The sequence below is a fragment of the Toxotes jaculatrix genome, chromosome 12 (genome assembly GCF_017976425.1).
Source record: "Toxotes jaculatrix isolate fToxJac2 chromosome 12, fToxJac2.pri, whole genome shotgun sequence".
Classification (NCBI taxonomy): domain Eukaryota; kingdom Metazoa; phylum Chordata; class Actinopteri; family Toxotidae; genus Toxotes; species Toxotes jaculatrix.
Genome location: NC_054405.1, coordinates 23444619 through 23548327, shown reverse-complemented (window position 1 = coordinate 23548327; position 103709 = coordinate 23444619). Strand labels below are relative to the sequence as shown.

Sequence of the window (103709 nt, the reverse complement as noted above, 5' to 3'; positions counted from 1 at the left end):
TATCTACAAAATGGAAAATGCACAAAATGATGAACGAGTTGCTCTGGTAGCTCGTTGAATGCTGCAGCTGAACTCTCAACCCTCACAAGACAAATGCAACAAACAAAGTAAGACTATTAAAATGAAATGTAAGCTGAGGTTAATAAGTCAGTTTTCTTGACACTTCCCTTAAAAGTTTGTTCATGTAATATTCCTGCTTTGATGACTATGATTAGTTAACATCAGCAGGAGTTTCTGTGTGTAGTGAGTAGTAGTGAGTTGTGTAGGAGTCGTAGCCCTCACTCTCTCTCCAGCTCTGCCTCAGGGCCTTTGTGCAGGTCGTTGTCCGATATCATCCGACAGTGTAACAGAATATAATATCACTTTGAGGTTCATCATGGACCACTTTGCTGTAGAAAGATGTTTTTTAGCATTCAGCTTCATTTCAGACTGTTCCCCCCTTTATTTATATCACAGTGCATCGCTGCTTTGATGACACATTGTTAACAGCTGTACTATTCTTGTGTTGTTTCAGGTCTGGTAACACAACTACTGACTCTTTGTTTGTTATCTTGTTGTCATCTGATTTGCAACAGCAGAGCTTAACAGGGTAAAAAATTTTGAATTTAATGCTTTGGCTGCTTATTTTTAAATGAAACTTGCCTAAAATGCAGCAGAACAGATGGCCCTATATGATTTTAGTGGGAGGGTTGATGATGCTAATGATCAAATCTCATAAACCCAAACCTCATGAACAGGTGGCATTCATCAGGTGGAAACAAGCGGTTAGCAACAAGACAGATTTAGGATAAGAACATGAAAATGTTTTTGCGAGAAGCCCAAAACTGTGTAAGTCATGGCTGCTGCTGGGAACACAGTGTAACTGAACCCAACTACTGGTGGCAGAATAAAGTGTATGAGGTGTAAAGGCCCAGTATTCTCCAAGCAGAGCCAATTTAAAAATTTTATTCTAAACTTTAATGTATTGCAGTTGCAAGTAGCATGAGGCATTCGGGTGCCTCTGGTTCCAGATGTTAAAAAAATGTTTTTCCCATAGACATTAAGTGACTCACTTGAATGACTCATGAACTCTCCTGGTTCATGAGTCATCAGTACAAAAAATTAAGAACTTTATTTGAAAATCTCTGGTTCTTTCTTAAAAAGGTACAAGCTTTAGCTAAAAACTTTGAGTTTGGGTGTTAACCTCAAAGTAGACACTGAATTAGTTTAAAATGTAGTCTATTTACTCGTTTGTTGTCTTTATGAAAAGTGAGCTACGTTACTTTGACGTCTTTGAAACAGTGATTCTTGATTAATAGTTGCACTCGTATCCTTATATAACCTGTCGTTTAGGTAACAGGCTTTGGTATTTTGTGTTCTTTGAGAGTGTACAAAGTCCATTCAACCATGACGAATGAAGTTTGCACAGATCACAGTTGTGTGTAGTGGTGGAGGGAGGTACTTCTAAGACTTGGGCTGCATCCTGCCAACACCCTCGTTGTTCTCAGGATTTCATCTGGGTCACGAGGAAGAGATTACAGCTTACCCCTGTCCTCCATTTTACATGCCTCTGTCTGGCTCTGTTGCCTCCTAAATGACACCAAACAGCAGCCCAGAAACTCGTAAGCACGGGTGCAGAACGCAATCAAAATTCACTCTGCACTTTCACAGCGCTAAAACTTGTCCATTTTTTTTCCTTAATTTAGAAATGAAAATATCTCACACTCACAAATTTATTTCATTAAATCCAAGATTGAAGCACATGGCTCTTATAATCCTTGAGCAAAGGCCAAATCTCTGACTCTCAGCACCTGATTATATTATTTCTGGAAAACGTCTGATGACTCAGGCACCCAGACAGACTCCGATATTCAATGTGGATAAATGGTACAAAGCACAAAACAAATACTCTGCTCATTAACAGCTGTCCAAAATCTGCCTTTGCTCAGTGCAACAAAACATCTCAACGTTTAACCATGTTTGCAGTTTATCTTCTCAGAAAGCACTTTCTGATCAAATCTCCATAAGTAAGATTAGTGAGGAGCGTTTCTGCAGGTGGAGTTACACCTTCACTACGGTCAGTTTCTTGCAAAGTTAGATTTGGTGGAACGGATCAACACATTCAACCCGAACCCCAAAGTACGTCTCTCACATAAAACTGCGCTGTTGCAAAACCTTCTTTATGGTGCGACAACAGAACTGTATTTAAAACCATGTGCAACTGCTGTAGCAGGTTGTGTTGTAAAAAGATTATGTAACTGATTTTGCTAGATGACAAACATTCAGTTAATATGGGTTTGAGCTTGTGTTGGCTGTGTTGCTGTACCTTTAAACCATTTCTGTGTGTTGGCATCAGTATATAATTATTGGTTTTTTGCTTCTTCTAAAAAGAGTATCCGCTATGATTGCTGACAATTTCGCTATAACAAAAAAAAAAGCTTAAAAGAAAAGAAAGAAAATGAGCTGGATCTCCACATTGCTTGTTCCCGTCGTGATCAAACTTGCTCAGCAGGTAGACCAGGCCTCATTATACCTTTGTGCAATGTACTTTCCTTGATGGGTTTTTGCTTGCAGCCCCCCTGCCCCCGAACCTCTTTTCTTCATTATACTTTGGTGTTTGCAGGGTAACTGGCAGCAGAACACGCAGTAGGTGATAAATCCAAACTGTATAATCTGAACTTCACCCATCTCGTCACTGTCCTTTGGTATAAAGTCTCACAGAACAACCAAGTTTTTATGTGTGTGTTTTCTATGTGCAGTTTCCTGTGCCAGTACACAGAGTTATTGTGTACTGTAGTCATCAGAAATCCTCTTATTTCTTTCATACACCTTTAAGGACAACTGCATTTTGAAAAGTGCTGAGTTGTGCTCAGAAACTACAGTGACTGAGGGTGTGGGGGCTGTAGAGGCGCCAGTTAGAGCCTGAGGTTGTCCGGAGGAACTGACCATCACTTTATGACCATAAATGGCAGATTCCAGAAGGTATTTCCCCCCTGAACGTTATATGTTCTGGTTTTGGACGATGCCTCGTACACTTTTAGAAGGACTGTTTCAACCTGCGAGAAACAATGCACTGAATGCATCTTCTTACACAGCCTCCATCTGTGATTTTTGTAATATTTAACAATTGTAGCTTGAGCATGAAGTTCCGTCTTGACTTGGCCTTTTTCTGAGATTTCAACTGCATCTCACCTGAGCCACATATAGATTTTAGGTATAGATTTTCCTGCTGTCGACTTCTCACGCTGTCTGCTGTCATTGGCAGCTTCTGCAATTTTCTTTTAAGATGGCTCCATCCTTTCAGTAAAGCAATCGTTGTGATGCTGCCAGAATTCAAAACGGTCTGCTGTTCTGCCACCCTTGGCTGTCATTTCAGCACGGTTTTATGCACCCCACCTCCACTCCACCTCCTCCTGTGTTAATTCTACTCCCCAGAGGGAGATCCAACCCTGGGAATGAGCTCCCACCAGCAGGATTCCCATTTTGGGATTTGGCTTTCTGGTTTTCATGTTCTGATTGATGACTGTCCAAACATGAACAACGTGACACACACTGAGATATTTTCAGTGCAGTTACAACAACAACAAAAAAAAAACTTTGCAAACTTCTCTTTTTAAAAACAATGCTCAGAGGAGTGAAGGAGCAACGACTGTAGGAGGTGTGGGTTTGTGGCTTCATAGTGCGTGACATGCAAGGATCAGTGGACATGGAGGAGACTGACTGACCACCGCTCGGTTTAGCATGGACAGAGTCAGAGCTAATCAGCCATGAGAAGTGACTGTCAGACTTGTGTTTTCTCTGGAAGACTGTGGGGAGTGTCAGTATCGCGTTAGGGGCTTCTATCAGTGAGCCAGTGAGTTGGGTTTACTGTCACTATTTCAGTTGCATTTTAAAATAGGTTAGTAATGAAAGAATACTTTCATAGCTTTATCTGGCATCTGCTGTTTTCCTCCCACTTACTTTTTCCCCCCCAGTTTTTTCATTTGATCAATTCACTTTCATTTTGAATCATGTCTCTGCCACTTCACTGAATGAGTGTTTGTTTAACTGAAGATTTAAGGTCATTGTTGTTCGGCAGTACCTATTTCCAACTTGTGCTTATTTCCAGGGGTGTAATTCCCCAGGTGGTGTAGTTGGTTCGTTTGAAGCAGGTCTAAACTCTTTTTTTTTTTCCTTTTTAGCTTTGATTGTACAGTCAAAGGAATCAGTGTTTATACCTGTGGTCATACAACATAGATTGAAGTGTACAGAAACCTTTAAGGCTCCTGTGGAGCAGAGAGAAAGCCATAAGTAACTCAGTGCATAAAAGTGTCGACTTAATGACCATCAGGTGGCTGAACACTGAAGCTCACAGGGACCACTCGCTAAAAGTGAAGCTATTAATGCTTTGATAGTGCACTGGTATCGGGTTAAAGTCTATTCACTTACAGCCACAATGCCATAAAAGACCCACTTGTAACCCGCTTCCATGTAATCAATACATAATGTACAGTACATCGTACAGGAAAAATAAATGGAGATGCATTAAGCAGACCTCAGTTCCACGTACAAAGGTAGGAATTGATTGTTGCATAATGGGCTGTTCTGTATGTCCCGTGTCTGTAGGAAACAAATGTATATATATCTGAAGAGTGTTGTCTTTGGCGGCTTCATCGCAAATTTTAATAATCTGTATACTTTTTTTAATATATATATTTCCAGTCTTTGACACAAGAAAATGCCTTGTTTGCACTTGCAGAAATACCTTAAAGATGGTGATTAACTCATAAATAACAGGTGATAAATATTCATAAAGTGTCAGTCAAGGAACACAAATAAATTTCAGTTTTCTTTAACAGTACTTTACTATCCAGGTGGAATACAACAAAATGGAAATTACCAGTAATGTGATACATATAAACATAAACCACAGTGAAAAATTATTACTTTAAATGCTTCTGTGGCATTAAATTGTAAGCACTTAATATCCCGATGTTATTGTTTGTGTATTTATTTGTCCAGGGACCTGTTTGCTTTCACATTTTCATCAGAAGATTAGCAGTACAGCAGTTGCCTGTCACAAGGGAAATACTTTTAATACAATTATCTCTCTGTTGTGGTAGCAGAGCTTCTGTCTTTGTTTGCTTAATTAATACTTTGTTTTGTGTGCTGTTACAACTAAATGTTCTTGCAATTAGAGTGTTGGCTGGAAATGCTACAGCGACAGTGGCCCTCAGCTAGGCACAATTAACACCACAGTGCTTCCATGATTTACTAGACAGGAATATACTTGTCAGGGAAGTGGGTTAAGACTTTCAAATGAAATGCAGGAGTGTGGCCTTTGAGGCAAAGGGATGGTTGAGATGGTAGAAGGTAGCGGGTGCCTGCTTATGTGATAAATACCAGCCAGAAATCACATTTTTAGTAGCTGTCAGTGAGAGGAATGCTGAGGTGTTTCCAAAAAGACCGAATTTTTGGTGATATTCAGGCTGTGGCATGTCAAACTTCAAATTAGGATTAAAAAGCACTTCAAGATTGCTCGCTTGGGGCTTGAGATTTAGAGTCGGGGATTTAAGGTTGGTGCACAGCTTCTTCCTCTGGGCCAAAATACTCAACACACGATGGACAGGAAGCAACTTCTTTAAACTCTGAAATGCTTATAACCTGAATTCTACAGCTACTGCCAAACATCTTAGGCAGGTGTATGTCATTTCATCATTACTTCATGCACAAAAGAGCCTAGCAAAAGGAGTTAGATGTGATTTTAGGTGTGAACATGGCCCAATGAATCTATTAGTGGGCACAAATATGCTGTTAGCCCCTTACTGACCCCTCAATCTCCTGTGAGTGTCTGTTTCCATCAATGTGCATCAGTTCCTTTGATTAAACTGTAACTTTATATTTAGACAAATGGCCCCTCTGAAAGATAGAATAACTCAGGAACCACATTATTTTAAATATCGAGTTTTAGAGATGGAGATTTCCACTCAAATTTACAGTTAATCAAATTACCAAAGACCAGTTGGCACACAGTGGACAGGAGGTTTCAGGGATCTAGAGGAGCTGCATTTTGGTAAACCAAAGACCAGGCAATCAGGACGTGGATGAGAAGAGAACAGGAATAATGGTGGTGAAACCCTCCTCTGCAGCTGTCCCCATGCCTCTAATGAACATGGTCATGGATGAAGGTGGAGATGTGTCAAAGGTTGTTTGTATAGTCCAATTTAATCGCACCCTGCAAAGCTATGAATACATGTGTTTCCACTGTGGCCTCACAGCAAGGGATGACTATTCACACATACACTGGAAACACAACAGGATGCCAATTATTGTGAATTTAACTGCTACGCAAAAGGTCAAAGGTTCAACTTGATGCAAATGTCCTGTAATACAAAGGACCTGGCAACAAACACATAAATGACTTTTGTACTGATTCTGTCATGAAACACAGGCACATAGTTGTTTACTACTCAACTCGCCTAATAGGTACTAAGACTAGAACACCGCCTCCTTGTTTCTGTATATGTGAACATAACATCGGGGTTCTCCACAGGATGCAAACCCCTGGTCTGTGTCTCCAGAATAAAGAAGGTTCTGTTACAGTGCACAAAAAGGTGAAGTAAAACCGTCTGCAGCAGTTGTGGAACAAAGAGTCATGGACAGATGAGTCATAAATCAGCCCTCACCAGGAAAGTGTGGGGGGAAGAAAGGCACAGCTCATGAGCCAAAGTGTACTACCACCGCCCCCCCACCCCCCACCACCACCACTACCACCTCATCTGTGAAACATGGTGGAGGTGGAATTATGGTTTGTCATGTTTGTTTGCTCCCCATTAGCTACTGTGACAACTACTCCTACTCAGGTCCAGATACATGCACTCATTACTGTATTTACGACTGTTATTGAACTGTAACCAGATGTTTAATATGTTGACTTTATTTAAATATTGCACCTATCGTCTAGTATTCAGGTGAAGTGTTGCACTTGCAACATTGCACATGCAGCTTGTCCTCAATTATTCTATCATTATTATTACTGTTATTATTAACTAAATAATTATCAGCAGCACTGTAGTAGTAGAAAGAGTAGTGGCCATATTTAAGTCAAGAGCACAGCAGTCTTTTCTATTTAAAATCCAATGTGCAGCACACTGCACTGTATATGTGTACAGACAAATACGCTAGAAAACCACATTTCCCATGATGCCCCGCTCGACTGCAGACCCGCCCCCTCCGTTTGAATGGCAAGTTGTTTGTTTCAGTCCGACCAGCTGCTAACTATTCCAGTCGGAGAGCAAACATGGGGACCAGCGCTCCACTGCTTTCCCATTTAACAGGTCTGAAAAGCTGCGGGGAGATGATCAGGAAGTTACTTCCCCTTTCACATTTTTTCTTCAAAATAAAGGCACAGGAATTGAATCAGTGCAAAGCACAACAGTATTTCCGTTGAAATGAATGAGGGGGCTGTGTTTCTCTCACAGTGCTCTCATCTGTAGCTAAGACCTAGTCAACATCTGAAAGTTGTTTCACAGTTAATCATTTTACGTGTTTATGGTGGTGTGTGGTTGAGTGACAGCTCCATAGACAGTCACTAGCAGTTAGCTCTTTGCTAAGGCATCGGCAGGGCTAGGCGGCTACATCCAGAGGGCTCCGGCTACCTCCAGCGGTTGACACGGGCTGCAGTGTACGTGTTTGTTTGCCAATTTTCGGATAGGTTTTTGTGACAATATGGCTTGTTGAAGTGTAGACTAACCGACCGTCGAAGGAGTCTGTGTTGCAGTTTTTTCGGTAAGTAAATTTCTCACTATTTTACCTGGATGTTTGCACTCATTAGCATGTATTAGCATATTTTACCGCTGGCTTATAGAGGACCGGAGCAGCTAATGTTAGGAACGCTGTTGCGGTGTGTTCCGTGCTCTCACAGTCTGTTTATTGTGGGAATACTAGGCTACATGGACAGAGCAGCTCCGTCAGTAAGCGACTGCTGTTGTTTCTGTGCTGCTGTAACTGTAAGTGGATAGTGGATGGCGGCAGCGGTGAAAGCCGGGAAAATATTAATAAATATTGCTCCGAGCTAAGTGGGCAGATTCTCGGCCGGCTGACCCGTAGAGTAACCGCCTCTCTGCCAAACATGGAAAGTACACTCCCACTAAAATCCAAGATGGCGCAGCTCAAATGCCCATGGTTTGGTCACAAAACCGTCTCCCCAAAACCAATGGGTGACGTCACAGGTGCTACGTCCATGTCTTATACAGTCTATGAGTGGACCCCACTGTTGTTATTTATTAAGTCCATTGCTTTCTTCAATGAAACCTCCGACCTTGTTTGTGCTGGAGACTTTTATTTTGAAAACCCAGGCCAGAAGTGTGAGCGGTTCCGTTGCAGTTTTGACAGCAGGTCCGTTTTCCTTTTTTTTTTTTTTTTTTTTTTAACCTCTGCTTTCTTTATTCCACCCTGCCTCCCTCTTTCTTTCTCTATTTAATACGCCTTAGCCTGCCGCGTGTGTGTATTTATTTATTTATGCATCTTATTTGAAAGTCTCTAGGTTTTAACATTTTAGTCGCTCCTCAAATGAGAAGACGTAAAAGATGGAGCTTCACATTTTAGAGCACAGCTTGAAAGTGGCGAGTATAGAGAAAGAGGGGATCCAGATTTGCACTCACGGATTAATAAAACTCGCCTTCTTGGCCTCCAAAACAAGGTACGTAACTTCCCAGACGTGATACCAGTGTGAAAACGTGTGTTATGTGTTTGTGTGCGGGTTTTTTTTGTTTTGTTTTTTTCTCACGCTGCTCGGCGCTGAGCATGTTTACTGTGAAGGGACTGCTGTTGTTAACGTTACAGCAAACTAATGCCGGGGGCTGCATGCACTTGTGTGCTTGTGTTGGACGGTAAGCGGCGTTGATTCGGGTCCTGTAGTTGTTGTCGCGGCTCGAAAAAGGCAGATTCGGGTGTTGTTCCGAGAGCAGCCGAGTGCGTTCGGTCTCTGCCACCAGTTTCCAGGCCTGTCCCTGTTCTGTAGTGTCATTTTGTAGCTTTGTGCCATCTGTGGCTGGGTCGACGCCAGCGGGTGTGTGTGTGTCTGTGTGTGTGTTTATATGTATGCGTGTGTGCAGTCTGAAAACCATATAAGAAAAAAATAAAAAAAAAACTTGTAGCCTGTCCATTAAAGTAGACATTCACTGTCATTCACCCTCAGGAAACTTTCATTTAAATCGCCTGTGCAGGGACATAAACAACAGGCCTTTACACTGTCACAGTTTTTATTACCACCAGAGTCTATTAATATTAAGCCTAAGCAAATGAGTTCACTTCGCTGACACGCTGGCTGTGTCCTCCATGGCTGTTTTACAGCAGGCAGTCAGACATTAGCCCCAGTGATCAACTCTGCCTCTGTGCTGAAGTTACTGATAAAACAGAAAAGTTTTTTCAGATCACTGGTCACATGATGCAATAAAAATAAAAAATACCCTCAGGATTTAACCAGTGAGCACTGTCACCATCGATACATCAGCTGATAATTCTTCTGATTAATTCTTTGGTTTGTAAAATATCAGGAACACAGTCAAGACTGCACATCAAGGAACAAAACACCTTTTAGATGTCTTTTAGTTTGCAATGATATAAACCGGAGAAAAGCAGCAAATCCTAATTTATTTTTCTGTCAATCAGCTGATCAGTTAATTGTTTCAGCTGTTTAACTCAATAACATAAGCTCATCACTGTCAGCTCCTCTTGGATGGATGTGTGTGTCCCCCCATGTTTGATTACCTATACACACTCTGAGTTCTTGTTTATCAACCTGAGCTCTCCATTATGTGCACAGTGCAGGTTTTAAGTCATCTTTTTTTATTTTCCTATTTTTCTTTTCTAACTACGTCATCCAGTTGCTTCTTAAAGCAGCTTGTGGTGTCGTGATGTTCGCCTCAAACCACACTTTTAGCATCTGAAATGGGATAGGCCGAACTTGCTGTGTTGATGTAAGTGAGGAAGTGAACACATGATAAATGTGGTTTTGCTTTTAAACCAACTCGTTTGTCGCACGCGTGAACTGCAGCTTTGATGCTGTCAGTGACAAGCAGCTGATAAATAAGTCAGAAACCTCTTGGTCCTGTCCGATATCAGATATCACAGGCTCATTATCACCAAACTCAGATGTTAAAGAAAATGTGAATAAACTAAAATAATAATGTTTCATATAAAGAGTTCATCAGGAAGTGACACATCCATTTCACCTGTTTGTAAGGTCATAATAGTCGACATATTACTGATTGTGTTCGGTCTGTGGGTGTGATTAGGTTTTTTTTTGTTTGCTTGTTTTTTTTTTCCTTTTATGCACCGCAGTGGAAACAGTTGTGATTTTTCATTTCTGGATTTGGGTTTTAACAAGTAAACAATTATACTTTAGTTACTGAAACTGAAATACTGAAAAGTATTTTTACTTTGTTGTAATTCCCCCTCCGTGTTGTTCAGGCTGGTTAAGCAGTATGTGTATGAGCATCAGCTCAGACTTTTCAGTTTGTTCTCACATTTTTTTGTTAAAGCGAGTTGGAAATGTCAGGAAATTCCACGACAGAGAAGTAAGAAAAACAAATGAAAGACTCCTTTTCTCTGATCGAATGAGTTCTGTCAGACCCTGAAAGGCTCTGTCAAATCCTCCCAGACTTAGCTGAATGCAGGATTTAGTGTTTGGGGCAGATTCTTAAGTGGTGCACCTTGTTTGAGGCTGGATGTTTGGGTGGTCATGGCAGCCATTCATTAATGATTACATAAGTTCATATCATTTGACTGCAGAACATGAGTGTCCCTCAGATGACACCGGTTTTGCAACTAGTTTCTTTTTCTTTTTCCCGTCCTTGGTTTTATGTTGTTGAAGTAACAGCTTTGACGAACCTTAGTGCCTCCTCTTTGATGAGCGCCTTCAGCAGTTTACCATCTCTTATCATGGTGTTGGATTGTCCCGCCTCTCTGAACATATCATGAGCAGTTTGCATGCTTAAGTGTTGATTTGCTAAATCTAATTTTTTTTCTACAGTTTTACGATTAAATCATTCACCTTGCCTTGTCAGTTTTTCCATGAACAGCTAACTAACGTTTATTTAAGAAAACACAGAAAATGAAGGAAAAAATTTATGATTTACACAAAGATGAGAAACTGGTAATAGTGGGAAACTCCTGTCATGTTCGAAGAGATAGAATTCTAACCTAGGATGATATGATTTCATTATAAACCTCACTGTGAACCCAGCCGAGGTAAATGTATGCTCCATATTTGCAATTTATTCCTAAAATTCAATTTCACACTTGTTTACTGGAAAAATGTCTTCAAATATAAATAGTTCTGGACTGTCATTGGAAAAATATTGATAGAGGTGCCAATATAGTACCGGAGTTTCTGTACCAATACAAAGATACAACACTTTTATATCAACGTGCATTAGCCTTTTTTTTTTTGCATATAACATACGTCACACTGCTCAGTGCACCAGTGTTAAAATACACTGTACCTGCTCAGCACCGAATGACCGACAAAGTCTGGTGGAGTATCTAGAGATAAAGAGTCATATATTTAGTAAGATTCATCAGATGGTCAGAGCTCGAGTCCAGATGAATACTACTGTTTCTCTGTGTCGGCTGGATGTGCAAATAATTTACTGTTTGCTAACAACTTTTATATCAGTGTTGTCTTTTCAGCTTGTTCCTCTGTGGCATCTGTTCTTAACAAAACATAATCATCTAAAGTTTAAAAAGAAAAAAGTTTCCTAACATAAATCAGAAGTGCAAATAAGCTTCAGAATCTTATTTTGCATTTTTCTCATGACGACTCATATGAGATAAATTCAACTTGTTAACAACTAAAACTAAATGAGTTTGTGTAGGACGTTTTTTAGTGATTTTCCTAATAATAAATCAACATAATTATTTTCTTTAATTTGTTCCTGAGGTTAGTTTTTACAAACACATTTGCATGTGTTGGAGCACAGCACTTTGTAATATGAACTCATCTAAATACTCCCTTGTATAAACATGCAGGCTAAATGTTCAGTGCCCCCCCCCCCCCACTGAAGGGGGAAAATCTCAGCAGTGATTTGCTGTTTCATTGTAAGTAAAGTAAGTCATTAATTAGTGCTCGTAATGACACAATCATGATTAGAGGAGTATTATCAGCCCAGGCGCAAGAAACAAACAAAAAAAAAAATCCAGCGTTCATCATCCTAATGTTGCAGCTCTCCAACACAGCACACTGCAAGTCAAAGTGACACTTGACAGCTCATTTAATTCCAAGAGAAAATGCTGCTGTTTCCATAGAGAGCATTGCCGAGAGTCTCTCTGTTATTCCCCTGTCGTTCTTCACACCTTACAGCCAAATATGAAGTGCGAGCATTCACTAGCTGGCCTGTAAAGAATGTGATTATCACAGGAGTGTTGTGCATAGTGTTTTTCCAGTGCAATGCTTCCCTTTGTGCTTAAGAAAGTCTGCTGGACATGATTTCAAGCTGATTTTTCTTTTTAAACAATATCCTTTACCATCCTGGAACATTTGTGTTATGGTAAATTAAATCCTGACACTTGGATTTCAGACCGAGTCAGCCGAACAACCTCAGACGCACCAAGGGATAATTGTGGTGAGGAGTATTTTAGAAAAGAGCGGTCTTGACAAAATGGATTCTGTTATTTGATCGGGGTCACAGAAACATTCGTGGATGTAATTCAGATTTTTTTTGATACTACTGGAAATGTAAAAAAGTCGGTAAACACAAGCAGCTGCACAAGAACTGAAATGAAATAAAATCCAATGAGAGATTAACACAGTTATGATCTGAATCAGTATCATGTGATCACAGATTAGATTAAACGAGATCAAATATCTGACCAGACCAGTTTCTGTACTCGACAGTTTAAACTACTGCACTAACACTCTAATGTCATTATAATGTCATTACATTCATCGAGGTAATTTGTCTTAATGCCAATTATGATATCAGGTCATATCCTCTATGTTTGTGTATTTAAAAGCATCTCTTGATCATCGAGATTCCTCTCACAGCATGGCTTGCCCCCCTTTGTGTTGTGGAGGTTTATACAGGAAGCAGAGCAGCGATGTGCTGTATTCATGATGTGGTTATGAGCCTGATATTCGATATAAAACAATAAAGAAGACATTTACAGGCACAGATGCAGTCTCGTGTTGGCTCCCTGCACATCTCATTGTTGGATGCTCTCATGTGAATCTGTCTCCTTAATTCTGCTAATATACAACTGGATGTGTCCTATGTCATGAAAGCTTCAGGCAGCAGCAGAGCTAAAGGAGACAGGAACTGTTCGACTGACTGGAGACATGACGTATGTCGTCTTTGTCCAGCTTAGAGCTTTTCTCAGGACAGACCCCCACTCTTTTTTATCTCTTTTTTTTTTTATCATGAATTAATTTACTTCATTTACCTACTCTCCTTTTCTTTTCTCTCCCCCTTGTTCAGATGCAAGTTTTTCAGTTTGACAGAGACTCCGGAGGACTACACCATTATCGTGGACGAGGAGGGCTTTAAAGGTGGGCCTCGCTTCGTGGATCTTTAAAGTCACTGTGGCAACCATAGATCGGGCAGCAGGAAAAGATCACATTGTGTAATCTCTGATTCTCTCCGGTACCACGAGGCTTTAGCTGCCAGTGTTTGAGCACACTTTGTCATTATGGATGTGAGGCCAGGCTGCTGCTTGCTGTGTTTTGTGGTTGGCTGAGTGAGTGAATCCATGTCATTACACACCCTTTTCCAGGGTGACCCTCCTTGGTTACCCTGGAGACTACAGGCTATTTGTTGCACAACTGGCTCAGGTATTTTCTACTGGTGACTGGCTCTGAGTGTGCTAGTGCCTGTTTTCTGTTGAAAGTATGAAACAATGCCGGGCACCGTTTTTAAAACTTCCGAAAGAGACTAAAAATATATATTTTTGACCCTAATATGGACAATATGTAATATATCCACATGAATATTTCTAAGGCATAATTAAGACTAACACTGAAGTAAACAGCAGGATGTCAATCATTATACAATCCAATCCATTCACAGTGCATGGACTACACTGAAGTCGATGTTGGCTATTAAATCTACAAAGATGTTTCTGATATTAAAAGCCTGTGGTACACTTACTTAATATAATACTATTAAATGTAAAAAAAAATTAATTAGCTTTTTAATCAGTGTTAGGACTGCAACTAACAATTATGTTCTCGATGTGATAATTATTTTCTTGATTCATCAAAAGTGGTAAAAAAAACGTCCATAACAACCTCACTGAGCCCACAGTGATATCCTCCTGCCCAGCGCTTCAGAACCAAAACATTTACTATCATTAACTATTATATCAGATTAAAAACAAGCAGGAAATCCTCGTGTTTGAGAAGCTGAAACCAAAAGCAAAGCAAATATTTGACATTTTCACTTGAAAAACGACTGAATGAAATGAATTGATCATCAAAATAGTTGCCTGTTTATTTTCTTTCAATAGTCTGATTAATTATTCACCTAATTGTTGCAGCTCTGACCAGTATTACAGTCCTAGTTTCAAAGCATAACTTCTGAGATTCATTATTTCACCTCTGAGGCGTCTGAATTCCCCAGAGATCGTTTATCAGTTAACAGGTGAAGGTGTGAAGGTGTAATGACAAATATTAAAATGTAGTGTTACAGTAAATCATGAAGGGCAGAAGAGTCAGCAGCTCAGTGAACTGACTCACTAACGTGTTGTACTGCAACATCTAAGATTAGCTAATAGTCACCATAAGCTACTGGTCACACCTCCTGACCAAGTGAGGCTGGAGCAGGAAAAACCCCTGAATCTGTTGAACGGAGCATTTTATTGCTTATTAATTAATCTTTTTATTTGTAAGGTGAATGATTTTCTATTGCTTCTTACAAAAGTTACATAATTTTAAAATTAATTTTCTGTGTTTTAGTCTTAAAGTTGATGATTTTGAATTACTGGTCAAATCTTTTGACTGTATCTTTTATTTCTCTTCAGAAAGTCTAGTCAAACAGGAGTAAATACCACCGTCTAGACTGGAATTTAGTAGGACAGGAGGAAAAGCTTGTCCAGTTCTTAATCTGGGGCTGCTGCTATGTCACTGACTCTAACATTGGGTGGAGAAATAATGTTTTATTTTTTATAATATCAGGTAAAGAAATAGCATCAGAAGCAGCACTCAGAATTTCTTAAAACAAAAGCATCAGCAGAAAATATGAAAAACAGGAACTAGCACAGATAAAAAATAAGGAACAGTCATTACTCAAGCTCATGTCTCACTTTAACTACCCCATCTCTTTTCTATTTATTCCAAACTTAAATCATCACCTGTGCATTTTCCTGGAAATGAGTCAGCAGACATCAGATGTTCTAACAACTACAAATAAATAGTTTCATGAACTGGCTACAGGTGAAGTCACTGTTGTGCATTTTAAATTCAGCTGTGTTACTGCCACTGTGACAAAAGCAAAAGTCCCTTGACATTGTTTACTTTGTGTTGTGCATTTCTGCCGAAATCTGCAGAAATCACCTTTTCTCAAGGCTTATTGCTCAGCTTTTTGCTCAGAACTGCTGCAGACGTGTACGTCTGCCTCTTTCTGACATGACTGTCTGTCCGTTCCCAGAGCTGCCCCAGTCCGAGCACATCAGTGTTGCTGATGCCACGTGGTTGGCCCTTAACGTGGTGTCGGGGGGTGGCAACGCCTCCAATTCGCAACCCATCGGAGTCACCAAAATCGCTAAGTCAGTCATCGCGCCGCTGGCCGACCACAATATCTCCGTTTTCATGCTGTCGACGTATCAGACAGACTTCATTCTGGTGAGTGTGGATTATAATGTCCTAACACTACTTCTGTATCATGTAGAGAGACTGAGAGAAATGGTTCATGACAGCAGTCACTGCCGCACTCAGTAATTCAGCAAAGGAGACTGAAAACTGGCAACAGCATCAAACAACCAGAACCAGAACCAGGTCCTAGAATTAATCCTTCCAAAATATATATTTGGAGACTTGGTGTATCCTGTAGGATTAAAAGACAAGGCAAGGTTGTTTGTATTGTGCCTTTTAGCAACATGCCAACTCAAATTTGCATTACATAAGACATAAAAGGCATTAAGACGAGCTATTAGAGAAACACAAGGCAATAAAAGACACATTTAAATTGGATTATAGGGTAAAACAGGGTAGAAGATAAAAATACGCATAAATAGAATAAAACAGATAAAACCAGAGAATAAAAATTACAGTGCAGTTGGAACAGAAAGTTCAAAGGCTCTAATGGTGACAAGATTTTACAGCGGTTATGCAGTAAAATATGTCCAGTTGATAGAAACTACTACACCACAGTTCTCCTTCCACCATCTGTCTGTATGTTCAGCGATGACTGTGCTGTACAATGGACGAAATTTTCTTGTGGCTACTTCACAATAAAAGCCACCCTGGGTTTCACCGGTTGAACGCTTTTAATGTGAAGTTCCAGGACAGCTGCAGGAGAGTGAACAGTGAACTGTGGGGCTTTTATCTTTATAGATAAAATTACAAACAGTAGCGGTGGCTTATATACATGCATTGTGTCCTGTGAAGGTAATTTGAATCTGACTAACAATAAAATAAAATTTATTACATTTTTCATCCAAGAATAAATTTAATAATAAAATAAATCAAATCAATCAAACAATAGAATATCTAATACAACACAAACTTGGAGAAATTTGATTAGAAATGACCAAGTTTCTTGTTTTTGTGTGGAAATCTAATCATCTGTTTAAGAGCTTGCGTTTGATCAGGGTCACAGGATGCTTTCAAAGTCGCATTATTTGTCTATTATACAACCACTGGCAACACAATTGTTTACATCCACATGCCTGACTTGAAAAAGCAATAACCTTGGATATAATGTTCCTTCCACAGCCCCACTTCCTTTGATTTAGGAAGAAATCCTCTCTCATACCGAAGCCTTTTTGGCCACAGGGAGTCTTTTTTTATTGCCTTGCTTCAGTGGAAAAACAAGGTCTGCTGAACAGCTCTGGCATGTTTATGAAAATGAAAGAAAAAAACCCTGTGTCAATGCTGATAATCTGTTATGTAAAGGGGATCAGCAGCTCAGCCTCTTTCTGGAATTCCAGGTATCATAGTCGGGCCGGTTTCCTATCTCGACACTGGCTGCTCCTACCCACAATCCTAATTATCGGTGTATTGGATAAAAGGAGGCAAAAACCTGCTGCGTTCACCCTGTCGTTCACACCCACCACCCATCTTCACCTCGCACTGTGTCGGATCGTATTACAGAATCTCTGAGCTCTAAGCAGGCCAAAAGACAGACCAGCTTAAGATGTGTGTGTGTTTTTTTTCCACTGTTCGGATCTTTTGTGTTACATAAAGTAGTAAAGCCTGACCCAAATGATGAATGCACTCGTTTAGTCTGAGCCAGTATCCTGACCGAGGGAGGCTGCTCAGAGCGGCACACCGGCTTCTCACAAGCAACTTTACCCTCTGCTCACACACACACAGAAATTCACCTGAAGTAAAATCTGTTGGATAAAGAAACACTCACCTTTCTATCAAGAGCAATAGATTTTGTTGAGAGACAACAAAGGCTTCATTTATTGATCCAAGTCAAAATTAACTATCAATTTACTGTCCTCTATTATATTTAATGTTTAGGTTCCTGCTTGCATAAAGACTAAATGTAAAAAAAAACAAAAAAAAAAGAGCTCACTGTAGTTTGGATCATGATGAAGCAGTTTGCGGGAAAAAGGTCATTTTCCATTTGATCAAAGTATTTACAGAATGCAAAGCCACTGAACAAAACTATAGAGCAAATAGGTTTTGGCCGATTTTGACGCCTTACGGCCGTATGACATCAAAATCAGCCAAAAAAAGTCAAAAAAATTTTTGACCTCAAAATGTCATAAAAAAACGTTATGACGTTTTTTATGACATTGGGAGGTGAAAAATTTTTTTGACTTTTTTTGGCCGAAAAAAATGCCTTACTATACTATGACGTTTTTTATGACATTTTGAGGTCAAAATTTTTTTTTACTTTTTTTGGCCGAATAAAACGCCTTACTATACTATGACGTTTTTTATGACATTTTGAGGTCAAAAATTTTTTTGACTTTTTTTGGCCGAATAAAACGCCATACTATACTATGACGTTTTTTATGACATTTTGAGGTCAAAAATTTTTTGGACTTTTTTTGGCCGAAAAAAATGCCTTACTATACTATGACGTTTTTTATGACATTTTGAGGTCAAAAATTTTTTTGACTTTTTTTGGCCGAATAAAACGCCTTACTATACTATGACGTTTTTTATGACATTTTGAGGTCAAAAATTTTTTTGACTTTTTTTGGCCGATTTTGACGCCTTACTATACTATGACGTTTTTTATGACATTTTGAGGTCAAAAAAAATTTTGACTTTTTTGGCTGATTTTGACGCCTTACTATACTATGACGTTTTTTATGACATTTTGAGGTCAAAAAAAATTTTGACTTTTTTTGGCCGAAAAAAACGCCTTACTATACTATGACGTTTTTTATGACATTTTGAGGTCAAAAATTTTTTGGACTTTTTTTGGCCGAAAAAAACGCCTTACTATACTATGACGTTTTTTATGACATTTTGAGGTCAAAAAATGTTTTGACTTTTTTTGGCCGAAAAAAACGCCTTACTATACTATGACGTTTTTTATGACATTTTGAGGTCAAAAAAATTTTGGACTTTTTTTGGCCGAAAAAAACGCCTTACTATACTATGACGTTTTTTATGACATTTTGAGGTCAAAAAAATTTTGGACTTTTTTTGGCCGAAAAAAACGCCTTACTATACTATGACGTTTTTTATGACATTTTGAGGTCAAAAATTTTTTTGACTTTTTTTGGCCGAAAAAAACGCCTTACTATACTATGACGTTTTTTATGACATTTTGAGGTCAAAAAAATTTTGGACTTTTTTTGGCCGAAAAAAAACGCCTTACTATACTATGACGTTTTTTATGACATTTTGAGGTCAAAAAATTTTTTGACTTTTTTTGGCCGAAAAAAACGCCTTACTATACTATGACGTTTTTTATGACATTTTGAGGTCAAAAATTTTTTGGACTTTTTTTGGCCGAAAAAAACGCCTTACTATACTATGACGTTTTTTATGACATTTTGAGGTCAAAAAATTTTTTGACTTATTTTGGCCGAAAAAAACGCCTTACTATACTATGACGTTTTTTATGACATTTTGAGGTCAAAAATTTTTTTGACTTTTTTTGGCCGAAAAAAACGCCTTACTATACTATGACGTTTTTTATGACATTTTGAGGTCAAAAATTTTTTGGACTTTTTTTGGCCGAAAAAAACGCCTTACTATACTATGACGTTTTTTATGACATTTTGAGGTCAAAAAAAATTTTGACTTTTTTTGGCCGAAAAAAACGCCTTACTATACTATGACGTTTTTTATGACATTTTGAGGTCCAAAATTTTTTTGACTTTTTTTGGCCGAAAAAAACGCCTTACTATACTATGACGTTTTTTATGACATTTTGAGGTCAAAAATTTTTTGGACTTTTTTTGGCCGAAAAAAACGCCTTACTATACTATGACGTTTTTTATGACATTTTGAGGTCAAAAATTTTTTGGACTTTTTTTTGCCGAAAAAAACGCCTTACTATACTATGACGTTTTTTATGACATTTTGAGGTCAAAAAAATTTTGGACTTTTTTTTGCCGAAAAAAACGCCTTACTATACTATGACGTTTTTTATGACATTTTGAGGTCAAAATTTTTTTTGACTTTTTTTGGCCGAAAAAAACGCCTTACTATACTATGACGTTTTTTATGACATTTTGAGGTCAAAAATTTTTTGGACTTTTTTTGGCCGAAAAAAACGCCTTACTATACTATGACGTTTTTTATGACATTTTGAGGTCAAAAAATGTTTTGACTTTTTTTGGCCGAAAAAAACGCCTTACTATACTATGACGTTTTTTATGACATTTTGAGGTCAAAAAAATTTTGGACTTTTTTTGGCCGAAAAAAAACGCCTTACTATACTATGACGTTTTTTATGACATTTTGAGGTCAAAAAAATTTTGGACTTTTTTTGGCCGAAAAAAACGCCTTACTATACTATGACGTTTTTTATGACATTTTGAGGTCAAAAATTTTTTTGACTTTTTTTGGCCGAAAAAAACGCCTTACTATACTATGACGTTTTTTATGACATTTTGAGGTCAAAAAAATTTTGGACTTTTTTTGGCCGAAAAAAACGCCTTACTATACTATGACGTTTTTTATGACATTTTGAGGTCAAAAAATTTTTTGACTTTTTTTGGCCGAAAAAAACGCCTTACTATACTATGACGTTTTTTATGACATTTTGAGGTCAAAAATTTTTTTGACTTTTTTTGGCCGAAAAAAACGCCTTACTATACTATGACGTTTTTTATGACATTTTGAGGTCAAAAAATTTTTTGACTTTATTTGGCCGAAAAAAACGCCTTACTATACTATGACGTTTTTTATGACATTTTGAGGTCAAAAATTTTTTTGACTTTTTTTGGCCGAAAAAAACGCCTTACTATACTATGACGTTTTTTATGACATTTTGAGGTCAAAAATTTTTTGGACTTTTTTTGGCCGAAAAAAACGCCTTACTATACTATGACGTTTTTTATGACATTTTGAGGTCAAAAATTTTTTGGACTTTTTTTGGCCGAAAAAAACGCCTTACTATACTATGACGTTTTTTATGACATTTTGAGGTCAAAAAAAATTTGGACTTTTTTTGGCCGAAAAAAACGCCTTACTATATATGACGTTTTTTATGACATTTTGAGGTCAAAAATTTTTTGGACTTTTTTTGGCCGAAAAAAACGCCTTACTATACTATGACGTTTTTTATGACATTTTGAGGTCAAAAATTTTTTTGACTTTTTTTGGCCGAAAAAAACGCCTTACTATACTATGACGTTTTTTATGACATTTTGAGGTCAAAAATTTTTTGGACTTTTTTTGGCCGAAAAAAACGCCTTACTATACTATGACGTTTTTTATGACATTTTGAGGTCAAAAAAAATTTGGACTTTTTTTGGCCGAAAAAAACGCCTTACTATACTATGACGTTTTTTATGACATTTTGAGGTCAAAAATTTTTTGGACTTTTTTTGGCCGAAAAAAACGCCTTACTATACTATGACGTTTTTTATGACATTTTGAGGTCAAAAATTTTTTTGACTTTTTTTGGCCGAAAAAAACGCCTTACTATACTATGACGTTTTTTATGACATTTTGAGGTCAAAAAAATTTTGGACTTTTTTTTGCCGAAAAAAACGCCTTACTATACTATGACGTTTTTTATGACATTTTGAGGTCAAAAATTTTTTTGACTTTTTTTGGCCGAAAAAAAACGCCTTACTATACTATGACGTTTTTTATGACATTTTGAGGTCAAAAAATGTTTTGACTTTTTTTGGCCGAAAAAAACGCCTTACTATACTATGACGTTTTTTATGACATTTTGAGGTCAAAAAAATTTTGGACTTTTTTTTGGCCGAAAAAAACGCCTTACTATACTATGACGTTTTTTATGACATTTTGAGGTCAAAAAAATTTTGGACTTTTTTTGGCCGAAAAAAACGCCTTACTATACTATGACGTTTTTTATGACATTTTGAGGTCAAAAAAATTTTGGACTTTTTTTTGCCGAAAAAAACGCCTTACTATACTATGACGTTTTTTATGACATTTTGAGGTCAAAAATTTTTTTGACTTTTTTTGGCCGAAAAAAACGCCTTACTATACTATGACGTTTTTTATGACATTTTGAGGTCAAAAATTTTTTTGACTTTTTTTGGCCGAAAAAAACGCCTTACTATACTATGACGTTTTTTATGACATTTTGAGGTCAAAAAAATTTTGGACTTTTTTTGGCCGAAAAAAACGCCTTACTATACTATGACGTTTTTTATGACATTTTGAGGTCCAAAATTTTTTTGACTTTTTTTGGCCGAAAAAAACGCCTTACTATACTATGACGTTTTTTATGACATTTTGAGGTCAAAAAATTTTTTGACTTTTTTTGGCCGAAAAAAACGCCTTACTATACTATGACGTTTTTTATGACATTTTGAGGTCAAAAAAATTTTGGACTTTTTTTGGCCGAAAAAAACGCCTTACTATACTATGACGTTTTTTATGACATTTTGAGGTCAAAAAAATTTTTTGACTTTTTTTGGCCGAAAAAAACGCCTTACTATACTATGACGTTTTTTATGACATTTTGAGGTCAAAAAAATTTTGGACTTTTTTTGGCCGAAAAAAACGCCTTACTATACTATGACGTTTTTTATGACATTTTGAGGTCCAAAATTTTTTTGACTTTTTTTGGCCGAAAAAAACGCCTTACTATACTATGACGTTTTTTATGACATTTTGAGGTCAAAAAATTTTTTGACTTTTTTTGGCCGAAAAAAACGCCTTACTATACTATGACGTTTTTTATGACATTTTGAGGTCAAAATTTTTTTGACTTTTTTTGGCCGAAAAAAACGCCTTACTATACTATGACGTTTTTTATGACATTTTGAGGTCAAAAATTTTTTGGACTTTTTTTGGCCGAAAAAAACGCCTTACTATACTATGACGTTTTTTATGACATTTTGAGGTCAAAAAATGTTTTGACTTTTTTTGGCCGAAAAAAACGCCTTACTATACTATGACGTTTTTTATGACATTTTGAGGTCAAAAATTTTTTTGACTTTTTTTGGCCGAAAAAAACGCCTTACTATACTATGACGTTTTTTATGACATTTTGAGGTCAAAAAAATTTTGGACTTTTTTTGGCCGAAAAAAACGCCTTACTATACTATGACGTTTTTTATGACATTTTGAGGTCCAAAATTTTTTTGACTTTTTTTGGCCGAAAAAAACGCCTTACTATACTATGACGTTTTTTATGACATTTTGAGGTCAAAAATTTTTTGGACTTTTTTTGGCCGAAAAAAACGCCTTACTATACTATGACGTTTTTTATGACATTTTGAGGTCAAAAAATGTTTTGACTTTTTTTGGCCGAAAAAAACGCCTTACTATACTATGACGTTTTTTATGACATTTTGAGGTCAAAAAAATTTTGGACTTTTTTTGGCCGAAAAAAACGCCTTACTATACTATGACGTTTTTTATGACATTTTGAGGTCCAAAATTTTTTTGACTTTTTTTGGCCGAAAAAAACGCCTTACTATACTATGACGTTTTTTATGACATTTTGAGGTCAAAAAAATTTTGGACTTTTTTTGGCCGAAAAAAAACGCCTTACTATACTATGACGTTTTTTATGACATTTTGAGGTCCAAAATTTTTTTGACTTTTTTTGGCCGAAAAAAACGCCTTACTATACTATGACGTTTTTTATGACATTTTGAGGTCAAAAAAATTTTGGACTTTTTTTGGCCGAAAAAAACGCCTTACTATACTATGACGTTTTTTATGACATTTTGAGGTCAAAAAAATTTTGGACTTTTTTTGGCCGAAAAAAACGCCTTACTATACTATGACGTTTTTTATGACATTTTGAGGTCAAAAATTTTTTTGACTTTTTTTGGCCGAAAAAAACGCCTTACTATACTATGACGTTTTTTATGACATTTTGAGGTCAAAAATTTTTTTGACTTTTTTTGGCCGAAAAAAACGCCTTACTATACTATGACGTTTTTTATGACATTTTGAGGTCAAAAAAAATTTTGACTTTTTTTGGCCGAAAAAAACGCCTTACTATACTATGACGTTTTTTATGACATTTTGAGGTCAAAAATTTTTTGGACTTTTTTTGGCCGAAAAAAACGCCTTACTATACTATGACGTTTTTTATGACATTTTGAGGTCAAAAATTTTTTGGACTTTTTTTTGCCGAAAAAAACGCCTTACTATACTATGACGTTTTTTATGACATTTTGAGGTAAAAAAAAATTTGGACTTTTTTTGGCCGAAAAAAACGCCTTACTATACTATGACGTTTTTTATGACATTTTGAGGTCAAAAATTTTTTTGACTTTTTTTGGCCGAAAAAAACGCCTTACTATACTATGACGTTTTTTATGACATTTTGAGGTCAAAAAATTTTTTGACTTTTTTTGGCCGAAAAAAACGCCTTACTATACTATGACGTTTTTTATGACATTTTGAGGTCAAAAAATTTTTTGACTTTTTTTGGCCGAAAAAAACGCCTTACTATACTATGACGTTTTTTATGACATTTTGAGGTAAAAAAAAATTTTGACTTTTTTTGGCCGAAAAAAACGCCTTACTATACTATGACGTTTTTTATGACATTTTGAGGTCAAAAAAAATGTGGACTTTTTTTGGCCGATTTTGACGCCTTACTATACTATGACGTTTTTTATGACATTTTGAGGTCAAAAAAAATTTGGACTTTTTTTGGCCGAAAAAAACGCCTTACTATACTATGACGTTTTTTATGACATTTTGAGGTCAAAAATTTTTTTGACTTTTTTTTGGCCGAAAAAAACGCCTTACTATACTATGACGTTTTTTATGACATTTTGAGGTCAAAAATTTTTTTGACTTTTTTTTGGCCGAAAAAAACGCCTTACTATACTATGACGTTTTTTATGACATTTTGAGGTCAAAATTTTTTTTGACTTTTTTTGGCCGAAAAAAACGCCTTACTATACTATGACGTTTTTTATGACATTTTGAGGTCAAAAAAATTTTGGACTTTTTTTGGCCGAAAAAAACGCCTTACTATACTATGACGTTTTTTATGACATTTTGAGGTCAAAAAATTTTTTGACTTTTTTTGGCCGAAAAAAACGCCTTACTATACTATGACGTTTTTTATGACATTTTGAGGTCAAAAAATTTTTTGACTTTTTTTGGCCGAAAAAAACGCCTTACTATACTATGACGTTTTTTATGACATTTTGAGGTCAAAAATTTTTTGGACTTTTTTTGGCCGAAAAAAACGCCTTACTATACTATGACGTTTTTTATGACATTTTGAGGTCAAAAAATTTTTTGACTTTATTTGGCCGAAAAAAACGCCTTACTATACTATGACGTTTTTTATGACATTTTGAGGTCAAAAATTTTTTGGACTTTTTTTGGCCGAAAAAAACGCCTTACTATACTATGATGTTTTTTATGACATTTTGAGGTCAAAAAAAATTTGGACTTTTTTTGGCCGAAAAAAACGCCTTACTATACTATGACGTTTTTTATGACATTTTGAGGTCAAAAATTTTTTTGACTTTTTTTGGCCGAAAAAAACGCCTTCTATACTATGACGTTTTTTATGACATTTTGAGGTCAAAAAAATTTTGGACTTTTTTTGGCCGAAAAAAACGCCTTACTATACTATGACGTTTTTTATGACATTTTGAGGTCAAAAATTTTTTTGACTTTTTTTGGCCGAAAAAAACGCCTTACTATACTATGACGTTTTTTATGACATTTTGAGGTCAAAAAAAATTTGGACTTTTTTTGGCCGAAAAAAACGCCTTACTATACTATGACGTTTTTTATGACATTTTGAGGTCAAAAAATTTTTTGACTTTTTTTGGCCGAAAAAAACGCCTTACTATACTATGACGTTTTTTATGACATTTTGAGGTCAAAAAATTTTTTGACTTTTTTTGGCCGAAAAAAACGCCTTACTATACTATGACGTTTTTTATGACATTTTGAGGTCAAAAATTTTTTTGACTTTTTTTGGCCGAAAAAAACGCCTTACTATACTATGACGTTTTTTATGACATTTTGAGGTCAAAAAATTTTTTGACTTTTTTTGGCCGAAAAAAACGCCTTACTATACTATGACGTTTTTTATGACATTTTGAGGTCAAAAAAATTTTGGACTTTTTTTGGCCGAAAAAAACGCCTTACTATACTATGACGTTTTTTTATGACATTTTGAGGTCAAAAAAATTTTGGACTTTTTTTGGCCGAAAAAAACGCCTTACTATACTATGACGTTTTTTATGACATTTTGAGGTCTAAAATTTTTTTGACTTTTTTTGGCCGATTTTGACGCCTTACTATACTATGACGTTTTTTATGACATTTTGAGGTCCAAAATTTTTTGGACTTTTTTTGGCCGAAAAAAACGCCTTACTATACTATGACGTTTTTTATGACATTTTGAGGTCAAAAAAATTTGGACTTTTTTTGGCCGAAAAAAACGCCTTACTATACTATGACGTTTTTTATGACATTTTGAGGTCTAAAATTTTTTTGACTTTTTTTGGCCGATTTTGACGCCTTACTATACTATGACGTTTTTTATGACATTTTGAGGTCAAAAAATTTTTTGACTTTTTTTGGCCGAAAAAAACGCCTTACTATACTATGACGTTTTTTATGACATTTTGAGGTCAAAAAAATTTTGGACTTTTTTTTGCCGAAAAAAACGCCTTACTATACTATGACGTTTTTTATGACATTTTGAGGTCAAAAATTTTTTGGACTTTTTTTGGCCGAAAAAAACGCCTTACTATACTATGACGTTTTTTATGACATTTTGAGGTCAAAAAAATTTTGGACTTTTTTTGGCCGAAAAAAACGCCTTACTATACTATGACGTTTTTTATGACATTTTGAGGTCCAAAATTTTTTGGACTTTTTTTGGCCGAAAAAAACGCCTTACTATACTATGACGTTTTTTATGACATTTTGAGGTCAAAAAATTTTTTGACTTTTTTTGGCCGAAAAAAACGCCTTACTATACTATGACGTTTTTTATGACATTTTGAGGTCAAAAATTTTTTTGACTTTTTTTGGCCGAAAAAAACGCCTTACTATACTATGACGTTTTTTATGACATTTTGAGGTCAAAAAATTTTTTGACTTTTTTTGGCCGAAAAAAACGCCTTACTATACTATGACGTTTTTTATGACATTTTGAGGTCAAAAAATTTTTTGACTTTTTTTGGCCGAAAAAAACGCCTTACTATACTATGACGTTTTTTATGACATTTTGAGGTCAAAAAAAATTTGGACTTTTTTTGGCCGAAAAAAACGCCTTACTATACTATGACGTTTTTTATGACATTTTGAGGTCAAAAAAAATTTGGACTTTTTTTGGCCGATTTTGACGCCTTACTATACTATGACGTTTTTTATGACATTTTGAGGTCAAAAAAAATTTGGACTTTTTTTGGCCGAAAAAAACGCCTTACTATACTATGACGTTTTTTATGACATTTTGAGGTCAAAAATTTTTTTGACTTTTTTTGGCCGAAAAAAACGCCTTACTATACTATGACGTTTTTTATGACATTTTGAGGTCAAAAAAATTTTGGACTTTTTTTGGCCGAAAAAAACGCCTTACTATACTATGACGTTTTTTATGACATTTTGAGGTCCAAAATTTTTTGGACTTTTTTTGGCCGAAAAAAACGCCTTACTATACTATGACGTTTTTTATGACATTTTGAGGTCAAAAAATTTTTTGACTTTTTTTGGCCGAAAAAAACGCCTTACTATACTATGACGTTTTTTATGACATTTTGAGGTCAAAAATTTTTTTGACTTTTTTTGGCCGAAAAAAACGCCTTACTATACTATGACGTTTTTTATGACATTTTGAGGTCAAAAAATTTTTTGACTTTTTTTGGCCGAAAAAAACGCCTTACTATACTATGACGTTTTTTATGACATTTTGAGGTCAAAAAATTTTTTGACTTTTTTTGGCCGAAAAAAACGCCTTACTATACTATGACGTTTTTTATGACATTTTGAGGTCAAAAAAAATTTGGACTTTTTTTGGCCGAAAAAAACGCCTTACTATACTATGACGTTTTTTATGACATTTTGAGGTCAAAAAAAATTTGGACTTTTTTTGGCCGATTTTGACGCCTTACTATACTATGACGTTTTTTATGACATTTTGAGGTCAAAAAAAATTTGGACTTTTTTTGGCCGAAAAAAACGCCTTACTATACTATGACGTTTTTTATGACATTTTGAGGTCCAAAATTTTTTGGACTTTTTTTGGCCGAAAAAAACGCCTTACTATACTATGACGTTTTTTATGACATTTTGAGGTCAAAAAAAATTTGGACTTTTTTTGGCCGAAAAAAACGCCTTACTATACTATGACGTTTTTTATGACATTTTGAGGTCAAAAATTTTTTGGACTTTTTTTGGCCGAAAAAAACGCCTTACTATACTATGACGTTTTTTATGACATTTTGAGGTCAAAAATTTTTTGGACTTTTTTTGGCCGAAAAAAACGCCTTACTATACTATGACGTTTTTTATGACATTTTGAGGTCAAAATTTTTTTTGACTTTTTTTGGCCGAAAAAAACGCCTTACTATACTATGACGTTTTTTATGACATTTTGAGGTCCAAAATTTTTTGACTTTTTTTGGCCGAAAAAAACGCCTTACTATACTATGACGTTTTTTATGACATTTTGAGGTCAAAAAAATTTTGGACTTTTTTTGGCCGAAAAAAACGCCTTACTATACTATGACGTTTTTTATGACATTTTGAGGTCAAAAAATTTTTTGACTTTTTTTGGCCGAAAAAAACGCCTTACTATACTATGACGTTTTTTATGACATTTTGAGGTCAAAAAATTTTTTGACTTTTTTTGGCCGAAAAAAACGCCTTACTATACTATGACGTTTTTTATGACATTTTGAGGTCAAAAATTTTTTTGACTTTTTTTGGCCGAAAAAAACGCCTTACTATACTATGACGTTTTTTATGACATTTTGAGGTCAAAAAATTTTTTGACTTTATTTGGCCGAAAAAAACGCCTTACTATACTATGACGTTTTTTATGACATTTTGAGGTCAAAAATTTTTTGGACTTTTTTTGGCCGAAAAAAACGCCTTACTATACTATGATGTTTTTTATGACATTTTGAGGTCAAAAAAAATTTGGACTTTTTTTGGCCGAAAAAAACGCCTTACTATACTATGACGTTTTTTATGACATTTTGAGGTCAAAAATTTTTTGGACTTTTTTTGGCCGAAAAAAACGCCTTACTATACTATGACGTTTTTTATGACATTTTGAGGTCAAAAATTTTTTGGACTTTTTTTGGCCGAAAAAAACGCCTTACTATACTATGACGTTTTTTATGACATTTTGAGGTCAAAAATTTTTTGGACTTTTTTTGGCCGAAAAAAACGCCTTACTATACTATGACGTTTTTTATGACATTTTGAGGTCCAAAATTTTTTGGACTTTTTTTGGCCGAAAAAAACGCCTTACTATACTATGACGTTTTTTATGACATTTTGAGGTCAAAAAATTTTTTGACTTTTTTTGGCCGAAAAAAACGCCTTACTATACTATGACGTTTTTTATGACATTTTGAGGTCAAAAATTTTTTTGACTTTTTTTGGCCGAAAAAAACGCCTTACTATACTATGACGTTTTTTATGACATTTTGAGGTCAAAAATTTTTTGGACTTTTTTTGGCCGAAAAAAACGCCTTACTATACTATGACGTTTTTTATGACATTTTGAGGTCAAAAATTTTTTGGACTTTTTTTGGCCGAAAAAAACGCCTTACTATACTATGACGTTTTTTATGACATTTTGAGGTCAAAAATTTTTTGGACTTTTTTTGGCCGAAAAAAACGCCTTACTATACTATGACGTTTTTTATGACATTTTGAGGTCCAAAATTTTTTGGACTTTTTTTGGCCGAAAAAAACGCCTTACTATACTATGACGTTTTTTATGACATTTTGAGGTCAAAAAAATTTTGGACTTTTTTTTGCCGAAAAAAACGCCTTACTATACTATGACGTTTTTTATGACATTTTGAGGTCAAAATTTTTTTTGACTTTTTTTGGCCGAAAAAAACGCCTTACTATACTATGACGTTTTTTATGACATTTTGAGGTCAAAAATTTTTTTGACTTTTTTTGGCCGAAAAAAACGCCTTACTATACTATGACGTTTTTTATGACATTTTGAGGTCAAAAAATGTTTTGACTTTTTTTGGCCGAAAAAAACGCCTTACTATACTATGACGTTTTTTATGACATTTTGAGGTCAAAAAAATTTTGGACTTTTTTTGGCCGAAAAAAACGCCTTACTATACTATGACGTTTTTTATGACATTTTGAGGTCAAAAAAATTTTGGACTTTTTTTGGCCGAAAAAAACGCCTTACTATACTATGACGTTTTTTATGACATTTTGAGGTCAAAAATTTTTTTGACTTTTTTTGGCCGAAAAAAACGCCTTACTATACTATGACGTTTTTTATGACATTTTGAGGTCAAAAAAAATTTGGACTTTTTTTGGCCGAAAAAAACGCCTTACTATACTATGACGTTTTTTATGACATTTTGAGGTCAAAAAATTTTTTGACTTTTTTTTGCCGAAAAAAACGCCTTACTATACTATGACGTTTTTTATGACATTTTGAGGTCAAAAAAAATTTGGACTTTTTTTGGCCGAAAAAAACGCCTTACTATACTATGACGTTTTTTATGACATTTTGAGGTCAAAAAATTTTTTGACTTTTTTTGGCCGAAAAAAACGCCTTACTATACTATGACGTTTTTTATGACATTTTGAGGTCAAAAATTTTTTTGACTTTTTTTGGCCGAAAAAAACGCCTTACTATACTATGACGTTTTTTATGACATTTTGAGGTCAAAAATTTTTTGGACTTTTTTTGGCCGAAAAAAACGCCTTACTATACTATGACGTTTTTTATGACATTTTGAGGTCAAAAAAATTTTGGACTTTTTTTGGCCGAAAAAAACGCCTTACTATACTATGACGTTTTTTTATGACATTTTGAGGTCAAAAAAATTTTGGACTTTTTTTGGCCGAAAAAAAACGCCTTACTATACTATGACGTTTTTTATGACATTTTGAGGTCTAAAATTTTTTTGACTTTTTTTGGCCGATTTTGACGCCTTACTATACTATGACGTTTTTTATGACATTTTGAGGTCAAAAAATTTTTTGACTTTTTTTGGCCGAAAAAAACGCCTTACTATACTATGACGTTTTTTATGACATTTTGAGGTCAAAATTTTTTTTGACTTTTTTTGGCCGAAAAAAACGCCTTACTATACTATGACGTTTTTTATGATATTTTGAGGTCAAAAATTTTTTGAACTTTTTTTGGCCGAAAAAAACGCCTTACTATACTATGACGTTTTTTATGACATTTTGAGGTCAAAAATTTTTTTGACTTTTTTTGGCCGATTTTGACGCCTTACTATACTATGACGTTTTTTATGACATTTTGAGGTCAAAAAATTTTTGGACTTTTTTTGGCCGAAAAAAACGCCTTACTATACTATGACGTTTTTTATGACATTTTGAGGTCAAAAAAAATTTTGACTTTTTTTGGCCGAAAAAAACGCCTTACTATACTATGACGTTTTTTATGACATTTTGAGGTCAAAAATTTTTTTGACTTTTTTTGGCCGATTTTGACGCCTTACTATACTATGATGTTTTTTATGACATTTTGAGGTCAAAAATTTTTTTGACTTTTTTTGGCCGAAAAAAATGCCTTACTATACTATGACGTTTTTTATGACATTTTGAGGTCAAAATTTTTTTGACCTCATAGTATAAAATTTTTTTTTTATACTATGACGTTTTTTATGACATTTTGAGGTCAAAAAAATTTTGGACTTTTTTTGGCCGAAAAAAACGCCTTACTATACTATGACGTTTTTTATGACATTTTGAGGTCAAAAAAATTTTGGACTTTTTTTGGCCGAAAAAAACGCCTTACTATACTATGACGTTTTTTATGACATTTTGAGGTCAAAAAATGTTTTGACTTTTTTTGGCCGAAAAAAACGCCTTACTATACTATGACGTTTTTTATGACATTTTGAGGTCAAAAAAATTTTGGACTTTTTTTGGCCGAAAAAAACGCCTTACTATACTATGACGTTTTTTTATGACATTTTGAGGTCTAAAAAAATTGTGACTATTTTTGGCCGATTTTGATGCCTTACTATACTATGACGTTTTTTATGACATTTTGAGGTTTAAAAAAATTTGGACATTTTTTGGCCGATTTTGACGCTTTACTATACTATGACGTTTTTAATGACATTTTGAGGCCATACCAAATTATGACTTTTTTTGTCTAATTTTAAAGCCTTTCTATACTATGACTTTTTTTTATGACATTTTGATGTCTTTCTAAAATATCACTTTTTTTGGCTGATTTTGAAGCCTTACTATACTATGACGTTTTTTATGACATTTTGAGCCCATACTAAAGTATGACTTTTTTTGCCAATATTGAAGCCTTACTATACTATGATGTTTTTTTATGACATTTATATAAGCATACATTTATATGCTTATAACTTACCTTCAGGTACGAGCGCTCACTGTGTGTCGTGGTCGCAGAGGGTCGAGCTAGTCGGGTCGGAATTGGGGACTGTCGTGTGGTGGATGTAGCTGCGTGTAGCTGCCGCTTACCTTTTTAGGCTAGCTGATTAATTGATTAGCCTTAGCCTAGCTCGGTTGCTCCAGGCTAAGTAGCCGGCTGACCCATAGAGTAACCGCCTCTTCGCCAAATATGAAAAGTACAGTCCCACTAAAATCCAAGATGGCGCAGCTCAAATGCCCATGGTCTGGTCACAAAACTGACTCCCTAAAACCAATGGGTGACGTCACGGGTGCTACGTCCATGTTTTATACAGTCTATGGTTTTCGAACTAAATGACATTTTTTGTATGTAATTTTCACTGTAATTTGCAGTGAAAATGTCTTTTTGACAATCGTACGTGAAGAAATGCAACAGAGGGTTAGGGGTTAGGGTTAGGGTTAGAAAAGATATATTTACTGTTTCCTCCACCTATATAAAACTCACAGTCACAAGCTGTGTTGAAAGTAAATTGCTGTTACTTTGCTCTTTGTATGTGATTATCAGAAGCCATTTTGTTTGTCTTTGTGCCAGGTTCGAGAGCGAGACCTGCCAATGGTCATGCACACGCTGTCTTCCGAATTCACTTTGCTTCGGGTGGTCAATGGGGAGACTGTTGCTGCGCACAATCTGGGAGTCACCAATGGATTTGTAAAGCCAAAACTTGGTATGTGTAAACGTTCATATGTGTAATTTTGTCTAGAAGTAAGACTTTGAAAAATGAAGACATGCAGGAGGGTGACCTGATCCTGAACCCAAACATCCTAAATATTTTCATACTATAACAGCAGATTTATTCAGGAATTTCACGTTCTAGACTATGAATCATATCACAGTAGTGATGGAACTGTAGACGTTCAAACTTCCCATATTTTAGCACTTAGCACAGGATGACTTCTACATGCTGGTTTTGAAGTTTGGCCCAAAAGTTCATTCTTGTTCTTTGACATAACAGTTTTCAAAATTGTGATGAAGCTGCATCCTCATTGTTTCCATATTTAGACCTTTCATTTAGACCTTTTCTAAGCCGTATTTGCTAGCCTCATGTATTTAATCATTTTTATTTTTCTAGTGCCCCGTCCCATCATTCACCCTTTATCTAGTCCCAGCAACATGTTCTGCGTGACCAGCCTGGACCCAGACACACTGCCCTCTGTAGCCACACTGCTCATCGACGTCATGTTTTACTCTGGAGGGTAAGAATCAGCTCGTCTTGTTTAGTACAAAGGCTTTTTAAATGTGGTAAACACAGTTTTATAATATAATGCAATCATTTCTGACATGAGAGACAGTAGAATTAAAGCCTAAATACGGGATTGGATTGATATAGTCATGTGAGTCAAAGTCAACACAACAATCACACAACAAAGTCAGTTATAACAATAACAACAGAGAAAAGACCTAGTAGAAGAAGAAAAAAAATCTTTATCAAAAAAATGTTGGCATTTATTTCAGTCATTGTTTTCTAAGTTACCATCTGCCTCTGGCTGCAGATCTGTGGCGATAACCTGGAGAAGCATCTTCCCATTTGTTGAGCTGTTGTTGTCATGCGTTACTGTGCTTTGAGACCAGTGATCACCACACCCTCTGATCTGTATTCCACCTCAGTCAGGCCTTCTGCACTTTGCACTGCTGCACCTACACGAACAGAAATAGCAGGCGTGCGTGGAGATGCCCACGCACACCTAACGTTCTGTGATTATTACATTATACATATACATTATTTTATCTCCCCTTGTATAAAACAAAACACCATTATAAACACATAAAGGTTGAAAATCTGCAAAGAGTTCCCTGAGATAACTGTCACAATTTGAACATTATTAAAACTGACTGAACTATGAGTGCGGCTGATCACAGGGTAGGAAAAATGTGACTTTTGCATCATTAGTAAAACCACACTGAGCGCTTTCCTTACCTTCCTAGGCCAAAAGAGCCTGGAGCATCCAGTGAAGACTCCAGCCACATCCGCTTCTTCTCCTTCTCCCTGATCGAGGGCTACATCTCTCTGGTCATGGACGAACAGACAACTCAAAGGTTGAGTAGAGGGAAACAGCTGCGATACAAAGCTACATATTTATACTGCTGCCATGTTATTAGTCACACTTGTTCTTTCAAGACGTTGTTTTCCTTTAGCCAGTGCCAGGCAGGGACATGATGTTTATGCAGGGGGGACAAATTTATGATTGTTGTTGGAGGGAGCGATTAGTTTGTTGCTAAGCAATAACAGAGCAGTCGGGTATATACAATGTACTTTAGTCGCAGTGGGTTTCAGTCTGACTCATTTATTCTCCACTGCGTCCCCCTCTTTTTCACAGTAGACTCTCTAATTAAGCAGACAGGATATAAAGAAACCTGAGCAGCTGCAGATCCCATGTGGTTGCTCCTCTAGTAGCACATCTGATCGTGCGTTGTCCCATTCATAAAGGAGGAATTACTAATATGGGTTGTTAATGACTTTAAGCCATGTGGAGGTAAAATAATAATTGGGCCAAACTTTCATTATATATTTTTTTTAAAGTTCATATTTTATTAGTGCAGCATGTAGGTCAGCCGTGTCCCCACATTTATGTAAGGCCTAATGTGTTGCCTTAAAGGAATGGGTCACCCATTTTACCATACTTCACAATGGCTCTCTTATTCCGTGCAGGTTGGTCAGCAGTAACAGAACTGACCTGCTCCCATTGTTGGATGGTTAATAGTTAGCTTCTTGTGCTGCACCTCCACACAGTATCTGTTAACCCTGCCAGGTGTCTGCCGTTTGTTAACTGCGGCAAAACAAAGAAGTGCTCTAAAGTAGAGTGAGGCACAACAAGGTGAAGATGTCAATCTTCCAAAACTGTATGTAAAAATAGATGATTTATTGATTTAAAACTTCACTGTAGGAATTAAAGTCCATCCGAAATGAATGTGTTCAGAGATGCAGACCACAGACGGTAGCAACGACACAACACCAAAATCATTAGCCTGCAAAAGTTAGCTAAATGTTTCTGTTGGATTTTAACATTTTTAAAATCTATAATAATATTATTTATTTGCTCCATTTAAATGTAAAAGAAAACTTCTGTACTGACCTTTTAATTTGTTGATTCCTTTGTTCTCTTCAAGGTTTCCAAACAACGTTCTCTTCACCAGTGCATCTGGTGAGCTTTGGAAAATGGTTCGCATCGGGGGACAGCCTTTAGGATTCGGTGAGTTTGTTTTCTTCTGACTTTTTCTCTGTTAGACGGTAAAATATCGGATATGTGTGCTATAGTATCAGTAAAATAAATACACACATTAATGATACAGTTGATCGTACAGGTGCTGCAGTCTTGTGCTGTTATGTAAATATAAGTATAGGATTGTGATTGAGGCCAGAAAACACTCTTATTATTGTGTGAAATAATATCCACCTTAAATTAATAGTGTTAAATAACATCCAGTTTTTTTATTTTATTATTTCCCCCCCATAGATGAGTGTGGCATCGTGGCTCAGATATCAGAACCCCTGGCAACAGCTGACATTCCAGCTTACTACATTAGTACCTTCAAGTTTGACCACGCCCTGGTAAGGAAGGAGCCTCAAGTTCATTTTGATTTAACTCTGTAAATTTACTGCAGAGCTGCAAATATTAGTTTAATTAGTTGGCAACAATTTCGATAACTTATTCATAATTTTCGACCAACATTAGACGGTCCCAGGTTCTCAACTGTGAGAATTTGCTGCTTTTTATTGTCTTATATTATACTTACTGTAATATTTTTGAATTTTGGACCGTTGGCCGGACAAATCAGTACATTTGATGACGTTACTTCAGTCTCTAGAAAACTACGATCAGTTTATTTTATTTTTTGCAAAAAAGCGATCAACAAATCAATTGATGATTAGAAAAAAAAAAAAGCTTTTTTACAGCCAAGTTACAGCCCTGATCTGCTGCTGGCAGACGGTTATAAAACCTTGTGTCTTCTCTCTTCTCCAGGTTCCCGAGGAAAACATCCAGAGCGTGATCGGAGCGCTGCGGACCGAGAGCACATCACAGTGAAGGAAACCATTAAAAACAACCGTTTTCAAAGTCGTTTCGTTCAAACATTTTATCATGTCCAAAAAGTGCCAAGAGCTTATTAGCAGACTACTGTGGACCGGCTCTGAAAGAAGGAAGGGATATAAGCACAGAGTGTGGGTGGAGTTTTTGGGCGGGGGGGCGGGGTTGTGACAGTGTGATAGGGATGCCTTTGTTACTTGATCATTTTCTTTACCCTCACCCCTCCTTCCTTCCTTGGCACTCGAGGCCCTCCGCTGCCTGCTCCGGTAGTTGTTGCTTTAGTTCACCAGACTCAGTATGTTTCTTTCCCTCTCTGAAGCTGCTTCTTCCCACTCCCTGACCCCCACGAGCACCATACTGTATTAGTTACATAATTGCTCTCATGGAAGGATGACGAATGTACTCAAAAACAGAAGAAATATATATATATATATCAAGCTCTCCTTTTTTTTTTTCACAGGTCATTTTTCTTCTCAGTGCCAAGATGTTTGAATGCCTAAACCAATGCCTTTGTCAAAATACTACAGGTGTGTGCAATTTCGGAGACAGCCAATGGTGACAAACAGCCTGGTTGAGTAAAATGTTTTTTTGTTTTTTTTTTGTTTTGTTTTTGCTTTTATTAGTTGTTGAACATGTTTTAATTACACCAGATGATGTGGCTGTTGGGAGTCCCTTCAGACTCAGAAGTGAGATTCAGATGCTTGGCCTGGTCAAACATGAAGTGAATTCAAGATCTTTATGAGGAATTAATGTTTTAGTGCTGTGATCAGTTTCATGCATTCACACTGTGAGCAACCTGATTGATGGGTCACACAGAATCAGCCGAATCGGTGGAATTTAACCAGGTAGAGCAAATTTTTTAAACAGACTAATTAATTCTTTAGCTAGCGAGCACACTCTAATTAAAAAAATAATCAGTGATAATTTTGATTTAATCACTGAAATTGCTTTAAAACATTTTGGCAATACAGATATTTTTGCTGTCCTTTGTCTGATACTGTAAATTCAATCTAGATTGAAACTAGATGGATTGGCACAACATCTGATTCATGGTTCCCAGATGAGGCGTCCTAACTTTTCATCCAGCGCCATCATCAGGTCAAAATTTCAAATCATCCAGTACTTTTCCATCAGTCTCAGCTAAATTTAAAACAGCTAAATAAAAAACATTAAAATGCTGTTTAGAACATTAACCTACCAACACTAAGATTTTGTATGACATAACATTGCACTGCACAGCATGTTAGCAACCACTACCAGATCAGCCACTGTCATGTTTACATTTACTTCAACAACTGCTGAGGATCAAAAACAAACTTTTGTCCATCTTACAGTTTAGTTCTCTTTACAATCAGCAGCACAGCCATACGAATACGCCAGCATTGCTTTTGTCTCTTTCTTCTTTTGTATTTTACTGATTAATTTAAAAAAAATATATATATATGTAAAAAATTGTCACTAAAAAACTGAAAAAATGTAATTAAAATAAATATAATATTTGTTCCTTCATTCAAGCCTGGATGTTAAAACATCAAATTAGAAAATTCAGTAGGTTTCCCTGTGCTGAGGATGGTGTTTAAAAATTAGGTGCTTTTGCTCAAAGAAAGAATTTGACATTTTGAGAAATATGCTTATTCACTTTCCTAGAGGACTGATAACAGTCTGTGAATCAACTATGGAGCTGGAGCTAGCAGGTGATTAGCTTAGCTTAGCATAAACACTGGAAGCAAGGGGTAAAATACATCTACAAACAGCTCTAAACTTCACACATTAAAACTTTGCGTCTTGTTAAATCTCAACACAAACAGAAATGTAAAATCAATAGTTGCAGGGAGCACTGGCTTTCTGGAAAGACGGGAGTTGTTCATCAGTAAATAGTTAACACTAAGTAAAAGCTTTGGTTTTAAAGGCCGATCGCAGAAGGTCAGCATATGCCGGCGCTCCCCGACCAACAAGCCTTAACGGTCTATCTTAACAGAAAATTGTCTGCGTTTTGTCGTCACTTTCGATGACCTGATGAATCATGTTGCTCACAGTGTGAACCCACAGTAAGACCTGATGACAAATGCAATGATGGAAATGTTTGCATCTACAGTAGTAATAAATTACTGAGCCACTTTGACAATGTTCTACAATAATGACAGAGAGAGTGTGCTAAGCATAAGCTAAGGTTCACACAGGGGAAGGAACGTTTCCCTCCAAGCCCTGGTGTCCATTTAGGTTTTGAAGCTGCCCCTCCCCTGCCCCGGTCTGCACTTTAATGCAGGTTCCACCCCACAGGCCTGCTGTACTGATGTGAAAATGGGGAGGGCTATTTACTTTAGAAAGATCCTGTCCAGATGGGGAGATTTCTGTTGGTCTTAAGCGTTTGGTGATAATGTTTTTCTTTTTTTTTCCTCTCTCTCTCTTTTCTTTTTTTTCATGACACCTTGCACCAAACAGCAACCTTTCTTCTGATCAGTTTTGGTTAGTAGAAACCTTGTATTTATCAGTGTTAATACATGAGGAAGGTGACATTTCTTCTGATTCCATTTCAAAGAAAACGTTAAAAGCTTTTCATTTGGAGCTTCTTGTGTGGAAAAAATAAATAAATAAACAAGCTTTTTTTTTTTTGGAGCTTGACACGTGTTACTGTCTTTACTTACCAACGGGGATCATCCTCTCACTCTCATTCACTCCCGATGTGTTCTTTAATCAGTCATCTTTGCCGAGTCTGGTCCTCGGTGCTTCCAGATGAACTGTCAATCAGATTATTCAATCAAACTTTTTGGTATTTAAAAATATAACACTAAACATTGGCCTAAAATATAATCTAAGAGTTAATATACTTGCATTGGTCTGTAATCTACTACAAGTATATATATTTTTTTGATAATACTTAAACTTTTTCACTAAAGTTACTAAGTGTATAAAAGAAATCTAATTTAATGGGCAGATTGCTGTGAAATTTACTGAGCACATTCATGCTCCCCAGTGGGAGCAATCAGTCTCTCTCTGGCACCACCCTGAGGACAAAATGACTCCAGGTTAGGGTTAAGGTAACCTATTGGAGGTAAGGGGAATCTGACTTCAACACATCATCGTGTACTGTTTCAGTGCTGAACTGGGGCTGGGAAATATAACAGGGGCCTATCATGATGTGTTGATGCAGGTCAGCCCACGAGGAACCACATCACAAAGCTGCCTGTGTTTGGGCTTACACAGAAAACACTGGGTGCAGATGTTTTCAAACGCATCATATGCCACTGGTGTGCTTTGCCCTTAATAAGAAGGCTGCAGTTAAACAACTACCACAAGTGGTAGAATTATAATACTAAGACACTGTAACAGTAGCACAAGCAGCAAACTCATAAAATCTTCAATCTTCTCTCAGAAGTTATACACTCTCACTGAAATGCCCCTATGGACTAGTTCTCACTCCTTCTATCAAACTCTTTCATAACGTACAAAGCAACTGCAGACTTCTGGGGGTGGAGGGTTACTGATGTAGAGTTGATGTACTTTGATTTATAACTTTCATGTGCAAATGCACATTTAGTACACACACCTGTCCTTCTGTCGGTGTCTTGACCACTGGACTGGACTCCGATGATACCCTCCCTCCGCTTCAGCCTGCAGCAAATGGATGACAGCGGGAAAGACTGCAGGTATATCAGTTGTCTGTATTATCTGACCTGAGCAAACAAAGCAGAGAACAGCCAGGTCCTTGTAGCCCTGCGCGGGTGCCTCCACACGCCACCTTTTCTCCGGTTCAGCTCACTTCAGGGAGGACGAGGGCTGTTCCAGCTGCAGAAACCCTCTCTGTAGAGCAGGGTTAAAGGAGCAGACGTGGTATGTTAGTGTTTTCCCTTATCGTGATCATCTTTCTCCTTACATAATCCCCGGCGGTTCAACTTTACGGTTCACTGACCTGTCAGAAAAGGCTTCTGCTTGTATCTCAGTTCCCACTCACTACAATTTAGCACAAGTTAGAAAACAAAACTCCAGTGGATCTGCAAATAGACGAGCATCTCTTCAACGCTAATTGAAATGCATCACTTCACCCCCGTTTGATCAATTCACATTCTGAGGAGCTGCAGATTCACTGGTGGGAAATCTCCACCCACAGAAATGACAATTCAAAACATCCCAGGTGACACATAAACAGCAGTGAGTCAGAACTTCATCCAGGTAAAGCAGGACATCGACAGCAACAACACATTTTCATGTCACACCCAAATCCTACTCCTATGCATCCAAATGCAGCTCAAATTTGAATTGTACTTCCAGAAAAAAGAAGCAATAAAAATAAACATGCTAATTAATGTGAATATTAGAAGTTTCTAAAGTCAGATGTGACCAAAGAATTGCAGAAGAGAGTCCAATATAAAGAATAATTAATCATGTATTAATTTGAGAAACGTTACAAGCCAAACATGTCTGAAACTTTTGTCTGCTGCTATTTTTTGGCAAGCTTCAGTTTAAGTCACATATTTCGATTTTTTTTGCAACTTTCCACTCAGGGTTTTTTAATGTGCAAATTGAAAATGCACATTAAACAAAACAAATAAAAGGTGAGTGGAAACGTAGTCACATTGATGCTGTTCAAAGGTTCAGATAAAGCTAGTAAGATAACTTTGAACTGAGATTGTTATAGAGTTAGCACATCAACTTACCTCAAATGATAGGAATGAGGTGCTCGGGTGTGACAAGAAAGAATTATTCAAAACATCAGAAGCTTTATGGAAATGAACAGAAGCCGCCCTGTGGAACTCTCTTGTAAACAAAAGTGTGTTTCCATTCATTGTTTCTTACAGTGCATCTCCATCTCGTAAAACATATGCAAGCCACTTATTTTTTTTTTTTAAATCATAAATTGCAATAAACTGTAGAATGTGAGTTAAAACCATACAAACAAAACAGAACCACCTGTAAAAATGTGGCTCTGTAGCGCTACTAGTGGTCAAAAACTCCACAGGGCAAAAGTTATTTATGACTCGGCAGATTTTCAAGCACAAAATAAGCTTGGAGAGTGAGCAAAGACAGAACTATGGGCGTAACTCCCGTAGGTGTTCTAAGACCTGGAATAAAACACCAGCTGATTTGAGTAAGCAGTCGGGGTTTTCTTTGCTCACTGAGTTTAAAGAGAGCAGTGTAAACTTTGTTGGGTTTGATCTCCAAGTTAAGCTACAGCCACATTAATGAAAGTACACGTGAATAAAAACAGGATTTTACTCTCAAACCTCAAATCTCTGCCTGTGCTCTCACTTCCTGCCATGCAGACTGATCAGAGCTGCCATGTTTTACGCTCACTCAGCAGCTTTGTCATAAATACATTTCCATACTCTCTGAGCCCTCGAGTTGTCACAATGATGAATGGCCCGAAACACAGGAGCTCAGTCGGGAGAGAACAGCACAACCGCCCCAACCAGGGTGACTGCTCTGACTCCAGCGACTCTCACTGTACTGTAGGAAATAAACTGTCCATCAACTACACATCAACAACTTACAGTCAGCGTTTAATGTCAATAAATCAAAGTTATTGTTATAGTGGTTTACAGTGAAGATTAGCTTCAGACAGATGCAAAATTTAGTCTAAAGAGAGGGTTCAAATATTTAGAAGAATAATAATGTAACACTTTATTTTACTGCTCCATTATTTCCTAATAAACTCAGAAAAATAACTGTAATTTGGAACTAATTAGGACTAATTACTGCAGATTATTGTATCTTAGATGGTGAAACTTACAATATCCCAGGTCTGGCGTCTTGAACAGAGAATTCAACAATTATTTCAGTATTTATTGAAACACAATAGATGTGGTTGATAAAATATATATTTATTTTTATATAGTATCCATTTCAAATTGTGAACTTCATGGTACCAAGTTAACAGTGTGGGAAAAAGTGAGTTCCATCCAGAATGGACAGAGGAAAGTTCCAGACACCAAACACACTGAATATCCTGCCTGTGTTTTCTTATTTTAATAGTTTTGGCCTTAACTTTAATCAGTTGTGTTACATCTTTAGTTCCCAGATCTCAGCAATTAACTTGGTGGGTAACACATTATCATAACTGATACAAATGATGGTGACAGAAATGATATGTCTTGTTTTGTCCGACAACAGTCTAAGACAGATATCCAGTGTACGATGTTATAAAACAGAGAAAAACAGGAAATCCTCCCCACTGAAGAAGCCGTAACCAGAGAATAATTTGCTTTTTTTTTTCACTATTTGAGAAATTGTTAAATCAATTAATCAATTAAGTGACTAATCGTTTCAGCTGTAGCTGTAACTGTAAAACTATCTTTAGATGTCTGTCCCATGTGACCTTCATGCAGAATAAAGTGAAGCGTCTCAGTGACACTGTGCTGCAGAATCGACTTCTCTGCTCACTGCTTGACGTCACCGCAGGACGGAGGGACACGAGGGTCCGTCGCCTGTGGAGAGCAGCTGGCTTCAAGACTCCAGAGCGGCCCTGATCGGCTCCCTGAGGCGCCCGGGGGTCAGCGGAGGGAGGGAGGGGTGGGGGGAGGCTCAGCCAAACATCCAGCCTTTCACCCACTGCTGGCAGGGACGAGAGCTCACAGAAGGGATTTCACCAGCGCCACCATGTGGTCAACACCACATGCTACATCCACCACTTGACCTGGCACAGTCACCTGGGAGAAAATCACACAGAGAAGCTCAGCTTAGAGGAGGAAAGTACACTGTACTTGGTTTAACTAACTGGTTTAACTCCCGGTTCAGTAATGGACAAAAGAAAGCATGGTGGACGTCCACATACGGTGATTCATTTCATTTCTGTCTGACTTCTCCACTTTTTACCTTCAATAGCTTTTTGTAATATTACCACACACATATGAAATGCATTTTATTTTGATCTGGAAAAAAAAAGCTGCATGTTTGAATCTGTTTATATGACCAATACTGAATAACTGTCGTCTTACCCGCCACGGGAAGTACTGGTCGTCTCTGCTCCCGATGCCCAAACAGCCTCTCACGTTCTTCCCCCAGACAAAGAGCTCGCCTCGATCTGCAATGCAACCATCAAACATCAGCACGCTGTGAGCCCGAGCGCCTGCTGAGCCTCAGCACAGAGCAGCTGCAGCCTGGAACCAGTTCTACCTTTTAGCAGGATGATGGCTGAGTCACACAGAATAAAAAAAATTATAATAACCCAAATTCAGAACATTTCTCAATATGTCTTACAAAAAAAACTTGCTGTCTAACCAAGAGCTACTTTGCTACAAAGAACAGAAGCTGTGTTTGAGCAAAATCTAATATCACAGCACAATAACGGCATTTACAGTAGATGTTTGATATTTTAGACAATATGGTTGAAGGTTTAATCCAGTGGTTCCCAGCCATTGGAGGCGTTGAGCCTCTCTAAAGGGTCACAAGTTAAATCTGAGGGGTTGTGAGTTGATTAATGGGGAAAGAAAAAAGAAAGAAATCATTTCTGATGAACATATTTATGTTGATTTAAGAGACTTTTGTCAAACATTGGATAATTTGACCTTTCTGGACCCTCAAACTGTTATTTTACTGACACCACCTGAGAAGGTAAGGAGGTGGAACTCCTAACATCTCATAGACAGCTAAAACTCAACTTTCTTTTTAAACTTTTTTGTTTTTACTGATTTTTGGAAATTCAGGGTACATTCAAGGTGCAAAGTACAAATACCTCTGTCTTGACTTTTAGTGTCGTTGGCTGCTTTAAAACTCTGAGTCTGACTAATAAAAACAGGCCGAAAAGGCTTTTCAGTCAGTCCCTGACTGTTCACGTCACCCTCTCCATGAGGTGACAGTGCGCATTCTTTCAGTCTGCTGTTCAGAGATAAAAACAGGATGAAAAACTGACTTTTTTTTCAGTGCCATAAACTGACTAAATCACCTGAGTCAACAGTAAACTGCTTCCCCAGACATCAGTGCAGCACTTTTAGCACTTCAGGCTGGATGTGACTGAATGACTTTGTGGTTTATGAGTTTTATGCTTCCATCTTTCATCCTTACCAGAAAGAGAGAAAAAAAAAAAAAAAAAAAAGCTCAGGAGAAAAAAGCTGATTCGTAAAAGCTGAAGCAGTGAAGTGGCATCAGTAAAACTCAGTGTGCAGCTGATCTGACACGAAGATTTCACCTCATGCAGCTGCAAGTCCAACTTTAGATAAGTTCAGCTACATAAAAAGACTTTTTTTCTGGCCTGTAGACACCCTGGACACAAGACAAACATTCTTACCTGTTATTGCAGAAAAATGGTTGAGGCCACACCTGATCCTGGTGACAGAGACTGAGGGGCTGAACTCTGAGCGTCCAAACAGCGTGGGGGGAATCATCTCCGGAGCTGAGGATTCTGACAGCTTTGGGCCTTTTCCCAGAATGCCATATCCCCAGACAAACACCTCTCCTTTTTCTGAAAGGATTCAGCAACACATGGAAAGACTTAGGCTGATGTTTACATACTAACATGTTGAAGTTAAAGCAGAGGATATTAATAAACAAGTTGGATATGAATACAAACGGACTCAGAAAGAAAAACAGCAAGATAACTCTGAGAGGCTGCATAGCGGTGCTCTCATTACCTAGGTAACTAGCTCACAGTGACAGTCCCGACATGCTGAGGTATAATGTTCACCATTTAGAAGATTTAGCACAGAACACAAAGTACAGCTGAGGCTGCTGGGAATGTTTGCAGTTATTTGAATTTAAGTTTTGGACAGACTGAAATTTTGACCTGACGATGGTGGTAGAGGGAAAGTCAGCTGGTCACCAGATCATCATACTCTGAGGACTGTAAATGTCTGTAAAGATAAATTTCATCTCTATCTATGCAGGAGTAGTTGAAATATTTCAGTCTGGACCAAAGTGGAAAACTTGTTAAACTATCCTGTGTTTGTATGACCTGTTTTTTTTAATGGTCTTGATCAGGGCCCATATTTATCAAGCATTTCAGAATCTCCCAGAGGAATCCTAATGAAAGTTAATCCAGATCTGAACGTTTTATTTATGAAGCTTCCTGAAATTATTCTCAGCAAGAACAAAAGCTTTGTGTATAAATCAAAATCTGAGCTTATCTCAGTTCTATATGTAAACGTATGATGCTGGAATCCAAAAATTTACCAGTCAGCCGTTTTGCATCGTGCACTATAAGTAAATATTGACAATCAATAAATGTACTGTACTGTGTGACACATCCTCACATCTTTCTATCATACCTGCAATGGTGCTGCATCTCGTACATACTGAGCAGAACTGCACATTAGTATGGGACTGATTTCATGTGTAAAGAAACTATTTTTAATTCTAAGCATAAACAGAGAACCTAAATGTGAATTTTTGGCCAGTTAAGAGTTGATTTCCTGCTCTGAGACGCTTGATAAATACAGGCCCTAGTTCTTGAATAGCTGTGAACATTAGCAGTACCTTAAAATAGTCTCTTAAATGACTGCAGAGACTGTTTTGGGAAATTAGCCTGCTGGTTGACTCAGCACTCATTAGAAAACGGCACAACGGAAAAAAAAACCCCAAACCACCAAACTGAAAACAGATTTTCATTAAAGGTGTTCTACTGCAGTGCTATCAGGCCAGAAAGCTTGTCTTTATTCCATTTGCTTGAACTGTTTTCAGGTGTATTTGTAAAAACCAACCGTTGAGAATGGCCACCTGTGTTCCTCCACACGCAGCCTGAACCACCTTTCCACAGCCTTTCAGAGGAAGAAGCCGAGGAGAGTTGATCTGGAAGATGAAGAAAAGATGACAAGATAACAACTTATGCAATTCAGTGGGAAAATTCACCCTTCAACAGCTGCCTGTCATTATGTAAGGCACTAAAGAAATATCACACTCTAAAACAAATCCTGCATTCAAAAGGTTACGAACAAAAGCATTATCAGCAAAATGTGCTTAACCTATAAAAAGTACAAGTACTGACTGTGCAGCAGCACTCCTTTCACAGCATGGTACGCTGTATTATTGGGTATAATTACTTAATGGTGTTGAGCCAATTTGTTGAGCCTGTACTTTGTACAGTGCTGGTAAGTTTAAGGGTAAAGCACTGCTACGTGTTTCACAAGCTCTTCTTATGTTTCTAATGTAAAATTTTGATATAATAAGTAAAGCTGGATTAAGAAAATACAACATTTCTCTCTGAAATGTGAAGTGGAAGAATTAAGTTGCATAAAATGAAAACACTTGTATAAAATACAGGTTCCTTTTAGAAAAACATGTTTTGACATGATCTGACTCAGACGTTCTATGGCTCTGCAATAATACGGAGGTTAACAGCTGCAATATTTTCTGTTTTCTTCAGATCCATTAACATTAAAATCTGACATTTCGGTTAATGAGGGTTGCCCACATACGGAGCAGAGCAGGCAGCCCAATACAGCAATATCTGGGAATGTCGATTGTGCACATGGTCGGGTTCACCTCCTCGTGAACCGGGGGCATTCATCGAAGTGAAACCATTAATTTCTTCTATGTTCATGCAGTTAAGAGAGTTCACTGAATCTTGACACACTCATACGAGCAAACCTCAAGGAATAAATAAAAATCAGATCAGATCAGGTTTGGGATAAGACAAAAATGCTTGCATGAGGCCCAGTGAACTCTTTCATGCCTCTTTCCTCTCATCTCTCAAAATGCTGAAATATCATATCTTGACTAGTGACTGCTGTGAACTGGACAGCCTTGGAAAGACCTTCTGACAGCCAGGACAGATGACTGACAGGTGGAAATAGAATTCAACAGAGCCATAAAGCAGTCCGCAGTGAAACAGTAAAACATCCGTCTGAGCAGTCAGACAACATTTCAGAAGGTATGACACAGTTCTAGTATCCTGATTTTCTGTAGTATTATCAGCCTTCGCTCTTCACTTCTAACAGCTGGATAACATGTTAATTATCCTCACCTGTGTGGACTCAGTGACCGAGGCCAGCTGCAGGTATTCGGAGTTCCCCCATCCGTACACCTGTCCATCTCGAGACACAGCCAAGCTGCAGTCGCCATACGTGCTGATCTGCTGCACATCCACGCCCGCCAGGTCCCCTCCCACTTCCACCGGACTGGAGCTGATGTTGTGGTGTCCAAGACCTGGAAGACAAGAAACTCTAATGACCAAATTGTGACTCAAGTGGAAGATAAAGGTGTTTGTGTGTCTTATCTCTGTTCTACTTCTCTCTCACAAAAAAAATCTTATTCACAGTGACTTCACCTGATTTAATAAAGGTCATAATAATCTAAGACATAAATTATGTTGCACTAGTAGTCTGAGGTGGTTTTTACAATATTTTGATATAAAATAGTGACTGCTTTCAAGGTTCAGGAGGAGCTGACTGTGCCCAATACAAAATGCATCACATTTCTGTGAAGTGCACTGACCCGTCTGTCCATCTGCGCCCCATCCACATGCAAACACTTTTCCCGTCTCGGTGAGGAAAAGGCTGTGGTCCTGCCCACACGCAACCTGGAAGACAAGACACGCAATGTCAGTGATCAGATCCTATATGAACGGAGTTCAAAGACATTGTATCTACATGTAAATGCAACTTAAACACATGATTATAAAGGCAAACACCCAAACCAACGACAGAGTGGTTAGTCTCACATTTAGGCACTTCAACGTGAATAAACGTGAAATTAACCCAACCTGACTACGGGTCAGCCGGGTTCAGCCGGCTGAGAACCCGCCCACTTAGCTCGGAGCAACCGAGATAGCCTAAGGCTAATCAGCTAATCAGCTAGGCTAACAAGCTAAGCGGCAGCTACACGCAGCTACATCCACCACACGACAGTCAACGAGTCCGACCCGACTAGCTCGACCCCGTACGACCGCGACACAGAGCGAGCGCTCGTACCTGAATGCAAGTTCCTTACAAACTATAACGCCACAGCACTTGAAATAATAATTAATCTTTTATTGAGGTCATACTACATAAGAAATAAAGCCCCAAAAAAATCCGCCAAAACTAATCTTAAAAGTTAACGTTACAGCTCCTGGGGGGAAATTTATTTCTAGCCTATTATTTAACTGTGAAACAATCATTATTATTTCATATTAATAAAATATATTAAAACGTTAAAAACATTATTATTGTTGTCGTTATTATTAATGATAACAATAAAAATAATGATAGTATGTAAAAATGTTTAATATTTAATATTTACAGGCTTTCACCGCTGCCTCCATCCACTATCCACTTACAGTTACAGCAGCACACAAACAACAGCAGCCGCTTACTGACGGAGCTGCTCTGTCCATGCTATGCCGGACTTTTTAAACAGAAAAATGAGACGAAATAAAATTGTAGCCTAGTATTCCCGCAATAAACGGACTCTGAGACACAGAAAACACCGCAACAGCGTTCCTAACATTAGCTGCTCCGGTCCTCTATCTGTATCAGCAGCGACCATAAATCGGAAAATAAGTCAAATAATGAGAAATTTACAAAAAACTGCAACACAGACTCCTTTGACAGTCGGTTAGCACAGTCTACACTACAACAAGCCCTATATGACACAAAAACCTATCCGAACACTGGCAAACAAGCACCAACACTGCAGCCCCAGTCAACTGCTGGAGGTAGCCGAAGACTTATGGATGTAGCCGCCTAGCCCAGCCGCCCCCGCCCCCCACAGTGTTCACGGAGGTGAAAACTATCAATGGAGACCAAAAACAAAAAAAATGTACCAGGCTGTAAATATGTTTTTTTAGGACGTAAAGTTGGCTGTTTTAACATGGGGGTCAATGGAGAATAGCTGGGTTTCAGTAACGCGATCATGATGATGCACGCAGGTGGAGCGATTTCACATGGAGGGCAGGAAGTTACATGTCAAAGCCAATGGAGAAAATATTAGCATAGAGTCCATATTGTACAGGTTTAGATCCCGTGTCGAGACGGAGATCTCACAATTAATCAAACAATATGTTGGACGTGAACCGTACCTCATGAAGATGAGCGAGTTTTCAACGGACGTTAAAGATTTACCGACAATCGAGGCTGTTGAGATCACCAATTATCTCATACTTCAGACCTCTGATTACACGAAACAGCAAATGAAAGCCTACAAAAGCCTGGAGGCATATAACTTTTTTGTGAGCGAGTGGGTCCACAGCCTGGTTACCAAACGGCTCCGAGAGGACTATCGTTTGGTCTTCGCCAGGGAGAGTGTTTATTTTTATACTGGTTAGCTAGCAGCTAGCAATAGCGGCTATAATGTCAACAAACACATCTTACAGGGATACAAGGGGGTTTATTGGTCAGCAATGAAGTCCATATCAGACTACCGGCAACTTACTAATTATTACTATGTAAACGAGCATTAAGCGACAACCTAATGATATAAATGCAGCCACAAAAACCAAGTTAGCTAGCTAACATACCTTTGCCGAAGTGGTCGCTGCAGACAGGTATTAGCAGACTCCTCCCGACCGCAGACGTAGGTTTAAGATCCACCTTTTACGGCGTTGGTCTGTAAGTTTTCCTTCTCACCTTTGTGGGTGACTACTTTTGGTGCCCTATAATAGCTTCTTTTTCTCTCTTAGAACGATTTGAGCACCGGTAAACTACACAAAATAAGCATTTTTCCCACACGGTAGATTCTCCGTGTGTCAGTCAGCTGAAACACTTCCTGCCGAATTTGGCGCCAACGCGCCGCTGCGTCGTGACGTCACGTGAAACCCACCTATTGCTCACGTGATGTGACGTCACATGAACAAGCCCACCTATTGCTCACTTCTGGAGCCAGCCCCCAGCGGCAGCCGAGGAACTGCAGCTTTTTGAACGCGGAAGTGATCCTCACTGCTGAAACCTACAACTCCCCCCTTGATCTGTACATAACCTGGGTGTGCGTGCAGCCAAAGGTCTGGAACAGAAATAAGACATGCTACAACCAAAACCATCTGTCATCACTGTTCAGAAAAATACTATTCTCACCTGGGTGACCCTGCTGCCGAAGCCGTCTATCTTGTGAATGATGTGACTGCCACTGTTTGAACATGAGAGAGAAATCACTGATCCATCACTCAAGGACAGCAGCATCTCTCACAGAGCTCACATCCTTCTCTATCAGCCATCCGTTTAAAAAAAATAAAATAAAATCACACTTTGCATTTCCAAAGGACATCACTCACAGATGAACCATTTATCAAATTCATAACACCCACGAGGTGAATGACACTTCTCAGTTCAAGCTTCAGGAACAGCTGAGTGAAAGTAAACAAATCTTGAGTTTAGAATTTGCATCACTGTATGTGTGCCCCCAAGGTCAAAAGTAAACCTCCACAGTTAAGTTCAAGCACTTTTCAGAACCTTTAAATTAAGGTTTGAATGAAACTTGATCCCAATTAGAACAACAAAAACCAATGAAACAACTGAACTGGCTTCTAAAGAGGAATAAACACATTATAAAACAGTTATTGTTCAAGTACTTAAATTCCAGTTTTGTACAGTCTGTTGTCATTGTACAGTCATTATTTCTATCAATAACATTAAAATTATTCTCATCAAGTTAATTGATGATATCTGGGAATAAGGTGACTGAAAAAAATGAAGAGCAACAGTTTAAGAAATATGAACAATCAGAAAATCAGAGAGGTTGTAAACAAACCCCCCAATTAGTGAAACTTATTTGGAAGAGAAAACAAAGGCAAACCGTATACTTATTAGTTATTAGTTTACAGACGGATGAACTCCGGCCTACGATGCTGATTCCTTCACATCATGAAGGACTTAACATGATTACTAGTTTCCAACTTGTAAATACTTTAAAGCCATAATTGAGCCTGACCAATGCTGGATTTTGAGAACCACACCAGTAAAGCTTTATCAGCCTGTGTCTGTTTTATCATTAACGAATGACAAAGACCAACATTTCTGATAAGGAATGGTGATGCCACATTGAATGTGGCACCACAAGCACAAGCCTGTACAGTGAGGGATTATTACTGATGTTTGGTTTGATGCGCTCACTCTCAGTTTTATGTCTAAATAAGTGGGAACATCATTGTGCTGCCATGTGCTAAGTGCATTAGGACACACCTGTAAACTTCATCTTCAACGATCTGCCTCCCACACTGGCCATACGCATTGTTGCCCATGCTGAAAACTTGGGAGAGAAAAACAGAACAGCAAATTACAAGCAAGATTAACCTTGTTAAGACCTTTAACACACAGTAAAGTGCCACTCTTCAGTCTGACAAACACCCAAACTAATTTCAATAAAACTGGAAAAATAAAACTCAAACCTCCATGAACAACACAGGCTGCAGACAGCAGCAGCAGAGGTGCCATGAACACGTTCTATAAAATTTAGTGAATGTAGCAGGAGAGCCAAATGGGCTTTTTAAATTAGATTTAACAGCTGCCTGATAATCATTCATTTTCGGTGGCAGGTGGGTGGAGGATGTAAAAGGACACACAGTGCAACAGGTGGTTGGTAACAACACAAAGCCAGCTGTTCTTTCTCTTCTCACAAACTGTGACGAACACTCGCCTGTCACGTCGCCTCTGAAGCCTGAATTTCTTTTTGCAAGAAGTGAACACCCCTGCAGCTCACTGTGGTTTTGGATTTGCACTGGTGCAGGAAGTGTGAGTCTCTTACCTCCCTCTCGATCAGTGAGGACCAGGGAGTGAGCCCGGCCACATGAAACCTGGACCACTCTGGTCTGCAAAGGCTCGCCAAGGGGCAGAGCCACCGGGGACGGCTCCAGGACGTAGTCATAACTCTGATCTACAATAATAAAAAATAAAAAAAAAATCAAGTTATTCAATGAACCAACAGATCTGCTGTGATCTATCACCCGTTGTGTGCATGTGCCATCCTTTATTTAGGCCAGGTGTAGAACAACAGAATAAATTAAGGAAAAAGTGTCTGCACACTGGATTTTTTTTAAACTAAATTAGTGATGTTGACACTACCATGTCTTCATCGGGCAAATGGCCAGCATGACAAAGAAGCGCGAAACTGTTTACATCATGTTGTTATTATATGTACAATTTATGGCAGGACTTTATACATAATCAAGATAAAATACATAATTAGTGCCAGAGGAAAAAATAGTTGAGACTCCAAAGTTCTGACTTATAATTGAAAGTAGTTTTTATTTTTAAAGTTACAAACATTTTTTTTTGGCCACTTGGGGGCAGCAGAGAAAGCTGGATCCATATGAAAACACTAACTGGTGAAGCATTAAATTGCAAGTTTTAAAGCAAGTTAAGCAGAATGGAGGAAAGACGTATTTCTCTCTCTCTCTTTTTTTATTAATCCAGTTTCACTTACGGCGGTTGTGCTGGGTGCGGTGGAAGCCAAGCTGAGAGTCCTTGTTCAGGCCCATGCCCCACAGTTTGGACACATCTTTGGTAGAGGAGGCGATGAGAGTGAAGCCATAACCACAAGCAGCAGAAGAAATCTACAAGAGAAAGAGTTCAGCCTTACAAACTATTTCAACAGCCCCCATCCTGTCATTTTAATAGTCTCCTGTGCTAAAATGGATTGAGGACATGGTAGATGAAGACCTCAGGCTGCTGTTTCAACACATCTTCATATAAACACATATGTCTTTCAATAAGAGTAATCTTATCCTTATCAATTAAAACTGATTGTCCTGCCATCACTTATAACTGAGGCCCATTTAAACAGATACATGGGAAGAAGGGTAATAAAATACTTGCCCTGCTCCTCTGTAATTAACCTCATTGTTTCAGTCATCACTGGTAAATTACTGGAGCTGCTTCAGTCTAGAAGGACGTGTCCCGGTGTGATTTCCATTAACAGCAGGCTTGTCAAACAATTTCATTTAATGTTAATAATATTAGTGTTAAATATTTATTAGTAATTTAATTAATTACACACTGGATACATATTATGCCTTTGCAGTTAGGGATGATAAGCGACTTGCAATGCAACAGTGTTAGATACATGTCGCTCACTACATATAAAACCATGTAGACATACTAGCCAAGGCAGAATTACCTCTAACGTGATATTTCAACGGCCCGTTCATTAAGTTTTTTTTTAACCCCCTTTATTGGTCCATAATCAAACACAAATGGAGCTCCACTTATACCCCTAAAAATGACCAGTGTCTTAAAAGTTTCACATTAAACTTATTACAGCAGTTTTCCACAGATGATCCTACCTGCTCTGCGGTCTCCAGGCGATAAGGAGTGAGCTGGTATTTACGGGGCTTCTTCCTGCCGCTGTCAGGCACTACAAAGCTGGGAATACCCAGAGCACCAGTGAAGCTAAAGCCCCACACAAACACTTTGTGGCTGGGCTTCCTGTGCTGGCCAACATACTGAAACACCGGGCCACCGCTGCTTTTCTCCTGGGGTCTGGGCGCTTCGCGAAGTGTCGCATAACCACAGACTTGAAGCCCTGTGTTCATGGGTCGACGAGTGCACAGTCGCACACAGGGAAAAGCCATTCTGTAGGAGACGACGAGAAAGAGCAAAATGACTGGTTTGATTAAACTTCAGTCAACAGATATACTGTAACTTTCATACAAACAGATTCAGTTCAGAAGAGAAGTAACACCGCCAAATATCATTCACTTAAACCGTCACAGAACAGAATAACACGGTTGTAGCTTAAAATTATCCTAAAATTAGCGAGGTTCAGCACGGCTGGTCTATGCCGAACTGGAGAGCGGCTCCAAACCATCCGCATAAGGTAAAACTAGACATCCTAATAAAAACATATTCTGACAATACACAGCGGAACATTAAACTGTCAGTAATATGAACACAGTTTCTCCTCGTGTTCCTTCTCCGCTTTCCTACATGCAGTCATTGATGTGAACACTGACCTTACCTTCGCTTCCCGTTAGATCTCCGTGTTGTAACGTGTTTCACAGACTGAAGAACTAACTTTAATTGTACATTAGCTGAGAGGAACCAGTCGATACAGTATAGATATATTTCAATATCATTTTGCGGGTTTATTTACCTTAACTTAACCTAACCTAACCCAGGAAGTTAAAAAAAAGGCTACTGTCCCACTTCCTGTCGGTGTTATAGAAGCGCACGGCGCCACCTACTGTACCGGAGTATGTAACACAATGACGTGCCCTGGTAGTTGGCCTCTTGGTCCAGTTGTTCCCTGCATAATGACTGTTATATTTATACTGTATCAGAGTATATTCTCCATCTTCTGAAACATAATTCTGAAAAATTTCTCACATTTTGGAAAAACAAGGGGTCAGACTTACTGCTAATCTAAAAAAAAAAGTCATACACCATCTTTTACTCTATTTATTTTTTTTATGTCAGTATCATTTTGCTTGAAATGTAAAAGTTATAGTATTTCTACTGTTTCCTGTGGCAGTGGGACTGAATATATCTGTGCTTTAACTGTCCATGACTGGCCAATAATCTGCTCTGGAGTCAGATTAGAGCCACTCTGGAAGTGGGTTAATGCTGCAGGACTGTCACAGGTTATTAACCTGCGATAGCAGAGGGGAGTGAAATGCACGAATAAGTCACTCATGAAAACTTTTTTGTACACAGCAAAGATTCAATCAGTGCTTTGCTCCCACATTCAGTAATTCATTGAGTCACTCACTTACCTGCTCACAGGTGGTCTGTGTGCCTCCTGCAGGCCTTTAGAGGGCATGACACTTTTCTCCATACTGAAGTGTGCAGAGAGACTTACATTTATATGACAGTGTGTTTATTTCCTACAGAGTAAAAACATAAAAACAAAAGTTTAGCTTCAGTCTGTTCCACCATCAGCAAAATCTTCTAATCTTCTTAAAACATATGCAGCCTACATATACATATATTTTAAAGCCTTTTCTTATACTATATTGTAGTTTTGGTGTCTTAGCTGCACTTTGTTTCATGTCATTGTCGGTGCTCCCTTATGTCTGTTTTATTTGATAACTTGTTGTTCTTAGTCATTTTTATCCAATTTTATCACTGTTTTTGTTTTATTTGCTTACTTTTAATTTATTACTGTTTTTTAAGGTTGGTGAGGATTTGATTGGTCTTTACTTTCTTCTGTAAAACACATTGCTTTAAAAGGTGATATGCAAATAAAGTCCATTGTTATTATTACTTTTAAGTAAACAGGAGGATTTTGAGATGAGCTCTGACTCGTATTTGTTGTCAAAGCAAAACCATCAGGTTTGCTGTTACATGATCAAACTTCAGTGTAGTTTTACTTTAATGTGATACAGCTGCGGTCCTGTGGCCTCGTATCATCCGTCCCATCTAAAAGCAGGTATCTGCAGAGAAGTAGAGGCTGTAATCCTTTAAGAGGATCAAGTCTGAGACCCAGGGGGAAGGGATACAGCATCCAGTAACCGTCTATAGTAGCCTGCACATGGTATTCCTGTCATCTTGCCAGAGTGAGCATGTGTTCATTTGAAATGTGCTGAGCTTTAGGCACTTTGGTGGAGGGTTTTTGCCTTTTATGGAACATAAACAGTGATGGAGGCTGAAGTCGTGCACGATTGTTGGCATCATTTTCTACATGTATCCTGAATTTGAGGGCAACTGAGGGGAGGAGGCGTTAAGGTAAGCCGCGGTGCGTGAGTTTGAACACACATGACAGTTAGGTCTTTTGTAAAAGTGTCACATACTAAAAATTACTGGGACAAAACAGACCGAATGTGGATGAATTAACCCCGTGACCACAAGCAGAAAGGAATTTAGTATGGTATATATAAAACATTATAATGTAGTTGTAAGAAAAGACATTTTTTAAACATTTGTTTAAATTTTTTTTAAATATTTGTTAACATTTATAACTTCTTCTATTAAGACATTTTATATTATTACAGCTGTTTATCTGTAAAAAACTATATCTGTTTATACAGATATGCAGTGTTGCAGCTGAGGTTAATAACATGTATACTCTCACATGCACAATGTCTATACAGTGAATGTGGAACAGTTTTAGGGTAAACTATGACTTGTGTCTAACACTGGGTCAAAATAACCCAGTGTTAGACGCCATTTAGTTGGTAAATAATTCAATGGTACTGTTTAGTGGCTCCATGGTCCCTTCAGTGTACTGTCATCAAAAAGACCAATCGCTTTGTTCAGGAAAGTGATTGTAGATTTTTAAACACGTTTCAATCAAATATACACAATGTTAAAAGTGACACAATGAAGAAAAAGCACAACAAGCTGAGGATACAAGCTCGATCTGTGATGCTGAAATCACTTTGATCGTTCCGTACAGGCGGCCATGCCAGTGACGGAGGTGATCTGCAGCCTGATTGGCTGGCTGTGTCTCTATTTTGTGTTCTGCTGTACCTTCACCCAGCGGGGGCCCGAGTGGAACTGTCGGCTGGTCACGTTGTGCCACGGGGTCGTCATAGTGTTGCTGACGGCGTATGTGGTCTTCGTAGACGGACCCTGGCCCCTCACACATGCAGGTCAGTGGTGAAAAAGCAAACATGAACTGATGAGCAATGTAGAAAAAAACTATTTAAATACCACAGTGATTTGAGTGCTGTGAAAGGGGCTATAAATAACAGTGAGCGCTATTAGTGGCCTAACATGCTCACTCAGGGTTAAACATGCTCAGAGACACAGACATGTTACTGTTGAATCCACTCAGATGTTCAGCACGGACACATGAGAGCGACCCACCATTTCAAAGTGTTTGGTTTGTTAAACGATAAGAGATCAATGATCAATAGGGTTGAAAACTTGTGTGTCTGTCTAAATGTTTGTCTGCATTCATTTAAACAATTAAGTCAGTTAATAAGCCTTGGAATTTATCAGTTAATGAATCTTTCAAGTTCATTGTGTGAACTGATGATACTTTCCCAAAACTCAAAACACACCAATCACATATGATTTTGTAGAGTTTTAACATATAAAGTTTAGTTTCTGCACTATTCTTATTGCTTAGTCATCTCATTACATTTCACTCTCTTGCCTGACCCCGTTCCTCTCTGCTCCAGGTACAGAGAACACCGAGCTCCAGGTCTTGGCCCTGGCCATCTGCCTCGGCTACTTCTTCTTTGACATGGGCTGGTGTGTGTGTTACCGTACAGAGGGCCTCATCATGCTGGCCCACCATGTTGCAAGCATCTTGGGCATCCTGCTGGCGCTGCTCATGGGAGTGTCAGGCTGCGAGACCTGTGGAGTTGTCTTTGGCAGCGAGCTCACCAATCCCCTGCTGCAGACCCGCTGGTTCCTCCGCCAGCTGGGCCTGTACGACAGCCTGCTGGGCGACGCCGTGGACCTGCTTTTTATTTTGCTGTTCGCCACCGTGCGCGTGGGAGTCGGCACGGTGATGTTTTACTGCGAGCTCACTTCTCCCAGGACCTCGCTGATAATGAAGCTCGGCGGCGTGGTCATGTACGGACTGGCCTGGGTGTTCATGGTGGACATAGCCAGGTTCGGCTACAAGAAAAGCAGAGCCAAGTATAAAAGGTGGATAGAGAATCACAAACTCAAAGAAATCAACGCACAAAAACTGGATGGACATTCAGAGAAGAGTGACTGAAGGAATTCATCTTAAAGACTCACAACAAAACTCGTGTGTTGAGTCTGTCCATACACAGGCCTCTGCAGCTTTAACGGTGCTTTATACTGCAGCATCTCACACTGATAAATCATTACTATATGTTTTCATTATATTTTATTAATACCAAAAACAATGACACAGTTGTTTCCACCTTCTGTTGTCACCCTGTATCAGCCTTGCGTTGCTTTATGGCATGAAACAGGATGTTTTCTGTGGATGGAGACAGACTGAGCTGCTTGTGAACTTAAAATAAACTCAGTTACACTGATGGGAACATACTTTCGTAGCCAGAGACATACGGGGGAGTGTTTTCAAAATCACTGCCACTCAAATGGCTGCTTCTGAATTTCCAAAAGTCTTTTTTAACAAAATATAAAATTGAGGTTTGGCATTTAAAAGGAGCACTGCAGTGATTTAATGTGGCACTAATGCCATAAAGTTAAAGTGCAACATGGCTGAGAATCCTAACTTTTACTCCATAGTTTAGGCCAAGCCTACATTTCCCATAATGCAACTTCATAGTGTCTTTCAGTGGACCTTGTTTTCACTGAGATTCATGTGCAAAAAAATAGCTCAGAACTAGGAAGCAGAGTTCAGCTAAAGCTTAAACACTTGTCTAAATCCACAAGCAGAGGTGAGGGATCAACACACAAAACACTTTTTGTAAAGGATAAACTGTTTGAGACACGACACGGATTTGGAAGGTAATGATGCCTGTGTGAAAGGTGCAGCTGCCATAACGTATACATGCCAGATCAACTCCAGGAGGAGCAAATCTGTGATGCACTTTTTCTTGTTGCTACAGCCAAACTTTACCTCAATCCACCAAACCTCTGTTCACTTGTACAGTATTTTGCAATAAAGTGTTTTTGCCTGGAACAGATTAGGGTTTTATCTAAAAGAATCAATGTTCTGGACAGTCAGAGTTTATATGTTAAAATTGTTTGTGAAACATAGTTTTGTATTAAAACACAAAAGTAAGCAAATATTGCAGTTTGTTAATTTAATTTCATTCTATTCACACCTGCTGCATCCATGATTTTTTCTTCATAACAACGAATGTGGGCACTGTGGTTTATTTTTAATACTTTAAATGCTCATTAGAGCTGCGGTCCCAAATCTTATTGGCTTGTGAACAAAACAATTAACATTTAACTCACATCCCCTCAGCAAGGGTTAAATATTTCTATGAGATGTAATTATTTCTTTTTGAGGGGTTTTAAAAGTGCTGAATGAATACAACTTTAATCATTATTATTATTATCATCCCCACAATATTTGATGATCATTTTTGATTATATAATCAATTTAATGCAGAATTCTGAGGCCTTTTTTCTTTTTTGAGGAAACTGAATTCAGTGCTTTTCTTAATTTCAGTGGATTCTTCCTTTAACGCTGCCTCCAGTCTCCTCTCTAAAACGAGCCCTTTTGTTTTTTCAACAATGACAGCAAACATGTTAACTGGGTTAACAGCAATGTAATAAAAATATAGCATTTTGAAAAGAACATTTGCAAAACAAATGAATACTGCACGGTTACTTTACCTTCATTTTAAGCAGTTCGTGTTAAAACATGACATGACTGCACAGTGTAACAAAAACAACAACACACAAAACATTTGCTATACACTCATAATTGTACATTATATTCTTTTACATTAAAACAATCCATTACAATCCTTTTTGTTTATATATACTTTTTAGGTTAGTCTTTTCTTTTTTTTCTTTTTTTCAAAGCCATAATGTCATCTATGCAGTCGAGCGGCCAGTGGATATCTGAGTCTTTTCAGTCCAACCATGAAAGTGAAGTGCAGAGAACTGATGTGTGAATCTTTGTGGATTGTACCAAAAAGGCAAAGGAACATATAAAAGGCTGTGCACACGACAGAAGTAAGGAAAAACAAAAAGTCTGGAATACAAGTGAAAAATAAATTCTACAATAAAGTTTAATTCGTTAAACCCACTCGTGCGCACATTATATGGTGTGATGTGCTCTTAGCTGCATGCGCCACCAGAAAAACACCAGCAGTTACACACAAAGTCAACATTTCTTTTCACGGCTGCTGTTTTTGCTGATTTACCTTGCTTACTGAGAAGAGTTCGGCATTCTTTAAAACACAAACACGTCAGGTTCTGTTTTCTCCTCCATCCATCTGATCATCCTTCTGTATTATGTGATTATTTGTTGATAAGACATGTTGAGTTTGGCTGATATTTGGTGGACTGTGGATCGTAGTTAGATAGATCTGGATCTGCGATTTCAACATGATACCGTCTTCATTCATTTGACATATTATGCTACATTCAAGTGCTATAGGAAGTTTAAAATCAGACACTTTAAAGTCAGATTCAATCGGATGCAGTCAAACCAAGAAGACAACCAGTAAACAAACAGTAGCTACTGTGACTGTCAGAGGCTGTAGCTTTGCAAGCAGGACAATTATTCTTTGGAAATTTGAGGCTCTTCCTCAAATTTCTGAAAAGCATCTTTTCAGGTGTTTGCAGGAATTTTCTTTCTGAGGGTCTGATAAGAAGAAAATTAATACTGTGATCATGTCATATCATTCAGACCGTAGTTAAGAGCAGCCAAGTGGGAAAAAAAATCTTCATGTTAATCTACATCATAAAATTTCAAGCCGATGGCAACGTGGCTGGAAAGCATCCACTGCCTGGTGTTCCATCTAAATAAAATATCACTTGTTAACAAACTGCCGAACAAATGTGATACAGCAAAAGAAGCTAATTTAAGATATTTATCTGTTGTGACTACAAGGCTACGCTGCTCTGCAGCCGGAATAACAGGAAGTTTTCCTGTTCTTACCGCTCTGCCGACATTGTGCGAATGCAGCATCATCTCTGTGTCTGTGCTCTGATGACAGGATGCAGTGGGAAACAGTGAGTCTGGCTCCGTCCACAGTTTAAAATACTGTCACATCTGAAGCTCAATAATTAACATGTTGTACCTCAAACAGAACAACAGAGTCCAGCTTGTTGTTGTTTCTCCTCAGTTCCAGGTTTATGCTAAACAAAAGACATAAAACATGAAAAGACTTTTGGAGACATTTGGAGATGGAACAAATGTCTCTTGTACAATTTCTGTGAATGCTGCAGAATTTAAAAACACAATCAGTGTGTTACGAAGAAACATTGGCATAAAAGTGTTAACAAAGAGGTGCATCTTTAAGCATATTCAAACACGTAGCGTGAGTTTTTACCCATTTCCTATTGCAGGCCTTTACATCAAGCTTACAGCAGTGCTCCGAGTCCTGAACAAGTCCATCTACTTTAATCCTCGGAGGATCATTTTAGTCCCCATCACAGTCTTCACATCTCTTTTCATTTCTGGATGCTTCTCTGCTGTGCATCTGTGTGACTTTACACACTTGACTTGCCCTTTTCCATTTCATATATCCAGTGTTTAAAATAATTTATGGAGTTGATTATTACTATAGCAAAAAGTGACTGAATTATCCTCGGGTAATTCCATAGTCTCAGGAGCCAATCTGCCCCTGCTGGTTCAAGGATTTCGAGTTTATAGTGAAACAATCAAGATGGTGAAGTCTTCCACTGATTGCCATATGTGCTTGAAGTGGGAGATGAGACAGAGAGTCTCCATTATTGAGCGACACCAGCGTTCAGTGGTTGAGGACTGATCCAGAAGAAAGCGTTGGTGGAGCAAGAAACCTGCATCACTGAATCCCATCTGAAAAATATCAGAGACAAAGTGTTTGAGATGCTCGGTAAATGTAAACGTACATGCAATGGACGCGAGGTGGACGAAAATCGGTCGACTGTTCCAGGCGACTGAGAGAAGTGAAACACACCGTTGTTGTTGTCGTCGGAGTCAGTAGCCATGTCACTGTGTGCCTGTCGCAGCTCGTTGTACTTCACTTCCACCTCCTGGAAACAGATGGTTACAACAAAATGTGGATTTATGGAGCATCAGTAAATTCTTTAATACGCCCACATGAGGATCACCACACCCAACCACAGCATTATCCGCCCACTTCTGTCACTTTACTGCTCGTTATCTACAGTGAGGGTATTAGTCACATACGGTACAATAACATTACACTTTATTTCAGTGGTGGCCTTTGATCTGTGGGTGACAAGCTGGTTACCGGTTTACAATTCATTCATCATCAGACCAACTGTGTCTGGTTCAGATGAGCAATATTGAATATCAGCATCGACACTGTAGCTGGGAAACCTCCAGCGAAGGCTCCCCACCACTCCTACGTTTTGTGAACGTATGTCCAGACTGGCTGTCAGTGAAGTGTGCGGTACCTTCAGGTACTGCAGGTCGGCCTGTAGGAGCCGTAGGTGGGTCATAAGCTGCCGGCTGAGGTTGGGGCCGCTGCCGCCCCCTGTCTGCGAGGAGGAGGACAGCAGTTTCCTCATGTCGATCCCCACATCACCTCCTAATCCACCATCATCGTCGGTGCTGCTCTCCTCCGAGCCCACGCTGAAATCCAGAACCACGAAACCACCTGGATGGACGAGAAGGGCAGGTGAAAAAGTTGAAAATATTTTTTTTTTGTTTAGCATAACAAGAAAAGATCCACACAGAAAACCTTTTAAATTATTCCCACACCATTGCGTTCAGTTGTCTCAGACAGGCCTCTGTGTCCAGACGGGAGCTGTGGCTCATCTTTCTGTAAACCTGTAGATGCTCGGCTCTCGTCACATGCAGCGGAGGGCCCCTCAGGGCTCCCGGGAAGGGAGGCACTCAGCTGACACTCAGAGGCCACACTCTGCTTGTTCTCCTCTATCCCCTCTTTCTCCTCCTCTGCCTCCCTGCACATCATGTGGTTGAACAGAGCCTGCTTCAGCAGCGCCACTAGAGCAGAGAAAAATGTGTTATTTAATGATATCATCTCAGGGGCTTTGTGTAAGGTTGAGTCAGATATTTCAAATCCTGGGTAGATAAAAACCAAAACTATGTGCATTTTTTTTTAGTCTTTTAATTTGGTGAACTGACCCTTTAATGTGGGACTTACATGTCCGTAGAGCATCTTCAGCTTTAGAGGAGGGTATGCCGAACGCGTCACCCTGACGTGACAGTCTGTCTGCTAGCTGATCATCCAGGAAGGCCTCCAGTTCTGCTTCGTCCACCTCTTCATCCTCCTCCTCTCCCACCCGTCTGTCTGCCTCAGTCAGCTCCTCTTCCTCGTCCTCGGATTTCATGCCATCGAAGGGGTTGATGCTCGCCGGCGGAGACTGAATGTCTGAGGAAGAGGTGGCATCTTTATCTGGAATGCATTGACATTTGAACTCAAAGGGAGAAAGCTTCACAATAAAAAAAAAACATTGAGAAGGAGTATGAATATTGTTGGAAATTGCATCAACTGGTTGCTAAAGATTTCTAGATGGCCTCCATGAGCTGCAGATCCAAGTTTTACTCAGTAATCCAGTGAATGTTTGCTGTACATTCATGGGTCCACAGCAAACAGGAACTTGTTGGTAGCTAATGTAGAATAGCTTTGGCCCCAGTTTTGCAAAACGTACAATAATTCATCGACTAATCTCTTCAGCACTGACAGAAACATGGATTCCACCACAGCTGCCTGTGGAGTGGATACCTCCACTTGATGTCCCGTTTGGATCTTTGCTCGGCCTGGGCATCCCTCGGTTGATCATCTCAATAGCATCCCGCTCAGCACTGAAAAACACTCGCATTAGAAACAAGGAAGACAAACAAAAACAACAATATCAGCGAGCAAACTGGCAACGTTAGTGAACTCACGCAGACTGAGTTGGACGTGTGTCACTGTTGTGAGGTTTGGCCTTCATGGCCTCGGCTCGTTGTGTGATCAGACGCCGCCACCTGGGTAAACAGAGGTGATACAGCAGGATGAGTCAGAAGAAAGCGGGTGACATGCTGCCACGTTTGTGCCGCAAGACTCACGTTCCCTGATCGGACACCGTCTGAGCCTTCAGCTGGTAGATCTGAGCCCCGTTTTCCGACATGGACAATACGAAGAAAGATTTGTTGTCTGATGAGAAAGAAAAAAAAACACACAGCAATGATTAAGACTGCATATTTTACAAGACAGTTACATATACATACATAATTCTGTATTCATAATACAGACACTGTATCCTCAATTCACTAAACCGGAGCTGAAGTGGGTGCAGTTCTCACCAGTTGCCACTGGACGAACCAGTACAGTGCTGAGTTTGATGATGGGGCTGAAGATGTGCTTTGTGTCGGCGGCACTGGCCAAATTCTTGCCGTGGAACTTGAGGACCAGGCGCTCGTCCTGCTTCTGCAGTAAAACCAGAATGTCCTCCAGGAGGATTGTGTACAGCTCTGAAAGGAAGGACACACAGGTCAGGAGGGTACTCCGACACACAGCCTGAGCTGCTGTACATTATGATCTGTTCAAGTTAACTGTTTCTAGGGCTGATATTTTTTTCAAAATCTGCATGTCCTGTTGATTCTTACACTTGTGGAACTTTAATGCTGTATTTTGTGGAATGCGTTTCTTATACACTGGTGTGTTTATGTACCAATTGTCTTGTCTTTACTGACTTTCCAGGAAAGAGGTCCCTCGTGTACCATCTTCCCCTTGGTCAGGTCCAGATTCTGCAGGAAAATAAATAAAATATATATATATAATAAAATAAAAAAATAAAAAAAATAGAACATATAAAGAGCACAGCTCTTGTACGGTAAATGCTACTGCACTGTACTACCATGTATCCCTGTTTTTTTTGTTTTGTTTGTTTAAAGGTTTCCTACCTTCAGCTCCAGGATCATGGGGTTTTCACTCTGTTTCAGTGACGACAGATCTAACCTTCTCTGATACTCCTCTAGCCTCTGTTGAGAATGAACACAGTTCATTGAACACTGGATGTTTGCAAAAAAAAAAAAAAAAAATCAAAATCTTTTAATTTAAAAAGAAATCCCCAAACCTCCAGTGGAGACTTAAATCTTGATTTCACCCTAACTGAAATTTATTTTACTATGATTCTGACATCTGTACCTGTTTATTCTCTGCCTCTTTGACAGCCTGGTTGACGTCGTTGAGGATCTTTTTGCAACATTCACCAGCTTTTTTCACCTTCTCCTTCTCCTCACCATCCTCTGTGGGTAGATAAACAAGCAAACCAAAACAAAATGGTGAAGAAAAACCAAATATCTGCCGTTGTCCTTGGTGAACTGCCCTCTCTGGCATACTAATATGCTTTCAGTCTTGTTTATACCTGTATACTTTGCGATATTCTCCAGTAGCAGTGGGTACTTGGTCATTCTCTGCATTTCCACAGGAATGATGTCTTTGAGCTGCAGCCTGCGACACAAGCGGTTGCTCTCGGCTTCCTGAAAACAGTAGAGTGGAATAAGGACGGTCAACACTGATAACCTTAACAACATAAATAATAAATTAACACATATTTAGAGCTCATTTTGTGATTTGTGTCTACTTTACACTGGTCAAACTCTTCACACACCAGTCATCGACTGCTGACTGAATTATCATGCGCTGACCTGCATGAATAAGTTGAACCTCTGATCTTTCTTCTTCTTTGTCTTGATCAGCTCGAGTGCAGATGGTTGGTTACTACAGAAAGTTCCCACCGCTCTCTTTATCTTCTCCTCTTCCTCCTCACCGAACTGGACTCACACACACATGAAATTTACATTTGAGGTTCTTATATCCATAGTAACATAATGCACATATATATATGTATATCTTTATTACACTGTTTGTGTGAAATTTAACAGATGAAACATTAAAAACCTTCTGTTGGCTTTTAATTTGCCTCCTGCATGAATAGAAACGGGTCTTACCCATGCCAGGAGGTCATCTCCAATCTGACCGATCACCGACGTCTCACTCCTCTTTCTGGTTGCTGTCATTTGCTCTGTTATAGAAACTGTGGAGAAGAGTGGAGGAACAGAAACATTCAGTACCTCATTGCTGTGAACCAATCATTTCTTCACTGACAACAAATTTATAAAACACGTATCAGAAAAGTTATGGAAAAAAAAAAAACCCAAACACATCCAAACTAACGAGTCAGACTTATGAGTGTGCAGGTTTCCCTTTTTTCAGTTGGAGGATTCTAACATCTGGTCCTGTAATTTTAATTTGTTTCCCAGCTGCTGCAGTAATGAGGCTGAGGATGACAAACAGCTGAATTTTTAGCTCTGTGGCTCATAAAATAATCTTAATTTACCAGAGGCCTCCCATCACTCAGTATTAGAATCACACACTGTAAAAACACAGAAGTTCACCAGCTCCTATTGAAAAACACTGCAAAGGATCAGACACAGGAAGGAACGTTACCATGCAGCTGAATGATTTCTTCCAGGTTAATAAAGATGTGCTTGATGTCCTCTGGGGGGAGGACACCGTCTCTGTTCAGCCTCTGGTAGAAAACACAGTCCATCACCCTCAGCATCCGTAAGTGGGCGCGCTCAGTGTAGAACAGCTCTGAGGGTGGACAGGCCAACACATATGAGGGGAAAATACTGCCTGTGTATTTGATCATTTTCACGTCACATTCAGAAATGTGTTGAGTGTCGTCGACTTACCATTGATGACTTCCTGCCGTTTGATCTCCTGTGGCGTTAGGCTTGCTAGGACGCCTCGACTCACCAGACTCTGCCAGTTGAGAGGGTCCTCTTCACTCTCCACCTCACCTCCCTGGTCGTCTTCACTCTGGATGTCGGCTGAAGTCACCGAACACTGCACCTCCATCCTACTGCTGAGGGAGACAGAGGGAGAAAAGGCTTTTAAACAGATTATTGGGGTGCCAGGAGCAGGTACACTGGGGATTTTACAAGCTGTTACAACCACTGCTGTCATGTTAATCTGCATTTATTGCATGAAACAGTGAGAAGAAAAGTGATATAATATTAATCACCATTATCTGCATTTATTTTTGACTAAATTCATGCCACATTCTTTCCTGCTGTGATGGATTATTTCCCCTGTGAATACCTGAAAGTTTCCTGATCTTCCCCCTGTAACTGCTCCAAGTTGGAGGGGCTGAAGTCAAACTGCGTGCTGGTGGGACTGAAGATGTTGTCCTGCTGGTCGCCAGACTGGAGACACTCACCCACTCTTGGCTGGATGGGGAATGGAGACAAATCTGTAAAGAGAAAAACAGTACAGTGAAGGGGAATTAAAGAAAGTGACTGACTGATGTGTCTGTGCATCATCTGCTCATTCAATTATTTAATTCAGTCCGAAAAAGGAATTAAAAAATGATTCATTTTTTCATCTGGGGACATTTTAGAAATCCTCTAAGTGTGGTGAGAAAGAGAAACAGGAATTTCTTACTGGAGTCTGAGTCTTGTCCGCTAGTGTCTGAGGCCTGACCAGTGGGGGAGCTGTGTGTAGGGGAGCTAGTGGAAGGCAAAACATGGGGGCCGGTGTCCGATGCCTCACTGAGCTGACTTCCACGGATCCGTCCGGGGTTCAAGGCAGAGGAGTCGGACTGCTCGAGGATGCCGGTGGCCGGCTGGGTGAGCTGCTTTGGGGACCGCTGCTTGTTCAGCTCCACAGCCTTACCAACTGCACACAAACCCATTTGCATAAACATACACACATACATGCTGAAATCACAAACCCTGCTAATATGTTTGTATGTACACACACTCAGACATACACAGCAGATGTGACAAGGTATTACTGCCCACCAAGGACAGGATTTTACGAGTTTATTATAGTTGATAAACCAGTATGGTTTATCAACTGGTGATGGGATGTGTGGTATCTGTAATACTTTAAAATAATAAATCTTAAGGGTTGAACTGCAGTTTTATCCTCACCTGAAGTTGAATCCACTCTGCTCAGGCGCCTTGGCTGGCTGAGGATGTTGGGAAACCGAGGCTTTTTCACCTTCTCCTCACCCTCCTTCTCAGGCTTGATAGTCTTCTGCTTGTTAATATAACACATATTTACCCTTGTGGTGCATTTCAAACAGACCGTAAGTGTCCGGTGGACACTGGGCTATTGTTCAATTGAGCGATTCCAAGCAAACTGTAATTGAAAACTAATAAAATCAATTTTTGTTCTGCACATGTGAAGCATTTTATCTGATCTGATGAAACGGCAGAGGACAGTTCACTGCGTTAAATGTCTTTCATTGGTTTATATCTTGTCATATTGTGGAAAAATAGCAAGATAAACAGTTGACTAAAGCAGATGATTAAGAACATATGTATCTGCGTTTTTAAGAAGAAGGTATCGCACCTTAATCTTGGGCAGGAAATTGATTCGTGCTCGCTTATGTTCAAGGCCGCGAGGCTCTTTCACTTTCACCCCGAGGTGCTTCATGTAGGTGAGAATCACATACTGCATCGCTTGGCTGCAACATGACAGGACACACAGTCAAAGAAAGGAGACAGATATGACAATATTTACATATCTTTAGGTTCAACTCTAAATCCTATTAAGCTCTACCATTAATATACACTCACATTATGTTATTTTTATTAAACACTTACAGCTTTTGAGGTATTTTCATGTGACATAAATGAGATCCTACTTTATGACAAGAAATTTATTTTCTAAAGTTGGCACAGCAGTAAAATATCAGAACAGAAACTACAACACTTCTCCAATTAATTCCACACTGACTGCTGTTCAACAAACTGATTTCGTAAAATATATAAAAAAAAACTCCCTCCTCTCACCACTTCTCCTCTTCTGAGGGCTGTGATGTCAACCTGTAACAAGCAGCTCTGGGTTAACACACACACAATGGTGCAAGGACTATAAGAACTGAAATTTCACATGTACTTTGTGTGTGTGTGTGTGTGTTAATGACTCACAGGATGTCCTCGATCTTGGAGATGATGTGCTCGGCACAGGAGCATTCCTTCTCCAAGGACTGCTGGTCCTTCCCTCGGTCTATGTCCAGCTTAGACAGCTCGTCTTCAGCCAGAGTCAGACCCATACTGCGCTTCTGTCTGTACACACAGACACACAAAAACAAATTACACAGGACAGAGATATTACCTTCTAACAACAGTCCTATAAGAGATTTCTATCAGGAAAGTGTAAAAGCTAAATTATTAGTGTCAGAACAGTTATACAGTGATGTGACTGTCACCTGAAGTCTTCCAGGTTGCTGTGCAGGTCTGGCAGGAGTGTGTCCTGTAACACCTGGGTGTACTGTTTGCAGAGCTCCTCTGGGATTAACTCCAGCCTCCGCTTCTCTGTGTAGACAAAAACACAAACCCCGGAGGGACATCTTATTGGAACTCTTAACTCTCAACAAGTTAAATTAAATAACTTCTTGTATTCCTGAAACTGCTCTGACCATATCTCACACACTGTTCGATACAGTCAAAAGATTCCTAGTTAGCTAATGTGTTTGCTGACCTCTGTTTAGACCCACCACCAGCCAAAAATTGCCCATTGTACACAAGAAATAATAATAACTAAATGGCAAACGAAACGTACTGATCACAGTTAGGCTCCTCAGAGGATGAACCCTTTCCCTTTTGGATGCTTCAAAAACCTCAACAGAATATCTCTATCACTTTCACCTTTTTTTTGCCCAGCATGGAGGATGTCTGGATTTTAGAGGGTAACAGTTATAAAATAATGAATCAGTTCACCAAAGAAATCAGAGATACATTTTAGAATCGTTTTTATTTCATACCCAGTTCAGCTGCAATCGCCTCTGGCACTGGTACTTTCAGATTCTGGGAAAAAAAACAAAACAAAGAACAATTCAAGTTAATCCAAACAATTCAAGAAATCAGATCAAATGGAAAAGAAACTGAAGAGCAAACAATAAACAGAGTGCAGTAACTTACTGCTGTGCGATCCATGAAGAGGGAGTGGAATTCCATGAAGAAGCGTCGACTTTCTTTGGAGCTGGTTTGCTTGTGCATCTCAGCGTAGAGATAACACAGCTATCACGGGAAGAAGACAGTAAAAGCTTCATGTCACTGTCATGATATTTGTGTTTTTCAGTGTATGGCTTCAATTTGGCATCAACCCACTGAGTTCTGCCCATATTAATAGGACTGTACCTTAATCTGTACCTGGTGTGTGTGTATGAATACGTACCAGAGGCACAGGGTCAAACTGCGAGACAACATGATGGAGGAAAACTGCGAGGTGAGCCGGCCGAGACTTCAGCAAGTCCATGCTCTGGAAACAGCTGCACTCTCCATTAATCTGAAAGAAGGCGGCGAGAGAGTGACTCATTAGGATATATTTTTGGAAAACCAGTCACATGACTAAAACCATTCCACTTATTCCATCAGTAGCTTGTCAAAATACCTGCTCTTGCTGAGAGTCAAAGTAGTCATCTTCCGCTCCAATGATCTGGGGTTTGAGGACGCAGGGAGGGCCACCCACACCGTACTGGGCACTGGAGTCCTGACAGACATTTCCAGGGTTAAATGCACCGACAGACAAACTCAGTTTCATTTTAACAGGCAGAATATGTTCAGCTACCTTCAGTTACCCAATCATAGCTCGACAATTATAACTAGACATGACAGTGAAATTTTGGACTTGTACTGACAGTGACAGTAAAACACAAACACACAAGTGTAAGGAATGGGTTAACCTCTGTGTCTACCAGCTATTACAGCTCTGTCTGGCTCTTTATTGGATTTGGGCAAGTTTACACTCCAACGACCCCGTTACATTTGGCAAACACATTGGTTAGTCATCATCCTCAAGGCCTTCAAACATATCGCTCAAAAATATGGATATTAAAACACAAATTTAATTTCTACAGTACGTTTTCAAGAACATTTTTCTACAGTAATAATGAAATAATGAAAACAAATGCTATGTGTTTTGTGCTAATTAGCAAATATTAGTGTCTATTAGTGTGACTTCGACAGACATATCAGTAACAGTAACGCAGGGGGCGGAGCTTAGCAAATTGTCGGTTGGTAGCTGTTCTACTTAGGACTGGATCTGACGACCCAGACTGTTCACCTTGGTGCGAGCAGTCATCACGTCCCAAATCATCTTCATAACTGGCTCAGCAGTCGTTATGTGTGTCCCCATCTTTAGTAACTAACAATCAATTGTTGCTCTCGCTCTTATACACCCACTTGTTTTACACTGAAAATTTCACTACAAAATCAAAAGACAGAAAAAGCATCTCACTGTCATAGTGTCTTAGTGTATGTGTATAACTAAGTGTATCTTACAGCGTCAGTGTTGTCCTCAGCGTCTGGCGACGAGCAGGAGTTGAGTCCGTCTCGCCGACTGATGTCCGGGCTCTGGCAGGGCGTCTCTCTTTTGCCAGGACTCTCTGGGAGGGGGCCACTGTGCATCTAACACACATACCCAGACAGAAACACAGACACACCAAATACACATTAGCACACACACACACACACAGAACAACACAACACTTAAGCCAAATTGATTGTTTAGTCTGGTGCTGAATACTGGGAAATCCCCAGAGATTGGAAAGTAGGACCATTTCATCCCTATTTATAGAAGCTGTGATAAAAAGATTATTTGTTATTACAAAGAAGTCTGTGTAAGCAGTATTTTCAGAGGGGCTTCCTGTCGTATTTAACATCAGACCATGGGTACTCCTATATTATTAACATTCCCTTGCCAGTAGCAGCACCTGATCCATGGTTAATTAGTTGTTTTCTTAAAAAGCCTCCTCACTGTTTGTCTATAGTGCCAGGTTGATTTTCTTATTTATATCTCTTTGTCTCCTCTAACTGTCCAGCCACTATATTACAGAGCTGATAAAAATGTTGATATGGTATCATTATTATTTTATGTGCTAGATTGATTTAAATGCAGAAATGCTGTTTTCCCCTTTTTAACTTCATTGTTCCCGCCAGCTTGTGACCAACAGTCCCAACTCCAAACATACAAAATGATTTAAAATGATAAATGACCAAAACAATTAATTAGATATCAAAACTACTGTCCATTAACTTTCTGTTTATCAGCTAACAAAGAAAGTAAAAGTGGCTTGGAGAGCTGGCACAAAACCCTCACTGAAATAAAACTACAGTAGAAAGTACTAAATATACATTTAGTAAAAAAAAAAAAAAGCTTCTGGGTTATGTGGCTCACCACACTAACTGCCATGATCTGTCATTATACCCACAGAGTTATTGTTAGTCGAGGGCCCGTTGTTACCGCCGTCACACCGTGAGCGTGAGATCTGGTCCCTCACAGGAGGCCCGTCGTCCACCTCCTCAACCTCACCATTCCTGGACACAGTGTCTCCGTCCTGAAACACACAGATAAGAATTTGCCCACATTCTTATCACTCACAATTAACAAAGTTTGTATAGACTAAAGAGCCTGCAGTGACTCGTGTCAGTAACAGTGTGTGTGTGTGTGTGTGTGTGTGTGTGTGTGTGTTTCTCCAGCACCTGTAACACTGCTGTTGCTTTGCTGAGCTGCTCCTGCAGCAGTGAAATGTCCTTCTTCGCCTCCTGGATCTCCCTCAGCAGCTTAGGTCGGGGGTTTCTGCTGAACTCTTCCTCCTTTGCCTCAACACAAATGACACCACAAACAGCATATTCAGGACCTGAGGTGATAATTCCCTTCATAAATACTGTGTTAAAGGAAATACTACAATCAACATTAATCCATATGAAGATCATTTATTTATCATACACATACCTGTAAGTCCAGTTGCTGTTTGGTTAGCATCTTTTGCAAATCGTCGATCGTTTGGCTGCGTGTGCTTTTGTTCTCACCCTGAAAGAGGAGGTAAAGAGGAAACACTAACTCAAAATAGCTGAAGATACACTGCCAAACACATGATTTCATTATTATTCCTGTGACATACAGTGTGACTGAAAAGAGTTTTAAGCTTCAGTTTCAGGACAGAGAAGAAGTGATACTGAACAAGCTGAAAGTGCAAAAGAAAAAAAAGAGGAACACAGGGGACCATTAATAAATTAATGATGTGAATTTACAGTAAATAACTCACTGAATGAACAAGAAAAAAGAGAGGTTTGTAGTTTGTAGTTTGACATATTCAGTGTTAAACACAGGATGAATTGTTGACACAGTGCAGAAGTTTTGGTAAAAGCAGTAATGGGCCGAAAAGATGTGACTAATCAAAAATAATGAGATGTGTGGGCTGTACCAGCCAGATAAGCTTGTGATATCATGACCCTTATCACAGTGTAAAATAACATAATGCAGACTGTTGTAGTTGAGAGCCAGCTGACTCCGAACAAAACTAAATGAGCATTTTGCTGGATATTTTTTCCTTACCCCGTCAGGTGGAGGGGAGGCGATGTGCTCCTGGGGGCTGCTGGTCAAGGGGATGCATTGCTCCACACCTGGCAGTGTAGGTGGGTTTGGTACTGAGAGAGAGGAGAGTGGGCCGACCTCTGGCCCGTCCTCCTTCTCATCCTCATCCTCCTCCAGGGAGATCTGAGGAAGCCCTGGAGGCCTCCCCAGCACTGTCAGGGCTACATAGGAACCCGCTGCCAGAGAGGAGTCATGAGAAAGGAATGACGGGTGGGTGAAGAGAAAAAATAATACTGAAACATTTATAAATGCACCAAAGCCACTGTGAAGATCGGAACACCAAAACCAGCTCAGAGAGGGAGCTCTGTCAGGGGGAGAGAAGGAATGGGAAAACCGCTAACTCTGGAAATTAAATCTCACTCAGTATTTATTTCCCACTATAAACCAAGGCCTTAATAGCTAAAACTCAAAGAGTTGTATGTTTGGGAACACGTTGGCTTGACTGACAGGTGTTTTTACGGCTGTAGCAGCTAAACAAATGGCAGCAAGTGGAATTCTTTCATCAGGACATTCTTAAGCTGCCATGATGAAAATCATCAAAATTCAAATGTAATACAGCTTAATGATGTAGTCAGAAGTGCATACTTACATTTTATCAGCTTTACAACTTCTATGTGGTTTGAATGTGTAACTAAGGTCCCATTAACCTGTCAGAAAAGAAAAAATATTGGGAGAGGATTGTTAAACAGCTGAGCATAGCATGCTACTGAACCTTAAGTGAGGCTTAAACAAAGTATGCTGAGTTCATTAAAATGTTATTTTCTATTTTTGATGAGTAAAGCTGCTGCTGATAATCACTTCATGCATGTCCTTCACAATATTATGTATTTTACTATGAACCTGAGGTTCTGACAATGCCACTTGTGGTTAGCTAACTTTTATAACTAGACGGAGAGTACTGAAATGGAATTGGTTTCTGATCCGGTATCAGGAGCGAAAACGATGAATCGATAGATCAGTTTAATTTTTTAACTCTTTTTAGAGCCAAAGATGTTCAGCTGCTGATCCTGGAAATAAGAAGGAAATCACTAAGACTCACCTTAATGATCCTATCTCCTGTCTGAACACCAGCTCGCATCGCAGCTCCATCTATAACTCAAAGACAGAGCAGCGTCAGAGACGTTGTTTAGAGCAGCGCGTGGTGAATTCGAGCTTGTGTGTGATCCTTACCTTCTTTGACCAGCTGCACAAACACAGGGTTGTCTCCACTTACAGTCAGCCCGAAGCCATTTTCATCTCTCTGGATTATCACACAACGCTGGACAAGACCTGTCATTTCCCAACACACACACACCCCCACACACACACATAAACACACACACACACACATTACATTATCAGTGTCAATAAGTCCACACATAACCATTAATATTGACCACGGTGTTTTACTTTGTCATAAAATCAACATCCAAGCTGTGTATGCTCTTTTACATTTCACATACTGCTGCCAGGAAAATTAAGTGATACGCATTAGCAAAAGTAACTCATTTATGAAGTTTTGCCTCTGGGCTTTTGCAGTTATTTGCCTAAAAGAAGTTCTGGCACAGAATATCTGGAATACTGGTTGTCTGGTGGGGTCAAATTTCTCCACACAGGAAGTGACAAATCAAGACGAAAAAAAAAAGGTTTTTAAATAGCAGCCAGATCTGTTTCCAAGAAAACCAGATTCAACAACAAGAGACCCTGTTCCTCTCTTGTCTCTTTGAGGGCACTGGAATAGAGGGAACTAATTACAGAAATTGTTCTTCTTGGTACAATAAACTCCATAAATCTGATTCAAAGGACATACATGTTGAAAATGTTGACCAGTCTTACTTCTTTAATAAAAAAAATTGTACATCAACAAATGCATGGAATGAATGAAGCATGGTTTAATCTATTCTTCTGTTAACTGGTTATAAAGTGACACTAAGACCCTGTGAAATCAGTGACTCCATTTGTAAACTATATTCCTACACTCCGACTTCACGAACACCCTGAAATCTGCAAAGAGCATCTGGTGTGTCGAGGGATGTTCTCCCTGTAACCACAGAGGAAGTTTAGCGACTCGCAATCTTTTTCCTTCTCCCACTTCAAAGAATTATCTGAGAGAGCTGAGTGGATAATTGGTTGTCTTCTGGCCTCCATGAAGGAGCCTTAAGACTCCAGGGTGAGGAAAAGGGCAGGAGGGATTAATGTCGACCCTGCAACCCAGGCAACCACTGTAACAACTTGTTTCTGAGCGCTGTCTACATCCACACCATCTCTGTTCTAAACCCCCCCTCACCGGCTCCTGTGGTTCAGTTAATTATTTAAAAATGTAAATCAAATATATGATAAATAATAAGACAAACCTTAGATGGATAACTTTCTTCAAGAGCAAATTGATTGCATATAAGAACAAGAACAAAGTGTTTGACAGAAGAAACGATGCAGCAACTAAAGCAATTAAACAAACACTGAAAAACACTTGAAAAATCCAGCACTAAAATCAGAGAGTAGAAATTAAGCTGCGTGTCTCTCACCTGTGGGATCAAATTCATGTTGGAGGGAGACATGATTTGTCATTCTTAGGTTTCTTGTCTGTGGGCTCCTTGTTGAGAATGCTTGGGGTCCTAGAGACACATGGGGCAAAGTGAGAACACACATGGCTTACAAAACTTTAAAAATTTCAAAATAAATTATTAAAAAAAAATGAAATTTTGAGAAAATGATTAAAAATCCAACATCTTATTTTGATATAGCACCCAATACACTTCCCAAATCCAGAATTTCCTTCCAGGCTCATCGTTGATGTTTTGAAATTCAATTGTGAACTGCTTTGACTTTTTAAATGGGGGCTATAAACATATAATACCTTATAAACAATACGGAGTGCAGGTACAGTACGGTACGACTACTTTTATCAGATATAATATCCATGATGAGATATTATAGCAAACACCAAAATGACTGTCACCACAGAGAGAATGAGTTGACTGGGAGCTTGTTTTATACGAAGCAGCTAATCAAAGATATCTTGTACTTTATACTAATAAGAACTGAAAAGGCGTAAGTTGTCCTCCTCAGCAGGTGCAACTGGGATAATGCTTGGACCAGAATCCACAATGTCAGCATGAGCTTAATAATGGCCTGATCCGTCCCCTGGCTGGCGAGTTGCTTTATCTCCTAGCTCCATGTACGCTCGCCTTCTTGGTGTTTATTTAAATGATTTAAAATGCATTTCCATCATGGGAACTTAATTTGATGGTTGTAATTCATATATTAATAGCACAGGTTCCCTCTCCTCGCCCCCCTGCCCCTTCAGCTCCTCCTACTTGTTCCGCAAGAGGGGGTTTTGTTTGTGCTGCTGTTCCTCCCTTGGACAATGGGGGCCCTGGGCCTTTTAACAATGGCTCCCACGTCAGAGCCAACTTACTATACTGTGGCTTTGTGGGACAGATTCCCGGAAACGGAGACAAGGGGGTTTTGGCTCTGCTCCAGTTTCCTGAATGTGGGAGAAGGCTGGGAAAGAAACTGAGGAGGAGGGGGTGGGGGGCGGGAAGGAGGAGGCGCACAAGTGTCTTTGAGGGAAGGCAGAAGGCCAGGCGAAGGAAATTTCAACTTAGCCCCCAGAGTGTGTGAAAAGTCCTGTCTGAACTATTCTCATGGAGCTGAGAATTTCAGATTCAGATAAATTGAGGACAGAAAATCAACAATATTTTTCTTTGTGTCGAGCTCGTGGAAGCAAAATGAACCAGACTAAACTGTTGAAACTGATTCCACTCTCTTAGACACAACAAAACTGTCACAATTACAGACAAAGTGGTGAAATTATGTTGAATAGCAGAGTAAGAGGGTGAAAAGCTTGTCTTTTTCTCTGAGATTGGAGGGCCCACTTAGGGAGCTTCCTTGCTGTGGTTGGAGGAGATTAGTAGTTGATAAGACATGGCGAGACAAGGACAGACTGCATCCTGCTCAGTGGGTGGCAGCTAAGTAACTACTGCTGGATAACAGAGAGGAATTCAGCTTTCAGCTTCACATAGCTGCTTTTTTAAAAGAAAAATTGGATATTAAAGTGTGTACAATAATCAGAATAATCCTATCACAACACACCGGACAACTTGATCAAAATCTGCTGCCGTATATCTTTCCATTTAAATGACTCAAGCTTTGTTTAGACACAACAAAGTAACAGAGCTGCAGAGCTGGACGAGCTATTTTGGGTGCCCCTGTTCTAGCCATGAAAGAAAAAGTGACATTCACTTCTGCCCATAGAAAGTGTGTGGTGACTCACAACTGGAGCAATTTTATGACTTAGATCAGCCTGAAACAGCGGTTGAATCATCACCACAAGAGATCATCATTTCTGTGACGTGCATGGGAACAGTGAATGGGAGCTAAAAATTACAATGTTGAGGAAACAAATTTAACAGTCTGCAGCTTAAAGTAGTCCACATATTAATTCTTAATTCAATTTTTGATAAATTCAACAATCATGGCGCCTGCAACCATCATCTGTGTCTGTTTGTTTGTTGGTTTATTTGTCATCAGGATTATGTAAAAAGTACTGAACAGATTTGCACCAAACTCTCCAAACCTGGGGTTTTTTTTAACTTTACATTTTCGTTAATTTCTCAGGAAATAATGTTTAGAGCTTCACTTAAAAAAAAAATCAGACATATTTAAAGTGTTGAGATCTATGAGTTTGTACAGTTTGGGGCAGATCCTGATAATAATGCAGATCTGGTGTAAGAAAATGCTGAATTCAAATTACACACATAGTTATACTGATTACGTTACAGGACAAATAAATCATTTATGTAATGAGACCACTTCCTTCTACCTTTCTCCCTATTATAAGAGCCAGACAAACGTGTAGGATTATTTGGCCTTGGCTCTACTGATGGAGTTCTTGTAATAGTTTTATTCATATTTCTTCATGTTATATGGGAGCAACCCCTGAATAACACTGAGAATGTCATTAAAGAAAAATTTGAACCACACAGATCAATAGTAGATGTTCAGACTTACATGTCAAACCGCTCTTTCTAAATAGCCCCAAACATATCTTTGGCACATCTGTACTGCAGTTTCTTGTCACTTAACAGCTGGCATATGAGCCAATACCAATATATACATGTAATAAGCTTCCATGCTCCTCCATGCTCTATTGAGAATACAGTGGGAAAGTTGCTAAATGTCACGACAGCTTGCCAAGTTGCCAGCGCTGCAGTGACATGGCCTCTGTACAGTTCATTAAAATCTGATGCATTTTTCTGTTGCTCTGCCCAGTACTTCAGAGGTACCAAAGGTTCAAAAGTTCACAAACACAGGATTACAAAAGAAAAATGTTCACGTCCATGTGAAAAGTCTACTGGCAGCGCGATAAAAGGGAATCATTAATTTACTTATTGTGCTGGTGTCGTTCAGCTGGGATACACGACTGCTGGCTAATTTGCTCGGACTTTCTTTGCGTGCCTGGTGCACAGTTATCAAAGGAAGAGCGAGGCCCAGCAATCCACTTGGGTCTCAGAGGCCAAAAATACCAGACAATTCCTCCGGGATGATAACAGCAAAGGACTCAGCTCCACAGGGTTGGAGGCAAAAGCCCAACAAGAAAGAAGCTAAAAGTCCAAATGCACTACAGCTCAGTATGTATCATAAATGCCTGAATAATGATAACTGATGGTTAATATGACTTTCTCAAACCACATCACACAACCATATTTCTTCTAACAAAGTCCAATGATGCCTCTGTGACTCTGAGTCTGCTCATAAAAGCAAATGCAGTTTCTCCCTTTTACAACCCTCTTAGAAAAATGCTCAATACGTTGAATATGAGGTCGTATTTTTACATTTACACGTTTATTTGAGCCTCATAAACACAGCTGCATGAGTGAATAACCATTGACTGTATAAGACATGGAAGTGGCACCCGTGACGTCACCCATTGGTTTCGGGGAGTCGGTTTTGTGACCAATTCATGGACATTTGAGCTGCGCCATCTTGGATTTTAGTGGGAGTGTACTTTCCATATTTGGCGAAGACGCGGTTACTCTACGGGTCAGCCGGCCACTTAGCTCGGAGCAACCGACATAGCCTAAGGCTAATTAGCTAATCAGCTAATCAGCTAGGCTAACAAGCTAAGCGGCAGCTACACGCAGCTACATCCACCCCGTGAAACCGCGACACAGAGCATACAACAGATATCATAATGTTGCTGCTGTGTTTTAAACATGACTATTATTATCATTGTCATTATTATTAACGATAACAATAATATTTACCGACTTTCACCGCTGCCTCCACCCACTATCCACTTACAGTTACAGCAGCACACCGCCGCTTACTGACGGAGCTGCTCTGTCCATGCAATGTCGGACTTTTTAAACAGAAAAATGAGACGAAATAAAATTGTAGCCTAGTATTCCCGCAATAAACGGACTCTGAGAGCACGGAACACACCGCAACAGCGTTCCTAACATTAGCTGCTCCGGTCCTCTATAAGCCAGCGGCAAAATATGCTAATACATGCTAATTAGCGCAAACATCCAGGTAAAATAGTGAGAAATTTACTTACCGAAAAAACTGCAACACAGACTCCTTCGACGGTCGGTTAGTACAGTCTACACTACAACAAGCCATACTGTCACAAAAACCTATCCGGACTTCGGCAAACAAACACGGACACTGCAGCCCAGTCAACGGCTGGAGGTAGCCGGAAGCCTCTGAATGTAGCCGCCTAGCCCGGCCGATATGGGGCTGTCACTCAACGGAACTACGCCCTAATTTAATGTAATGTCATAAATGAATTTTAAACCTAAATAACACTAAAATGGTTGTGGTACAAAAAATTCACCCCCCTCACAGTGTTCACGGAGGTGGAAACTATCAACAGAGACCAAAAACAAAAGATGTACCAGGCTGTAATTTTAATGTTTTTTTAGGCTGTAAAGTTGCCTATTTTAACGTGGGGGTCAATGGACAATTGCTCACTTCTGGAGCCAGCCCTCAGCGGCAGCCGAGGAACTGCAGCTTTTTGAACGCGGAAGTGATCCTCACTGCTGAAACCTACAACTCCCCCCTTGCATAGGACAGATGTCGCACAAACTATCTTACAGTTTTTCCCTCTTGCTTTATGGATAAACATGTAATACAGGCACTACCATCTCTATATCATATGACCACTTTCCCATTTACTCAATTAACTTTTTAACTTTCATTTCCTGCAAGTCATACCATCCATCTCTCAATAGTGAGTATTTCCAGCATCAGGATGGTGTACGTGCAGTTGAGTCAAAATAAACTACAGCTTGTGTGTTCATGGTAATGAAAGAACATGTCACTCAGTGCAACGGTGTGGCTCATTAATGTGTTTTTAATAGTCTGTAAAGACAATGGAGCTCTATGGCTCAGAGGGGGAAAAAAGCTATATCAGGCTTTGGCTACACAGGATCAATTCACCAGTTTTATCCTTTGAATAAGCAAGAATGTCCTCGGTTAATTATTAGAGCTTTCCAAGATGAATATTTTCATGTCTGTTCCATTAATGAATCATTGTGCATTTGCATTACTTGGCTCCCACCACAATATCACCACAAACATCCAAATTCAATATTAGCTTGTGAATTCCCAGGAATTATCTAATCAAGTAGCTCAATGCAGCCAGTAAACCGTGTAAGACATGTCCAAACACTAGATGTATGTTTTATACAATAAAATCAATGCGTGGAAACTTAAATCTTTACACAAGCTTTTGACTAACTTTATTCACACAACCGACTGAATCACTCAACACAATCTACTTCTTGACAGTCACGTCTTCCAACACCACACTGACATCACAGACACATCCAGCTATGAAGATGATATCATTTGCACACAGAGCAGTCTGTAAAATAAATAAAGTTTTAATTTCCAATAAATTCCCTGACCAGCTGATGTGTTGATAAGCTCTTTGGGCTCATTAGTCATGCTCATATTGACAACTTGACAACATGTAATTTAGGATCTTGAAAGCTAGATCCCCATGGAGCACTATTCTGTGGGCTGATTTATCCCAGAAAAATGTAATATAATACTGAATGTTCATTATCCAGCAGTCTGAGAACTTTATAGGAAACCCCCTCAGACATAGTTTAAAGTCTGGCCCAGAATCATTTATCAGTAAATAACTGAAATTATTACATCTCAGCATGAACGGCTGAGGCTGCTGACTGCACAACATCTGATCTGTGACCTTCCGGGTTTTTGGTCATTTGTCAAAGGGGGTTACGATAAAGCTTTGTTTGTCTTCGGTGACGAATTCACAAAAGTATATTGCATGAACATGACAATGACTCCAGTGTACTTCAGTGGCCTCCCCAGTCACCAGATCCTAATAAAGTGCTCGCTGAGAGCAATTCTCAAATTATTTAATATTATTTTAAAATTAGGAATCTCAACATGTCTGTGTTTGCTATGGTGATGTTCTCCCTTTCATACTTGGTCAGTATGTTATTTGATGAGTCCCATCCTGCTGTTATTGGATGTTTAGTAAAGAATTACAACATTCAGTCAACTTTTCTGTGTTGACTGATTGATATACTGATTGATTGAAGTGTCCTCCCCTGATAGATAACAAAAACAAATCAGGACTAGACTTCTCAGGTCAGACGGGGCAAATGAAACCTAAAATTAAATCCATCCTCAGCAACACAGAGATGACAAATGTACATAAACGCAGTTCTCTAAGTTTGCCTTTATATCTGCCTACATCAGCCACCAGTAGTAACATACCAGTTCTTAACTGAACACTCTTCTCTAACAAATCACTATCCTTGAAGTAAACCTAGAATCTTGGACAGATTATGAGAAAATGGGACCTTTTATGGTCTTTTTGATTCTTTTCATGGCCATTTTGTGTATTTGCAGTCATTTGTAGTCTCTCTGTAGTTGTTTCGAGTCTCTTTGTGTCTCTTTGTGGTGGTTTTGGGTCTTGGTGGTCATTTGAAATCGCTACGTGGTTGTTTTAAGTCTCTTTGTACTCATTTTGAGATTCTTTGTCCCCCTTTCACATCTCTTTGTGGTCATCTTGTGTCTTCTAACTGAGCTCGATAACTTTCATAAAATAAACATTAACCGTCACTTCTTACAGAGGCTCTGGCCCATGGTCTCACTGACCAGCCGGCCTGTTCGGTTATCGACCTATGCCTAGAATACACAAACTGTGCCATGATGTATTTAAGCAGCTTCCTGCAATGATAGAGATACACAAAAATGTACAAGGTCTCAGAGTGTTATGGTGTAAGCAGTAGCATGACGGTGAGCTCTGTCTGGTTGGTAGCCATCTTGCAGTGATGTATCACCAGCGGCAGCACTGTCAGTCAGCCAGGAAGGGCTGGTGGGCCTGACAGACATTGTTTAACAGTGATGTCACCACTTCCCGTCAGAGCCTGGGGTAAGGTGGAGGGGAGGGGGAGGAGGGTGGAGGAGGGTGGCGGGCGGGAAAACACACAGATCAGCAAAACTGTATGACAAAGACCAAAAGCGCTGGTCCACAGCCGGTGGGCATTCAGGTTTATTATACATCCTAGATCTGAGCATCGCTCTTACACTTGGCTTTTATAAATTAAAAACCAGTAACTGTTTTATTTTAATGTTGTGGCTGATCAGTGTAGAGGAGGACTCAACAAGGAGAGGCTGAACAGTCATTACTTAGATTGCTACTTGATTCGAACATGTAGGACTATGAAGTAGGATTCAGACAAGTCACACAGAGTGCTGTCAGACCACATCTAAAGGCGAAAGTATTAATATCTGGTCCAAATGGCACCGCTCAACAGCGGGGCCAACAGCCTGCCGTTATATCCTCCTTCTGGCTGCATCCCACTGCCTCCCCGATCTCTCTAAAAGAACTCTGTGGGCCACATTTACATGTATTAGCCTCTGCTCCTACCACTACAGCATGTAGTTATTACGTAGTCAGCTCCTGGACTGCACCTGGGACTGACCTCCAGTAGAGCAGGGGGTCCAGCAGGTGCAGGGGTTATTGATATGGATGCTATTACTAACTGTCCCCACAAAAAGGACAACTGCAAATTGCGTGATTTTAAGAAATCCAGCGGAATACAGGAGCGCACACGTTTAGTCAGAAGATCAGACAGCTTGTAAAACTCAAATTTTGCTAATAACCCCTCACTGCAATGAAAAACTACGTGGTCACACAACTATGGGAAGGAAGGCAGATCAAAGTTAATCCAGAGAGTCAGTCCCATAAACTGTAATGGGTAACGGACAGTTTGTGTAATAATTTAACTGTTCTCTTTTTATTGTTTTCTTCCAAACTATGTGGCTAACCTGATAGCTTGTTTAAAACTTGCCCAGTAATCTGACTGCTTGTTCTCTCCCCATTGGGCCCATTTTTAGTAATGTTTCTGTGCTCTCAGATCTCAGCAGTCACTTTGGTGAGTGCAATGTTATTGGAACCGATAAAAACAATGACCTATGAGAATAAAACCCAAGTTGTAATAAACTGTAGTTTTCCTTTAAAGGTCGTAATAGCCCACTGCTGCTATCCAGGGAACTGTGCTGTGCCATTACCTCTACTCGTAAAGGTACTGTGGAGCCCAACAAGACCTATACAGTATTCTGCAGGATAGAGGATGGTTTTAGTTTATCTCTTGAGCCAGGCAGGAGAACATGTCCCACGCTGGGGGTTGTCACATCCTGACAGTAAAATATCACAAACATTAGGAGCAACCTAGCAGGCTGCTCAAACTGAATTCCTCACACTGAGAAACCCTTGAACAACGTCCAGGATGTGACCTACCAACTGCTGAAGTTGGTGCAGGTGTTGCCTGGCAACTGAACCCCTTTTTTTTTTGCAGTACAGGCTCCAGAAACAACCTTCAAAATCCACACACAAGTGTGGTGTTTACATAATGAGCCAAAATCACCTTGTCATAAAAGAGCAGCAGCCTCAGTATGTACCTGAGAGATGTGTAAACATAGGGTTCAGTCGTTTTCTCTGAGCCGTCAATACCAGAGGGGATCTCCCTCACAGACATGAAAGGATCAGGGAGTAGCATTCAAAGTCAACTAATTTGCAAGTAAAACTATTATTTTGAAAAGGGTCCCAGTGAAAACATCCACAGTGCAAACTAACACAGACGAAACTAAGACAGCAGGACCTCAGATACACTGCAACTATGTGCTATTTTGTACATTAAACATGTTTTTTCTACACTTCAAGGTTGGTAAATTGGTTTCAGTGGCTGGGTGATAATTCAGTATTATTGTTTATCTACTTTTCGGACAGAATATTAGAATTGAAATCACTTGAACTAGAGTGAGGTCAAAGGTCAGCCACCCAGTGGTGGATGGACCTGAACTACGTGATCTTTATGGGTATATAATACAGTATGTGTGTGTTTAATATTGTTTATTTGTGGTGTGCTACATGATAAAACTGTTACAAAAAAAATTATTAAAATTATGTGAATCTGGAAATACTTTACCTGGATGCTTCATAGCATGTCCCAAATACAAAAGTGTCTGTAGACAAAGTAATTACCACTGTCTGTCCCACTGTTGTTTAGGATTTTAAACTGTCTATGGTCTTTATATGGAATTTGTGATGGAAACATTACAGAGAATCAAATCTACACAGAAGAGGTCCATTGTTCTAAAAAAGCAGCAAAGCAGACGAATAGCTCAGTCCCTTCTGCAGGATGAAGGTCAAGAAATCAAATGACTTTGTTTGGCTTTCCGAGGCAGTCATGTGTGCCTTTATTTTGGCGTTTCCTCAGAGGAAACTCCTGATTACTGAGTGTAAAAATATACAAGTGACTTATGTAGGATGGAATCTGAAAAGCTGAAAGTCAACCATTAATGTTTCTGCAACAGTTCACCTCATATGGTTCTTACAGGCATGGAAAACTGCCCAAAATGTTTCAGGTTGGTACCAACAAACTCCAGAGCTGCAAGACTTTATCTGGAACTTATTTCTTTGCCAAGAACCAGACAAAAGAGCACACAAGATAAATGTTATTTTTCTTCATGTTAGCCTGTGTTTTTGTAATCAATAAAGGGAAATTCATATGGTCACAGAATAAGATTTCTGTGACCATGCATGGTTTAATTCGATTTTTTTTACTTTAGTTTGAGTGTGATGCAGCAGCCTGTTGTAAAGACGTCAGTAAGAATCATGGATTAGCCCTTATATGATCACAGATGAGGCAAACTGTAGAGTCAGTGAAACATGGAGTCTTCTGAACCTTCATAGATTCTCCTGGAGAAATTTTATGAGCATCCTAAAAAAAATATGGGCTTGTTTCACAGTACAAATACTTAAGGGCATGTTTACACTGTGACAATAATTAGTCAAACATCAGTAAAGCCAAAGAACAATGAAACTGTGTCAGACTGAACACTGGAGGGAAATGTAAATGTGCAGGAGCCTTTCAGGTGCTGCAAGTAAACACTGATTAATTCCAGGGAAATGCCCTGGAATTAATCCTGCTGGTGAAATGACCCTGCTGGTTTGACAGAGGAGGTTATTTAACTTTTGGAACGTTCAAAGCTGGTCACATTCTCCAATTAACAGGGAAATAAAAACACGTTCTGTTTCCTTTAAGGTTTTTATAGAGGAGGCAGTTTTACGAACTCCATCGAGAAATCTGTAAATTGTAACTTGCCCTGAATTTCCCAGATAGAGATTGAATAAAAGAAATGATTCAAGAACTATTAAAAAATGATCAAAGTGTTGTACTCATTTCGGCGATCATATATTAGATCAAACACTTTTACATTTACTAAAATTCTGAATTCTAATTTGCATCACCTCTTATCCCCACATGACATCATCTACACACAATGCGGCGTGAAGAGGTCAAGCCACTATAACTTTATATACTTTGAGGAGACCTGGGGCTTTTCTGTTGAGTCATATATTTGCCGAAATGACCAGAAGACCGAATTAAATCGCAGTATAGCATAAAGAACATTCTAGTTCTAATGTTTATTTTCCAGCAAGTGACAGAACCTTAAATTGGAGGATTTTGTAATGGAGTTTGGCTTGATGCAGTTAGTTCTTTCAGTTCATAAACAGAACGGAAAAACATTTTAATTTGATAAATCGTGGACAAATACATTGTGTTGAAATACAGAATACAGTGAATGTGCACTTAAAGAAAAAGATTATAGCCTACCTGTCAGTGAGTGTTGACTGTATGCCAGTCATTGGACTTCCCTTACGAGTTTCCAAAGACTTCACCCAAATAACATTGTCATGATAACGCTGCCCTTCTTTATTTTGTCTCCTCGGTGTCCGTCCATATCTGAAAGCGTCGACAAGTCGTTATATCCAGTATGAGGAGTCTTTAAATCTCGTTATTCTAATGGGAGTTATTTGCAGAAAAAATCCCAGCTGAGTACGAAAAGTAAAGTTAATTATATATTTATCACCAGCCTAAAAACCAGAGAAGCAGGAAATGAAGAGAAAGTGCTTCTTTTTTCTTTAGGGTGTGAATATATTTCATTAGCCAGCCGCTGTCTGCATCAGAAGAGACATCTGGACAAACCGTAGACAACTTGCTGTGAATGTTTTTTTTTCCGAACTTGCACTTTCTCAAATTACCTCCAAGTCCAAGATGAGGGAATCTCTATTTTTCCTTGGGAAATACTTCCATGACACTCCAGCCTATTCCTGGTGTCCGGGGAAGAATTACGTCAAACTTTGGCTGCTAAACCCAAAATGAACTTTATCCTTCTTCTTTCCGCCAAGTCCGGTGTCCACTGTGCCGATCTGGAAGCGCTGCAGTTTCTGTAGCATCCTCTTCCAGGTCTGTTCGCGTTAATCTCCACTATTTTGTACAGCAGTCCAAGTTTTTGCTCCGCAGTGTGATGCAAATGGAAAAAGGAAATGCTTTGCCCCCCCTCCCACCAAAAGAGTAAAAAAGAGGAGGAAAATCCACCTTCCATCCCGTTGCGTTCAAGAGCTCCTCGTACATCTCATAACTGTCAGATTTAAACAGTTGGAAGAAAAAGTCACATATTTTACTTGAGTAAAAGTAGCAAAACCACAAAATGCAAAACAAAATGTACAAATATTAGGATCAAAATTTACTTAAAAGGCCAAAAGTAGTAAAAGTAGAATGCTCCGTTTCAGATTAACATCGATGTATTCGTGTGTAAAAGTCACTTTAATGGTGAAGCAGGTAAATGTGGGATTAATTTATATCACTTTTTATGCTGCTGGGTGGCTTGTGAATTTCAGCCGGTGGATCAATAAAGTTCTATCTTAAATTATAATAAAAACCTGAACTGTAGCGGACAAGAAGTGTAAAGTGTAAAGTTTACTTCAGTGGCCAGTGGAACGCCTTTGGTATGCGGTTGAGCAGGAAATTGGCAGAATGAATGTGCAGCTGACAAACCTGCAGAAATGATGTGATGCAGTCACGTCGACATGGACCAGAATCTCAAAGGAATGTGCCCAAGATCTTTTTGTTGTTGTTCCCAGGCAGCTGATTGAGAATTGGTTTGGCGCCTGGGGTTGGCAAAGTCGCCTGTGGGTGGCAGCCCTGCGCCAGCCATGCATCTCGTATCCTCCTTTTTCCCACGAAGAAGAAGAAACCAATACATCCACAGACCAACCGCAGCTAGTTAGCAGACAACATAAACAGTGGTACATCTAAGGGGACCTTGGGCTATTTTAACGGTTTAGCAATTGTTTTCTTTGGTAGAGTTTATTGGATAACTACTACAAGATGCGGTAGCGTAGCCGAATGTGTTGTGCTCAGCCATGTTTGTTTGGATCTTGGATTTTCTAAGGCCTTGAAGTTGCCCTGCTAACGGATGGTAAGACATTGATTTGGCTCATAGGAACAGCTAGCTACCCAGCTAAGCTAACACCATCCATCGCAAAGGTTTTCAGCACGGGATAAACCAAAATATGATCGTACCCTGTTTTAGGTTCACCTTGCCAATATATTTCGTCTCTTTCTTAAAATTTTATTCATGTATTTTAATGTTAGTTCATGTTTTTGCAGTGCGGTAGATGATGGGATAATTTGGTGAAAACGTACACCTAGCAGGACGTCCCGTTTCCCGTTGTACTAACAGAATTTGACCCAGAAAATATAAAATCTAAATGTTTCTTTGCTTGTCTTCAAACGTAGGTGTTTGTAATCGTTAGGACCTTATGTTATGTTCGGTATATAGATGGTTCTCTCAGCAGCATTTGAACTAAATAAAATCTCCTTTTTTGTGTCTGTTTGGCCTTCTGCTCTCAGTGTTTTGTAGTTACTGAGATGCCCAGTGGTGGGCGGTGCTGGCAGTCCAAACTGAAAAAGTTGATTATAATAAATGGGGGGTCTGGTGAATTGCATTCTGTGTGCCGAACTGACCTGTGGCCAGCATGCTCCTCTCCTGGCTCCTTACACTGTTCGCGTCGTTCAAAAACTAAAGTTAAAATTAAAATGCTAGATTTGTAAATTGAGTCTGGCAGTAGTTTATATTTTCGTGCTGTCAGCAGTTCTTATGTGAAGTACAAAACCAACAAAGAATTGTTCCAGCTACCATGTATTGTCTGTATTTCCAGAGCCTGGTATATCTCCGTCAGTGAGCCACACTGTTTCACTGGGTGACATGACATGTGTCTGATCGGAGCTTTTTTGTCATTGCAAAAATTAACTACCAGTCCATTTATAATATTATATGTTGGACCTCATGTTAACCTGCATGATCGGTTTGACTTGCTGCTGTTGTCAAGAGCATACACTGGCTCTCATCCTTGTTGAGGCTCTTTAAAATACACACAGAACAGTGCAGAGGAGGGGCAACGGCAAGCAGCAGGGTGGTTTATGGGAAATGTGTTCATAAATGCATTATTATCATTATTATTGTCGTCTCTTCATTTAGCCCATGATTCAGCTGGAGAAACCGGTGCTGACTGGTAGCATGCCGGTGGTATGGCCCACCATCCTTGACCTGGGCAGGGATGAGTGCAAAAGAATCCTCCGTAAACTGGGTAAGATTATTCTTCTTGAGCCTCAGTGGTCATAAAAAGTCGGCGTGAACACACTGGATGCACTGCTTTTCATGTGTGTTAAAAAATAACTACAGTTACAAAAAGGATCATCATACGGTTAATTAGTGTCACTGCTAAGCTTGTTGAGCAAGATGCTGTCGTGCTGCCTGATGTTTGATGTGTGTTTCTGTGTTTGCCAGAGCTGGAGGCTTACGCTGGGGTTATAAGCGCCTTGCGAGCCCAAGGAGACCTGACTAAGGACAAGAAGGATCTCCTGGGAGAGCTCACTAAAATCCTCGGGTAATTGTTTCTCGTAAAACTTGATGATTGAGAGGAACGATCTCTTCGATTTCTGCATACTAATTTTGCTCTGTCCACCCACCCAGTATCTCAACTGAGCGCCATCGTGCAGAAGTCCGCAGGGCTGTCAATGATGAACGCCTTACCACCATTGCATATCAGTGAGTGTATAACTGAAGTTTGAGTGTCATTTGTCATGTTCAGTACATTACATTATGTGGAGTAAGCCAGTAAATGCAATAAACAGATTGAGTTTTTTAACTTATTGTATGTATGTGTTCTATTCCCATCATTTCTAATTGCGGGGAGCAAATGAAATGCTCTAAAACGGCATCCTCATCAGTTCATCATCAGTTAAATTACAGACACGTGTCTGACCATTCAGACTTTTTTATCCATTCAGAAATCAGCAATAATGCAACATTTCAGTGCATTGTTGAGGGAAGTTTCAGTATCATTGTGTAGAAATGCAGCTGCAAGTGCTTTTTAACTGCACTGCCACAGCAATAAAAGCAACCGAGACAGAGAGTTTGGACATAAATGGAAGGTAGAAGAGAAACAAACTATATTAATTTTGTTGGAATTGTAGTTTTAAAAACAGCGACTTAAGAGCTAAACGGTGCATAACATCTTTTTCAGCATGTCCGGTCCTAACAGCTCGTCTGAATGGTCCATTGAAGGACGCCGGCTCGTTCCCTTGATGCCAAGGCTGGTCCCTCAGACAGCTTTTACTGTCACTGCTAATGCTGTGGCCAGTGCCACAGCCAACCAGAATGCCTCCCTTCTGTTGCCAGCTGAAACAGGAAACAAAGAAGGTAGGCCAGAAACACTTTGCATTCGACTAAGGGTGTTTGGAAACTGATTAGATGTTAAATGACATATCTCATTTCCTCCCTGCAGTGGTTGTATGTTACTCCTACACAAGCACCACCTGCACCTCCACCAGCGCTACAGCGACCAGCGGCACTATAGGAGCAACGGTGAAGTCCCCACGACCACCTAGCCCCTCGTCCAACGTGGTGGTGCTGCCCAGCGGGAGCACTGTCTATGTGAAAAGTTAGTGTCAGCATCAAATACATAGAAGCATTTCCTTTTTTCTTCCTTTAGATTGAAATTATAGAGGTGTTTGTTCTGCTCAGGCATGGAAACGATCTATTAATCAGCCTAAGGGGGGCGCTCCAAGGCGTGTTCACTCATTGCTGACACTCACTGCTCATTCGCTGCTTTTCTTTTCTTTTCTTTTTTTTTTTTTTTTTTTTTTCCCCCACACAGTGTATGACAGCTCAGGCTTTCCACAGGACAAATGATTCAGAAGTTCTCCCCACAGTTCAGACTTTACTCTGGCTGGGTTTTAAATTTCCTAAACACAGTGTTGGTTGGATTTTCACATGTATATCACGTGGCAGATTCGATTCATTGATTAGTTGATGAAAATTAATCAGCAACCAGCCTAATAGTCAATTGATGGTTTCCTCGCAGGTGTAAGTTGTTCCGATGAAGACGAGAAGCCTCGCAAGCGAAGGCGGACCAACTCATCCAGCTCATCACCAGTGATGCTGAAGGAGGTTTCCAAGGTTTCCCCGCCTGTATCCAAGAACATCACGGTGCCAGTGAGCGGCAGCCCCAAGATGAGCAACATAATGCAAAGCATTGCCAACTCCCTGCCGCCTCACCTGTCCCCCGTCAAGATCACCTTCACCAAGCCCACAATCCAGACCACCAGTACCACCACACAGAAGGCGAGTGACGCTTCCTCATGTGCTCTTATGTTTTTTGCTACCTTGCTACATGCTGCTTATATTCATACTTATAATTACTTACCTATATTTGATCAGGTGATCATCGTGACAACTTCTCCGAGCTCCAACTTTGTGCCCAACATCCTGTCCAAGTCTCATGCCCACAACAACGCCGCGGTGTCCAAGCTGGGCTCCACCTCCATGCTGACCACGCCCACCCAGAAACAGACGGTGATGTTCCCAGCCAGCTCCAGCTCCTCCACCAACCCCAACACCATCGCTGTGACCACAGTGGTTTCGTCTACTCCTTCAGTGGTCATGTCAACTGTCGCACAATGTGGGTCCTTCCTCTGTACCGACATAAGTGATGTTCTCCAGGTTCCCAAGAAGGCTCAGTGTGGAGCCTTTAAACAGTTGTTGGGGGCAGTGGAACAAACTGTAAACACAACTTTGACATATTATCACCTTTATAATTAAGTTGCTTTCATGAACACGTTAGCAAACAGTTGCTTATTGACACATCCAGCTGCCACAGAGTAACATTAACATTAATTTGGTGTTGTGTTTATGTCCTCCTGATTACTTTAATACCAACATCCCTTCTCTTTTTTTTGGTCTCTACCGACTCCTGTGAAAAATAAGGTCATATTTCTCTCCTAGTTTGTGCAGAAGACTTGTGGCAGCTACACCTACAGTCTCTCACTGTGAGTGTTCACTGTTGTAGGTGCTGCCTCAGCAGGAGTGAAGGTCGCTTCAGCCAGACTTCCTTCACCTAAGACACTGGTGGGGTCACCCACTCAAATCCTGGCTCAGTTCCCCAAACAGCAGTCACCCAAACAGCTGCAGCAGAGCTCACCTTTAGGAGCCTCCAGCGTCAGTCAGACCCAGACCACCACCACCCCGCCTGGAACCAAGCCCACCATTCAGATCAAACAAGAGTCTGGTAAGGATGCCTAACTTTGTCTTTCTTTTGTTCTTCACCTATTTTTATTATCTTTTGTCTTTATTTCCTTTTTTCTTTCTTTTTTAATTTCATTTTAGTTTCCATGGAATAATTGTGTGTTTGTGTATGTGCATGTAGGAGTGAAGATAATCACTCAGCAGGTTCAGCCCAGCAAAATCCTGCCCAAGCCTTCATCAGTGGCGTTGTCCAGCAGCAGCTCCTCTCCCATCATGGTCGTCAGTAGCAACGGAGCCATCATGACCACAAAACTGGTGACTCAGCCCACAGGTGGGCGATCTGAAATCCGAAACTGTAAAATCAAATCTAATGCAGAAAATGAAATTCTGGCATCTTACATAACATCTGCCTTTCTGTATTGCAGCCACTCAGGCCACCTATACGAGACCCACAGTTAGCCCCAGCATTGGCGCAAGAATATCAGCCTCCAGTGGCGGAACCACCTACGTGAAGACCACCAGCGGCAGCATCATCACTGTTGTGCCCAAGTCACTGGCCACTCTGGGAGGGAAAATCATCAGCAGCAACATCGTGTCTGGTGAGTCAGCAGCGTGGATTTCTGTATCACACCCTGTCCAGATCAGGCAGGAGAGATTATCATGATGTTACCTGATTTTTTTTATTTTTTTTATTGCAGTTTCTGATAAGGTCAGTTGTGGTTTGAGGAAATATTGTCTTCCCTCTGCCACAGGCACGACAACTAAGATCACCACCATCCCCATGACCTCCAAGCCAAATGTCATTGTGGTTCAGAAAACAACAGGAAAAGGAGCGACCATCCAAGGACTGCCCGGCAAGAACGTAGTCACTACGCTTTTAAATGCAGGGGTCAGTCAAACTCCACAATATGATATGATACGCCTTTAATTTTAAAATATTTTTAGAGAAAATTTGGCTGCAACAGTGCTGATGAGATCAGGTGTCCTTTAAAAATATCCTGTCGTGAGTATTGTTTGGTTTTCTTACTGTTTATAGGATATGAAATTGAGAACTTGGGGTAATGCAAATAAGCTGTCAATAAATGCATTGTGTTGCTTTCAGCCCAGCTTTGTCTCACTGATGGGATGTTAGTCAGTGTCTTTTTTTTTGCCACTTGGTGTCGCCAAAGTTCAAAACTCTTAAATCCTACACACAGATGCTTTAAACATTTTGCTATTTTAAATATACTGAATTTAGTACCTTAATTGTATTAAATTCAGTAAAATGCAGTATTTGTGTTTTAAAGGAATAGTTCAACTTTCTGGGAACATTTTGAGAGTTAGAAGAAGAATCACTTTTATATCTGTCCGTTAAATATAAAGCTAAAGCCAGCGTCTGAAATCTCCTGTACATCACTGGGCTGCTGTTTGTTGTCTGATTCGCTGTATTAAACCGTGTGCTGCTGTGCCTCAGGGTGAGAAGAGCTTACAGGCTGTTCAGGGGACCAAACCAGCGATCATCACAGCCTCCAGGCCCATTACCAAGATGATTGTCACCCAGCCCAAAGGCATGAGCTCTGGATCCCAGTCCACCGCCACCAAGATCATCCCAACCAAGATCGTCTACGGCCAGCAGGGCAAGACACAGGTGAGATGCTCTCCACCAGCTCCATCAACTCTTTCTCTCCTTTTATTAAAGTTTTCTTCAACCTACACCAATCTCTAATTTTACAGGCAATTGTTTGTTGCCACAGTCAAGTGTTTTCAAATTCAATTAAAAATAAAACTATTTTAAATATTATCATTAGCTCCTGGTTAACCACGGGACAATGCGAGTATCATACGACTGTTCACAAACCTCAGGTGGACATTCATATGACCTGGTGACTGACATTACGTGACCAAACACAAGGGTATCTTTGAAAGTACTTCATTGTGAATGTCAGCTGTGAAGTCAGTACAGAAGAGAAGTTGCAATTGCTGGAAAAAGCCAGCAAATGTTTTTCTCTGAAAATGAGTCTTCTCGAGAAGGAGACTTGTTCTGTCTTCTGAGTTGTGCGTTCATTCATTAATCTGGTGACACCTGCGCAGAATATTTTCCAAGAAGTGAGAGCTCGTAATTTAATCTATTAGTTCAAACAAAAGAGGAAAATACCCTGTTCTATAGGTTTAAAAATATATACAGGGGCTTTAACAGTGACCTTCCCTCTTCCTCCCTTTACTTCCCTCATTCAGGGAGAGAAATGAGTCTGAATTGAGTCTGTGAGCACAGCAGACTGACAGCCGTCCAGTCTGCTGCTTTCAGGTCAAACAGCTGTAGAATAGAGTGTTTGTCTCCTGAAACTCGATCATGTTCCCGACATATGATATTAACATTGACGCATTATTATCTTTAAAGTTGATACGGCGATCAGGTTAGCAAACTGTTTCCTATTTGCACATCCAGCAGATGTGGAGCAACATGAGCATTCACACGGAGTTTTTAAGTCTCTGGCCACCTGACAGATGTAGCACTGTGCTAAAGTTTTAGACACTTGTTGAATGCTGCAGAATGACACCTGCAAAAATCCAGACTTTTCCACATTACTGTATGATTTCAGTATAAAGTCTTATTTTACTTCTGGTCTGACAGAAATACCTGGCGCTTTGGCTACAAAATCCTCCACTTTGTTCAACAACTAGTGGGTAACGTTGTCTGTCTGCTGTTTGTTTGTAAGTAAATATTGCACAGTGAATTTATCAGAGCTTCTTTTTTTTCTGAAAACATTTAAACAGCATCAATGAAAGCACAGAGACTGAACCGAAACTGTGAAGTTGCAGGTTGAAAAACAATGAGATGCTTTTGTTTCTGTCACTAATCTCTTTGTGTGTGACTTTTTTATTTGTATTCTATGATCTCTAGTCGTTTTCCAGTGTTACTTATTGTCACGAGGTGCGATGGGTCTGAACAATGAAACCAGACACCACTGTAGGTGTTCTAGGTTCGTGTGGCATGTTTATTGCTTCTGTAGAAATTCATATATTTCTGACGTCTAAAATGCCACACGTCTAAAAGTATATCAAGTCACTTAACAAGAAACACCCACTGAAAGGCGATGATAAACTCCCCCAGTGTCCCACAGTACCTCTTTCTTCATCGTCAGGCGGTAGCTGTCAACCAAACGTCATCTGTTCCCTTTATGAGGGTCATAACGAGCGACTTGTCACAAGAAAAGAACGTTTTATCGCTCCAGGAAGATTCTGCTAACGTCTCCATTGTCCACTCACACACAGTGTGTCAATATCAAACTCGTCACTCTAGTCTTAATCTAGTCTGAATTCAGTTTTTGTTTTTAGTCATCAGGGGGAAATTGAGGTTAGTGACTCAGCAAGCTTTGCGTAGTATGCATGTACAGTTCATACTGTATTGAACACCCACAGTGATCATCGGCGTTTCAAAAACAAACCGCAAAGTGGATCAGCCAAAACCACCGCAGCACATTTTTAAGTCAATTTAGGTGCCAGCGTTCTATAACATTTTCCAGTGACGAAAATGGCACCTGTGTACAAAACGTTTTTCCAGCCACTGTAAAATTAAAACTGTTTTTCACATAGATTGTTGATTTAGAAATATGTCTTTTGACTTGTTTCTATGTATGACCTACTTACTGAACATGAAAATAAGTAAGAGGTTTTGGTAATGCAACAAAAGCAGACGGAAATATGACTCAGTTATCGAATCTTATTCAAGAATAAGAACCCTCATGAAGATAACATCCTCAGCTTGTGTCATCATGCAGACTCTGCCATCTACTTTACAGCGGTGATTCCCAGCCAACCATATGAGTGTATCTAGATCCACATATCTATGTTAAGTAGTAACATAAACACACAAGTAGGATTACAAAGTGGCATGGAGCTGATATTTATCATGTTTATTGCCCAAATAATCAATGAATTATCAATTACAGCAAGCCGACTGCACAAGCATTACTTCCTGCCAACCTGAGGCAATTGTGATACCACATCCTGCGACTGAGAATGCGTGAAAACTAGTCAGCAAGCGAGCAGAGAAGTGAAATAAGTGCCTGAAAGTAATGGCTAAATGATAGAAACATCTAACCTCTGCCAGGCCAGCTGGTGGTAGCGTGAATGCAACCATACTGGAAAAAGAGACTAAGCTCAGACATCCCAAAATCACTGTCTTATGTGAAATAAATAAAATCAGTTTTTATAAACTTGAGATTGTTAAATAACATCCACCTTAAAATCAAGTCAAAATGAAACAACAATGAGCATGATGGCTGGTGTCGGTTCTGTAAAGTTGAGAACCACTTCTTTACAGATCACTCTGTGTTTCTTTGGTTTCCTTCCAGGTTCTCATCAAGCCTAAGCCGGTTTTCCAGACGGCAGTGGTGAGCGAACAGACCAGGCAGCTGGTCACAGAGACGCTGCAGCAGGTGACCCGCTCTGCAGACATGGGTCAGGGTCAGACCTCGGGCTCGGAAGGGTCCACAAAGGACGAGGTCGCCGGCTTCACGGAGACTAGCAGCTTAGCTGGTGAGGCCTCCCATGGCAGCACTCAAGGTATACCACTCCTATCCTTTTCCACGGGATAGAGTCAAGAGTTGGCAAGGCCAGATAAATTAGTTGTCGCTGCTTAATTATCGGAGTTTAATGTGAAAATAACCCATGAAATTGTGAATTTGTCCCACATCGTCTCCATCAATCCCCAGATCCGCAGCCTGTAGTGCATGTGGTGTCCTCCAGAGAGCAGGATTGGACTGAGCAGGAAGTAGCTGTAGAGTCCAGCCCCGCTATTATCTACCAGGAGGTGTCTGGCGGGGAATCCCAGTCCGCGACTTCCACCATCAAAGCCCTGCTGGAGCTGCAACAGACAACTGGTGAGCTTTTACACAATGGAAAAGCTGTCGACGTAAAACAAAAAGGGAGGGGTGGGTGGAAAGATGGAAGGCGGGAGGGGGAATTTATCAGCTGATTACAGGAGCATTGCAAGGTCAAGCAAAATATTCCTGCTGCAAACCAGTTCACCAAGCTCCAGGTCTATCAAAAACACCAAAACCTTTTCAGCAGCTTGCCTACATGCCTTTTGTTCCTCCACCCTTTTCTCTGAAAGCTTTAGCAAAGAAGATTTGCACTTGTCAGTGGCCTTCCTGGAAGTACGGAAGCCTAAAAAGCTACCACTCCACAGTAATTATGTTTTTCGCCTGAGGCTTTGCTCTCACTGTAAGCTCATTGGACTACAAGCCTGCAGAACTGGGTTGATGAGTAGATAGTCAAAGATAAAGAGTCCCATGGAAGTTTGGAATCATTTTTAGACTGATTAACACAGGTTTTATAAAACATCCAGTAAATTCCTAAAAGAGATGATTGTGGTTCAGTATGTGAAACCTGAGCGGTTCAACAGATCCACTTATTAACGGAGGTTTTCCCCATTTGTCATCATCTGCTGTCTTCAAAACACCTTGTGATTTCTAACACATAGAATACTCAGAATTCCCAAGTCGGAATTTTATTCTCAGCTGCACAGAGAGCCAGCACCAGGGTCCGTTTATACCTAATTTTATCATACATCATGTATATTTTATCCCATTCCTTTATTTCCTGATCGACTTCTGATCAACAACAACAAAAGTTGTGTTTGCATTCAGTGTTCCTCATCAAAACACAAACCAGCACTCTTCTTCTACACTAGTTATGCATTGTAGTATTTCTTGGCTCTTTGCCAGCAGCTGCAGAATAATTATGTGAAACCATTGTCAAGGCTGTGAATCACCTGAAGTCGCGTGCACAAGCACATGAGGGCTCACGTGCTGGTGCACTAACAGAACGGGGACCCACTGTTAAAACCATGGCTTTATAGTGATGCAGAATTTATGACTGATCTGATCCGGTACCTTCCAACAGTAAAGGAGAAGGGAGAGTCCAAACCGAGGCAGCACACTATTGACCTGAGCCAGCTGGCCGTGCCCATCCAGCTGGCCCAGGAGAAGAAGCCCAGCCCGGAGTCCCCCAGACCCTCCACCTCAGAGGCTGAGCCCAGCACTGAGTACGTCACAGCAGGTACGCCTCCTCAGTCTGCTGCATGACTCTGCTGTGTGAAATATGCAAATGACTCTTGAACACTGTGCACTTCCTTTTTTCGGTTGGAAGCTCACAATTTCAGTGGAAGTAACTGAAATTCCCACTAAAACCTCAAATTTGTGCATAGTGATGCACAGTTCTCCTTTGCTTCGTGTGTGTGTGCGTGTGTGTATGCGCATACGCCCATCTTGCCCTATATTTAACATGATCATCTGACTGTGCTTCCCCTGCCAGGTAAAGTCGGCAGAGTGGGAGTGTCCTCAGAGGCCGATGACGTCGTCATGTCCTCCAGTCAGCACCTGGGAAAGCCCTACAAACCAAGTGCTGTCTCCTCTGCAGCTGCAGCTTCGCACGTCAGCCATGTGGTGAGGACTCTTCAGAGCAGGACTTCAGTCTCACGCTCCTGATCTAAAATCTTCACTCTTGCTATTTATCTTAAGAGTGACGCTGAAAGCAAGTCTCTGTCTCTGTCTCCGAGATTTCCACCTTCACCCTGAAACAGTGGACATGAATTGAATTTCATTTGAGGTTTTTACACTGTGAGCACCACAAACCACGGTCTGAAATTCTCATGGGAGCTATTTCTTCATTTGGACTTAATGTAGTTTCAATGAAAAGAGTGAGAGAATGTTTTTGGGGAATTTGGTTGAAATTACCTTTTAAAGAGAGATTATGATCTGTTAACTTGTCTGGTGATTACAGGATTGTTTTGGTTTTTTTATATCATAGTTTCTGTCTGAACTTTGTTTACGTTTCGCTCTAATTTGTTGGCAACACCAAACAGAAACCTACAGTGCACTGCCAGATCAGGTAAAATCATACTGTTTATTAAAAAATGGAGAGAAATATTTAACAGAAATAATTTGATAGCGTTTGTCGTCTCTATGACGACCAGCTTTTCACCACGCCTACGAGTGTGGTCGTTAAGAACAACTATAAACACGTCAGCACATACAACTTGTTGTCCAAATCAGGTTATTTTCTCACCTAACCCCACCCTAAGTCCAGATTTTATTCTGGAGCCCTGATTATTCATTCACATCTTCATATCATCACTTATTAGTCTTCTGTGCGACTCTTTCAGCCCTCTGACAGCCACGGTAAAACTGAGACCGAGACCGTGTTAGAGGTGGGCGAGCTGGAAGGCGACACCTTGGACCCCCAGACAGGCTTGTTCTACCGCTCCACCCAGCCAGCTGCAGATCCCGTGAAGCCAGCCACCCACTCTGCAGGCGCTCATGCACCACCCCTGAGTCAGGCCGAGGCTGAGCAGAGCCGGCACAGCTCCAGCTCCAGCTCCAGCCAAGCCCCGCCGCCGCCGCCACCACCACAACTGCAGAGCAAACCTCAGATCATCCAGCCTTCCTCCTCCTCCACCACCTTCCCCTCCACTCCTCCTCTGACTAAGAAACTTCCTAAATTACGGGAGCAGAGTCAGCCCAAGCCCCAGACCCTGACCCAGAGTCCCAAAGACAGACCCCTGACTGTACCGGCCCCGGCGGGGGCAAAGGCCACAACACCGAGCACACCAACCAAGCACCTGGTGACACCGCAGCTCCCAAAGCTCCAGCAAGCACCCACGTCCCACCACAGGCCCCTGCACACGTCCATGTCCCACCCTCCTCCACTGCAGGCGCACCACCCTGTCAGCACTGAAAAGACTGCATCCAGCCAGGTGAGTGGTTTTACACCACACACCTCACAGGCAGGAGTCAGAAATAAACAGCTCGGGGGATTTGTTTCTTTAGAAATGTTTTATTTCACACGCAAATGCTATAAAACATGTGTCATGTTTACCTTGAACAGACCACAGCCTGATAAGAAACACGAAATTGTTTTATGGTTGTATTAACGCCGGCTGCAGCTGCTGCTCATCTGTTTTCTGTCACTGTCCGTTGAAACCTGGAAGGGGTGTTTCTAATATTTCCTCAAATACATAGAACAGATGACTAAATGTGATTTCAGTTGGAGCTCTCTGAATTTTCCTCATTAAAATATCTTCACCACAGCAGCCAATCATCACACAGAGTGCTACGGTCACCAAGATCACCTTCGGCAGCTCCCACCTTTCACCGCCGGTCTTCAGCAGCGGCGAGGCCACCGCCAAGCTGATCCCCGAGTCTAGCTCCGGGCCCTCGGGAGACAAGCCCTCGGTGTCGGACATCCTGAAGATCTCCATGATGGAGGCGGAGATCGACCCCAGCACGGAGCCCATGGTGGTGGATTCTTCCAGCGACTGCGGCCCTCTGGGGAAGGCCCTGGAGGTCCAGGCTGTGTCAGGCACACTGGACTCCGGCCAGTTCATCAGCAGCTCGGGTTCCGCCATGCATCATTCCCACACAAAGCCTCAGCAGTTCAGCTGCATGCAGGGCCTCACTGCGCAGAGGAGCAAAGAAGACCTAGAGGTTATTGAGGTAAGATGCTTAGTATTGATCACTATGGTTAGTTCACCTATGTATGTGCTGGCACACCAGTATCAGCAGGCTGACATGTGTATACCCCCCACCCCTCCCTCAAAAGTGAACTGACTGAAAGCCTAATGTGACTAACACGTGCAGGTGATCCCTCAGTACTCCATCTTGCCGGACTCGAGCCAGTCCAACGTGGTGGTGGAGCCCAGCGGCTTCCTGGAGATCACCAACTACACCAGCCAGCAGCTGGAGGAGGACAGCCCCATGGAGCAGGAGGTGGACAGCAGCAACGACGAGGCCGCGGCAGCCAGCCCCCCCGACCAGCCGTAGTCACTCCATGCCAGAGACACTGACGGGAACAGAGCAGATTTGGATTTGAACAAGCAGACATTTCGTTTTGTTTGAGGCCTCGGACCCAGTGGACAAAGACCTACTGGTTGTTTTGTTTTTTTGTTTTTTTTTTATAGTGCAAGAGCAAGAATGTTTTCAGTTGTGTAAAATAATAGTTTGTTCATAATAAACCTAGTATTTGTTCCTCCCCACAACTAATGGCACATGTGGTTTTTATTGCCAGCGAGACGTGCTGGATGTGAAATGTGGGAGTGAGGTGAAAGGATTAGTCGTAGTCCAGTCCCAGACAGTTGGACAGCCGCCTCGCAAAACACACTTAATTGCTCCAGTATGTTTACTGTTACTTGCAAGAGTTTGCGAGACATTTACACATTTATGAAACAGATCAGTAGGAATTCTTGGTACTGTGCCTCGTGCCACTGTACTTCATTTCAAAAACACACACTGTTTTTGCAAACCTGCGTTGACATTGAAGGTTGTCCAGTGTTTCAAGTACGTGTTTTTCAGTCACACAGATTTTTGTACAGTGACTCTCCTGTTGCAAATGGACATTTTCCTTTGAAGACTTGAAGGTTTTATCAGGTTTTTGTTTTGCTTTGAACCGACTTTGTAACTGTAAAATCTCCCAGCGCTCATGGGATTTAAGTTTTCAGAGGAGAGAACAAAGCCGGAGCAGGCCGAACTGCTGCGTGGAACGTAAAGCAGAACCACTAAAGAGCCCTGGAGGAATGATAAAGTCCAACATGTGTTATTACTCATTGTAAGTGTAATGTAAAAAACAAAAAACAAAAACAACAACAACAATGAATTGAGCAATGTACCTTTTTTGTAAGATATATTCTGGAGTTCAGAAAGTTGCTGTGATTATTTCACTAAGTATGCATTTGCATTTGCATAGTGTGTTTAAACTATGCATTTCTTTTATACCTTTTGAAACTAGATGACTAGTTGAGAGAAATCATTTAATCTGCACAATAAATCGGCTGAGTAGAACCTGTCACTTCATGTAGTTTTATTGGGTTCAAGGAAAAAAAAAAGAGCTTTTGAACGTAGAAAGACGAGATGAAGAAGCCACCTTGTGCTTTTGTACTCAAATTCACCTGAAGTTGACAAGATGTTCTCATTGTAGGTTTTATAAAGGGACACTCAAGCGATTTAGCTCTGTATTTGCATAAAGCTCAGAGACTCACAAGAGAGTTTTTATGATGTGTACAGAGCCTTCTCTTCTTTGTATTCTTCTTCTCAGCATTGTGTCATGAGTGCAGTGAAGTCCCCAAATGATCCTTTTATGTACATAAACTTACTTAATCCCGTGAAAAGACCAAAACCGACAATGTGTTAGTCTTTTGTCTTTTAATACTTTCTCTTTCCCTCTGTGTTTGTGGCTCTCACCCCATGAATTTATTTGTTCTCACTGAAAAAGTAAATCCTCAAAAAAAAAAAAAGGTCATAAACATATACATTCAGTTTTACCAGAGGCTGAACAGTTTCCCCAAAACAGCTGGGCGCTGTAGTTTCTAGTAACATCACTCAAACAGGAGGAAACTGTGGTTTCCAGCAGCGTGTTAATACACATTTGGTGCTCCAGTGAGTACTTCCAGCAGCACGATGGCGAATGTGGGATTGACCCAACATAAACTACAGTGCCCACGTTCATGGTAATGAAAGAACAAGTCACAGAGACCAACTGTGCGGCTCACTGATGTGTTTTTAATCGTTTTTGGATGACAGTGAAGCTCAGTGGCACAGAGGAATAAGATGTGTCAGGCTTGCGGGATCAATTCATTGCTGGTTTGAGTCTTTTCACAGAATTTCCTTACAAAAATAAATATATAGAATATCAAAGGAACCAGAGTCATCCTTTAAAAAACAGGACCAAGCATCTGGAGTCACCAGCAAACCAGAAGTCAATTCATCACCATGATAATGTAGTTTTTTTTCCAGTGTTCAGTGTACGGTATGTTCTCACCCTCCTCTGTACTACACACTTCATACAGATTAACTGCTTTTCAGGGACTGTTTTGAATCTTACTGTAGATGTGTAAGCACACAGTTTAACTAAAAACAGTGTTTAAGCTCTTCTACTCACGGTTATTGGTGATGTATGTAACATGTTTTTAATGTTTGACTATATAACGTGTAAAATTTTGCTGCTGCTAAAGTTACTTTACTTCACAGCTCTTGAAGAACAACAAATTTTAAATTTTAAAAAAGCAGACATCGGAGTTTATAGAGTGTTATGAGCTGTTTTTGGCCCATGTTCCGCTGTTACATACATTTACCTACACTTGGCCTGAAATCGGCTCAGGCAGTGAAAAAGCATGTCTGGAATTTATGGAGGCTCCTATTGGCAAATATAAAAACATATTTATTGCAGCGTGAGGACCATCTGAGCCAGGTTTCATGTTTATAGGACACTGTGCGGTGGTGTTGGAGGTTTTTCTGTTGGCTCTGCACACTTGTAAAAGCTTTAATGCTCACTCCCTGCTAGAGTCCAGCTCCACACGGGCGGTTTTCCTCCTCGTGTTGAAAGTGATCCAGTGGGCTCCCGAGGGCACAGATCCAGACTGCGGAGTCTGATTGGTTGGCCTCAGCCTAAAGACATGTGGCTCTGTTTAGGAGCATGCTGACTTACCATCCCTCCACCCTGCACCCCTGCTTAGATAATGGTGTCAAAAGCCCCACAGGATAACACAGTTTACCCTGCTCTGCTGAGTCACCTGACTGAGACACTACTACAAGGAACATTATAGTTTCAGGAAAAATCTAAGAAGATTTAATCCTTATTTTCAGAGTGTAAAATTCACTGCATGCCAAAGGAATTTTGCACAGATATTTATGTTCCCCAAAGGATGAATCCTAATGA

At 39.7% G+C, this 103709-nt stretch overlaps 5 protein-coding genes across 11 annotated transcripts; 3 read left to right on the top strand and 2 right to left on the bottom strand.

The window, feature by feature from the left end:
• The first annotated feature begins 8410 nt into the window (after positions 1 to 8410).
• castor2 (cytosolic arginine sensor for mTORC1 subunit 2) lies at positions 8411 to 37862 on the top strand. Its single transcript, XM_041052253.1, has 9 exons — positions 8411 to 8659; positions 13437 to 13507; positions 15603 to 15796; positions 32913 to 33045; positions 33451 to 33574; positions 34305 to 34415; positions 35487 to 35569; positions 35834 to 35928; positions 36341 to 37862. The coding sequence occupies exons 1-9, from the start codon at positions 8547 to 8549 to the stop codon at positions 36401 to 36403; spliced, it is 987 nt and encodes a 328-aa protein (XP_040908187.1). The 5' UTR covers positions 8411 to 8546; the 3' UTR covers positions 36404 to 37862.
• Positions 37863 to 42201: 4339 nt separating this feature from the next.
• rcc1l (RCC1 like) lies at positions 42202 to 54347 on the bottom strand. Of its 2 annotated transcripts, none has more exons than XM_041052403.1 (12): positions 54192 to 54347; positions 53523 to 53811; positions 52664 to 52793; positions 51986 to 52114; positions 51424 to 51490; positions 50320 to 50371; positions 47765 to 47849; positions 47295 to 47476; positions 46033 to 46120; positions 44625 to 44798; positions 43336 to 43421; positions 42202 to 43047 (listed from the first exon to the last, which is right to left on the bottom strand). In XM_041052403.1, the coding sequence occupies exons 2-12, from the start codon at positions 53808 to 53810 to the stop codon at positions 42970 to 42972; spliced, it is 1359 nt and encodes a 452-aa protein (XP_040908337.1). In that variant the 5' UTR covers position 53811; positions 54192 to 54347; the 3' UTR covers positions 42202 to 42969. The 2 variants fall into 2 exon arrangements, with proteins under 2 accessions (XP_040908337.1, XP_040908336.1); XM_041052402.1 differs by having other exon boundaries at positions 54197 to 54347.
• Positions 54348 to 56578: 2231 nt separating this feature from the next.
• Positions 56579 to 57850, top strand: tlcd5b (TLC domain containing 5b). The gene is made up of 2 exons (XM_041051976.1): positions 56579 to 56768; positions 57303 to 57850. Exons 1-2 carry the CDS (start codon positions 56579 to 56581, stop codon positions 57848 to 57850), a joined length of 738 nt encoding a protein of 245 aa, XP_040907910.1.
• Positions 57851 to 59396: 1546 nt separating this feature from the next.
• On the bottom strand, positions 59397 to 86935 carry arhgef12b (Rho guanine nucleotide exchange factor (GEF) 12b). Of its 3 annotated transcripts, XR_005895004.1 has the most exons (39): positions 86261 to 86935; positions 75614 to 75703; positions 74280 to 74378; positions 74149 to 74198; positions 73699 to 73756; positions 73071 to 73285; positions 72468 to 72545; positions 72215 to 72334; positions 71944 to 72069; positions 71015 to 71140; positions 70125 to 70223; positions 69909 to 70019; positions 69653 to 69751; positions 69496 to 69538; positions 68941 to 69046; positions 68660 to 68797; positions 68522 to 68554; positions 68079 to 68193; positions 67655 to 67760; positions 67164 to 67397; positions 66822 to 66972; positions 66413 to 66585; positions 66165 to 66311; positions 65666 to 65751; positions 65363 to 65488; positions 65080 to 65194; positions 64860 to 64960; positions 64616 to 64693; positions 64384 to 64459; positions 64016 to 64183; positions 63779 to 63866; positions 63617 to 63697; positions 63453 to 63532; positions 62871 to 63122; positions 62465 to 62710; positions 62158 to 62360; positions 61695 to 61770; positions 61086 to 61573; positions 59397 to 60891 (listed from the first exon to the last, which is right to left on the bottom strand). XR_005895004.1 is itself a non-coding variant. In XM_041051436.1 (38 exons), exons 2-38 carry the CDS (start codon positions 75654 to 75656, stop codon positions 61560 to 61562), a joined length of 4260 nt encoding a protein of 1419 aa, XP_040907370.1. In that variant the 5' UTR covers positions 75657 to 75703; positions 86261 to 86935; the 3' UTR covers positions 59397 to 61559. The 3 variants fall into 3 exon arrangements, 2 of the variants coding, with proteins under 2 accessions (XP_040907370.1, XP_040907371.1); XM_041051436.1 differs by having other exon boundaries at positions 59397 to 61573; XM_041051437.1 differs by having other exon boundaries at positions 59397 to 61574; positions 61699 to 61770.
• A 764-nt stretch (positions 86936 to 87699) lies between these two features.
• Positions 87700 to 102614, top strand: emsy (EMSY transcriptional repressor, BRCA2 interacting). Of its 4 annotated transcripts, none has more exons than XM_041051999.1 (20): positions 87700 to 87908; positions 88971 to 89079; positions 89280 to 89379; positions 89466 to 89540; positions 90019 to 90194; positions 90280 to 90435; positions 90859 to 91118; positions 91215 to 91455; positions 91843 to 92061; positions 92200 to 92349; positions 92444 to 92617; positions 92771 to 92907; positions 93472 to 93645; positions 96353 to 96536; positions 96713 to 96880; positions 97905 to 98060; positions 98316 to 98446; positions 99166 to 99756; positions 100091 to 100495; positions 100640 to 102614. In XM_041051999.1, the coding sequence occupies exons 1-20, from the start codon at positions 87906 to 87908 to the stop codon at positions 100820 to 100822; spliced, it is 3792 nt and encodes a 1263-aa protein (XP_040907933.1). In that variant the 5' UTR covers positions 87700 to 87905; the 3' UTR covers positions 100823 to 102614. The 4 variants fall into 4 exon arrangements, with proteins under 4 accessions (XP_040907933.1, XP_040907930.1, XP_040907932.1 ...); XM_041051996.1 differs by having other exon boundaries at positions 96353 to 96563; positions 100094 to 100495; XM_041051998.1 differs by having other exon boundaries at positions 96353 to 96563; positions 100652 to 102614.
• Positions 102615 to 103709: the final 1095 nt, after the last annotated feature.

What these genes read in the sequence shown, in the direction of transcription:
- castor2 (XM_041052253.1), top strand. Translation starts at nt 8,547, where the DNA reads ATGGAGCTTCACATTTTAGAGCACAGCTTGAAAGTGGCGAGTATAGAG. An exon ending in GGACGAGGAGGGCTTTAAAG is followed by an intron (nt 13,508 to 15,602) that starts GTGGGCCTCGCT and finishes GTCCGTTCCCAG; the next exon opens with AGCTGCCCCAGTCCGAGCAC. An exon ending in GACGAACAGACAACTCAAAG is followed by an intron (nt 34,416 to 35,486) that starts GTTGAGTAGAGG and finishes GTTCTCTTCAAG; the next exon opens with GTTTCCAAACAACGTTCTCT.
- rcc1l (XM_041052403.1), bottom strand. Translation starts at nt 53,810, where the DNA reads ATGGCTTTTCCCTGTGTGCGACTGTGCACTCGTCGACCCATGAACACA. An exon ending in TCGGCAGCAGGGTCACCCAG is followed by an intron (nt 47,850 to 50,319) that starts GTGAGAATAGTA and finishes CTTGTCTTCCAG; the next exon opens with GTTGCGTGTGGGCAGGACCA. An exon ending in GGGCGCAGATGGACAGACGG is followed by an intron (nt 47,477 to 47,764) that starts GTCAGTGCACTT and finishes CTTGTCTTCCAG; the next exon opens with GTCTTGGACACCACAACATC.
- tlcd5b (XM_041051976.1), top strand. Translation starts at nt 56,579, where the DNA reads ATGCCAGTGACGGAGGTGATCTGCAGCCTGATTGGCTGGCTGTGTCTC. An exon ending in CTGGCCCCTCACACATGCAG is followed by an intron (nt 56,769 to 57,302) that starts GTCAGTGGTGAA and finishes TCTCTGCTCCAG; the next exon opens with GTACAGAGAACACCGAGCTC.
- arhgef12b (XM_041051436.1), bottom strand. Translation starts at nt 75,656, where the DNA reads ATGACAAATCATGTCTCCCTCCAACATGAATTTGATCCCACAG. An exon ending in AAGCAACAGCAGTGTTACAG is followed by an intron (nt 72,070 to 72,214) that starts GTGCTGGAGAAA and finishes TGTGTGTTTCAG; the next exon opens with GACGGAGACACTGTGTCCAG. An exon ending in GGTTCAACTTATTCATGCAG is followed by an intron (nt 65,195 to 65,362) that starts GTCAGCGCATGA and finishes TACTGTTTTCAG; the next exon opens with GAAGCCGAGAGCAACCGCTT.
- emsy (XM_041051995.1), top strand. An exon ending in GAGCTCACTAAAATCCTCGG is followed by an intron (nt 89,380 to 89,465) that starts GTAATTGTTTCT and finishes CCACCCACCCAG; the next exon opens with TATCTCAACTGAGCGCCATC. An exon ending in AAAAGACTGCATCCAGCCAG is followed by an intron (nt 99,757 to 100,090) that starts GTGAGTGGTTTT and finishes TCTTCACCACAG; the next exon opens with CAGCCAATCATCACACAGAG.